We start from the raw sequence: 144,179 nt of genomic DNA on the forward strand, positions 1-144,179 counted from the left end.
GTTTATCAACTGTTCTATTTCCAAGTACATCATGCTATATAGAGTTTGACTTACAACTGATGCAGGCAAAGTTCACTTAAGTACTCCCAACAAAGAAATTACAAGAGCTCTAAGAGCCTGAATAGACATATCCAGGAGGACACAGGGTTCTTTGTGGAGAAGCAAAGTCACTTGTACACATATGTATTATTAAACTAAACTTTATCTCTGAAGTACTCCATGGCCTAAGGCTCCACTTAGGAAATATTTGGCACTGACTGTCTGCATGTCCACTGCCTGTACTGTGCCTCTCAGGATTCCTGAGTCTGAACTGCAAAGTAATGTTGAGGTACCTATTCAAAACTTCCCCCCAAAGCCCCAGGAAAACAGCAGCTAAAGGGACCCTGTTCAGAATGACATGTAAGATGCTGAAGGTTTCTCCTGTCCTTGTCCAGAATAGTCTGCCAACTCCCTTCAAGGCTTCTTAGGATGAACTGTGAGGGGAGATAAGCTCTGCTTTGATCTCTTAAAAACATCAAAATAATAAATAAATAACATCAGAACCCAGGCTGGAGGACTCTGGTGTGTATGCATAAGCAAGGGCACATTTATCAGTCCCACAGGCTGCCCAAGGTTGCCAGGTAATATGTGGAAGAAAACTGGGGATTCGAGGAAGAGATGAACCAGAAAATCTCTTACTGTCATCAAGTGCTCACTTCATCTCTCAGCCAGGAGTGGAAGAATGGACTTACTTGACATCTCAGTATTGTGTGACTTTTCTCGGGATGACACAGCCAAATGCCTCCTCACCTCAGAGACTACACCAACAACAGACCAATGTAAACATTCTCACCCAAGTCTGGCTTGGTTAACCACAATCTACTGGGCTTACTTATAGGAGCATGGGGGAAGTATTCCTTATGAGAGTTGGGGTAAACTCCATCTGACGGCTAGATGATCAAAGTCACCCAGCATGGATAGCGACTCCCTCATATCTGCAGAATATCCCCTTCAGTTAACCTTCTATGTTCTCTCAAGACCATGTGCAGCTGGGAGAAAAGTACAGGGGGGAAGGAAGAGCTGAAAACCCAGGTGAGTGTCTCTGGGGAAGAGGGTAAGCCACAACCACTCTGGTTAAGGTGGTAATGGCTGCTATGTGAGAGAACAGGATCAGTGGCACTCAGCCTTTCCACTCCATAAGAACCCACTAGACTTCCCAATTATGGAAACCAAACTGTAAGCTTGGAAAGCAGACCAAATCGTTTGGAAGGCAGTAGCTTTTTCTGAAAAGCCCAGTAAGATAGCCCACGATCTGAGTGGTACCCACCTCCTCAGCTATGAAGTCCAGAAAGCAGGCACTTCATGCCTACAAGGATACAATAATAAAAACATAGACAATAGCAAGTGTTATCAACGATGTGGAAAAACGGGCACATTGTTAGTGGGAACATAAAACAGGGCAACTGCTTAGGAAATGATGATTAATTCCTCAAAAGTTCAGACATGGAGTTATCCTGAGACCCAGCAATTCTACCTATGCTCACGAGAAGTAAAAACACGTGAACTGCCCCTCACCTCTACCAAAACAAAAAGCAAAATAACCTCAAAGGACAAAAAAGAACTGTCGGTGGGTGTTCAAAAGCAGTGTTATTTATAAAGTCCATCAGTGGGTGAACAAGTAATGCAGTATATCCGCAAAAAAAGGAATAAAATCTGAAAACAAAGATGTCATACTGAGGCACGCTGCAATATGGACGAATCTTACGCTAAATGAATGAAACCAGACACGGAAGGTCACCTACCGTAGGACCCACCGAGTGTGAACTGTCTCCCCAGAGAACAGACGAGAATTGCTAGGAAGAGAGTTTGGAAAGGCTGCTAACAGGCACTGGGGTTTCTTCTTGCTAACTCGGAATTAAATTCGAAGGCATTCAGGCATCATGGTAATGACGACTGTATGACACAGCGAATATACTTTACAAAAACCATAGAATGCATAAAAAAAAATCCCAGGAAAAGAGGGACCATCTGCATGACCTACAGGCAATTCTTATGATGAGACCTATGATGATTGTCCAGATAAAACCTGGGACTTTGAGTCTACTCCAGCTTGCTTGCCAGGCCTTTCTACGGCACCAGGCAGAGCCACAGTTTTAGTTGTTTAGGCTATTTCCCATTTGGGTGACTCTTAGGAACCTGCAGTCCAGTTTCAAGTTTCTATCTGCACTAGTTAAGCTCTCTGGAATGTTCTAGAAACCTTCAGTAGACAGGACAAGCTGGCAGCACCACTTCAGAATGGTGTTGGGACCTTGATCCGCAGCTGCACACATCTGTATGGCACTGTACCATAAACTTGTTTCCATCTCCTGGGTGTGGGGTTCTGGAACATTCTCCAACATCCAATGGTGAGAAGTTCCCCAGGGCAGAGGCTGAGCAGTGGACAAGGAGAACCCCTTATGCCCAAGAGCCCAGTGAACTCTCCCAAAGGGCTCTCTCCCAACATCTTTCCATCACCATCAGAGGCCGCAATTACCATGGGACTTCAAGACGCCCTTCTGAATGTGCCCTTCCCACCTGGAAAAAACTAGGCCCAGGACACACCCAAAATACCTGCCATCTTTTAGTTCCTGATTTAGTTCCAGATTTCCTGGTTCACTGACAACCATCTACTTCCCAGAGCTTTCCTTATTCTCAACAGGCTCTGTGTATATTTCTTTAGGACAGGTTTTTTTTTAAAAAAAAAAAAAAAAAAAGACAAGAAGCTATTTCTTATCTTTCCCACGAATGTCCTGTTTTCTTTCCCTTTGTGACAAATCTCTCAAAGTAATTCTAAAACTAAAATCCCCAATAACTGCTTTAGGATTCCTGCTGACCCGGCTTCCTAAGACAGACAAAAAGTACAGTAGTTTCCACTGTAGTCTCCAGGTTGGAAGCCACAGTGTCCTGGGAGATGTGCAAGGCTGATCTGCCCGGAGACAAAGGAACATTAGATCCCAAGCCTGGGCTGGCTTAAATACACCTGCATCAGCAGCAGGTCCGTTCTAGGATGGGAATGGCAAGGCAGCAGTAAGCAGCAGCCTGAACCCAGGTGACTGTTTTCACACCCTTTCTTAATGCTCTGCGGGAGACAGAACCCAGTGCCTACAGCTTGCAAGGCAAACACCCGATCTGCTAAGCTACAGCCCAGCCAGCATACTTCAGTTTTTTACTCACATTCTTTTGGTGGGGTCATTACCTTGCTCTACTAATAAGAAACAGAAGCCCAGACCAGAACCAAATGCCACCCTCCTGGTACCTTTGCTTCACCCACGACCCAAGCCCAACAGGGACAGCAGGACAGCAGGACAGTGGGACAGCACTGGTTAGTGACCCTCAGCCCATACCACCGTAGCTCCGTCTGTCTTTGCCTCCCCGAGTTGCAGTGAAGAAGCTGTTCCTAGGCAAATCTAATGGAAGCCTATAGGTCCTAATTCTTGTCTGCATGTGCAGACAAAAACAAAACAAAACAAAACAAAACAAAACAAAACAAAACAAAACAAAACCAAAAAACCACTCAGTTTTAGTGACAGGAAACGAATTCTCTCTGTGTGCATTCCACGGAGGGTAGCCTGGAGAGTGGCAGGTCCCAGCAACCCAGCCAATCTGAGTCTTGTCATTGATACCTCCCCATCCTTAAGCTGTCTTTAAGGTCTCCTCTGTGTCGCTCCTCTGGAAAGTATGAAGGACCCAGGAAGAAATGATGTCTTCCTCTGCTGAGATGTCAGCAAGTAGCCTACCCAGGGTTGAATCAACTTCTGGTTCCTCACTGATCAACATGTCCCAGGCACTGCTGTCCCCAGGCAGGCAACCCCTCTGGGAAGTCACCCCGATACGTGGCCTACTAGGCTTTGCCTCTTGGGCGTCCACCCCACCAAGTACTGTCCACAGCTCCAAAGCACAGGAAACCATTTGGTAAGACACGAGTATTAAAAAAATAAGCTGCGCGACATTTATTTTTGTCTCGTTAACATTAATATCTGTAGAAACATTTTTATTGTCAGTATAAAAATTAACAGGTTTTATTAAATACTTTCTCCAATTTCAAAACACATAAAATCAGTGTAGTCTGCACTCCTGTCACATGACGGTAGCAAGGTGAGTGGGCGTGTCCAAAGCAAAGCACAAGACTTGAACACGGAAATCAATGGTAAGCGTTCTCTTGTCGGGTGTAGCTCTCGGGCCAGATCTTTTAGTGAGGAGAGGTCTTGTCAGAAGTGGGTGGAAGCCAGAAGCAAACCCTGCAGAAGATGGAAGGAGGTCCCAAACTCTCGACAGAATAACCCTGGGCTTTCACTATTCTCCGAGAGGATGGAGAGTCCCCAAAGAGTTTTTGATGCTGAAGAATCTGAAGCTGTTATCAAAACTCACGGAGAGGGAGCAAGGCGAATGTGACGGGTGTGTAACTCAGGCAGAAGGCCAGCTGCCAGACAAGACCCACCCTGCCGTCTCCGATGGGAGTCTGTTCTCCAGAGAAGAGGATTAAGGCATCTTGGGATGAGGACTCTGGTACCATTTGTCATGGGAAGTCTGGTTAATTATTACACTGGGGTGACAGAGTTTAAAAGGTTTCTTGAAAGGTGGGCATTGAGGTGTTTAGACATAATCATCGGACAGCAGAGTTGAAACACAAATAAATCAAGACATCATTTCCCCCCAAATTAGTCATATATCGTAAATATTTCTCTTCTCAAAGGATCCAATAACCAGTTAAGTCCAAGCAATAGATTAACTAGTCCTCTGTGCTGTCTGCATAGAAATGCCACTTAAATTACAAAAAAAAAACAAACTATAGATGATTAATTGTTTCGTATATTACCAATTCATTAATAAATTAATGTGACACCATTTTCCCTGAAAGCAAAAGTATTTTCCCACCTCTGCTCGGTGAAAATTAAGAAATTCTAAGAACAGCATTTAGCAAATATCTATTTAAAAAAAATGGAGAGACCAATTTTCTAGGTGCATCAGGACATCCATTTAAGATCAATACAAAAAATAATTCCTTGTAAATATATAATATATATTTATACATAATTTGAATATATTTACATACATCCAGCACCTATATACTGCATTTGTGCTCTGTAAGTATGTGCTGACATATATCTTCTCCAATTATTACAAAATTAACAAGGAAGGCAGAACAGCGGTCTGCCTTGAGTCCAACTGGGGCACAGCCAGCATACATGGTAGGTCAGAGAGGGTGGCGGTGGCTTGCGGCTGTCCACTTATCAGGAAACAGTCTTCCTTTCCTGGGAAAGTAACATGTTTCCAACTGTATAAATCTTCACACACGTGACAAATACTCTTCCCACTATTTACTCCTCTGATCCATATATACATGTGGAGGCATGCCACACGCTTTGGGGGCACAGCCTCTCTGCTCAGTGTAAGTAGGTTCCTGGTGCTGTCCTGTTTGGGGACAGGAAGACACACCCGCTCATGTTTTAACACTGCCGTTTATGTGTGGATACTGAGGCAGGCAGGGGTCATAAGGCATGGGGTCTGGAGAAAACACAGAATCGTCCCCTGAAGAACAAGAGCTCCTTGTGTCGGGGTAACTAGGAGAATACTGTTCGAGAGGCTGGGTGAGGTCCAAGTATTCCTGCAAGAAGGGAAGAGAGACGTTTTATTTCACCTTGGGTCAGGATAACAAGGTGAATACGGTTCGAGAGGCTGACTGAGGTCCAAGTATTCCTGCAAGAAGGGAAGAGAAGAATCCCATTTTAAACAGAAGCTCCTTAGACATCTCTATCAGATTTAGGAAGGGATGGGGAACCCCCTTGGAAGGTTTCTAGAGGCCCAGCTCACCCCACTGCACAAAGACCCCCAATACCCCAAACTTCATTCAATCAAGGCCGCCCTGAACTTTTCTCTCTTATAACATGGCATCCATAAACCACCAGCAGCAAGCAGCAGACAATAAAAACACAGTGAACTGCTCAGCCCACTCTGCCTACAGGGCCTAAGTGACCTACTATATAGCCCACTTCACTAGGACTCACAGTTGGAGTTTAAAGCCCAGTGAAGTAAAAACCCAACAGGACCCCTTTACAAAGCCAGAACGTGACTATGTATTTTCTGAATCACACTCTACACTTGTCATTTCTAAGATCGCTTAGCAGGGAGGGCTCCTCATTTGTTTCACAGTTTAACAGATGTAATTCATTACCCTCAGGAGCTCTCAGAGAAAACAACATAAACAGGTTAGGGAAAGACTTGGGTACCCTCATGGATGCTAAACCCATAATGGGCTGTCAAGGAAGTCCAAGGAAAGGGAAGTGTCAGTATTGAGAATGTGAAGTTCATAAAAGTTTCTCTGCTCCCCAAAGCATCCTTGGCTGCTGCTGAACTCCCTTTGGGTCACTCTCCTCCTCCAGCTCAGAGTAGGGTTCAAGCCCATGTGTGTTTCTGTTTGGCCCATGAACTAAGGCGAGTTCACAACATTAGTATATAGGTAGTAGAAAAATCAAATTGAGTCATATCTTACGGCAGCCAATGACATGAACTTTATATGAAATTATATAAATTTCCCAATTTCAGAGTCCATAAAATTTTAGTGGAACACAGACACTCATTTATTTACATAGAGTTGTGGCTGCTTTCATACTAGAATGGCAATTTCGACAGAGACCATATGGCCTAGAAGCTGAAAATGTTTACTCTCTGGGCTTTACAGAAAGAACTTACTAACTGACCCGGGGCAAAATTGGAAGAGATTTCTCTGTGTCTCTCAGTGTGTGTTTATGTTTCTGTCTCTGTGTGTCTGTCTTTCTGTCTCTCTCACTTTGTCTCTGTGTCTCCTGTATCTCTCTCTGTTTCTCTGTCTCTTTCAGTATATATCTATCTCCTTCCTTCCTTCCTTCCTTCCTTCCTTCCTTCCTTCCTTCCTTCCTTCCTTTCTTCCTGTAAGGGTCTCAAGTATTCCAGGCTGGCTCCCAATTCTATGTGGCTAAGGATAACCTCTAACTTCTAATCCTCCTGCATCTACCTCTCCAAGTGCTGGGATTACAGGTGTGCACAACCATGCTCAGTTTATGTAGTGCTGGGGGATTAAACCCAGGCCTGTGTAAACACTAAGCAAGCACTCTTATCAACTGAGTTAAACCCCCAGCCCTGATAAGATTTCTAACCAGGGGCCTTCCTTGTCTCACTGTCTAAGGCACTGGCACAATAGGGTGGCTTTGCTTATGTACCCAAAAGCCAGCAATTCCTCTATGACATATGGCTTTTCTGAGAGGGGGGCAAAAAGCGCAGACTACAGCACAAACAGCCTCAGCCTTATCAGCAGAGAGCCCATGGAATGTTGGCGACCATACAGTTTAAAAGACAAAAACCACTATAATTCATCACCAGGGTTGGCAAGAGAAAGAGTCGCCATCCAAGAAGGGGGACGTATCGGCTCCAACAACATCAGCATTGACCGCACAACCAGAAACAAACACACCCACCACATCAAAAGAGGACTTTTTGCTTACAATGATAAAAATGAAATTTTGTCCTAAATGGAACCATTTTTCTTAAGCATGTGGTAATGATTTTAAGAAGGGAAGAAACTTCGATTTTTATATCCGTTGGACAATGTGGCATTCTGCTTTCTTATTTTAGAATATGCATATAAAGTTCAGTAGGAATGGGTCCCCCTTTAAGCATAAATATATCAATACGTAACTTCGAGTACAGACCCAGGATCATTAAATGAAAAGCCTAATGCCCTTCCCAGATTCTAAATGAAGCTGTAACTTTCAGATCTGACTGGGGGGAAGAGGGGGGAGTGTCACTGGATTCCAAGCCTAGGGTTAAAGGAACTTAGGCTAGAAACAACAGTTTTGGCAGGAGAAGAAAGTTGGCTTTTTTTCCCTCCCCTCCTTGAACTATTCCTTTCCTTTCAACTTCTGAAGGTCAGCTGTGTTCATTTAAATGCAAGCTCTCCCTTTATCCAGCACAAGCCACAGCCGAGAGCACAAAATAAAGTTGCCACATTAGGGCTGTATATCTCGACATTGGGCTGTTTTTCTTCGGTCTTTTTAAATCGCTCTATTTGTATTTTAAATCAGAAATTAGCTGTATTCTCTTCCTTCTAAGTATTTGGGAGATCCAAAACCTTCTTTATTTTTTTTAAAGGTTTGTTTGTTTATTTATTTATTTATTTATTATATACATTGTAGCAATCTTCAGACACACCAGAAGGAGGCATCAGATCTCATTACAGATGGTTGTAAGCCACAATGTGGTTGCTGGGATTTGAACTCAGGACCTCTGGAAGAGCAGTCAGAGCTCTTAGCCACTGAGCCATCTCTCCAGCCCTTCTTTATTGTTGTGAGAACAACTGTATCCACATTTTCTTTGGGAGGGAATATTATTTGGTTCAGAGAATATCTCAAAATTCATATACAGTTTCTATCATGGGGTTTCCCTGGACTATGTGAGCCTATCTGCTCATAAACTATGCCTTCTAAAACCCTAATGGTCATTCAATTTATGTTGAAGCCAGAGGCAGGGCTGTATTTAGGCAAAGAGTAACAGAACATGATATCTTTGGCTGGCATAAATTATAGAGAAAATAAAATATTTTGTGTGTATTCATGTGGATTTCAGTGTACATGCATGTGGAAGCCTTGTTTTATGAGACAGGAGCTCTCTTGGGACTTGAAGCTTGCCTACTGGGTTAGGTTAGCTGGCCATTGAATTTCAGGAATCCACCAGTCTCTGCCTCCCCAATGCTGGGATTACAGGAGAAGCCCATCACACCAGGTTTTCCGTATGAATACTGGGCATCAAACTCACGCTTGTGTGGCTAGCCCGCTACTGACAACCAGCTCAACCCCACCCCTAAGACAAATATTTTAACTATAGGCACCAATTGTCACTTAAAAATCCTGTCACTCATTACAGAATTATATAATGTAAGTCATTCATTATATGTGTGACACATATGTCACACAGAAAGATCCAAGCCACATGCCTTCCCAGACAGGATCACATAAGGCAAGTGACATGTGGGAAGGACAGAATGTCACTGCCTTCCATCAAGCTGGTCAGCCACTGAGCATTCACACGAGCCACCCACCAGGATGTAGAACCCAGGGCCCATGTTACATGCCAGCACCTTCCCACGCACACCAAAACACTACCACAAAACATTTCCATCTCTTCCTCTGTCTACCCAGACGCCCTGGGCCTCAGCCTCCAGCCTTGGGAGTCAGAATTCTCAAAGTTCAGTTCTGGGAGGGAAAAATAACACCCGACTAAAATGGAGCGGGGGTTTAACTCTGCCTGACCCAAGCAGGGCCTCTGAGCTTCTGGAGGGGCGCTTTTACCTCATTGGTTGTGAGAGTCAGAATTCGATCCAAGTCTTCCACCAACTGCTTAAACGTGGGCCTCTGTGAGGGTACAGCATGCCAGCAGTCCCTCATCATCATGTACCTGGGAAAAGGATTTCTCTGGTGAACCAATGTCGTTAAGCACGTGATGTACAGATGTGATTGCTTTTAACAGCTGGCATGGAGACATGGCCTAGATAGTAAAATATAATTACATGCACCACCATCTACCACTACAGAAACTTCTCCATACCCAGAACACTGCTCTGCACCCAGACAGGTGTACACATGTGCTATCTCTGTGACAGTGTGACCTACCACTACGCTGGATACTTTTCAGCATCCTCTAGAGAGCGGAAGAAGACACGTTTACCGCCTGCCTCTCTTCTCCCTCTCCAAACACTCCGGCCTGAACTACACTTCCGGTTTTGTTTTAAAAAGTCTGTTGACAAAAGTTCCTCAGTTTAAAAAAAAAAAAATTCAGAAACCATAGCGAGAAGGTTTATGCAAACTAATCTGGCACCACAGAGCTTTGCACTAACTTCCTGACTAACTCTTGGGATAGTCCAAGCTTCCCGCCTTATCTTGATTATGAGTTTCGACAGACCCTCTATGTTAGAAAAAGCGACAGGAACACGGGGCGCACAATACATGCCTTTATATAATACGCTATAAACGGTGGCCATTCATTAGCCCTCCACTGTACACCAGAAAGTGCTCATGGGATTACTGCTCTAAAATCCCCATGAAGAAGCACACAATAGAAGGCAGTCTCTGGGACAATCACTTTCTTAGTTTGCCCCAGAGGAGAAGCAGCACCTCACTGCACAAGGCACGCGTCATTAACACAACACAATTTCTCTTACAGTGTGAGAAAGGCATTCCTAGAAACCAGCTCACATTTTCATACTCAGAAATAGTACCTCAGTGATGGCACCAGGATAAACTCTCAGTCCCCTGCTTTAAAATATGAGTAGGCAAACACGGCAATCCATTCAGTCAGAGGAAATGTGGTTGATGGAATGGCAACTTTCCTATCCTCCCTATTTTTTTGTTCTTGCATGCTCACAAGTCTGTGTGTTATTTGTGTGCCTCTGCATACATGTGTGTTCATGCACACACATGTTGGCATGCATGTACATTTGGGGGTTGGAGGTCAACTATGGATATTGTTCCTCAGAAACCATCTACCTTATTCTCTTAGCTAAGGTCCCTCACTGAGACTTGAAGTTCGATGTTTTAGGCTAGGCTGGCTGGCTAGCAAGCTCCAAGTTGCTCATCTCCACCTTGCAGTCTATGGAATTACAAGCACACACACCACTGTACCCAGCTTTTTATGTGGATGTTAGGAATGAACTCAGGTCCTCGTGCCTGTGTGGTAATCACTTTACCAAATGAGCTATCTCCCCATTCCCATCACTTTGTTAAAAAATTTTTTTTAACTTATTTTCATTTTATTTTATCAAGAAAAGGGCCTCATTCTGTACCCCAGGCTGGCCTCAACCTTGCTTTCCTGCTCTAGCCTCCATAATGCTGGGATTGTAGGTATGAGCCACCATGCCTAGCTGTCATGATGATTATCAATGGTTAAAGGTGCTTTGGAAGGAGTTCATTTCCTACTTGGCATTGCCAGTGCTGTGAACAACCTTGTACATTCTACAGGGGCAGCCCTGTGGCATTCTAGCTCAGTGCCTGACCTATAGAGTGTTCCTGTCGAAGTGTGGTTCTCCCTTCCCGTGGGCAGCCAGATTTAAGGCCACTCCATACACTCTTTTGGCTAAGCCATGGCTGTCTGTGTATCTAACTCAGTACCGCCATTGAACCCAGGCGGCGGCAGCAATTCTTCTGCTTAGAGCATATTTAGGGAACGGGAGCCTGAGGAACCCAAGACACGTCTGGAGAGAGGACAGATGTGGTGAGCCCACTACACTGTCAGCAGGGGTGGCTATAGCCCTTACAGTTCATTGGTGCAGTTGGTGGGCTTGTCCATCCTGTGGCCCTCTTTGAGCAGCTTAAAAAGTTCCTCCACGGGAATCCCTGGGTAGGGTGAACCCCCTAAAGTGAAGATCTCCCACATTAACACCCCGAAGGACCAGCTGCAAAGAGAAGAGAAAACATAGCATTAGTAATGCATCCAGACTGCAGAAAACTAAACATGTCAGTTAAAAAATAAACACCCGCTCACTTCTTACATCCATAGACAAATGAGCCCTCCCGCAATCCATCCTGCATGCCCTTTCGTGACCCCCAAGGAGCCTCCCTAAATGAGGACGACATGTGGACGGTCTGATGGAATTTTCCATCGATAGACAAAGCTCTTTGTCTTTTATGTGGTGATAGTCATGTGGGGGGCGGGGGTGGTGGTGTCTTGACTCCTCGACTTGAGGCTTCTTCTCTCTAAATCACCCATCCCGCTTTGTAGCTGACATAGGAACCTGATCTACAGATGACAAAATAAGGCTAGAAAAGCTGACTCTGTGAGAGGATGCCTGCCCTGGATGGCTGGTAGGGCTCCAGCAGGGCAGATTCTGTGACTTAGTATGATGTGAAGGGAGCCAGCGCAGGGCTGGGATTAGCATGGAGAAAGTTCACACCCCAAGAGAAGAACCTCAGACAGCAGAGAGTGAGAAGACCTCTGTGCTTGATTTCACAGAGATCCACATCTGCATTTCCCCAACCGAGTGTGGTGCACTCAAGTCTATGATATAATTGATCAGAGAACCACAGGTTATTTGGGTCCTGCAGTTCTGAAAATTCATGCGCCGTGACCCTGTAAGGTCAGCTTCAACATTGACACTGTCCCTGGTTTTCTACCAAGTAAGGGTCACAATACAGGCAAAAGCAGCCCAGAGCCTCAGTGCATCCACACACAAGTAAGAACTCTTTCCTCCTAGGAAGGTTAGTGGGAACAAGAACGCTGCATCAGAAAACAAAAAACCAAAAAAACCGAACAAACAAAACCCCAGCCCTTCCAAACTAAAAACAAAAAGAAAAACAAAACAACAACAACAAAAGACCCTGTTGTCTTTTGGAATAATTATAAACCCACAGGAACTAGCAGTTTCTCCCAGTAACATCTTTCAGCTAAATTTTCCAATCTACAACATCAGTTAGAGTCTGGCTCTAACAGTAGTTTACATGAATCATCAGAAAAAAAAATCACGTAATTTCTATCGTATTTCTAGAATGTTATCAGAGGCTAAGACAAGACTTAAAATATTATATAGTAACCACAGCTAGTAAATGTGGTGGTCATCCCAACTGATCATGCCTCATTCAGCATCAACCTCTCAGGACAAGCCTGGGCCAGAGAAGAATCATATATTCCTAAATTGGAAGGGCTTCAGTCTTTTCTTTCTAATCTTTAAAAAGATAGGTTCACACTACATATTCCTGGTTAGCCTTGAACTTACAACATGTGGTGTAGGTTGGTCTTGAACCCCTGAGTACGAGGGTGTACACATGCACTTCCAGGCCCAGCTAAGAGGGTTTCTTTAAGGGAGTGAAGAACGTACCACCCACTCGACAAATGAGACAGAGGCTGAGCGAGCATCCGCCATCTGTGATAGGTAGAGGTGCGTCCAATATGGCAGCAGGAGGCTGGTGTCTCCACCTTCCCAAGGTAGGCAGATCAGTAACCAAACCCTGGGCACCAGTCTACTATAAACTCAAGCCACTTGAGATCCCCAACTCCCATGCCTTCTGTGAACATGTCGGACCTGTAATATTTTTGCAACTCAACCCATATATAAGCCAAGGACAGAAGTTACTTACACATCACTCTGATGAGTGTAAACTCTATCAAAAAGGGCTTCAGGAGCCATCCACTTGACTGGAAGTCGCCCCTGCAAGAAAATGTAAAATCTCTGTAGGTTTTACAAGAGTACTGCTGTAGGCCCAACAGAACCATGCCCTGTGTAATCATACTGACTCATTTTTGTAGCCACATAGGCTCACAACTTAAACTGGCCCAAGGTAGGCCCAAACTCTCGGCAGTCCTCCTGCCTCAGCTTTTGCGCTCCCATACCTGGCTGCCTAATCTTGCCAAAAATTAAAATAAAGGACTCAAGAACCACATTGATTGGTTAGGTCCTACAGGGCCTTTCTGCAATGTGTGGAAAGAGACTCTGGGTCTCAGAAGACAAATCTGTGCATTTGCTGGAATGCAGAGGAAATGACTGTGTTGACATGCACAGTGGTGTCCCTGTTTGCTTGTCTATTAAAAAAACAAAAAATACCTAAGGCCCCAAATCAAGTCCTAGGATTTTCTGGCTGGTTCTAAGAACCGAGCCTGGAAAGTAGACTTAGGTTCCTGTCTCTTTCTCATTTCTCTACTCCAACCTGTCTTGAATTCAGGCTCCAAACCTGAGCAACCACCTAGCACCCAGTGGCAGGCGTCCCCGGCTCCACTGCATACCATTCCCGGGTATCCACCTTATACTCCGAATGAAGAGGTGCCTTTCTAATGGGTTTCATCAAGTTACCCCTAGGGCACAAGTAAGCTCCAGCTAGCTCTGTACATAATGGCTAAGATTCATAGACTTAGTTCTTTAAATAAAGTATCAAAATGACATTTCTTTATATTATCATCTATCACTAACACACAATACACCCCAATCAGCCTCTAGGCAGAAATGAACATAGCAAAGGCCAAGTTCCAGTCATTGCCGTAATAGCTGAGCCGTCTCACCGTCCACTGATTACGAAGGCTCTTACGTGAGCACACGAAGCCCTGAAGGCTTTTGATTGTTCTTCTGTATAAAACAGCACTCCGTGGATACTAAACCAATCTCAGATACAGCCTAAATTTGCTGATCAAGAGTTCAGCAAAGTTGGGGCTGGGGATTTAGCTCAGTGGTAGAGCGCTTACCTAGGAAGCGCAAGGCCCTGGGTTCGGTCCCCAGCTCCGAAAAAAAAGAACCAAAAAAAAAAAAAGAGTTCAGCAAAGCAACAGAATGTAATATGGATGGGGAGGATCACCGCTGTTCTCCTACCAATAAGTCTGCATCACTCTGTACCCTCGGCCGCCCTGCTCCCCGGTGTTACACCCCACACTCACATTCGTGGTCTTTTTGTAATAGTCTATGTTGTTGATATCCCTGGCCAGGCCAAAGTCTGCTATCTTCATCACGTTGTTTTCTGTTACCAGCACATTTCTGGCTGCCAAGTCTCGATGGATACACTGCAATTGAGGAAGAAGAAGAAGGAGGAGGAGGAGGAGGAGGAGGAGGAGGAGGAGGAGGAGGAGGAGGAGGAGGAGGAGGAGGAGGAGGAGGAGGAGGAGGAGGAGGAGGAGAGAGTGAGAATTCCAACATGTTTTAAGAACCAAAAGAAAAACATTCTTAGAAAAATGCAAGACAGAAAATGTACCCTAAATCATAAACTGGGTGCAGACTACTGCAAGAGACATATAGGGCTGTAAACTCAACCAGCTGACTAGCATCGACAAGAGGCTCACACATGACGTGGAAATCATTCATTGTGATTTAAAGAAACAAACAAAGGCCCCGGTCATCTCAGAAAGTAATGGTTGATTATATAACCACATTCACTTTTATCTTCAAGTGTCCCACAACATGGCTGCATTTCCTGCAGCTTCACCCACACTTGACATGAGATACCATTCTAAAATCTTTGAGCTCAATACTTGCTCTCTCTACCCAGGAAAACCCAACTTTCGGATGACTAAGCTCTAACAGTCTTCATTTCGGGGCCACTTCTCTAACAATGGGGCCTCATGTCCTACAAACAGTCTCAGCAAAGTCTAGTTCTTTCCTTTCCCTAAGTGGTGTCTAGCCTGGCTTCTAGGCTGTACAAGGGCCCTTCTTACTCTTAGACCCAACTGATCTCTTCCAATGCCCCCATGTTTGCCCTCTCGGCAGCTTTGGACACTGCAGAGATCTGTTTCTGGAAATGACTCCTTCATAGCAGCCTCCCCCAGTCTTCCTCTTGCTTCACTCTCTGGCAGACTTGGGCGAACTCTCCTCTTCCCATGTCTCTCAAAAGCGAAGAAACTGTGACATGCCTTTTGCATGTTTCCTCTATTCTGTAGCATCAATTCTTAGATGCAGAAAGCAGCTGCAAATCCATACCTCCATCCTGGCCTCTCCTAAGAGTCTTATTGTCAAGTCACTCTAGGACATTTCCACAGACAGTAGTGCCCTCTTGACATCTCAAAGCCAATGCTTCTGCTCCTCTGATTCCTAGCCTGTTTGATCCTTAATCAGAAAGGGTCATACTTTATACTCAAGTCTGACCATTCCAACTCCTAGACGGCTCCAATGTCTGTCCTATACTGCTCATCCCTTAGGCCAGGCTGTGCTCAGTGTCCTTTCCCTACCTCTATGGACTGCTGCACTGACTGCTCAGAGGCTTTCTTGAGTCCCTTTGTACACCTCTTACCTTTGTGCTTCAGACATGGCCCAGCATGTTCTCCCCTGGCTCCCTGCCCAGTCAGTACTCATAGGTCCACATTCTTAGGTGCAGTTCCTTACAACCCCAGCCTGTGCAGGGGTGAAACCGAGTCTGCACATACATCAGGACCTGGTACTGCTATGCTTGTTATGACACATCTGATGGGAGGATGCTCTGTGCCAACAGGAGCCATGGACTCAGGAAGGTCTTGTCATTATTGTTTCCAAAGGCCACACTTTCCATAGCTATTATGTCCCAGGTGTGCTGTAACAGTCTGGGATTTCGTTAAGGTCCCTGGTAAGTAGAACCCCTGATCACCCACCTCTACTTTTAGAAGAGCATCACCCTCAAATGCCTTTATACAGGTTATAAACCAAGGTTAACAGTCACATGAAGCAGAGAGAATTCATCTACTGGATGAGCGAAGTAAGCTTTCCATGAAATGGCCAAGTAAAAATGGAACAAGCCTAACTGCATTTGAAAACATGGATAAGGAATTATTTTAACTCTGCCCTCATCCACACCCAAGCATCCCCTCTGTTCCCTTGCATGTGTCAGTGAGCCAAAACCCCGAGATGAGGAAGCCGGCAAGCCACCCAAGGCTGTGTGTCCCCAGCCAGACTAGGAGCGGGAAATCTGAGAGCTCCCCAGGCTGCCTGCAGCTCGGCCTGGGCTCTCGAGTAAAATGCTGGTTTGGAGGCCTCTTCAAATTCAACTTCCAAGGCCCTGGCCAAGCTTTCTGTGTTTGGCAGACTGAGTGGTCAGAAGAAACTAGCTTCCCCTGCAGGGGGCTCCGACCACACATAGAGGCTCAGCTGGGACAGATAGGCGGCCATGGGCTACTGCCACCATCTTGTTCACTCTTTATCCCAGGATGCTGGAAAATACCAAGAGCTAAACAGAACCACACTGTGTCTGGCCAATGCAGGCTCTCAAAAGGTGGCTGGCAACCAATGATCACCATGTTATTTGCAAGGACATTTCTACTCCCCACTGTTTCTGCAGCCCCCAAATGTACTCATTCCCCCTTTGCAAAATTCATGTGACAGCCCTTGCTCCACTGTACCTACTGGCTGTGACACAAAAAGTCTCAAGGCCACAACACTGGGGTGGGTCAGAACCAGAGTCATGGACCAGCATGCTCCTTCCCTGACTCTGAGCAGGGACACACGGCTGATCTTAACTTTAGCCTACAAACCCTTTCAGTGGCACCCAAGAGTGACATCCTGGCCTCTCTGCCTCCTCCATCTCGGCTTCTCCCCAGTTCACACCATATGGAAGTCACATCGTCCTCTTCAGTCCCATAAATGATGAGTGGTGCTTCAGGGCTGAGCTCCATCCTCTGGGCTTGCTGGTTGACCCTCTTAACTCACTCTCAGAGATGTTTAACGTGAGCTCTGCATTTCCTTCAGAAACTACTCCCTGCCCGGCATCCTGGCTCCCGGGTCTTCCTCCCACAGGGAAGCTACACCACCATTCCGTTTCTCAAGTTGGACATCAGGAGTTGTCTTTCTCTGTTTCCCCTAATCAAACTACTACCACGACAGCAGAACGCACCTAAATTCCAACTCCCAACTTTTCTGTGTCTGGGACCTGATGAAGTTTGGCCCAAAGAGGATCTCAGTGATTGCAATGTTCCACACAAGAACAAACCGTAAAGCATACATGACCCTAATACTCACCCTCGACAGCTCTACATACCCCAAGGGCCAGGGCCAGGGTTCCAGCCTTGCACTGTAAGGCCCTGAATGAGTGGCTTTATCACAACGTTTCTGCTTGTTTATATATTTATTCTTCTAACTCCACATTTACTGGCATTTTCCCCCTACTGTTTCTCATGACTCCTGTTCTGAGAAATCAAGAATGACACCTCACTGGACAGCCTGGCGTGGTGGCCCAGAGACCAAGTATCTGGGGAATCTCGAGGACTGAGGGAAATGAAGAGCCAGTCCTACCACTTCTCCATCAGCAGCAAACCCCGCTGCACGCAAACATTCCCCCAGCTCCTACCAAGAAGGACTCCTGGCAGTCAGCAAGCCTAGAGAAGCTAACAGGCTGCCTACGGCTGACTGCCTGGCCCAGGGTTCCACGTGAAGTAGTTCAAACATGTCAAGAGGAAATGGTGCCACGGCTATCCACATCTGCCAGATTTGTTTAGGATGCTCATTCATTCTCTATGTCCAGCCCACAGACAGTACACATATACACACATATATGCATGTACATGCATACACATTGTAAACACATACATGCACATGTATGTATACATATACATAAAATCACACATGTATATATATGCACAAGGGCAGGTATGTGTACACACACACACAAACACACACACACACACACACACACACACACACACACACCCTGCTTGTCTTTACTGATGATCACTTTAGAAGCGAGCTACTTCACACCTCGGTGCCTCAATCTTTCCTAACCCAAAAATCCAAAATGTTTACAGTGTTGATGAGATGCCACGAGGGGAAAGTTCCAGATCATAAAACTTTGATTTATGCACAAAATCATTAAGAATACTGACTGTGTAAAGGTACCTCCTGGCTATGCGGATATGTCATAGAAAACAGCTGATTTTGACAGATTTGGCTTTCATTTAGATCACGTCTTGTTATATACTGGCAAACATTACAAAGTCTCACCTTGAAACTCTAACTCTGGTGTTTTTAAGAATTTGCGTTAAGAGATTTCCCAACCATGCATCTAGCTCCTGAGTGTTAGAGATATAGGTCTGTATCACTGTGTCGGGAGAGGGAACCCAGGGTTTCATGCCTGCTAGGGAACAGCATTCTCCTGACAGCCCCGACCCCACCCCCACAAGCAATTCTTAGCTGACATGATACAGATATTCAGAGGCGATATCTTGTCAAATGTCCCACATTCTAGATCTGTCTCCTTCTTTTCTCTTCCACTCCCACCTCCCGCCTCCCCTCCACTCCCCCAAGGGAGGGTTTCTCTGTGTAGCTCTGGCTATCCTGAAACTCATTCTACAGAGCATGCTGGCCTCGAACTATCTCTGCCTCCCAAGTACTGGGATTAAAAGAGTTTTCCACCACTGTCTGGTGAATGCCTGTCTGTTTCCTGTTGCTAAAGATTTTCTCAGGGGCACCCTTCTTCCCACCATGTGCACACACACCATACATGTATAAAATCAGAACTCAAAACTATTCAAATTTGGCTTCTTAAAACCTCCATATCAGGAGGCTTTTTAGTGGCTTGAAACAAAAAGAAAGAAAAGATAAAAGAAGGAAAATTTATAAGCCATAAGCTGTAAACTCTCAAGAAAATAGAAAAATAATATAAAACAAAGACTACTTGAAGCACATAGTAACTCTAAGCCATGTTTCCCAGGAGATGGAGAGCAGGGGCGGGGGAGGGGAGCGCTGAGAAGCAGTGGTGCCACCTGCACCATCTGACCAGGTCACCTCCTTCACTCCAGACACTATCAAAGCCCCTGGGGGATCCAGATTAATGACCCTTCAAGTAGCCCAGACTCCAAGTAATAGAAGAGAACCCCTCCAGGGGATCCTTTTGTCTTTGGCATCCTGAGGAGTCAGAGACAATGGAAGTGCGGCAAGCTCCACTCCAGGTGGGAGCCAAGCATCTCTGTCCACAGAGCGCTCAGCCTCTGAGTGTTCCAGTGAGGCAGGGTACCTTAGGTCCTCTGAAACACCCCTGACAATTCTAGGCACCTGCCTCACAGCCTCCAGAATAGCTGGAATGCTCCGAGTTCCATTGTAAGTGGCTTGCTTGGAATGCCAACCATTTACCTCAGGGGACCTGGCCAACTTCTGACCACAGAGTCACCAAAGGAGACAAAATAAACAGATATCCCAGACTCTTGATGTCAAAAATACCTCCTGTGCTCAATCTCCATTCTCAGATCATATAATTCCACATCAAGCTCACCAGGCTAAATTTAACACCCAAGTCTGTGCCCCAAGCTCAGAATGAAGCCAGGCCATCCCAGGAGCACCCCACCTGCCCTGCCTCAAAGCAGGGTCCGCTCTCCTGGAGTTGTTAGGAGTTTGTGAGGCTCCTCTGGCCTTTCAAAAAGAGTCCGTGGAACTGGATTAAGAATAACACCACAAATATTTTCCAGGTTGTATAAAGCATGTGAGGACTAGATCGAGTGAACGAGCAAGTCAGAACCACCCAGCTACTTCAAAGACGCTTAACTGGCATTCGCAGCCAACCAAGTAGAACAGAAAGGACTCACTTTTTGGGAAGCCAAGTACTCCATGCCTCTCGCCAGCTGGTAGGTGCAGGACACCAAGTCCTTGAAGGTCATCTGCTCCTCGGGAACTCGGTTAATGTCATAGGAGTACTCCATGCCAGGTGGCCTCCGGGCCCGGAGGTATTCCCGGAGGTTGCCTTTCGATGCGTATTCGACTATGACATAGAGGGGTCCTGTGACAGAGAGGAGAAGCTCCTTAGAGCAGGGAAGGCAGGAACTAGTCTGGGGTGACTCAGCAGGGTTTTTAGTCATTACAACCTAGTGTGGTGCTGAGGATTAAACGCAGAACGCAACATGGTAGTAAGTGCTAGTTAAGTACACCATCACCGAGAAGTAGCCCCAACCTCTTTTTTTTTTTTAAGTTTTATCGCTCAGAAACGCATGGATAAAAAGAGGACACCTCCATTTTTCATCTTTCTAAAATGGCGATCGACACGATAACTTCCAAAGGTTTAAAGAAATAAAGGACATAATTGTAACAACTTCCCTCTGGATGCCGGCTTTCCTCTGCAGCAGTGCTTCTCAGCCTTCCTAATGCTGCCTCCCTTTAATACGGTTCCTCATACTGTGCTGACCCCCACCTATAACATTACTTTGTTACTATTCCGTAACTGCAATTTTGCTACTATTATGAATCATAATGTAAACATCTGTGTTTTCTGATGGCCTTATGAGAACCCCTTTGGAGGTTGAAGGACTCACAGGTTGAGAAACACTGCTGTCTTTCTGGAAAAGCAATGCCCATCAGAAGCATGGCCATTCCAGATTCTAGGTCCCTTGAGCTTCTCTCTCTCTCTCTCTCTCTCTCTCTCTCTCTCTCTCTCTCTCTCTCCCTCTCCCTCTCCCTCTCTCTCTTCCTTCCTCCCTCCCTCCACCTTTCTCTCTCTGTATACATGCATGTACATACACATATATCATAAGGATAAGTAATTATTAAATTTAAATGGTTTCAAAAAGCCAGAGCATGGTGTAGACCCAAGAGCTGGAAAGAACGGTTCCCAGGCCACATACTGCCTAATAGCAGTCTGGGTCATCACATTTTACTGTCACACAATCATGCTCATTCATTTCTCTAGCATATAAGCTGTTTTTCCAATACAGTGGCAATGACAAGTATTTGTAACCAAGACCACAGGTTCACAGAAACCTAAAATATCTAAAATCTAGATATCTACCCTTTGGAGAAGAAGGTTCCGTTCCAGTCCCTGAACACCTAAAAGAGAAGCTGTGCAAGCATTTTTCAAATCTACTAATCACTGTCAAGCTGATTTCTAAAGTACCAGTAGGCACTCCTGAGGGCAGCCAGGGAATCAATCAGTCCCCTGGGGTCAGGAATAGGGGTGGGGGGAGGAGACAGCTCTTTCCTTTCACTCTCTCTGCAAAGCCACTCCGCTCCTAAAGCAAGACAGGATTCCTCAGTCCCCATTTTGAGAGAACTTCTCAACCAAAACATACGGCTGATTTTAAGAAATCTCTCTTAGTCCCTCACATAACAAAAGCACCAGCAGAAACTCCTTCCCAAAGAAGCCCCCCCCATTTCTAACTTTCCATGCCCCTGAGGGAAAGACACAGACCTGCTGTGCACCCATGGCTGCTAACATCTTCCTAAGGGTAAGGTAAAAGTGACTTTTAAAAATTGTGTCTATATGTGTGGATATGTTTGGATATTTAGATATTTGGATATTAAGATACACGTGCAGGTACGTGGTGACCAGAAGACAGCCTTACTTTTTAGACAGAGTCACGTAGAAGGCTAAGCTAGTGGGCTGGTGAGTTCCAGGATCCACCTCCCTCTGTCTCCTCAGTGCTAGGACCATAAAAGCTCAATTTTAAATATGGATTCTAAGAATCCACCTCAGGTCCTCATGCTGCAAGGCCAGCCCTCTACTGACTGAGCTGTCTCCCAGCCTCTACTTTTATGGATCCTTGAGACAGTCTTACTAGGTACCCCAGGCTTGTGATCCCACGTTTCAGCATCTTGAGTACCTGGATAGGTGTTTATGACATGCCTGATGGGGAAGTATGCTCTACAAGCGGAACCCTGCAGAAGCCTGGTTGCCAGTGGTACAGTGTGGACAGGAAACATGCCCTTCTCATACTCACCATCCTGGGTGCAGGCCCCCAGGAGGTTGATGATGTTCTTATGTTTACCAATCATCTTCATCATCTCCATCTCTGACACCAGGTCAGACAGGTCCTTCTCTGTGGCGTCATCTATGAACATCAAGTAGGTGAGTCATAAATCCATTGGTCTCTCCCAACTCCCACACTATCGCTCTCGGCCATCAGACCCTTTGAATACCCTGGAGTTGAATTTTAGAACCAGAAACACTTTCCCATCTAATCAGTGAAGAGATAAGAGCTGAGGCAGGCGAGTGCCATGCCCGGTATCAAAGAGATCACCGGAGGCCACATGGTCAAGAGTTGCAACACTAGGCCAAGTCTTTCAAAGTGAAGTACTTGATCATGTATTGACTCCACCCTTGGATATATCTAAGGTACCTTATAGAAAACTTGTCAGAATTCCTGATGTTCCCCAAACAACTCAGAGAGTGATGGAGAGCAAGCCATAGGAGGAACAATGGGAACCACCAGAAAATGTTTTCACAGAACAAAAATTCCAAACAGAGCCCATTAGCTTATTCAAAGTTAGGCCCAGGTCTATAAGTGCATCTGTAAATGTGTGTGTGTATACAGAAACAGTCTGGGTGAGCAAAAAAGCCCTCTCAAACGCTCCAAGTATGACATTACCAGAGATACAAGTCATGCCTCACATACATGGCACATGCATGACAGAGGCCCAGCACAACGTGGGTTCTGAGAGAACTTCACACAAGAGGTAAGAGCATTTCCAGTGTGCTGTGCCTCCTCTCAGTTAATTCTGCTGTCACTCAGATCCTTGTAATTCTAGGATGCAAACCTAGTACCACGTGCAGACTACCCGAGCATTCTACCTCACAGAGAATTCAATACAGAAATAATTAAAAAAAAAAAAAGACTGAGCTAAAAGAAAAGAATTGCATAGGGCTTTAAAATTGAAATAGGGGCAGAGATGTCCAAAAATATACCTGACAAATACAGAGAAGAGGGGAGGGAGATGGATGAGAGGCCTACTGTAGACACACTGCTCAGTCTACTGTCTTCCCTACACCTTGGCCAGACTCTGGCTGTCACAAAGGATGTTGAAAAGGTTTTGGGACCAATGTCCTCTGATCATGATGAAAAGGATGGTGGGCAATTTGACTTAAAGGGGAGGGCCAACCCCTAAACCTCCCTTTTGCAATAGCCCCAAGGATCTCAAAACCAGAGGTTCTGTGGGAACCTGATCCTTCCCAACCCATAGCTTCCAGTAGAGACCCAGGGCTGCTTCTGCCCTGGTGCCCAGATACTTGCTATCTCCTCCCTAGTATCAGTCTCCAAAGAAAGGAGACTTCACTGAGAGTCTCAGGTCAACAACTAAAATGACAAAATGAAGGACATGCTGGCCCTTTCCTGTCTGCGTGTTCTCAGCAGGGAGGGATGTGGTAAGTGTCCTGTCAAAGAAGACAATGTCTGACTCCTGAGTGCCATCCACCTCCCCGCACCCAGGACAGACCTCTCCGCCCACAAGCCAGGGAAGCATTGAGCATGAAATCTTCCTATCTGAGACCCTTCCAACGGGATTTATAGTGTGACCTTTTTAACTCTCCGTATAAAAGAATACCATGCAAGGATAGGTTAATGGTTGAAAGTAATTTAAGCATCTTGGGCTTGGCCATCAAGCTGTGTTAGAAAGGTTGTGTATGAATTTTCAGCCCCTCCCCCCAAAACAAACAAACAAAGAAACAAACAAAAAACCCAAACCGGGCATTTACATGGTGGCATTGTTGTCTACATGTTCCTGAGATCCTGCATCAGTCCCAATTCTGTTTCCTCCTCTTTGAGTTCTAAGTGACTCTTTGAATCCACATTTTGACAGAATGTGGCATTCCGTTTCCAGGGCCTCCTGGTTCCTTCTCTAATACCTACCTCTTCTTATTTGTATGTTAGAAGTCTGGGTCCCAAATTTACCATATCAATCCCCACCTAAACCCCTAAACTTTCTAAACCCATGAACACACAGAAAAGAAGAGAACCAGGACCTCTTCTAAGGAGTTAGAGAACGGCTACAACTTGCTCCTAAACTGCCTTTTCTTTTTAAGTACACACAGCTCAAGGTAAATCCTGTCTCAGATGCTCATTTATCCTGAAAACCCCCCAACCTCCAGGTCAAGTATGTGCTCTCTGACCCCAAGTCATTGCAGAGTTCACATGTCACAAAAGGAACCCTCCCGATAAGACCCCTCCTCCCCGCCCATCCGCCCACTCACCTTTCAACATCTTCACCGCCACGGTGACTGCCTCCTTGGGTCTGTCCTTATCGATTCCCACCGCTTCAGCCATGACTACTTGCCCGAAGCAGCCTTCCCCCAGGGGTTTGCCCAGCGTCAGCCTAAATGTGTAAATAGGGGATTAGCACACTGAGAGAGCGAGCGACCGTCTGGTTGAGGGGCACGGGGAGGGAAGTTCCAGAACTAAATATAAAAATCTTCCAGAGGCATGCATATGGAACCAATGAGGCCCCGATGCGCACGCCGGGTATTTTCTTAGTGATGTTTTTCCAGAACGTCAATTACTGTTGGAGGGACTATTAAATTTCACATTTGTACTCTCGGTTTATTTTCTTTTTCTTTATGGACGGTGTCCTTGCAATCGAGGTGGTCAGGCTCCCTCATGCCAACCATGAGGAACTTTTGGTCTTGAGCCAATTAAATATTTATAATTTACAATGTCGCAGAGGAGGGGGGGAAAAAGTAAAAGGCTGTTCTTGTTTTCTGTCCCCGTAAAGTGGCAGCTTTCAAATCACTATTATTTAATACCAGTAGGTTTTATGGTTTCACTGTTTGCCAAGTTATAGGGTAGGAATGCTCAGCACATTTCTAAGAATTTGCACTGAAACTTCTAGACAACGGGCACGGTATCGTTTTGACATATGTTTAGAAATTCTTATCACTACCCAAAGTAAACAAGGGAGAAAATAGAAAGAAAACAGCACAAATCACATTTTTAAGCATAAAAGTTTTATACAACAGACAAATGGTGGCGTTCCAGAAGCCAAAAGAACAGGGAAGTGTGTTTTTATTTTTATTTATGTATTCTTTACGATTTACTTTTAATTACGTGTATGTGTATTTCTGGAGAGAGGGTATGGGCCTGTGAGTGCACACGCTCAAGGAGCCCAGACAGATTCCCCAGATCTGCAGTTATGGGAGGTTGTGAGCCACCCATCAGGGGCGCTGGGAACCGAACTCTGATCCTTCACTAGAGCACTAAACCACAGAGGTACCTCTCCAGCCTGAGTATGCTTTTTTTTTTTTTTTTTAAAACATAAGCACAGTGCAGCCAAGTATCGAGTTGTCCTCAGCAAACAGCAGTAAGCACACAATGTTTTTAAAATCTCAAAATGAAGAAAAGAAAATGGAAATCAGCACGTGCTCTGCTGAAGGCACCCCCTCTCCGGTCAAGAACTAAAATTAAATTGAACATCTTGGCAGAAAATAAACATTTGCGTTGGAAAATGGCTAATTTATGTCCTATTGCCCTGTTACTGCAACCATAACAAACCTCTCTTTGTGTAACTTCTGCCTCCGACCTAATAAACCGTTTCTAAATAGCCTTCATTCATCGGGAAGTGCTCCACCTACATTTGTGCTAAACACTGCTTGGAAATGCATAGCGCTCAGATTTTCCACACTCGGGTACCCCCGGGTGGGAGCTGCCGGGCAACACAGCCTCACACTGTTGACTGTGGTGTCACAGGTGGCCCAAAGCACAGACACAACCTGAAAGCTGCAAGTTTTTAACATATGAGCAAAACTCCCCGGCCAGCCTTGTATACATAGGAATGTGCACCCGGGCCCAGCTATTTATACAATCACACCCAGCTAGGAGGCTGGCGAGGGTCAAGAGAAACATACCTTCCTTTCTCAAAATCCTGTAGGTAAAGAAACCACTCTTTGTGTTTTCTTTGGTACCTCACCCAAAAAAATGTCCACTAAACGTTCCCTGAATGAATGAAGGAATGAATGAATGCTCTTTTCATAGCAGTACATAAATAAACGGGAAATTCTTCCACTGACATACGAAGGCTGCACAGACAACCCTGGATTAGGATATATGTAAATATTTCTAAATTGGGAACCAAAGTACCCATTGTGTGATTCGAAGATGCGAGTGGGGGGTGGGGAAAGCTTCCTTCCCCTTTCAACTAGAGCTGGCCATATCCAGTCTTGGGAAAGCTTATCTTTGTGCTTCTGAATCTCTGTACACACACACACACACACACACACACACACACACACACACACACACACACACACTCATATGCTCTTGCACACATCCACTCACCCAACTCACCCACTCACACACACTCATTTACTAACACACGCTCTCACACTCACACATACTCACACTCACATGCTCTTGCACACACACTCACACACTAACACACACTCACACACAACTATGTGTTAAACATACTACTAACATAATCCCAGAAAGACCCCGCAAATATCGATAGGCAGGCCAGCTGTCTTCAAGCAAGCTGAGAGCTTATTCCTACGTCTTATGCGGAAAGAGCCAATTTTTCCACCTTCTGTTACTCTCAAGCTGTTTAGACTCTAATGGTACAAGAAGGAAGCTGCCAGTCTTCCAGGAGCCTCACTTTCCAGACCTAAGGCTGGTCTTCTGCCTCAAGGGCAGAGACACGTAGCCTACCCTCTGCACCAGCAGCTCTGTTAAACGCACCATCTTGTTGAAGTTTGCAGTTCCAAGGTCCCTGATTATCAAGACACAGGTGAAAAGGAGAGACTCCCACAACTGAGAGCTGTGCTCAGTCCCAGGAGGTGCGGACCATTACCCCCATTTTATAGGCAAGAGGTTCAGAGAACTGAGTGAATCCCTCAGGTCTGTCCAGCCATAGGCCAAGAAACAGTTATTCTGTCTGGGCCAAGAAACAAAACAACTTCCGGCAAGGCCCTCTCCAAGCCTGCATGGCAGGCAACCTTGTGCCTCAATACTCAACCAGACACCTCTCTATCAACCAATAAGCACAAGTATTGTAGGCCAAAGAAATCAGGTGTCAGGTTTGAAACGTTTCAGCCCAACACCTCACTAATAACCATTAAACAAAAACTAAACGAGACCAATAGATCTTTAAGGCAATTTCTAGTTACCAGAAGTTGGAATGTTTGCTCTGTTTTAAAGACTGCATAACTCAGGACAGGAGAGATGGCTCAGTGGTCAAGAGCACTGACTCCTCTTCCAGAGGTCCTGAGTTCAATTCCCAGCAACCACATGGTGGCTCACAACCATCTGTAATGGGATCTGATGCCCTCTTCTGGTGTGTCTGAAGAGAGCTAAAGTGTATTCACATACATAAAATAAACTTTAAAAGAAAGTATTAAAAAAAAAGAAAGACTATAACTCTACTTTTATTCCATGACTGGGTTTGAACTGTCTAGAAACAAGTTCCAGATGCCATATTGCTGGTGATTGATTGATTAGTCAGGACTTTGTAGCTCTGCTTCGAAGGAGCTATTTATAAAAAAACAAACAAACAAAAATTTTTTTCCAGGAGTTGGTTATTTCAAAACACAATCTCACTCCTACTGACAACGTCAGAGTAAGACCTTTGCAGCTAAAGGCCATGAAAGGAAAATGTCAATCCCATATTCCCAATTATATGTAAGCATTCACTGGGGCCCTGCCCAGAAGGAGTACTTACTTATCTCTGGGGAATTCCCACTTTGGATCCTCTGGCAACTCGTACTCAGAGACCCCTGCTAGCATCGGGGTGTCCGCCGTTGAGGACAGACGTGTCGTTATCCTCACCAGTGGGGTGTTGGAGTTCATGGACGAGCTGGACTCGGCCGAAACCTGTATTCAAAATGCAAAGAAGCAGATGTAATGTTGGCTCTACCTGAGGAGACGGGAAGTGAGCTGGGACCCAGCCAGAGCATGAGTTCTTGCAAAGAAAGGGGAAGGAACGGCGGTGGGGACTGGGGGGGCCATGATCAAAAAACAAAATGAAACAAACAAAACATCAACAATAAACAAACAAACAAAAAACCCCACATGAGCCAAAATGAAAAGTGACAGGATCTGTAGGTCAGGTTTCCAAATAAAAGTGTTTCCAGGAGTTTAACCATAGTATTTCTTCTTCTTAACTTTTTAAAAGCTAGGGGTTTCTTTTTTAATTTTACGTGTGTTAGTCTTTGGCCTGCACATATGTCTGTGTGAGGGTGTCGGACCCCTGGAACTGGAGTTGTGGACAGTTGTGAGCTGCCATGTGGGTGCTGAGAACTGAAGCCAGGTCCTCCAGAAGAGCCAGTGCTCTTAGCCGAGAAGCCATCTCTCCAGCCCCCTAATTTTTTTTTAAGACAGCCACTTAAGAATAAGCAGACAGACCCTACTGACTGCATTAGAGTTTGTTTTTTTACTTTTCCTTGTTCAGAACCCTGGATAACCAAGATCCTCTTAGTCCTGCTCAGCCTGTGGATCAAGGCTGTACTTCTGAGAGATCCTGCGATATGCTAACTCAAAGGCTGGGCTCAATTACAGGGTGCTGGACAAGCATGTGTGAAACCCCCACATTCAATTTTCAGCACCATAAAATAAAAACACATCCAGAATCAAATCAGCAGGTTAGGGATTCACAAACATTTAACAAGTGAGTCCCTCCACACTGTTGTTGCTTAAAAATGCCAAGAAAGATCTCTTTCTCAAGGAAAGCGCTGTAGGGTACGCATGGTGTGGTGGTTCGAATACTTGGCCCATAGGGAGGGGCACTATCAGGAGGTGTGGCCTTGTTAGGGGACACTTGGCCTTGTTGGAGGAAGTTTATCCCTGTGGGGGGTGGGCTTTCAGGCTTCCTTTACTCAAACTCCATCCAGTGTAGCACACAATCCCCTTCTGCTGCCTGTGGATCAAGATGCAGAACTCTCAGTTCCTTCTCCACCACCATGTCTGCCTGGAAGCGGCCATGTTTCCCGCCATGATGATAAGGAACTAAACCTCTGAAACTGTAAGCCAGCCCCGGTTAAACGTTTGCCTTGATAAGAGTTGCATAGGTCGTGATAACTCTTCACAGCAATAAAACCCTAACTAAGACACAGGGAAAGGCATCCTGCTAACTCAAAGCTTTCTCATTCAAGGAAAACTGAGTCGTAGTCATTGGGAGGTTATTCTCCATCTCCTCCAGGAGTCCTTCTGAACCTTGATGATGCCCAGCCCATTTAGTGAGAACAGGCTGGCTCTTGTCACTGAAGCTTCAGAAAGCAGGGCAATGAATGCATGAGACCAAGGGTTGAGGAAAAGACACTTTGACTCAGAACCACACAGGAAGGATCCTCTCCCAACGCCCGACCACACAAGGCTTCACCAAGTTTTCTCATTTACCTTGATGTATATTAGTCTATGTCAGACCCAGTGTCTGCCTCTCCTTAGCTGGTTTCTAAGAAAGAAAATACACGCAGAGCCCACACGAAGGCCGTGCCTGTGTATGGCCACACAATCTTGGTGTGATTGTTGGCTACTGGATAGTGTTTTCACCTCAGACCACAACTGAGGCTTTGGTCCAGGACACAAGGAGTGTGAGGTTAGACAAGAGCCACCCAGGCAGCACACCAGGGCCCCCTCGCTTCCAGCTCCCTCACGGATGACAATCCCCCGTTGAGTATACAAACTCCTTCTCAATCCAGCTAGCAAAGATGAAGCCAAAGGAACTTTCACAGGTGATCCTAGATAAGAATCCGAGGAACCCAAGGACTGTCCCATTGGCCAGCCCTTCTGCTCTTTGTAAACCCAACTACCCTTAATGGAATTGAGGAAAAGTGTTTGCAGTATTAAAGTCAGTGATGTACAAGGTTATTCTTGGCTACCTAGTGAGTTCAATCCCAGGGACCCTATCCCCCTCAAAAAAAAAAAAACCCCACAAAGAAATTTTAAGATTAATAAGTAAATTTTGATATGAAATATTATCATTTAAAATAGACACAGGGATATGTCTGAACCCTCTAAGTATCTTTTGGGAAGGGGAAAGATGATTTTCTTCTTAAATGAAAAATATGTATCTGTGTGCATGTGTTTGTATGCATATCAAAGGACAACTTCTGAGGATCTGTTCTCTTTTTCTACCACGTAGGTTCTGAGGATTGAACACAGACTACGGGGCTTGGTCTTTGCCCATTGAACCATCTCACCAACCCTCAAGGAGAAGCTATATTCAAATTCTACTATGGGACAGGACATTTACTCATTTTGCCACAACAAAAATTGATGCTTTTTTTTTTGGAAAAAAAAAAAGGGAAGGAACCTGATAATTTTGCATTAGAGAGCCATGCACTCAAGGATCCCAATCTCTATGGAAAATCCAGAAGCAAGCAAGGGAAGACGGGCCAGGAAACGTGTGAGTGCCTCTAGAAGCCACTCCCTCTGTTCCCTACTCCCGTGGTCCAGAACAGGAGCTCCACTCCAGCAAAACAAAAGATGACTCCCAAGCCCTTTCCACTGTCTACATGGTGTCCAGCCTAGCTGTGATGAGCAGGCTGCGTCAGAAACCAGGAGCCTCCTGACAACATCGAGATGTCCACTTTCTACTGCCCACAAAAGCACTGTGAGCTTCATCCACAGAGAAGGGACTCAGAAGATTCTGGAATGGGACTGGTCCATAGTGCTTCCCCGGAGACACCCGCCTGACTCATTCTGAATCAGGGTCATAAGTTATGCTTGCAAAAGGCATGTAATTTTTTTTTAAATTTAAGATCTTTCTGGAAGTCCTTCCTTACAAATGGGCGAACATCATCACCTGGTAGAAATATAGTAAAAATCCACACCGGAGGGTCAGAGGCAAGAGGCTACAGCCAAACTAGTAAAAGTCAACCCAGTAATGAGACAACCCAGGCTCCTGCCTGAGAGCCAAGAGCCAGCAGAGGCTGTGAGCAGCCAGGATGTTCTTTATAGGGCTGTCAACTTGTTCTGCATCCCTGGACCCTAAAGTTCCAAGCTTAAGTGTTAGGGGCCACTGTGTGCTAAGACAGTGAGGAGGGGACACTAATCGGGAAATCTCAGGAGACCACAGTTCTGAATGACGAGAATGGCCCAAAGCTAGTGGCACATCGAAGCCTCTGTGGCTTGTCCCTGGGAGTCAGTACTCACCCATGGAGGCTTACAGGATGGGTTGTAACCACAGGCATTTTCTGGAATGATTTCTAAGGATTTTAACCTTTGGGGAGAGAGATCAAGAATTGGGAAGCAAGGCAGGAAATGTTTTCTGGAAAGATATCTAAGGATTTAGCAGTGGTCACCTTAGGAGGGAGGGAAGGAGGGGGAGAGAGAGAGAGAGAGAGAGAGAGAGAGAGAGAGAGAGAGAGAGAGAGAGAGAGAGAGAGATCAAGAATAGGGAGCAAGGTAGGAAAACAGTCTTATTCTAGAACTTTCTACACCATTTAGATTTTATTACCCTGGCCTTGTGTTTCTTTTGTGTTTTAGTAGAAGTTCTTTCTTTAGTCAAAATATCATTCGGAATTAAATAAATATGAACCCAGGGGAAGAAGGCACAGGCTTGAAATATACAGACGTCAGTTAGAAACTAGCAAGACCCCTGTTTGCACTTCTCTCCCGTCCCCCCAGGTTGTTTTGTGATGTTTCCACATCCTTCAACATGACTGTCTAAGGCCAAGATGCCCTACGTGTGGCAGGCTACAGCCTGACCAGTGGCACTGTGAGGTCAAGGTCAGATTCCTGGGTCTACATCTCCGTTATAAAGCACACTACCTGTGAGTCTCAAGAGGACTCGACTACAGCTCACAGAGTTAGGAGGACAGAATGAAAACAGCATTAAGTGCTTTCTGCTGAGCTGGGGCAGTCATAGCTCACCAGACTGCTCTACTGGGTGGGTTTGTTCTGATGTTAGATGGTATACACCTTAATTGTGTGTCTGATTTGCAAGATGGGACCCTAAACTGCCAGCCTGGATGGCCTGGAGCTCCAGTGAGCAAGAAAAAACTATCCTTTTAAATGTAGGAATTAGGGGAGAGGAAGGAAAACTGTAGGGTAGCAAAGTCCTGCTGGTGAATATGACTTAGGGGCTGCCTCAAATCAGAGAGATTTACCATCGAGTCTGACATTAACTGCTCTGTGGAGAACCTTTGACCCAAACAGAATGCATACCATAGGCCTGAGGTACGAGTTTACCAAACACATACTCACCCCGCAACGGAGCACCTCCACAAGGTTTTAATGTGAACATTTTCAAAATGGGGAAACAGGAGAAGAAGAAAACTAAAATAATATGAAAGAAAGAAAAACAAAAACCCTGACAGTATTCATGGCGGCCATTGCTATTAAAATATCAAACTGCCTTTATGTGTGGGAATGTTGCTCAATATAAAGTGCAGACTCAGGTTCAACGTACAAGTCTGGAAAATACCTTTGTGAAAAACACCCAGAGAGAGAAAGGGTAAGAGAATACGCCAAGTATCTGAACATATAGAAAATGCTCTCCCTGTCTACAGAGGTATATCTTAATTTTACCTCCATGCGTTTTTACTATACTTTTAAAATCCCCTCTGGGGCTGTAAAGTGTGACTGGCTTTCTCTTCACTCGCCTCTCCTCAGAAAGTCAACCTGTCTGGAGGGCTTGGCAAAATCCCCAGCAGGGGTTCCCCTAGGAACCCTGCCTTTCAGGGGTTCCTTCCTCTGAATTGTGGCCCCACTGCCCGCCCACCTTGGACGGTTCCTCACAACCATTGTATTACAGACTTTCTTTCTTTTCTTTCTTTTGTAGTTATAATTTCCCTCCTCAGATAATTCTTCAATCCTTAATCTAGAAACTTCAATTTTTGGAGTTTCCCTTTCAACCCACTTAAAAATATCCCTCCCTTAGAAGTCACTTATAAACAATAAATGCTAACACTCCAGTAAACTGGTTCTCCGCCCACCCGAATCTTGGCAGGCGGTGTTTAGAAAGCCACACAATCCTCACGGTCTCCAATTCGGCAGCCTTACATGCCGGGATCTCTTTACCACGTGCCATAAATCAAGCTTTTAACTAAATGTGCTTTTCATATATTTCCACGGTACATATGGGAGATTAACGGAGGAAGTGGGTTTTCTTCCCTTCTCTTTTTAAAGGGCCACCAAGTAATAGCGGTCTCTCTTTATGTTGGATTAAGTTGAACATCCAAAGGGGACCTCACAGACAGAGCAGGCGGAGGCGAAGATGCCATGGGGAGGGGTGAGTCAAAGTCTGTCTTTATTCCTGAGGATTGACACATACCCTTGGACCACAGGAGACTTGAGACACCCTGACTCCCAGGCAGCGGATGGATGGAGCCTTCCGCATCAGACAGAAGGCCAGTGCGTACACAGTTCTGTCTTCAGTCTAGCCCCACACACCTCCACAACAAAGCAGAAAGCCTGCACCGCACCAAGCTTCGGGGGGCTACTGGGGATGGATTTCTTTCTCCTTCCATAACAAAATCTAGGTAATCACTCACACTGCCCCACAAACAGCCTCTGCCTCCTCCAGATGCTTGAATGCCCGGACACAACAATAAAAGCGCCTGGCTCAAGTGTTCTGATTCTACTTACAGCTCAGCAGCAAAAGTCCAGGGTAGATCTCAGTCAGAGAAGCATGTCTTTCAGAGGCTGAGAGAAAAGACAGGCTAAGCTGAGGGACAAAGAAAGCAATTGGTCCCTAAGAAGGTGGAGACTCTGCTTGGGTCATCCACAGCTATCCAGCTGCCCAAAATTTCCCCAGAACCCAGTACATTGCAACTCTGGGTCAACTACAGGACAGAGGAGATTCCGGGTCATGGTATTGGGCTGCTAAGCAGTGAGTCAGAACTTACTTTCACTGAGTTTCATACACCATGAATACATTGCCCTGAGAACAGCTCTGAAATTAAGTGTTCCTCCACCCTACACCTAATAACCATGGGCCTCAAAGGCTTTATGAAATTGCTCTCTGGTTTTCTCAGCTACCCATATCAGTGGCTGAGGCCAGGAACAAACTCACTACAGTCCCATGTGAGACTGGGAGATGGGCAGGCTATGGAAGAAGAGCTGACACAGCCAGGGAAAGCTTGTCAACAAACACGCACTCCACAGAACAGGGCTTCCTCTGCCCCACTCTACCCCCCATACCCCACCTCCCCCAACAAGGGACTTGTGGAAATCACAGAAGGCAGATCCGTCCACTTGGACTCAGGAGAACACAAAGACCACTCCCCAGTGACCACTGATGATCCAGTTGGGTCACAAGGTGCCCTTCTCTAGGTTAGCTACTGCCGTTTGACACCAGGTACCAAGAAGTAGAGGCAAGAGAGAGCAGGTACCTACAAAGTATGCAGTCGTAGCCTTGGATGAGAGGGATGAATCCTCCCTAATGGGGAGATCCCACAGGCTACCAGCCTGTCCCACCGAAAGGTTGCTTCTTTCCCCAAGCATCAACATACAGAAAATATCTCCCAAAATTAATGTTTACTAGAAAGACTATAAAGAATTTATTAGATACAGAAAACAACCCAAAAGACCTACCTTTTTAACCTCAGAAAATAAACTGAAATACCTGCTTTACACAAGTTCAGGGGAGGGGAGCAAACATCAAGGAGAAAGAAGGAACAAGAAGGGTGACTCAGTAGGAAAAACAGCCTGCCTTGACCCGAGAGCAATCTCCAGAAGCTACATAAAAAAAAAAAAAAAAAAAAAAAAAATCCAGGCTCGGTAGCTGACACTTGGAATCCCAGCCGGAAAGAGGAGAAGGTGGAGCGATGGGGCCCTGAGGCTCACAGGCCAGACTGCCTACTTAGCTAGTTCCAGGCCAGCGAGTGAGAAACTTAGTAGAAAAGGGGAGTAAGGAGTGGACGGCGCCTGAGGAATGACACCAGAGGTTATCACTTGGCCTCAGCACACGTTCTGTACACACCTACACACCTGCACACACGCTTGGGAAAAGCAACTCGAATAAACAAACCAACTTTTAGTGTTCTAAAACAAAGACAAAGACGGAGTGAACAGAGAGAGGCTATGAGCCTCCACGCTGTGCTGGGCAGGGCCAAGAGGCTCAAACATGGACGCTGCATCATACAGAAGCTGGGGCCAGCACAGAATAAACCCAGGCTTTTAACGCCTGGGAGCACGGCCCTCAGACATCTGATTACAGACTCATCTGTCGCCAGGTAAAGGCACTCTTGGCATCCCCGTGGTATTCACTCTGTCATTAACCTATCTGCAGGCCTTTGTGGGACTTTTCCCTCCAGCCACAGCCCAATACCCTCTTTATCCAGATTCCTGATAAGCATCTCCTCCTCCTCACCGTGGGCTGTGCTTTGGGAAATCCTTTGGGAAGAGGCGGAACCTCTCCCTCCTGACTTCTAGGAAATGCTGCAGTGTATCGGCACCTCTTCCGGCTGTTTATCTCCCAGAGACTCATTCATCCAGAGAGCCTGATCCTCACACACTTCTCTCACACAACGTGACCCGGAAGAAACATTTCGAAAGGACCTTCACTAACCTTGCAGCCAGTGACAAACAGGCAGCCTTTCCCTGATGTGAAACTGACTTAATTATTTTCTTCTGGTGATGCTGGGGATTGGAGGAGCTAGGCAAGCACTCCACCACTGAGCCACACTCCCAGCCCAGGAGTCCTGATTGAGGCCCATACACTAAAAGAAGCTGTGCGCTTAGTAAATGACGATGAATAAAGGAAAAAGGGGAAGGTAAAAGAAAAGAAACACAACATTTCCCTCTGGTCACATGGGGACTATGAAAAGAATGGACAGCTTAGGTGGAGACAGACGGACCATGAAGAAACTCAGTTGGACAAACAGAAAGGAAGATGTGCTGAACACGTGTGCCAAAGGCAATGCCAGAGCATCTGTCTTCTTCGCATGAAGCAAAAGGAAGAACGTCGCAGTAGGTGTGAATAGCTTTTCTTTAAAAGAGTCAACAAAACGGGTCATCAGGTAAGGTGACCTGGCCGAGCCTGATCTGTTTGATTCCTGGGAACCACGTGATGGAGGAAGGTGCTGGCTTCCATGTAAGTTGTCCTCTGGCCACCATAGACAGGCTATGCTATGTGCATGCCCACGTGCAAACACACACACACACACACACACACACACACACACCCCTGAGCTACATAAATATATAAATGTAAAGAGAGTTTTCTTTAAAAGCAATGAGGGCTGGAGAGATGGCACAGTGGTTAGGAGCACTGACTGCTCTTGCAGGGGACCTAAGTTCTAGTCCCAGCACCGACATCAGACAACTCACAACTACCTGGACTCCAGTTCTGAGGGATCCAATACCCTCATCCAGCTTTCCAAGAGCTCCCACACATATGTGTAAACACACACAAAAATAAAGATTTGTTTGTTTTTTTTAACTGATGAAATAATTATGGGTCAATGCCCTATCTCCCTTCAAGTTACGGATTTCACTTGTTTCCTCTATTATAAGAACAAATAATCAGAGGAGGCCGCTCTCTTTATTCACACGCCCTACGCCAGAATCCAGATGTTAGGATTGGCCCAGGGCTAAGAGAGCAGGAGAGGCTGTGAAGGAGTGGCCAAAGGAGTGGCCATTCAGCCTGCAGCCTTAGCACTATGTAGCCAGGTAAGAATCTGACTAATGGACTCTTCCAGGAACTCATTAGGCAGCTAAACTAATGTCAGCACCATCTTGCTTCTCTGGCCCCACAAAGGACAGTGGTGTCACTCAAAAAAGCACAGCATTCTCAGGACTAAAAGAAACCCATGGAGCCGCTTGGATCCCCACATTCAACAGCTGGCCAATGCAATGGCTGCATCTGACATATGCTCCAAATTATATCTTAAACCTCTACAAGAAACACCTGTTAGAAACGAGGCTTCAGCGAAGTCGACAAGAAGCTGCTCGGCCTGTAGCATGAAGCTAGGTTGAGAACAGCCTGTGTCTGAGCCATTACTGGCCTGCTGGTTCCCAGTCTGTCCCAGACCCTTGTCCACAGAAAGAGCCCTGCTAGCTGACAGCCCAGGAAAGGCAGGGTTGGACCCAGAGATTCTTGAGGTATTACACAGTATCACCCAGGGAAGGTTTAAAATGCAGATTTACAGATCCATTCAAGAGCTACAGAAGAGGAATTTCTAGGGCTCAAACTAATGAATATGCGATTTTAACAGACACCTCCCGGTTCTGTCCACTAAGATGCACAGGGTAACAGAGCCCAAGTTGGTCATTTCAACTGCTAATTAAACAATAGTGACAATCTTATCAGAGTCAAATTCCAAATCCTATCATAAAGATTTACACCCACACATCCCTGGCCCTTAGAGTCTAAGTACAAGCACAAGAAGTCAAGCATTCTTTTCTTATCTGCCTCTGAAGGGCTTCGTTTTATGGCACCGGGTAGGTTCTATCTTGCCTTACCCCCCCCAAAGCCAACCATGCAAGATCAAGCTCAAGGTTAAAGGTAGTTTTCTCCCCGTTCTGCATTAACAATCATCTTATCTGGGGGCCGAAGAACTGGCTCAGTGGTTAAGGAGCGCTTGCTGCTCTTCTAGAAGACCAGAGTTCAGTTCCCACCACCCACGCTGGGAAGCTCACAATTGTCTTAACTATAGCACTAGTGGATCTGACCCGCTCTCTTTGCCTCCACAGGTGCTCATAACACAAATACACACACACACACACACACACACACACACACACACACACACACACAAATCATCCTATTCCTGAATCCCTAACCACACCTGTAAACTGTAACTTGTAACCATAAACTATAAGCATACAATGTTGTTTCAAAAACCAAACAGATTCAGACAGAATCCAGTTTGGAAGAAATCACAGATCACTTTCATGTAAGCATTAGTTCAAGTGCACCTCCATACTGTATGCTACTTATCTCTACTTAAAAACAGTAAATCAAAGAAAACTGGACATTCTTTCCTATTAATGGTAAAAACGGCACCTGAACACCTTGCCTCATAAAGAAGCAATGGACCCCAGACAAAAACCACCTATTCTCCCAAAGAAGAGACTTCCCACAGGCCCCGAGGGCATGGCCTCCTCTGGCCCACCCCTATTGTCCTTTAAAACTAGATCCAACCTACCAACCCCAGAGCAGCTTTGTGACTTAATGCTCTTTAGTCCCAACCCCGACTGAACTTCCACACAGTGTCAGGTTAGAATGGCGTGCACTTCTGAAGCTCCCAGAAGTTAGGGGGAGAATCAAAGCAGAGGGGAAAGATCCGAGAGCTGGCTGGGTGGTAGAGGGGAGTAAATTTCTTCAAACTCTTTATCTACTTTCTGTTACCTGTCTCCGCAGGGGGATGCGCTTGGTCAGCTTGTGCACAGCTGGCTGGCTGCTGAAGTCTGGCTTCTTGGTCGTGGTCTTCATTCGGCAAAAGATGACTGTCACCACCATGCAGGCGATTAAGAAGACCCCTATGCAGTAAATAGCTATCTCCAGGTAATCTGGGGAAGCTGTGATCTCCTTCTCTCTCACAGGTGCTGGGTTGTAGATCACAGGGGAGGGACAGATAAGCAGGCCACACAGTTAGGATACCAGAGGGATGTATCAAAGACATCAAGGGCTTCCCCATCAACAGGTCAATGCAGAGAGATACCCAGATGCAAAGCAGCCGTAGGCTTCCTGCCTGGGCCTCTCTGAATGCTAACGAAGAGCCAAGGGCGCCTCAGTTTATCACTACAGCCCAGGCAGCCATCTTCTCTAGCCTCGACGGGCACCTGCCACCAGCGAGCAGCTGATACCAAATCCTATGGGAGACTACAAGGCCACGTTCTGCTAGGGCCTTGGTCTGAGCAGGACACCCAGTACACCCACCACAGGAGGATTGTCTCGTATGATGCCCACTCAATATAAACCAAAAAGAATTGTTAAAAGGGAGAGCATCCACTGCTGTGTCTAAGGAGCTGGGGGCAATGATTGCTACGGAGGAGACTCCAGGGAAGCTTCAACAGGGCCCCAGAGTGCCACAGCTCCACAGGGCTCACACTCATCAGTAGGCTGGCCCAAAATGTTTTGATGAGTCCCTTCATTTAGTCCAGAATATTATTCAGTTAAACAGATGCATCAACCAACCATGAGACAGTCACATATATGATATGTATCTATATATCTATTATCTATATCTATATCTATATCTATACAACTTAATAACCACTAAAATGTTTTTATATCCAGTTATATTAACTTGTTACTGAACCTTTAAAACTATGATGGTACTGCATGTGAGCAGAAATGTGATTAATTTAACACACTCTCCTGTCAACTATATTGGTCCCTCCTTAGTCCTCAGTTGGCCAATCTACAAGCAGTGTATTTCCACACAGGGTTATTCTCAAGTTGCACCTCCTTAAGGGGTAGCGCTGTCAGGCAAATTGGTTAAGAAGTACCAGGTAGGCACTTACAGAGCGCAGCATCGCAATACAAGCAAGCTCGACAGGAGAGGCATCTCTGTTTCAAGAATAAATACTCACAGAGCAGATTCATAACAGAACCAAAGGGGAAGATTGGATGCAACGGTTATCACTTTCAAGCTTATACATTTTAATCAGAAAAAAAAATAAACCAAATATTTGCAAAGGTAGTCAAAACTCTCAGCAGCATAGCACAAAACAAAACGATCCATTTATTTTTACGAGCTATAAAACAAGCATGCAGTAGGCATGGTACTCTAGAAACAAGGCATTCATAACAGGAGCAGGAGAGTACCATGAGCTGCAACCCAGTCTATGCAGGTTTCCAAAGGAAATGCTAGGCAATGCATGAGAGAGAGAGCAGCATGGACCAAGAGAGTTGGACTAGAACAGAGGCGTTGGTTAAAGGCTTAGACAGCAATGGGCTTTGCTGATGTTTATTTCTCTATGAGGCAGAAATAACATCGAGCCCGAGACAGCATACACATGCTTCTGCAGTAAAAGCAAACCAAGAGTCCGCTCTATCCAGGCATGCAGCAAGCCACCCGATTCCCAAGGTAACACACCGCTTCTGCACACCTCCCTTCAGAGGTGCTTCCTGGGCACCCCAGTACAAATTTATCTGCACTCAAATGAGGGGTAAGCGAGTCAGACCAAGAGGCATCAAACCACATATGGGCTTTCAGCAAAGTGGAATTTACAATGGGGAAAACAAATTGCTTTGAATTTCACAAAGTAATTTTGACTTCCTTCTTAGGGGGTTGGGGGATGGGCTCATTGAGTCGACATCTCAATGATTCACTAAGATTATAAGATCCCTTTGAGTTTAAAGGTAACATTTTATGTGACCATAAATTCTAGTATGGGATCTCCTTGTGCATGAATTTCTAAGACCGTTTCTTGTTCTGGGGGTGGAGGGGTCGGAAATCATTCGAAACATTTGGGGGACATCTTTATGCAATGGATAAATGGGGCTATTTCTAAGAACAGAAGCTGTGTTAATTTTATAGCAATCAACCAAGGACAGAGGCCAACCCATGGAAAGAAAGAGCTGTATGTACCTGGCAGAACTGTCAACCATGCAGAGTGAAAGGATATCCCGATAGAATTACCCGCCAAGCACGTATATTCCCCAGCATCCTCAAAAGTTACATTCCGAATATAGAGAACCTCAATTTCTTTGTCCGTGGTGTTAACACCGGCGGCCTAGAAAACAAACGAAGCAAGAAAAAGGCTAGACATAGGAATGATTGTGGAGGGGGCCTTGGAACCAAGAGGCCTTGTCCCAGCAGGTCCAGGGGGTGCTGGCCATCAGGAGATTCCAACTGCAGCCCGTCCACAAAGCCCACAACCAAGAGACACTGAGAGACACCGGCCAGCTCACCTCTGCAGGCCCATCACCACACCGGCGTCACCACCTAGACATGCATGCGATTGAACACATGGAAAAATCAGCCCACAGAGTCCGTTCTCTTTGAATTTGTTTGCATATGGATTTGGGAGTGGGTTTCCAAAAAGTATAATACCCTGAGGGCTAATCTGGGTTCTGGTCCTGTTGGATGCAGACTCCAATTGTGAGAAAAGGGGAGGCTCTTCTATTTTCTGTGTGATGGAATAAAGCACGGCAGATCAGGTGGACATCCCACACATCCCTCAGGCTCCATGGGAACCAGGGTGGGACGTTATCTTGGTGACTGGATTCTGGTTAATTTCATTCAGGCCGAAAATCATCTTGCTTTATATGATCATTGAAAGAACATGGCAGAAAGTGTAATACTGGTAACAGAAAAAACTGGATTTATGGTTTGTTTCCTTTTCTAATATGAATATGTCTGCGTGTGAAGAATGATAACTGAAAACTCCACCATCTGCCTTCACTATCCTCCAGTGTCATACGCACTAGAAGATAACCATTCTCCAGTTTTGGAAAGGATCCGGTGTGGAATCGAACCAAAGAACAAAACTTTCGTTAGGTGAATCCTATCATGCTAGCATTTCTCTATGTCACTAGCATAAAAGGCAACCAAGTCTGGCTTAATAATCAGAGAGTGCAGACTCGACGGGCATGCAAACGCAAGGCCCACGTGCACTCAGACACAGTGATCACGGGAAGTGTGCAGTCCAAACAAGACAGACCAGAAAGAAGGGCTTGAAAACAGGGTGGGGGTGGAAGATAATCTTCAAGCACTTTGAACATTGTGGGCATTTTTCCATGGCCACTGGCATGACGCCAGCTGCACCACCAAAGAAAGATCATTATAAATATACCAAGACCACAAGAGTTATTCTAGAAGCTGCCTGCTGCCTCCCAAAGCACCGAGTCTTTTTTAACTCCTATATTCAGTTTTCTTAAAAAAAAAAATAAAAATAAAAAATAAAAAACACAAACACAAAAACGTTGTTACCTTGCTGTTTGGGCAGGACAGTGAGCCAGGCAGACTGGTTGGCCTGCCCTATATAATTGGAGACCTTACATATATATTCCCCAGCATCCATCTCCGTCACATTGAACAGAGCCAGCACTTCTGCATTGGAGCTATTTATCCCCGAGTGCTAGAACAGACATAGGAAAACAATATAACGGCCAACCAGGAAGGACTCGGTGCTGCCTATGGTCCCACCACCAACACACCACAAGAAAACAATCTCCATGAATTACACCTAAAGAGCTGTGGGAGGGAGGAGATCACAATGAGTCAAGTGGTGGAGAACGGTAGTGATCACAGGAGGGCGGATGAGGTGACCAGTTGGTGGGATGGGTGAGCAGCTCTCCAGCCTGGCCGTCTTTCTCCAGCACTTTGGATCCTGGGTATTGCTGGCTAGAGAGAAGACTATAGGTTGAGTGTTCTTCATTAGCCACCTGTTGTGCCTATAGTTGAATAGGAAGACTGGCTGTCTGTTATGCCCCTTAGGAGCATGGTAGATAGACAGTGGCTTAGAATTGACAATACAGACTTAGCTCAGTGCACTGAAGAGGTGACCAGGCCCCAAAACTGAAGAGGCTAAAGCCACAAAACAATGGGTACATGAAAAAAAAGTATTTCTTTTAATACAAAGGAAAGGAAATTCTCATCGTTCATTGTTTTATAGATGTGAAAATACACACACACACACACACACACACACACACACACACACACACACCATTTACTCTCTAGACCACACAAAAATCATAAAAGGTGAGAGGGAATGTTTTTGAAAAAGAAAGTTGAATTGTTTCTAACTACTACAATTTGATTCAAATGTTATATATCAACATAGCATTGAGTATCATAAAACAACGTCAGGAAAACATTAGTAGAACTGTCTAGAGCTTTCCAGTTATTTCCATCTACTCAATCCGTCTACTCTCTACATCGCCTTGTAAGCAATACCTCACCCCAGCTTTAGCATCTCCTCAGGGCTAATAAACAGCAGAATTCTCTGGTTCCAAGTATAGCAGCCCCACCCTACTTCACAACCCCCTCCAGAATGTTATTAACAGTTCTAATGGCTACTCATTCTTTAACATACTCTACTGGCCAGTCCATAAAGAGAACCATCTCTGAAAGCCAACAGGAAATCAAAGACCCTAGCCAGATCTCCAAGGGGGCCCTCACTGCTGGCCCCTTGGGCTTCAGAAAGTTCTCACCTTCAGGACCTTGAGGTAGGGCAGCCCATCAGGTCCATATTTACTGCCGTTCTTTTCCACATGTTTGATCCACTGGATATGGGGCTGGGCATCACTATAAACCTTGCAGACAAATTCTACGTCCCCTCCGACCACCGTGGAGGCATTTGCAGGCAGTCCAGCTTGGAGGATGGGCCGGTGTGGTGATCGCTCTGATGGAGAGAGGCGATGAGACAGGGAGAGAGAGAACAATAAATAAGTTGTGTTGTCCTGAAGGCTGTCGGAGGGAACTCAAGCCAAAATGGCCTCAGTCTGCTGGCTGACTCCATTAGAATAACACGGGCCCCATGCACAACACAAACAACTTCAAAGTGGATCACTGAAGCACAACCCTTGTAAAGGATAACTCATTCAGAGAATCAGAAAAAGAATGCATTGCACTGTGAGTTATGGACTACCTAATGAACAAGGGGAAATTCTTTACTTCGGCAACCTGAGAGACAGATGGAGCGGGTAGAAGGCCGCTTTTCACTTATTTGGCTTGAGGTGATGCCCTGATTCACTTTAAACATGAGGTAGAGAACACAGGAAGTAACATAGCTAACTCTTAAGGTCATGCTGACTATCAAGAGAGGTTCTCTCTCCCAGCCAGTTGCTAAGATGCTCTGGGAAGTCCTGTATCTCCTGTTTTAAAAAGCAAATTGGAAACCAAGTGAGGTAAAACCAAATCTACTGGATCCCTCTTTTTATCATGACACAGACTCCATTCAGTGGTTCCTTCTTTATTCATTCATCCATTCGACAAGTACCGAGCCCCACTCTGCACCAGGCACCAGATGTTTAGAAGCAGATATTCCTTAGCATATTCTGATATGGCACTAAAGAAACACAGGGACAGACGCCTGTTTCCTGCCTAAGTTTCAGAGTGTTAGAGGAGGCACCACAGGAGGGATGCTTGACCATTCCTTTCTAGCTTCACTGAGAAGATTCTCAACAAAGCACATTTTTCCTTGTCTTATACCAGAAGGTTCTGTTCCAAATGAGAGGTGTTCTCGGCAGAAACCCATAGAAGGACCAGGTCAAGGTCTGCTTGCACCTACACACACTGTCGCTAAAGAACTAGTTAATGCCCAATTAAAAGTGGACTAAGGAGTTTCTCCAAAGCCGTACAAATGGCTAACAAGCAGCTGAAAATATGCTTAGCATCAGTAATCATTAGGAAAATGCAAATCAAAGCTATCATTAAAAATATAATAAGGCAACTACAATTGAGGGCCCAGAAAGTGATCCCCTCTACCACTGCTGGTGAGAATACAATTGTTAGGGTTAGTTCAGGAAGCCGGAGTTAAAAAACAAAGCAAAAGCAGTTCATCTGATCCAGTAACTCTCACTTCAGTGAAGATCTGAGACATAGCCATCACAGGGCTCTTTACAACAACCAAGGTTTTAATTTCATTGACACCCTCAATGCCCATCCACAGAAGAATGGGTAAAATAAAAACACTGGTTATATACAACGGAAAAACTAACCAGCTTTAAAAAGAAGAAAAGCGTGCAATTTGATGCCAATGGACAGCGGGCATGGACCCGGAGGACATTACGCTAGGAAAACTATGTCAGTCACGGGACAAATACTGTGTGATCCTACTTATAAAAAGGGATCTAAAACTCTCAAATTCATATATCAAAAGAATAGAATTGTGGTGGCCAGGAATGGAGAAGAGGAGAAAGGAGTGGCTAATCACAGAATATAAACTTTCAGTCACATAAGATGAATACATTCTAGAGATCTGGTCTACCTATGATGGAAGATAAGGTTCTATACAATTAAAGTTACACTGAGAAGACATCACATGTTACTGCTCTTACAACAGTAAAATGAATGCTGAACAAATGAATGGAAGACTGAGAGCAAGAAAGAATTAACAAATGGAGTGGGCTGCTGTTTAATCTCAAATACAAAAACCCTGTAATTACAAAGTTACTGGAATCTTCTTCACAGCGGCTCCATCACTAGTCACATGCACCCTGGTTACCATCCCATTCCCACATATATGCTTATACACTCAAACTCTTCTCTTTCCTTCTTTCTCCAACAGGGAGTTCCAGTGTCCTAGCTTTACAAACACAATTCAGGCAGAGCAGAGCATGATGCCGCACATCTTTCATCTCAGAGCCAAGTGGATCTCTATGAGTTCAAGGCCAGCCTGGTCTACACAGTGAATTCTAACTATGTAAGGCTAACATAGTAAGACTCTGTCTCAAAAAAAATGGCAAAAAATAGCTAAGAGAAATAAAAAGAACCCTATACTGGAGCCACTAGAGCCACCAAACCAGCCCACTATATCAAGGATGGCCCTATGTTTGAGATTCCTGGGCACTGGGCTGGAAGGAGTAAATTAGAATGAAAGACCTCTAAGCCTTTCTGTATTGGAGCCTTTCCGATTAAAATATCATCCTGTGGAATTGGCTGAACCAGAGCCAGACTGTATACAGATTGACTCTACTCCATCAGATCGTTGCTGGCCCTTAAGAAACTTTTTAAAAACAGAGAAAAAGTTGGAGCACATTTCATTCTGGAATCTTCCATCATTACATAGACACCTACATTGCCGTGCAATGAAATAAAAATTTCAGAACCCCCCCAAAAGAGTCATTCATCTCCTCCTTTATCACCCATGTAGAACAGAGAAGTTGGACTGGCCATTTTTGTGACTGGAAAAAAAATCTCAAAGTTTCATTTCTCCATACATCACAGGAAACCCCCTATTCTGTGGGACGATGTGCTGCTTCTGGAATGGACCAGAGGCACTTGGGTGAAAATGGCCAAGGTTTGCTTTAATCCCCACTGGGTCCTTTACAATGGGAAAGATAGAATTAAGTCCCCATATCCATGTTTCCTCATCTCTTCCAAGCATATGTACCAGGAAATCTACCAGCAGGATAGAAGCTGACCTCTGAGCTGGCGACTGCCAGCCAAACTCACAGGTATACTCATTTCTACCTGTCAAATATTAAGGTCATTTCCTTCCCATAAAAGGAGCTGTGGGGCCAAACAGATGGCTCTGTCAATCTAGCACCTTCTGCAGAAGCTCGCCGTCTTGAGTTCAATCCTCTAGACAATGTATTTAAAAAGCACATGCCTGAAACCTAAACTAGAGGGGTGAAGGAGGAAGATTGTTGAAGCTCACAGGTCAGCCTAGACAAGTCTGTGAGTTCCAGGTTCAATGAAATAAAAAAGTTGAGGGTGACTAAGAACCTCTGCTTCTAGCCTACACGCATGCTCGCGTGTGTGTGTGCTCGTGCACGCACACACACACACACAGGGGCCTGTGCACATGGTACACATGTGGATGTTTGTGTATGTACATTTGCACTTCTGTTGGTACGTGTACATGTGAATACAGGAAACTTGAAAGCCACAGGAGGGTACTACATCCCCTGAAAACGGAGTTAGATACAGTTCCAAGTACCTATCATGAGTTCTAGGAACTGAACGTGGGACCCTTGCAAGAGCTGTACACTCTTTTAGCCACCAAGCTCTCTCTCTAGCCCCAGGGAAGGAATTTTAGTTATCAGTTCATTCCCTGCCTTGGTTTTTCCAATTTTGCACTCACAAACATGCTCTTATGCATGTGTGTGAATGCGTGTGGATGTGTGTGTGTGTGTGTGTGTGTGTGTGTGTGTGTGTGTATGTATGTGTGTGCATAGACAGTGTAACTTTCCTTGGAAACATAAGTATACAAAATCTCTAAGGCTCCAAGCCAGATCTACGGAATTTCATTGCAAGCCCTTTTTTATTAGCCATACTTGTTTCTAATAAACCATCTCACATGCAAACGCTACACACGTTAATACCAAATAACGCTGCCCGCGAACAAGGAGTGCTTTCAGAACTCGGCATCTCCCACACCAGCCTTGGGCAGGGAATCGGTCGCTGGGGTAACACTGGCAGGGCCTGGTCCAGAGCTCACAGTCTTGTTTTCCTTGTGGTCAAAGGGCTGCCGAGCTCCGGTTATTAAGTTATTCCAAGCTATCCGGACTATTTTCACCCAAAGGGAAAAAGGAGACCTTTGCAATGGTTCAGTGTTATTGCATTTGCAAATTACGGCACACTGAACGTTAGAGCTCGAAGTCTTGAATTCATCTTTTCAAATTTTCTCACCTTATACAAAATAACCTCCAAACTACCCACTCTCCCCTCTCGGCTCTTTCTCACTTTGGGCAGAAAAAAACCCTGCAAGTACGGTTGCTGTGTAATAGAAACCTTACACCGTCTTCCAAAACTTCTTACAGCTGCGCTCAGTATAAAATGAAACCTCAGAGAACGTTATTTAAAATGTTTTTAAAAAGTCAGTAGGCCTCATGTTTCATTTCTCCACATCAGGCTTTGATTTCCTTTGCAACCTTAGTCTCTGCCCTTAAACAAGTCGAAGAATGAGGCCTGAAACAACTTGGAAAAGGCCCCAGGATGCCAGCATCTGCCATCTTGTCCTCCTTGGCCATCGACCTGGTGTCAACAGATCCTGAACAACAGCTATTGGCCTGGCGGGGCTGGGGGTGCATGCTCGTGAGCAAAGTACTCAGAACCCAAGGTCAACGCGGGCCACATAGTGAGGTTTGTCACAGGGGCAGGGGGCAGGGGACACAGAAAGCAGCCACCAGGAAGTTGGTGGAAGTGTGTGGAAAGTTTCTGGGAGGCTGGAGTGCAAACAAATCAGATGCTGGTGAGGAGGCCTGGTACAGGTGCCCCCTGCAGCCTTCCCAGTGGGCACAGGAGAAGAGGGTGAGGCTCCAGAATGACAGTCCTCCAAAAGGCTCCCCTGAACCTCATCTAGCCCCAGGCAAATCAAAGCCCACAGGTTTGCAGCTTCTCACAGTACACTGAAGTAAAGGGATTAGGCCTGTGAATTATTTCTGGACGAGAGACTGAAGCCCATTGCTGGCTCAGCTCTTCTACGTGACAACAAAAATCACATCTCCTCCAGCAAGCAGGATTTACAGAGAGGCAAGCTTCTCTTAAAGCATGTTGAACTCCCAGATATTATAGAAAACACATTTTTTCTTTTTCCAGGGGAGTGAGTGAAATAAATACGAGGAAGGGGGCTAGGCCCACGGACAGCCTACCTCTACCTCTGTACTGCAATTTGAAAACAGTTACAATTTGGACTTGCAGGCGGCAGATCCTCGGACCCAAAAGGTGGGGAAGAAAGGGGGAGGGGCTTTGAAATAGCCTTTTTGAGGCCCCTCTGTGAATTTCAAATTAAGACACAGTGGAAACACAGTCCAAAGGGTGGGGCTGTGGCCGATGGGACAGTTGGCTGCAGCTCTGGAATGAGGTTCCTTTGAATAAATGCTTAGTAAATACAGCTTGGAGTGCTTTAAAAAAAAAAATACATGCCCTCCCGCCTGTCACACTCTCTCTCTCTCTCTCTCTCTCTCTGGCCCCCTTGCTTGAAGTGTCTACTTCACCACAGCAGAAAGCCCAGCTGCTGAGAGACTACATAGAAACATTAACTCTCAAACCTTTGTAGCTGGGAGCCAAGATCCAGCCAAAGAGGGGAGGGGGACAGCAGCCTGCTTCATTCCAAGGTTATTATAGAGCTGGGGGGCAGGGGAGGGGAAATACCTGAGTGACGGAGAATAAGTCTTTGTTAATTGACCATTGGAACTTTATAGCATGTCAGGACTTCTCTGGACTTAATGACATGTTTGCATAAGATAGACCTACAACTTCTGCTGTGACAAGCAGAGGCCTCCGGTCTACAGATGCCGGTAAACAGGTATCTCAGGGATCAGAGGGCCGGGCTCTTAAATCACATCTCTAAATTAATCAAGCCAAGGGCCCCTGGTTTCCAGCATGCCTCAGTCAAATTGTAATTGCCCTTCTCCAAAATGGCAGTTTCTTAGTAACTGCAAAGGGCTGAATAGAGAAAGAACATTCTGAGATTTGCAAGACAAGTAAAAACAAGAGAGAAGTCTTTTACTTTTCGGAAGCCAGCCTGACTTTTCTCTCAACAAGACCACACTAAACCAGTTGGTGAGGCATGGCTATTATTAATGGAGAGGCAGCCATCAAAGCACTGATGTTCAGGGCCCAATAACCTGCCAAAGGCTTCGTGCTCATTACAATTAGCAGAGTTCACCACCCTGTCAGGCCTCTGCAGACATATTCAGACCAGCCCTGCTCAAGCCAGTTGGATTCTGAATTTTGTTTTGTTTTCCCACCTCTAGATATCAGCACAAAAGATGGCTAGAACTAAAAATGGTCAGTAGAGGAGGTGGTGCAGGGGTCAAGGGAGCACTACACTTTCAGATGGGCGCTGGTGCCCAGAACAAGGATATTCGTGTGTAGTCGGTCTGTCTACCCCTCCCTCTGTCTCTGTCTCTCTCTCCCCCTCCATCCTTCACCCCCACAACCCCCACACCCGTAGCTCAGGAACATATTGTGTAGACTAGGCTGGCCTTGAACTCAGAGATCCATCTGTCTCTGCCCCCTGAGTTATTTACTTTTGAAATGCAGGGTCTTGCTCTATGGCCCGAGTTGGGCTTGAACTCATGATCCTCCTACCTTGGCTTCTCCAGTGTTGGGGGTTTAGGCGTGTATCACTAGACCCGGGGTTCTTTATGGCTTTTTCCTTTCTTCTCCATCTTCTCCTTCTTTTGTGTGCACACACGCCCATATGTACAGGTGCACACCTCCGTGTGGAGGCCGATACTAGGTGCGTCTCCCTTGGCTGCTCTCTCCCTTCGCTTTATTTTATTTATCACTGTATGTACGATGGATGTGAGGAGTGCACACTTGCCATGGCACCGTGTCGAATTGGTTCTTGCCTTCCATATTACATGGATCCCAAGGATCGAACGCAGGTATTCAGGATAGCATGGCAAGTACTGTAACCACTGAACCACCTCACCACCCTCTCCCCTTTAGTTTTGAGGTCTCACAGATTGGGGAGCTCATCAACTGACTCAGTTAGCTGGTCAACAAAACCAAGAGGTTCTTCAGTCTCTGCCTCCCCAGGCTCTGGGCTCTGGGGATCTGAGCTCATGTCCTCATGTTTACGCAATAAGCTCTACATCCATCAGGTTGTCTCCCCAGCCTCTGCTCAACCTCTTCTGAAGCTCTCCCTACTTCTGAATTACTTTTTTTTTAAAGACATTTTTTCGGAGCTGGGGACCGAACCCAGGGCCTTGCGCTTGCTAGGCAAGTGCTCTACCACTGAGCTAAATCCCCAACCCCAAGACTTATTTTTGTTATTCTTAGTAATGTGTGTGTGTGTGTGTGTGTGTGTGTGTGTGTGTGTGTGTGTGTCTTGGGGAGGTGCAGAGTTATCCACTTAAGAGCTCAGAGCTGGACTTCCAGGCAGTCATGAGCCACCTGATATGGGTGCTAGGAACCACCCTGGGGTCCTCCGCAAGAAGAGTATGCACTCTTTATGTATTTATTTTTGTTTATATGAGTACACTGTAGCTGTCTTCAGACACACCAGAAGAGAGCATCGGATCTCATTACAGATGGTTGTGAGCCACCATGTGGTTGCTGGGAATTGAACTCAGGACATTTGGAAAAGTAGCCAGTGATCTTAACTGCTGAGCCATCTCTCTACCCCGTCAAGAGTATGCACTCTTAAACACTGAGCAGTGCCTGGCTTACTGTCTTCCCCTCTTCTGATCTTCACTCCCGTTCCAGCAGGTAGCCACTCCTCCTGTTGAAACATCTGCCTATGAAAAGTCTTATAGACTCAGGCTGGGCCTCTGGCTGCCTCCAACCAACACCACCCTCTCCCACATCTTTTCAGAGTCTGAGGAACAGATTGTTTAGGAAGAGATGATCATCTCCCCCTCAGTGCTAAAGTCCCAAAATGACTTATGAAGGGTGCACCAGGCAAAATGTTAGAAGCAAAACAGCACTAATTTCTTTGTGCTTGCCCACTGGTGCAGACAGGCAGAGCGAAGGGCTGGCTGGGCTCAGGCCTGGGAAAACCCAAACATGTAGAAGCAAAGTACCCTAATGAACATCACAGAGGATGACTGATCTGGAATTGAGCGCCTTCTACCTGCTGGGATGTCAATTTAGATCTTCTTAGGCAAATTACAGGAGATGAGCTTGGTGTCATTTATACCCCAAACGTTTAAGACACCCTTGAGCTCTGTGGCTTCAGGGGTATGAAAGCACTGTCAACTCTGACGTCATGTTTTGATTCAAAAGGGCCTCTGCCTTTTTCTTTACAGGGGACTTGGCTCTAGGGAGGTACACAAGATTCATGAGACAGACAAGGACGATGTTTTGAGCGTGTTAAATATCAGTAAATGAGACCTTCGAAAACAGTTGAAAATGGCCAGTTTTATGCTATACAATGTAGCCCAGGCTGGCTTCAGACTGGCCATATTGGTAACCATGCCCTTAGATTGCTGATCCTTCTGCCTCCTCCTGGGATTACAGATGTACACTAGCACACCCACTGGGAAGGAAACCTGGGGCTTCGTGCACGTGAGGCAAGCACTCTACACCTGAGCTTCATACATCTCCGGCCCAGGCACAGCTTTTTTTAAAAGGAGACACAGGAACTGTGACAATATCATTGATCAATGGTATTCCTAGGGTCCAACCTGAAGTCTACTCCCTTGTTCGGTTTACTAATGACAGTTGTTCTTTCAGTACCGAGTCTACACAAGGTCCCTGCTACACTGGCCTTCGGTGTGGATGCTGATGTCAGTTCAGACGTCAGATGTCCACAGGCTCCCTCCTGAGGAGCAGAGGTAAACACAGCTGAGATCCACCCCACTGGGCAGGACACCATAAAGCCCTGCACCCCACTAGCCCAGGAGGAGCAGCACAATTCAGGAATGTGTGATTTGAGCTGGTGTGTGCAGTGCTGGGCTGCCCTCACAGGGAAAGTGTGCTGGGTAGGGTTTTGTTCTTTTTAAATTGCTCAGGCATTAAATACATCCTCTTGTCAGAAAGGCTGAACTCCCAATTCGACTATCTTTTCTCTCATGTGATTTGCAAAGAAACAAAAGGGAATCACTGGAAAACCCCGGAAGCCAAAATGCTATGGTCCTGGGTTTCGAATGCTATGCAAATACCTATCTGAAAGGATCAAGCTAGGCCTATTTTTAGAAATATGTCCTAGAAAAGTATTCACACAGGTGCCCAATAAATAGATGTGTACAGAGCCTGTCACAGTCCTGTTGTAATGGAAAACAGGGTATGCACTGCCTAAATATGATGGCATACCACGGCTCTGTCAGCAGCGAATGGGCCACAGGGATGAACTGAAATAGACCGGTATGTGTAGACACAAGGACAACTTGGCTTCCATGTCAACTCTCACCATTTAAAAAGCTTTCCTCAGAGGAAGTCCAGAAAGCTTCATGCTAATCCCTCAGATGCCTTGGTTTGCTCCTGGGGTGGATCAAGCAGAAGGAAAGGCTCTCAGCACATCTGAGCAAACAAGAAACGTCTCCCTCAGGTACAGACAACACAAGAAGCTAAAGGATCAACTGTTTGTTTTCCCAGGACCAAAACGGGGCTGCTCAAGACTACTTGTAGCTCACAATGCACTCAAGTAGTAGAAAGGCTCAGGATCATCAACACTGCACAGACAAGACAGAGGGTTCATCCTCAATACAACACGGTCAATGTTCTAACCTCTACCTTCAAATCAGGACAGGGACTTCCTCACTGCCTCCTCCTTCTTCACAGAAGAACAGAACGCCATCCCCATGACAACACCAATGTCCTTGGTCACCTCCTCCCATAGCCTCCTGCTCTGGACCTGCTATGTAAAACCTACACCAGTAAAAAGCACACCCTTCCAAATCAAATCTCCTATGTTAGCAGCACATCCTAGCCACACGCTCCCTTCTCCTTGTCTGTGGGCATAAAAGCCAAACAGGAAGATGATGAACTCAATAACAACAGCCGGGTGTTCTAAGGGAAAGGGAATTCATGAGCACAACTTACATGCAGCACTCACGAGTGGAAGAAGATGGTGCCACCGCCATACTCCTTAATAAGAGCAGGCATAAGACTCAATAACATGGCCCTTTGGTTCACAAGGGCAGGCAGGTGCTGGTTAAGCTGTATATAGACATGTACTTAAAAACTCCATAGGTTTTCTGTTTCGGAATTTGAAATATGTTAAGATAACCCGAACTCAAATATAAATTACTCATGAACTACTTTCCGTGTAAAAGGGTAATGTGTTTTATTGAAAATGCTTGAGGCCAGAAGTGCTTCAAGTTAGGGCATCTCTTGGATGCCAGGCTATCATGCATCTGCTTTACTGGTTGAACATCTGTAATTCTAAAATCCCGAAGTCCTAAATTCTCTAAAATCTGGAATTTATAACATGACAATCCTTGACTGACAATACAATAAATTAGAGAATTAAGAAGTTTTGGAGGCTGGATTTACAGGTTAGCGATGTTCAACCCCAGGGACCTGTTACCGCCCACTGTTGCTGCTCTCCATGAACACATCCTCAGGCTAAGCTTGCTCCCGGGCTGTTCGCTGAAGTAGCTTTCTATCTCCCTGCTCCCACCTGCACTCTCTATGCAGAGTCCCAGGAAGAGATCGTCTTCACACAGAACTGTAGGACATTAACCTGACCGCAACACTTCTACATCCTCCCAGCTCCTACCACATACTCCATGCCAAAGATCCGACAGCCAACCAAATATTAGCCCTCTTCATTGGTTACCTTTACCAGGACTTTTGCCAGAACTAAAGGGAATCAATAACCTTCATTCCTCAACTGTAGGTCAAAGGGCTTCTGAAAGTCCTCAGGAACAGAGCAAAATGAGACTATCAACCAAGCACTAATAGATCCCTACCAGAGTGGTGCCTACAAGCCACCATCCGCAAAGGCTAACTTCTTCCAGAAAAGCACGCATTTGCCAGGCAGCCCCTGCGAAGCAGCTGACCGCCAACCAGTCTTTGCCCTTGGAAGCCCTGTGGTAAGGCAGGAATGTGGAGCCACTCTGGAGCAATGAAATCTCATTAACCGGCTTTGACCCCAGAGAGTTTTGAAATCCCCATCAAAAAAGTACTAAGCCTCAGCACCCCTGTAATGAGGACTAGGCTGAGTGTGGGCCTCGGCCTGGAAACAGGTGAAAAAGTACAGGATTGCCTAATAAGTGCGATGATCACCCCGTGCTGTGATTTAGAGCCCTGTTCTCATAGCAACTCTTTCCTGGCTAGGTGCTACAAACAAAGCAGGTCAAACCCGTCACGGTTTGAATCGGGAATGGCCCCCACAGGCTCGAGTTTTGAGTGCTTGAATCTCAGCTGATGGCACTATTGTGAGGGCTGGAGAGGGCTTTTAGGGGGTGAGGTCTGGCTGTCAAAAGTAAGTCCCTAAGAGTGGGCCTTTGGAAGGTAGACCTGGCCACAGATCCATGGGGATGTGTTTCTTGCCTGCTGTTCCTCTGGGGCTGGGATTCTGTGTCCATTCGCAGAGGCTCTCACTGTGACCTATAACTGCACACAACCTGAATCTTCAGCTCGTCCACAGTACAGGGGCTTTCTACCTCCCTCTGGCTAGGTTTCCTAAGTCCAGAGCTAACACAGAGAGAGAGACAGCTCCAGCATGATGTCAAGCTACAACAAGAAATAGGACAGTGTCCACTGGTAGCAAGATCAGAAATAGAGAGAGATCTAGGTGAGGCCTGGAGGCCAGGCAAACACTGGAGGGCCTGTGAGGGTCCCAGTGCTGAACGCTGGCTGGTGCTGGAAGAACATAAGGCTTACAACCAAGAATGGAAGGAAAATCACTGTTAAAACCTCGAGATCTTGGTTAGCAGTCATTTAAATTCTCTACCCAAGAATCCCCCTGTCCCATCAAGCTGTAAGAAGCCAATCAGATAGAAACCAAGACACGTATAAGATCTTTCTCTGCAGAAATCAAGGAGATCCTACTAGTGGCAATTTCTATAATGAACTCAATGGCTAAATGATTCACTATCAAGCATCCTAACGCCCGCACCTTTATTTTCATCCATATAGCCCAGGCTGGCCCCAAACTCACTTTGTAGCCAAAGATAACCATGGACTTCTAATCCTCTCCACAATTACTAAGATTACAGATGTTATATGCAGTGCAGCTCTCTCTCTCTCTCTCTCTCTCTCTCTCTCTCTCTCTCTCTCTCTCTCTCTCTCTGTCAGACATAGGACTTCATTGTGCCCGCTGGGCAAGGTCTGTACCCTCCAAATCACACCCTGGTCCCAGCCCCTACTATCACAGCAAGGACTTGAACACTATTCCAGATCCACAAGCAGGTCCCGAATTAGATAATCAGGCTCCTCTGACCCCTTCCAATGCTATGAGGTCACACCGAAGCCTTTGTCATCCTAGCCTCCAAGTAGCAAGCTGGTGCCCTGTGCAATTTCTTCCTCTCACCAGAGACTGCCACAGGCAGAGGTCACCCACGCAGCAGGGCTTAACAGTCTGTGCCTAGAAGAAGCAAGACTTCATTCCTGAACGCACACCTGAGGTACTCGGCACATGCTGCCAGGCTGTGTCCCATCACGTCTAGAGATGAGCTATGGAGGATTTGTGTCAAGGGCCAGCCAACAGTGTCATTCTGGCCTGCCAGTGACAAGACGGGACAGGAATGGTGGTAACGGCTGAGCCACCTCCACCCAGCCAGAAGCAAAGGACAGCAAATGGTAGTCCTAACCACCCAACACCTGAGATGAGATTCCAGAGAATTTGCTTAAACTAAAAGGGATCAGATGTGTTATTCATACCTCCACTCTACTCTGCGCCCCGCCCCCATGTCCCTACATGCCAAATCTCAGGAGAAAAGAGTCACCAGTAAGTATCTAATAGTCTCTTGGGATATAGAAGTATAACAGTTGGCAAGAAAAAAGGCTCATAATTCAGAGTCAAAGGGGCTTCATAAGTGAGGAAGGGTACTAACCCCTAACTTCTTCATATGCATTATGCATGTATGTATATATGTATGTATGTATGCATGTATTATGTGTTCTTGTATGTTCGTGGATCCAAGTGTGTATGCACCTGTGGAGGTCTGAGATTCATATCAGGAATTTCCTTGATAATTTTTCTACCGAATTCTTTGTGACTGGGTCTTTCTAACTCAGAGCTCCCCAATATAGCTAATCTCACTAGCTAGCCTACTCAGGGCTTCCTGTCTCCACCCTCCAGGGCTGGAATTGTCATGTTCACCCAGCATTTACCTGGGTTCTGAGGATCCAAACTTCTGTCCTCTAGTCCTCAACTCCGTTTGCTTGGCAAGTGCTTTACCTACTGAGAAATCTCCCCCTTGCCTGAAACTAATCTTCTGAATTAGAGCCAAGGAGACCCAGTGTGAGATGCCTACTGTGGTGTCGTCCCAAGTCCTTGTACAAATCACTGGGCCCAGATCTCCTCAGTCTTGAGATGGGGTGAGGGATGGAAGGAGGGGTAGGGAGGCTCTCTGATCCTCTGCAAGCCAAGCAACCAAACCAGTCTAATGACAGCATCACTCAAAGATGCAAAGTCAGCAGGAAAGAGACCCTCACCCACTGGTCCCCACATGGCACTCGCTTTGCCTAGTTAAGACTTGTGGGCTTAGGAAGATGGCTCATTCAGTAAAACACCTGCTTTCCGGTATAAGAACCTGGGTTTGACTCCCCTAAACCCATGTAAAACAGCCAGCATGATGTTGTATGCTTGCAATCCCAGAGCTGAAAAGGCACAGACATGCTAACCAGCCAGCCTAGCCTATTTGCTCAGCTCAAGGTTGCAGTGACAGACCTTTCGAAGAAGAAAAGGAGAAGGAAGGGGACAAAGACTGAAAGGCTCCTATGGACTAGCACAGAAGTTGACCTCTAGCATCCACACACTCCTAGACACAGACACACAAATGCACACACACACACACACACACACACACACACACACACTTACTTCTGGTTGAGACTAACAAAGGTTGTTAAAGAGTAATCCTCATGGGGACATTTGTCACAGCTGTCTTAAGGCATGAATACAGCCATCAAGCAAGTGAGACTAATGTCTTCTTTCCAATGCTGCTGGTTTTAACGCAGGTACAGAAGAGCTCAACCGCTCTCCTGGTACCCAGATGTTTCTGCCATTAGGCTGGCTACTTTTATCACTACACCAAGCCTAACATTTGTTCCTAACATGCCAGGGCCTCAGTTCTTGGGTCAGACCCAAGAGATGTTGAAAAGCGTTAATGATTTCTAGGCGCCAGTTGGTGGTGGCGGGATAGCCGTCAGATCAAGCCCTTCAGCATCCTTGCTGAGCAATCATGGAGAAGACTCACGACCTCCTGTAGCCATTTACCTGGGAGGCTCTTTTATTACTGCCACAATCCCTGAGACATGGGGCTTCCTGCTAATTTTCCTTCGCTGTAAACGGCTGAAAAGTAATGGTGTCAGTTTTAATGAGGATCAAGCGAGGCTCCTAAAAGGACCTTGTAAATGAAGAGTGATCCCCTCACACACAACAGTGACCCGCTGTTTTATCCCACAACGCAAGAGTATCACTTAAACTGGACTGCTTTGTGGCTTTTACATGGGCGTGCAGGAGTGGAGCGCTCGGTCTTGATGCTTCCTACCAACACCCGAACCGCACAGAGACAGTGCGGCAAGACCCAGACCTTCCGTTTGTTGGCAACCGTTTCTGGTTTTCTGAGACCCTGTTACCACATAGCAAAGTACAGCCTTTGGGCTCCAGGGCCACCAGGAGTTTGTTGCCTAAGCCTGAATCTTTTCTGTTTCTACTTGCCAAGATGTTCAGAATGACTGCCAACCCTGTAAGTCTTGTAGAGGCTCTTCGGGGCTGACTCACTTCTTGTTTTATTAGAAGTTCTCCAAAGCATGCTGAGGTTTTCAGAGAGAGAGAGAGAGAGAGAGAGAGAGAGAATTTCACACCTCTGTCTTTACTGAAAATGTCTTATATTCCACCGACTTTTGACTATTTATAAGGAAGGCTAGAGACTTAAAAAGAAACCCCTGGCGCTGTGCTTTAATGGATATCCCCAAGCAACATTGTGTCATTGTTGGCCTGGGTTGAGCTGGGCGATCTCCCAAACTTGTGACATAATCAGGCCTCTCTCTGCATTACTCCATACACTCTGTGCTCCCTCCGCATCACACCACTGAATCATATGCTCTTTTCAGCAAGACTCATTGCCAGGGGATTAACATTAGACAGCCCGATTCCATTATTCAGCAGGCCCATTCAAATCCCAGCCCTAAACTCTAAGAGAGATTTCAGAGCTTTCACAGGATGAGCTGCCAGAGAGCTCAAAGGGGAGGTGGGGCATGGGGGCTTTTGAATGTTTAACACAACAACTCAAGCTAAAACCTGCTGTAAGCAAGACCCTGGGGCGACAGCAGCCCTGCCTTGACTCCCCAATTCTTGGAATGGCCCCAGCCATGAATAATTTGTAGACCTGCGTTAGGCTACAGTCCCAAAGGAACTCCTACAGAACAATTTTTTTTCTCCATAATAAATTACTTAATTTTACATTTAAGTATTCAGAACTTTTAGCCCCAAATCTGGCATTCTTAATGCAAACAGTTCGTGTCAGATTTGGTCCGGGCAAGCCTGAAGTAAATCCCAAGTCATGTGCTCTTTGATGAATGGATTTAGAGTCATTTGTGACAAAAGAAATCCTCTCACACGTCACTCCTCTGTGTGTGTGTGCATGTTTACTAAAATATCTGAGTCCAGCATACCACAAATATCTCTATAAGAAACAGGACCAGAGCCAGGCCTGATGACGCAGGTCTCAAGAGGAGAGCTACCACTCAGGATGCTGAGGCAGAAAGAAAATGGAATCATGGACCTTGCAACAGAGCAAGTTCAAGGTCAGCCCAGCCTGGACAACTTAACAAGATTTCATCTCAATTAATAATATACATTTTTTCTAATGTCTGGAAGATGGCTCAATGATAAAGTACTTGCCTAATTTCAGCCCTCAGTATTTGAGGATAGGAAAGTGGGGGACACAAACCAGGTACAGGGGCAGGCAGACCAGGAGTGTTCAAGATCATCCTCAACTACACCAAGAGTTCAAGGCTAGCCTGGGCTACATAAGACTCTGTCTCAAAAAAAAAAAAAAAGTAAATAAAAGAAGGCTCTGACACTTTTTACAACTGACACTTTTTACAAATAGTTATAGGATAAATATTATACCATGCCCTATCAAATTTCACTCTAAGGCTTCTGAATAACTCATACTCTTGGCATTGAATATTTACACCCATATGTAAGTTAAAGGCTGTGTGCTGTACTTTGTAAGGCAACTTTTTTGAGTGTAACCTCACTTAACCAGACAGTAAAATCAATATGACTTTCTGTCTAACTTTTAGTTAACCTAAATCTTCAATTCAACCAATGTCTGAGGTTTGGCTAATCCTGTATTGAGAGAGGTTTTTATTGGTTCTTAGGAAATTCAAGAATTTGCAGAATTTCCCTTCAGCTTACAGCTTACAAAGGAGACTGGAATATCCATTAGGTAAGATAATACCCAGGGCCATGCACGCAGAGGAAATGATGTAGCAGAGTCTGTATTTACAGTGGGTGGATCCATTTACGTCACCTTGTCACCCGTGAGAAATCAAAACGGATTGATCCCTCAGTCATCAATCTGTGCACTGAAGAGTAACCCAAAGAAATGACCAAGGACAGAGAAGACGCCAAGTGTCGCTCTGCCTGACAAGTCAGAGCAGGGGACTGGCTGGGGACTCACGTCAGTAACCATGTGGCAAACACTATCGACAGGACCTAGAATCAACTAGAAGACAAACCTCTGGGCAAGTTTGTGCAGGAGTTTCTAGATTAAGTTAGTTCTAGATTAATCTAGGGTAGGTGGGGAGACTCACCCTAAAAGTGGGTACCCCATTAAGTATACTGTACAAGGAGAGAAGAATGGGCTAGGTGGTTGTATCCATCTGTTTCCTGACGTGCAGACACAATGTGACCAGGTGCCTTGCTCCTGTCCCCATGCCTTGCCCACCATGGAGGACTCAAAGTGGGAGCCCAAATGAACCCTTCCTTCTATAAGTTGCATCTGTTAAGCATTCTGTGCAACAATGAGAAACATAACCTGGAGCAACCAATCGGATCTCTTCAGTAGTCATGACACAGGCTTATGATAACCAGTAAAACTTGGGAAGAAATGTCCCTTTCTGGAACTACAGGCTGTGTAAAAGGTGGGAAATGAAAATGACCTATTTATGTGTACGCTGTGACAAAAACATATTGGTGAGTCTCAGACACAGATGGTTCCCTTTGCTCAGAGAAATATCTTCCAGGAATAGGCGCTGAACTACCCAAGGACCATTTCTGATATTGACTTTTTACTTCCAGCCAGACACAGGCTCAATCATTATATTAAGAGCACACGTTGCTCTTCCAGAGGACTTGAGTTCCGTTCCAGCATCCACATTGGTGGTCCACAACTGCCTGGATCGCTAGCTCCAGCAAATCCAACCCCCTCTTCTGCCCACTAGAAGCACCTGCACTCACTTGCACATATCCACACAGACAAACATAATTAAAAGTTTCCCTGCACACACTAAGATCATTCAAAGTAATCTCAGCTTCCAGAATGATCTGTTTTATCCCACATCCACCTGATAAATAATGCTTAGGGACCAGGAAAATCTCCTCCAAGCCCATAAAACCTGGCTACCCAGGAAACAGAACACAGTCATATGACAGATGGGACCTTCTCAGATGACAGCTTATGGACACAGAAAGGAGACAAGCCGATTCTCCTTAAGTGTGAGGAAAAGAAATACCCTCACTGCTGTGGTTCTAAAGGAGCCAAGCCAGGAGGTGAACTCACCAACAACATCAAGGTGGTAGGTGTGGTTGATGGACCCGTATTCATTCTCCACCAGGCAGGTGTAATTGCCTTTGTCTGATGGGACCACACTTTCCATAATAAGGCTCCAGTGCTGGTTTCGTACCTGAAAGAGTCAAAGGAAAGATGGTTTTTTATCACAGACTGAGTCCCAGATGTGCACAGTATGAAGGACGCTGGATGGATCTGAGTCAAGCTCATGGGCAGAACTTGTTCAGCTTGCACATAGCCTGGGTTCAATGCCCAGGAAGTTATGGGAAGCGGAGAATGAAAAAGACTTGTAAACTGCCCCATAATTAATATTCAGAAAGTTTTCCCTAGAACAGGCCGACAAGCTGGTATTCAGGAGCCTGTAAATGCGTGTCCTTGTCTTGGATTTGTGGTTCCACTAGGAGAACCTACATAGCCAAGAGGTCCAATCAGTAAACCTCACGATGTCATACCTCACTGGTAGGTGAACTGCTTAGGCCATCCTCCCACCTGGAGCCGGCAGTCCCCAGAGCACCATGGAATCACCTAGAGCCAACACTCGAGGTCACTGGCTGCATGCCCCACCTTCGGCCTTAGCTAATATAATTCCCCCAAGAAGCCCTTGGGTCAGATCTATTATTGTTCCTAGGGCTGTTTGTTTCATTCTCTGGGCCCCCAGATATGTCGAAAGTATGTTTCCACTGGGACCATGGGTCTGCCCCTCCCCCTCCCTGATGGGGGAGATAAACTAATGGCACATGTTCCTGGTATTCCCAGAATTCCAGACATGGGAGCAAGGACTCCAAGTTACATATCTGTTTGTTTGTAAATGTCTTGAGACTTTCCAAAAATAAGAAGTGCGCGTAAAACTAAAGCTATTATGACTCCCACCCACAGCCTGTCAGCTCACGTGAGGTTCTAATGTTCTCGTCTTGGGAGAACCTAAAGGAGGCAGTGAGGAAAGGTACCACATGGCCATGCCCTTCTAAGAACAAAGGGTAGGGCCGCTGTCCCAGGATGCACCTGAAAACGGGGCAATCGTATGCTGTAGCTGTAACCTCTGAGTGGAGCTGAGATCAAAGCCAAGATCACTGTTCCCACTAGGATGACTCGTGGTACTACTGGGGTGAGGGCCGGAACCTTCTTAACAGCACAAGCAGAGGGTTCGAAATGAGGCGGGGCTGTTGCCTTGCTTAGATGCCACTGACCCCGACCATTGCACAATCCTGGAGTTGCCTCTGAGTCCAGCACAGGAAGGAAAACTGACTCACAAGCCAAATAGGTGGGGAGAAGGAATGAATCTGAGGGCTTCAGCCTGGTAACAGAGAAGGTCTGTGTTCCACTCACAAGACTCTCATCGGTCCCCTTTCAGGACCTGCAAGACCCCCTGAGAAAAAGCCGTGCAATACGAGGGTCCTAATTGGGGAGGCCCTGCCAATTCCAGGGGAACCTATCAAATTCCAGTCCCAGGGTGCTACTTGGAGATGTCACTCTGAGAGGTGGGGGAGGCAGTGACAGGCTGGCTCCTCTGCAGAACTCAAGGCAGATGGAGACACAAGGGTACCCTCTGTATCCCAGGCTCTCAGAATGTTCAGAACTGGTTCTCTACCAGCCAGTCACATGGACGGTACTTTAGGGATGCAGCCCACAAGCTCCAGAGTCCACGCTTCGTAATCCATCCCTGAGCCCTGCTGTAAATATTCAGTTCTTTGAGCCCCTGCTCAAATGTCATGCCTGTGAGCCTTTAATCGTGGCAGCGCCTCACTCTGGACCCCATCCAAACTGTCAATGTCTTTCTTGTGCCTGGATTCAGACTCTGGCACATGGCATATTCCAAATGGACTTGCCCCACGAACTGCTAAGTGTAGTGACGTTGGCTGCCCAAGGCATCAGATCTTGGCTTGGGGCAGCACAGCCCAGCACCCCATCTCAGAATACATGATCAGCTAAGAGTTTCCTGGGGCCTATGGAATTCTAAGAAAGAGTCCCAGATATTAACGTCTTAGAGACACACTACAAATATCAACAAGTTAACCTGGACAAAATGCTTTTGCAACAAGAAGCACACATACTAAAGTAGTTATTTCCACCCCTTTCTAGAACCCCGTTACTCAATAGTTCCGGCCTTCTAGAACCTTGCGACTCCCTCAATCATCTCCTACATGCAGTGCCATTCATATTTTCCCCCTGACACCTCTGCTCCCAGCTGAATTCCTTAACACATCACGAGACCCAAATATTAAAGGTACGGCATTTTTCCAGAGGGATGCTCTTAGAAACTAAGCTGCCAATAGCAGGGCTTGCTTGGATGCTGTGTAGAGGAGGGACTGCTGAAACAACTACAATAGCATCTTCGTAAGAAATGGCAGCCATGGGCACTGAGTTTGGAAATTTATTAAACTCGGTGTTTGCGCTCCAAGCTTCTCTGTGACCTGAAGCGGGCACCGTGCAGAAAGCGCGTGAAATGCGCTGTGCCCTTCAGTGCGCCCCGAGTGTCTCAGAGCTGCGGGACCTCGACTGTTTTGCCGTTTAGGCCAAATGCATGTACATTGTTTCTGTACATGGGCTATAAATACCTCCCCCCAAATCTAAGAAGCTGCTCATCCTCATTAGCAATCAAGGGGATGCAAATTAAAACAATAATGAGACACTTGCTCGCCGGCTGATTAACACAAATCAGGAAGATGGGTGTCACTTCAGAACGCGGTGAGCGAGTAGAAGGGAACACAGACACCAAAGGCGAGCAGCGACGTAAAACCAGAGAAACTAGTCTGAGGAACAAGGTAGTGGCACCCACTAAGACTAATGACACTTTGCTTGCTGGTGCTGTTTAACTAACTGTGTCCTGCTTCTTCTGGGTATCCTGTCCACGGAAAATAACCAGGCAAGCCCATCGGCGAGTTTGAGGTTCAGTGAGAGACCTTGTCTCAGTCCGTAAGATAGAAAGTGACTGAGGGGGGGCACTTGTCAGCCTTTGGCATCCAAACACGTGCGTACACATGAACATGTACATACACACGAACACATGCATACACATGAACACGTGTGTGCACACAAACACATGAATACACATGAACACGTGCATACACATGAACACGTGTGTGCACACAAACACATGCATACACATGAACACATGTGTACACATGAACATGTACATATACATGAACACATGCATATATATGAACACATGTGTGCACATTAACACGTGCATACACATGAACACGTGCATACACATGAACATGTGTGTGCACACAAACACATGCATACACATGAACACGTGTGTGCACACAAACACGTGTGTACACACAAACATGTAGATGCATGAACTGAAAGAGAACGTCTCCTCAGCCGTCTGCTGGGCCCTAAATCCTGCTCTGGGGTATGTTCCTCTTCTGGGTCTCTCTAGCTGACCCAGAACAAAAGGCCAAGGACGGGAGGAGCCCTGCACCAAGCAACTCGTCTTTTCATTCCTGCCCACAGCCAAATTTGTGTGGAATTCATCGTCATTTTCCACCTGCCAAGGAACAGAACTGGCGAGCAGAGCTCCAAAACTATGTTCACCAAGGTCTTTCTCGAAATAACATTTCAGCTTTGAAACAAACCAGACTGAAGCTAAGCCCTGAGCTCTTTAACTTGGAACCCAAAAAGCAGACTCCACAAATGTTCCACACCCCACCTATTCCAAGACAGAAGGCGGCCCAGACAGGTTTTTGGGTTGCTTTGTTTTTGTGGGGTTTTTTTTTGTTTGTTTTGTTTTCAGTGTTTTGTTTTGTTTTGTTTCTAGACTTCTTCTGCTATCCCGAACCTCTCTAAATGCCTGTGAAAGCCTTGGTTATGTTCAAGTAACAACGGGAAATAAAGATTTAACTTCTGTAGACTCAAAAGGTATCACCAAAAAGTCAAAGGTCGAAGGCCCCAACTGTCACCTGGATGTTTGGCTTCCTCATTGCAAAACAACAAAATATTCAAAGATTTCCAAATACCCAGGTGTTCGCTGACAAGCAGAATAAACAGCCAGAAGCTGAACCCCAAGCCAGCTCGAAGGAAGTCTCCATGTGACAACAGATGCCCTCTAACTTCCTAGCAATAAAAACCCCATAGTCCCGGCTTCAGAAAGGTCATCTATAAATACATCCGTGGCTGAGAAGATATACGAAATCTCACTATTCCATCCCCGAGCCCCACTTCCAGAAGGCTCCTAGGGGTGCCCAACCACTCCTTCTGAACGCACTTGTATACAAGTCTCACACGTGTGTGGAAGGACTCACATTCAGCCGCCTGTCATTACCCAGATGTGAAGGCAAACACTTGTTAATGCTTAAACCGGCATCGACGGGTAGCAGTTTGCTTTACAGCGGGGTTGTTCAGAGAACTGTACCATCAGACCTTCTACCACAGTGGTTATAGACCTGCTGGTGTGACCTCTTTGGGGGTCAAGCACCCCTTTCACAGGGGTCACCTAAGACCATTCGCTAGGATTCACAGCAGTAGCAAATTTTCAGTTATGAAGTAGCAAGGGAAATAACTTTATGGTTGTGGGTCACCACAACATGAGGAACTGTATTAAATGGCTACAGCTTTAGGAAGGTTGAAATCTACAACCGCAAGTGGAAACTGAATCTCTTTACTCAGATCAGTAAACAACCGCTGACTCTCTAAGGAGATGTCTTATACCACAAAATGCAAGGTTGCCTGAACAACAAGCTGGGCGGCAGCAGGCCGTTCAGCACCTTCTGAACTCAGCTCTCCTTGAATGCTGGCCTTCAAGCCATACGACCCAGTAATTCCACTAACTGTGTACCCCAAAAACCTGAGAGCAAGGACTCAGACACATTCAAATTATAACGAAAGGTGCTGGCTACAGCCATTGGACGCAATAATGATCAATAATAAAAATAAGTTTTGATTCATACTGTAACATAGAGCCTGAATAGATTAAGTAAAATACACTGGCATAAAAGGCAAACATCCTAGGATGCCATTTGCAGGAGGTACAAAAAAAAATTTAAAGACAAAGAATGAATTAGACTTGAGAACCTCAAGTGCTGGGGGACAGGTTATTTTTTTAATGGGTGCAGACATTTTATTTAGAGTATCAAAAAAGTTTTGGAGGTTTAAAAAAATGGTCAAACAAGATGGTATTCTAGGACAGGTTTTGGTGGGTTTTATTTTGTTTTGTTTTTAACTTTCATAACCCAGAGAGGTGACAGAAGTTGGAAGAGCAAATGAACACCCCCACACCCCCCCACACCCCCACTCACACATGCACACACACACACACACACACACACACACACACACACACACACACACATGACTGGGGTGCAGAATGCCAAATGTCTTTTAAGCTGAAACAAAGCTGAGCCCCCTTTTAAAATTTTAATTATTTTTATTTTTAATCATGTGTACTATGTAAGAAAGATATGCACATGTAGATGCAGGTACCCTCAGAGGTACACCAGATCTCTGGGTGCCGACACCTGAACCCAGAGCCTCTGCTTGACCAATACACGTTCTTAGCCACCAAGCCATCCCTCCAGCTCCAGTTTTGGTCTCATTTCTTAATTCTCGATGTTTTCCCCTTCAGTGGTCCCAAGCACAAGTCATTCCAGAGCATGCTGGGGTGTGGTGGCCAAGGGCCACAAAGCCATAAACAAGTCAGAAGTGCTGGAGGGACTAGGCTAGCCATCAAAGCCCTGTGTGGGCTCCAGAATGACAGGTTTATGAAGAAACAAGAAAAGTCACACAAATAACCAATGTTCCTTTATGGAAACTTCCAGGTCTCAGGCTTTCTGGAAAAAACATACCATGGAAAACTTGACACCTTGCTTCATTAAGAGGCAAACAAACAGAAATCAGAAGAGTTGGGGGTTGGGACCTGGCAGGCCCTCTCTGTGGCGATTGAGTTAGGTAAGTCTCTTCAGTAAGGTATCTGTCTTACGACATGGAATTACCTCCAAGACAGATAGCTTAAGGGTGATCCCTAGGACCCATCTGGTGAAAGGAGAAAACCAACTCCCTCCCAAAGGTTGTCCTCTGGCCTCCACATGATACAAGACACACACACACACACACACACACACACACACAGACAAATAAACTAAGCTTTTATTTTTGGTTTTTTAAAGTAGGTCTCTCCTTTCCGGTACTGAGACCAAAACCGGTACTGATGCAAAACAACAGCTTGTACACAGCACCTCAGGTCAAAAGTCTGCAGGTACATTTTCTTTAGGAGTTCACTTAGCAATGAAGAGAATATCAAAAGGAAAACCACACAGAGACCAAGATACCTAACCTTGTGCTGTTAAGGCCCAGGGGGAAGCCTAAAAATAGAGTGGTTTCAGGCAGGCAGCTATACCAGGAAGGGAGACCCAAGCCCAGGAGATGGCAATAGTTGGGGGACCTCCCACCCTTCACAACCTAGGAACCCTGGGAGGGTTTAATGCACCTTCAGCAAGAAGTATGCTTTAGGGCACACATTTGCCAAGCTGACAGCTATGACTTTCCTAATTCCCAGAAAGCCCTGGGGCTCCACGGAATTTCTAAATTTCCAGTATCGCCACAATGAACGTCCTACCAGGGTCGACTTAATTCCCCTGATGTGAAAATCTCTGTTGCACAATCATTTGCATTGGACAGGTCACCTCAGGGGCCACCAGGACAACAGCTTCCTTCTGCATGCACTAGGGAAAGATTAGGAGAGCACCGAGGCCAGGGCCACACAAACCAGTTTTTCCTTTCATCCTTTTTATCCTCTTTCCTTTATTTTCTGGGGAGTGGGTCCACCTATGCATGTGTGCGTATGTGTGGAGGTCAGAGGCCAAATTTGGGTATCTCCCTCTCTACCTTATTTTTTTGAGACAGGATCTCTCACCAAACCTGACTTGGCAAGACTAGCTGGCCATTGAATTCCAGCCCTGGGATCACAGGACACCCTGTGACATCTGGGTTCTAGTCTTTGACTCGGGTCCTCATCTCTCTCTAGGCTTATTTCTCAAGCATGGAAATGTCCTTTTGAGTTAGGATTTTACCCCTATCCATCCAAATTCCTTTCTTCTTCCCTCTAGGAACAGCTCCAACACGAATTAGCAAAGACTCCCAAGGTTGGGTGGGAGGGTGTTTCTGTGGTTAAGAACATTTGCTGCTCTTGCAGAAGCCCCAGCACCCACATGGTGTAATTCCAGTTCCAGGGTTCGAACATTTTCTTCTGACCTCTGAGGACACCAGGCACACATGTGTGCATAAATACACATGCAGGCGATACTCATACACATAAAACAAACAGATAAATCTTTAAAAAAAAAATAAGACAGCCTGGACATGTGTCCTCATAGGCTACAGCCATCTTCCGGGGTCCTCCTGGGTGCTCTTAATTAGCACAACGTTGTCACGGGTAATTAAAGCTACCTGCACCTGTTAAAAATCAAGGGCATTCCCTCATTAAGCCCTGTGTCTAACAGCTCCGAAATCGTAATCACTCATTCACATTTGCAAAATGTTCCTTATCCATAATAATGATGTACGGCCCATTTATTTTAAGACCAGGAGTCTCTGGAGACTCCCGGGCTCGCTTGGTACCTGCTTAAGAGTTGTCTGCCTGAGCAGAATTAGTTAACTACCAGGGTCCTGACCACCATTCTCCCAGTAAAATTGTACGTAAGCAAATCGTTGAAACTGCATCGATTCTGTGAGTTCCCCCGCAAGCCAGAGTGGTCGGCCAGTCTGGGGGCCAGCATTTAAGGGGTGTGACCCTCCCTTTCTAAGCTGCAATACCTGATGAAATCTTTGTCTATTTGTTCCTTTTATTTATTTTAGAGTCCACTTTCCAATGCCACTGTCCTGTTTCTAACGACATGGAGAAGTCGCAGTGGAGGACTGAAGAGTGCCCGTGTCTGAGGTCCAGCAAGCCTGCCCTTCTTTGCTTTGACACTCAACTTCCCCAACCTAGATAAAGACTTACAGGTTGGCCCCATCCTCTTCTGGGTTCAGGGCTCTACGTGTTAATTTTTTAAAGGTTAAAAGCAGGGGTAAAAAATTACTATAGAAACAAATGATCCTTTTAAAGATGAAAGCCTGCTCAGCCAGTGCCAGGTATCTGACAGGTGGGAGGAAGCTCATATAAGTTGGGCAGGGTGGCACGGGGCCTGGGTACCACAGTGCCAGGTTAAACACAGGTAGAGACCGCTCTTCCGCACACCCCAAGGCCGCCTCCAAGAACGCCTCTCCCACCTGGCTTTTAGGAGCCAGGCATGGGTGCCTTCTATTTGCCCACGCTGGAAGCCTCTAAGTGATACTCTTGGCACTCATGACCTTGGCTGGGCTCCTCCCTGGGGACCTGTTTAATTAAAGGGGAGAGCAGAAGAGCCGGAACGCTGCTCCCACGGTGAGGTGAGGTCGCAGAGGCTGTGAGGTTCTTCCCACCTCCCTCCTCTGCGTACCCTGGAGATGACAGCTGTTACCGTGTCACCGGCTCTGCTCTGGCCCATGTGGCAGGAAGCAGAGAGTGAATCCTAATGACAAATGAATAGTTCCTTCCCCAGAGAATCCTTTCAGGGAGACCCCAAGGGGAAAGACCCCACTAGGCTGCACTCGGACTTACGGTCAAACTGTGAGGTGCTGACCATAGTAGAGCCTCAACCTGAAGCAGCTGGTGGCAACTGACAATGTATACACCCTCACTGAGTCCAAATGCACAGGGACACGGCCTCCTTAAACCCTCTGCATGTGCAAAATCCTTAAAATAATTCTACCCATACTAAATAATTTGAAAATTCCATCTCTTTTCTTTCAAACGAAACCAAACCAAACCACCACCACAACCACCACCACCTCAACTTTCCAACTAATCCCCAAAGTGATCTGTCTGTCTCCACCTCCTGAGTGCTCCTGAAGGCACGTGCCACCATGCCTGGCTAACCCTGGTTCTTCTTATCCTCCCACTGTGCTGAGGACCACCCTTCCTCGGCATGCCCACCGGGTACAGCGTGTGCTTGTGACTTCATCCTCTATCTAAGTGCCAGCTCTCACCTTGGGTTCCCTGCCATACCCGGTGCCCTCTGACTCGAGACCACATCTAGTCCTGCTTGCTTAGTTTCCCCAGTGCTTAGGCAGTGTCCTATAGAAGGATACTTAATCAGTGATGCGGAGTGATTGAATGAAACCATAAGGAAAACCCCTAGGGATGTTCAATCCATGACACTGAATGAATGAAGAATGAATGAATGGGCAAAACCTTTCTTAGCATCCCAGGGAGCCATTTCAGGATGTCACAGAGATGCTGTCACCCAGCTCTTCAGTGAGGGATGAGACGAAATTTAGGCCATTCTCGGATGGTCCCTGGAACACCTTTGGCGATGGAGCATCGGGGACTGCTTCTGTCATCGTCCAGCAACCCCCCTTGTGAACTAATACTAGTTCATACGCCCCTCCTCTAACCCAAGCTATTCACTCTTCATATAATTCCACCCTCGCAGGCTGGCTGCACCAGCTCAAGTTTTACGGGCCATAAAGCATATAGAAAACAGACCCTCAACTTTCGACCCCCTGGTTATTAAACCCTCCTCGTGTAAAGAAGAATGTAAATGGGGACTAACTTTAAAATTACAGGGGCGTCCGGGGCGATCGTTTAAACATATCAGACAGTGACGTGACCAATTACAATAATTACATCGTTTTAAAAACACGTATTCCCCCTGGTCCCACCAACTCCAGAGGACTTTAAAAAAAAAATAAACATTTGGAAATACAGGGCCCTAGAAGCTCCTACCTTATAGCCTCCGATGCGATGCTCCTGCTTAAACTCCTTCCCGTTTTTTAGCCACCTCATTGTGGGTGTTGGATTCCCCCCGGCTGGACAGCGGAACTTCACAGTGTTGGCGGCAGGGACAGCATGGAGCCGCTTCTCCATCTTTTCGGTGTTGGTCCAGTACGGTGCTCCTGAGTTAGAAGACAATGAAATACGTGTGTATGAAGGAGCGGCCTCATCAAGCAACAAAGGTAGGACTGCTTCGCTGTACGGGAAGGGATCTGATTTTCTTTTGATTCTGAAAATATTTCCAGAAGTCTGGTCCAGCTGGCCTAGCAGAAGGTCCCCAGAGGGGCTGCTTATTGGGTTATGCCTATTAACAGGGAAAAAAGCATGAGAAGCACCTTCTCTCTTGCTCCCGTCTGGTGCCAAAAAAATAATTCCATGTGGAATCATGCTTTAAAATGCTACTTTGTATTCACAGAAACAGCCCGTGTAATGACAAGGGGCTCTGTCCTCGAGAATTACATCATCTTAGATCTCCGCGCCTATTAAATGGTCATATAGACACACTGTAAAAACAAACTGTCCTCGGGGACCATATCAATTTACAGATCAGAACTTTCTGTGTGGGCGCGGGTAGAGGGGTGTTCGTGTATGTTCCGGGTGCATGGGCATGTGCGTGAGTAAGGTCAGAGGTCAACCTCAGGTGTCCGTTCCTCAAGTGCCAAAAAATAAACACGTTATTTTTTGACACAGGGTCTCTTGCTGGCCTGGAACTTACCAGGTAGGAAGGCTGGCCCACCACTGAGCTCCCGGGGACCTGTATGCTCCCATTTCCCCAGCACTGGGACTGATAATGATCATGTAAGTTCTCATCTTAGCTTGGTAGGATGATCCGGGACGCCATCATTAGCTTCCTAGCACCTCGTGTGATAAATCAGAATACTGTATTGCTAAGTATATCTTAACTTTCTTTAATGAATGAGATCTTCCTTTTTTTCTTCCCAGCGTTGGTTATAAAGCACTGTAATCCTAACGCCCTGCCTGAGCTTATTAAGAGGCAAATAATCAGATGAATGCTGAGTCCCCTAAATAGTCCTCAGTCACAGGCACAAGTGACTTATTGGGCTCAGGAAAGGAGGTGGATCTTTCCGTGACCAAGTAACAAGCACAGGGCATCTTACCCACAGATACCACAGCCCCAATCCAGCATGCGGCTATCAATTCCTCATGCCTGGACACATGGGTGGAGCTGCTAGTGACCCAATGTCTGTTTGCCAAGCACTGTTCTAAGAGCTTGTACATGCAGGGCACACATGTGACTCCTCACAACATCCCAATGGCAATCCCAAGGGAGTTATTGCCATCCCTGCTGCAGGTCAAGGAAACTGAGGTAAGACATTACCTGCCAATAGTCACAGCACCGAGAGGCTTGCAACTGACATTTAACCAAGATCGGTCTGATACTGGAATCGCAGTCCTTATCCCCAGTATCCCTTGCTTATTACAGAGTAGCTTCGCCAAGAAGTCAAGCCTGCCATGCCACCCTTTAGACACTAAAAACTAGAATCTGAGACAGTCAGGGCGAACACCTTAACCTTTGGTATTGTCCTGAACTTCCACTGAAATATTGGGCAACGATTGTACTTTCCACATGATGAGGGTCAACAGGAGCCACACGCACACTCCACAAACCAGAGGCAAAATGATCACAGTTAGGGAGCATATTTGGGTTGCCGGGGGTGGGGGGAGGGTTCCAACCTGAACAACCAAGCTTCCCTGCTACAATCACTTTCTGGAATAACCGCACCTATCCCTTGCTCTTGACACCCACTACAACAGGCAGAGTTGAGATTCTTATCAAGGGCACACTGTATCTTCTTCACAATAATACATCCCCAAGTGTCAAGGTGGTGGGATTGCGGTGGCAACCTCATGACGCCAAGACTGTGCAAAACCACAGTTGCTTACCCATTTGGAGCAGAGGGGAAGCAGGAAGGTAAGGGAAGAAGGGAGGAAAGGAGAGAGAAAAGGAGGGAGGGAGGGAGGGGGGAGGGAGGGAGAGAGAGAAGGAGGGAGGGAGAAAGAGAAGGAGGGAGGGAGGGAGAAAGAGAAGGAGGGAGGGAAGGAGGGGGGAGAGAGAGAAGGAGGGAGGGAAGGAGGGAGGGAGAGAGAGAAGGAGGGAGGGAGAGAGAGAAGGAGGGAGGGAGAGAGAGAAGGAAGGAGGGAGGGAGGCAGAGAAAGAAGGAGGGAGGGAAGGGTGAGGCTAAGAAAGAAGAGGCTATACCATTTCTTTGCATCTGTGAGAGGACCTTGTAGCTGGGTACTGAATGCTTGTAAACACATCTATTCTTCTGAGAGTTCACCGGGGGACTACTGGACTCCCACTTATCACAAGACCCCAAGGATCTGGCATACCCTGAAACAATTTCAATCATCTTCCATTTTAAAAGCTTCTACTTAGAAAAATCCATCCAAAGCCACTGAAAGCAGTCATTGAGGTCCCCAAATAAATAATGAGCTTTGTCCCCAACACAAAGACTTTAACAAATCTGACCTAACTGGAAAGCATACCTCATGCTGTCAGGTGTCTGGACTCATGTCATTTGTTTAAGTAAACACAATGGCCTATTCACATGAATTAGCTAAATATTAATGCAGTCACTCTTTCAGATAGCATCAATTACTGCTGGGCTGAGCTCTGGAATGCCCCTCCCCCCCTAACATAAAAGAAGCCAGCAAATAGGTGCTTACAAACTATTAGGCATGATTTTCATCTTCTCGGAGATCAAAAAGGAGGGGCTGGTCTCAGGAACTACGAATGTTCTTTTCTACTCTAAGCCATCAACGAGGCTGCACCACCACAGGGGACTGCCCCCTAGCCCCCAGCCGCATGCAATGCACTGTCCTGACTTGTGCCTACAGTGCACTGGCAACCAATGCCTTTGTCCTGGTAGCCAAGGAATGACTTAGAGAATGGGATAAAAGAATGCTTCGGGAGATTTCTAGCAGGTAGTTGCCTCCCTGGAGTGGAACTGTATCTAGAAAATCTGCTCACACAAAACAGACAATGGCCACACACCACAGTGGGCATGGATGGCTTCTTGTCTCAGTCACAGAGGCCCAAGGTGGGTGGGGGCACAACAAAATCCAATCACAAGTAGTTGGAAGTGAATTTCACAGCAGTCCCCCAGGAGCTGAAAGGGCGGTTGAGTTAAGCTGTTCAAGATACCTGTGTGCCAGGAAAGGGCCATCCCTACGCTCTGCTGGGCTCCTGACTTTCTGGCCAGTGCCACTCTATTGAGACACAGGTCAAAGGCCTTTGCAACCAACCTCCCTTTAAAATGGAGAGTGTGCATATTTTTTTAAAAAAACATTAAACACGATGCTTGAAGAAGGAATGAAACTATTCTATTATCTATAACAATAACCTAATTTTTATTTTATCACTCTGATATGAACTGGAAGGAGCTACATGGTCTGGAAAATGAATATTCCTATATGAGCATCCTGTTGTGCTTCCCACAGCAACGGCCTCCTGTTATCTCATACGGCTTTGTTATGTAGCCCAGGCTGGCATCACACTCAGGATCCTGCCTGTCCCATCCTCCCTAGCGCTGGAATTGCAGGTCCAACACTCAGACTCTCTGCAGACTCTTCCTACTTCCTGCCACTTCCAAAGTCACCACATACCAATGGTCAAAAACCACAGAACTGGAAAATACAACCAGAGAAACAAGAAGCAGGCATCTCGAAGAAGGCAAGGCAGCCTTCCCAAAGCTAGGGAGCATTTCAGAAAGTCTATGGAGCAGGGACTGCTGCACCCGGGTAAAAACCTGCAAAAGCAGAGACAATCCTGGTACCTAGCAGACGCTCACACTGGAGTTACTCAACAGCCTTACTCGAAATGGCTCTGCAAGCCAAGAGCACAGGAGGCTGTCTGAAGTCAGGAGCATGAAAAAAGACAGCTGCTTTCTCCCCCTCCCTCAGCATCTATTTAGGGACACTCAGAACGCACACAAAGTCACTTCGCTGATCAGACTGGTCTGTGGGGTAGACCTCCAAAGGCACCAAAAGTGAAGCACACCAAGTCACTTGTGAGGGAAGGAGCAAACTTCCTTTGGGCTCTGACATCCATCTATCTCCTCACGGCATACACAGCGAAAGAAAAAAGTTCTATTTAGTCACAAAATAGTACTAACAAGAAGCAAGTCAAAAGAACAGAGAGCAGCATCATAAGAAGTAAATAAAATCCCGTCACTGAGATGTGGCCGGCCTCTTTAGAGCCATTCTCCTCTATACCAGCACCAATCACCTCTCCAGGGTCAGCCCAGGCAGCCTTCCACTGTTAAAATGCAGCTAACTGCACTCAAAGTCCCCCCCAAGCACTCAATGGTTATCCTTAACCACTCTGTCTCACCATGGAGGTCTGTCCTTCCTCCTCTAGATGGGTTGCTGCACTGTCAACAATGCCAGCTCCCACAATGGGTGTCTGTCCATCCTTCAAGGTATGCCCGCTGATGGCTGCCAGCTAGCATAGAATGAAATAGGCCATAGCTTGAGTTGCAGCCAGTCTCTAAGGCAAAGCGAGAGGATGGATAACTGGACAAACCCTGACTCTTCCTCAAGGAAGCCGTTCTAATGAGGTTCTAACATTCTTTCTAGGCTTCTGTGTGCTATGTAAGTATTGATCTCTGTCAACAAATAATGGGACCACAGGGATGTTTTTTACCCTTCAATTTAAACTTAAGGACAAAACACAAGCTGCTGGCCCTGCCCCTCCAACCCTCACCCCCACCCCCACCCCCACCGATATCCCCCGTAAAAACCCTTACATGGCCAAGTATTGACATCTAAAGTTTACAGGCTACTCTCTCTCTCTCTCTAGAACCAAAATGCAAGCACAGCCCCATATTTTAAAGCAAAAACAGAGAATCACATTACAATGTTCCTCCATCTGGCTTGATGGCTGACAAGATCAATGTCACCCAGAAAGGTTAAGTGATTTGATCAAGGTCACGAAGCCAGAGGCCAGGCCAAGGCTAGCCTGGAGTTTCCAGCTCCCTTAGCAATGCTCTTTATCCACAGCAGGCTGCCCCGTGAACTCTCCCACAGTAATTAAGTCAAAAGTTCAAGATTTATGTGAGCCAGGGATACTGACGACTGCCAACTGTATTTTTATTGATGCAGAATTTTTAAAGCACACAGGCTGTTTCAGCTCTTAGATCAAGTCTCTCCGACTCCCTAAAGCCTCACTAAGGCCCCCTGCCTTAAGTCTATAATTAGGGCTTTTAAAAATATCACTAATCGGGGCATCTGAATGCTGTGCCCCCTGATGTGTTTGTTTTGTTTTGTTTTTAATGTCACTATCCTTGCATTCATCTTCTTCCCTTTGATATGAACTGAGAGAAACCAAATCTAGCAGAGTTAGACTGGGAGTGTCACTTAAAAAAAGAGTACTGTCTTAGTGAGTGTTCGATTGCTGTGAAGAGACACCATGACCAAGGCAACTCTTAAAAAGGCAAACGTAAGTGGGGCTGGCTTACAGTGCCACAGGTCAGTCCATTGTCAACACAGTGGGAAGAAGCATGGCAACGTGTAGGCAGATACAGTGCTGGAGAAGTAGATCGAAAGTTCTGTGTCCTGATCCATAGGCAAAGAGAAAAAGACACAGCCAGCCACAGGCTTTTGAAACCTCAAAGCCCACCTTGGTGACACACCTCTTCCAACAAGGCCACACCTCCTAATCCTTCTCAAATAGTGCCATTACCTGGCATTCAAATACATGAGCCTTTGGGAAGCATTTTTATTCAAACCACCACAGGAACAGCCTGGCTTCTAGAAATCTCTATCAAACATCTCACTGAAGAGCTGGGGAAAGGGAGTGTCAAATGACTCACAAGAGAAATGACTAGCCTCCCGGGAGGCTGCCTCCATGGAATTCGCAGGAAGTTCTGCAAGTCAAGGAATCCTGACCAGCAACTATGCAGCTGGCCAGGCGGGGCTGAGAAGGAAGAATCACCATTAGCACCTTTTGTGATAACGCACCTGAACGGACCTACTGATGAGGTTTCAGTTAGGAATTTCCAGAACATTTGGCAGCCTACACACTTTTGTTTTTTAAGAAAAAAAAAATCATCAGAACAGTGATGGTTCAGGACTGTTAGAAGCAACCAGGTAACCAAAGAATCCGGGACCTTAGACCACATCCCTAGCTCCTCCTAGCCCTTCCTCCAGGAAGAAGAAAAGAAGATTGCCTTTCTCTCTGTTGTGGAGCACATGGCATGTGCAGGTCTCAACAGGGATGAAAACAAAATGGAAAATCCCTTGCAACTAGAAAGGACCACTCCAAGAACGGGACTCTTGTCCTGCTGTCGAGCCCTTCCACTTAAGTAACAAAGACTTTTAGTTAAACATGATCTACCTAAGAACTAACTGTCAGAATCTCCAGAAAGCAATCACTTTAAACACAAGCTTGAGGAAACTTTTTTTAAAAAAAATCTCCACAAATATGTTGCCAGATATCAATCTATGGAAACACTTAAATTCCCAGGGAAGGCAAGAACTAGGCAAGCTACCTTTCCCATGCTGATGCACAAATGTAGAAACTTCTACGCCCTCAACATTTCAAAAATCAGCATCAAATGTTCGGTCCAGAGAAAACAAGTTGAGCATACACTTCGGATGACTTCACAGGATTGCTCTATTCAGGAGAGTAAGCTAGTGCTGGCAAAGTGTGAAGTCATTAGCTAGTCAGCCGCTAAAACATGACCTGGGGACGCCCTTCACACCTGCAATAGAAGGACTTAACTTAAAAGGGATAGGAGCCCTATCCATCCCATCAGCCCATACAGGAATGCACAGTGTGTGTGTGTGTGTGTGTGTGTGTGTGTGTGTGTGTGTGTGTGTGTGTGTGCATTAAATGGATGTTTGCTAGAGGAGCCCTTGGATCAAGAATGATGCTCTTGGACTTGGTCTTTAAGCAAGAGTCACAACATGAGGTGCTTCCTAAACTCACTACAAGACTCAAGTCACCTTCAGTGGAGACTTGTTCCAAACTATCATTCCAGATAAGATCCTTTGAGAAACAGTGGCTTGATTTCTTCATGTATGGACCAGATCTGAACAGCACTCTGTTTTACGTAAGACGCAGAAGAGATGCTTGGGAAACCTGTAAGGCCAAGAAGCATTCACTCTACACCAGGCTGGTTCTTACTCTCGAGAAGTTAACGGGTTAGTGAAAAAGGTAGGCCTGCGAGCCCGGCTCACAGGGTAAACAATGTCACAAAGTAAAACGGGTGAGTTCCCAGAGTTTATATGAACAGGGAAACCTTCCACAGAAGAACCCATCGCTGAGGGAGACCAGCAAGAGGAGCCAAAAGTTAGGAGCAACCCAAACACTCAAGAATATCCATCTAAAAACCGAAGTCCACCTCACTCAATGACACCAACTCCGTAACCAAAGTGCATTACTCTGCCTCAGTCGATTCGTGTCTGCGTTCTCCTTTTTGCTGTATGGGTGACGATCAACGCCATGGCTTCCTTTTAATTCTCTTTTCTTTTTCAAGACAGGGTTTCTCTGTGTAGCCCTAACTGTCCTGAAACTCACTCTGAAGAGCAAGCTGGCCTCGAACTCCCAGAGATCCACTTGCCTCTGCTTCCCGAGTGGTGGGATTAAAAGCATGTGCCCCCACCGCCCTGCTTAATTATTTTTCTTAAACATGTATTTATTCTATCTGTGTGTGTGTGAGTGTGTGTGTGTGTGTACACATGCATGCAGACTGTGCTAGATAGTTTTATGCCAACTTGACATAAGCGTTAGTTTTCTAAAAGGAGAGAACCTCGATTAAGAAAATGCCTCCATCAGAGCCCCACTGTGGGCAAGCCTATAGGGTAGTTTGTTAATTAGTGACTGACTGATGGGGAAGGGTCCAGCCCACTGTGTGTGGTCCCACCCTTGGGCTGGTGGTCCTGGCTCTATAAGAAAGCAGGCTGAGCAAACCATGGGGGAACAAGCCAATAAGCAGCACCCCTCCTTGGCCTCCGGATCCCCTCTGACCCCTAGGATCCTGCCCTCCCTGATGGTGGTGGTGATGGTGATAATGATGATGATGGTGATGATGATGATGATGATGATGATGATATGGAACTGCAAGCCAGATAAACTCTTTCCTCCCAAAGTTGCTTTTAGTCACACCGTTTTATTACAGCCATAGTAACCCTAAGACACTGATTGTAGGAGTGCTGTATCTCTTTCCCCTGGGTGGGCTCCAGGAATAACTCAAGTCTCCACGCTTGGTGGCAAGCACCTTTCTACCCACTGAAGCGTCTCCCAGCCCTCTTAACTCTTGGTTTGTTGTTTAGGGGCCATCATGCTTTTCTACATGCTACACAGGACTCACCACCTCTGCACATCGGGAAGCTTGCCTTCCTACACTGATAAATGACCATCTAGCAACCTGGCAGAAGGAATGACCTATATGACACTTTTTTTCCAAGCTAGAAGACACAAACTTGGCACATGAAGTATACCAAAGGGAAACGGCGCTCACAAGCCCCAAGACAAACACAGTCCACCCCTCCTTAGGAGCACCACTGGCTAACTTTACTCAAGGCAAATATTCAAACACACACCCCAAGTGGCATTTCCAGACAACAGAAGCACCAGGGGAATCTGTGTGGACACAAGGATGTTTCCAGGTGGCTGAAAATTCGAAGAATTCCGAACTTCTGCATTTTCGCTCATAATCAGGTCAGGTCAGGTAAGGTATTTGACACTTGAGGTGACAGGAGGAAAAACAAAAACAAAAACAAAAACAAAGGTTCGAACAGTCACATCCCCTTTCCCGCCTTGCCAAGTATCCCAGTCCTGACATTCTTTGTCCACACACACAGGGCACAGCTGCTTAATCTCAGCTGCCCCGGGCTGCACCTGTGAATCAGACCAGCCTAATCGCACTAACAGAAGGCAGAGGCCAAGTAGCCAGCTAAGAACTGCTATCACTTTAAATAGCATCTCATGTTTCACAGGCCCCTCCCTGCAGCAGTAGCTCCCTGGTACAGCTAACACCAGCCCTTAATCGCCACACAGCACCCATCTCAGGGACAGAGCTGGTGTCATTTGAGAGCTAATTACCAAAATCCCAGTTGCAAGGTGAAAGTGTAAGTAACCTGTCTATGGAACGGCACCCATTGCACAGTGCTCTCCTGCCCGGCCCTTCTGCACACATGCTGGGCAGTTGGACTTAGTCACAGCAGAAGCCCTGGATGTCCCCCATCAGGCAAAGTATGAACCACCAGGAGATTGTTATCACTCGGCCTTGGTTGTTGCGTAATCTATTCCTAATCTTACTCATCATGACATCATGTGGACTCCTGGTGATGTAGTCAGGCAGCATCCTTGACCCAGCACAGAACAGTCCCCAGGTGTGCCAGCCAAACCAAGTGGGTAGAACCTGATGTCTCAATCAATCATGGTGGCACCCACCTGCACGTAGTATCACTCGAGAGCTGTAAACAACTACACAAACATGTCATCCCACTCCCGTGGGGACCTGCTGTGAGGACCTGGAATGCCCATGGGTACCAGGCTGCGAGTGGCTGGACATTCCCCCTTTGCTCCCTCAGATAGGTTTCCTGGCTGTTTTCCTCACTAAGGGTTCCTGAAGGCAGTGCCTGAGCCAGCAGTTGGCACCAGTGCCCTCCAGAGCTGGTTCGAGAGGGTTCCACCTCTGGCTTTAAGGCAGAGCCAATGCACGGTAACTATGAACACACACTCTGCTAAGTCCTCCTTTATCAGAGGACGTAAGAACAGGAACAAGGAGTCACAACTCACACACTCTCCCTTGTCCTCTTGATTTTTATGAACATGGCTAGCATTAAGAGCCTGTTTGGAGCAAATCTGTGTGTGTGTGTGTGTGTGTGTGTGTGTGTGTGTGTGTGTGTGTGTGTGTGTGTGTGTGTGTGTTTGTCCATCCCTAAACCAGCAGTTCTCACACCTTAATATGAAATGATGAAATATAAACTCACACTCATACAGACACACGGACGGATGGACAGACACCCACATCCCACATCTCTAACTAGCTAGGTCTAAGGACAAGCTTAAGGAATGTACATCTCTAGGGAGGACCCAGGTGATGCTGACATTGCTGGTCCAGGCACACTTTGAAAACCACAGTCCTACATGTTTACCCTCCCTAGAGTAAAAATTGTATTAATCAAATTATTTTTCTTGATGCCCAAGCAGTTAGGAGACTTAAGGACAAAGCCAAAAATTCAGTGGAGTAACAATATTCACCCCGAGATCTAACAACATTCTCTTACATAGCTATCCCAGGCTAAGTGGTGGCACTTTCAATAAATGATACAAGAATAACTGAACATTCAGAGGCAACAGAAATTAAATCTAGACACAGACCTTGCAAACTGATCACAACTGGGAAATAAACGTAAAACACAGGACTATAAAAATCATAAGAAGCAACAGGATCACCCTCGGGTTTGCTCCCAACTTCAACACCAACGGCACGAGGGGACCCATGAGAGAGCTGATGAGAGAGACTTCCTGTGAATTCAAAAATGCTTGCTCTGCGAGACACTGTTGAAACAAAGGCATTCACACACCGGGAGAGGGGATTTGAAAGGAGAAAGAGGACTGCTATCCAAAATATACAATAAGCTCTTGAAACTCAACAATAAGAAAACAAACAACCCAATTAAAAAAGGAGCCAAAGCCGTTGTTAGACGCTCACCCAAGAGAACATGAAGATGCTAATCAGGCACATAAAAAGATGCTCACCATCCTTGGTCATGGGGGAAATGCATCCTAGAATGGCAAAGAATCCATAGCACCACATCACAAAATGGTGCCAAGGATGGCGAGCAAAGGACGCTCCCCTTCATGGACGATGGCAACGCAGAATATTATGGCTGCTTTGAAGAGTAGTCTGGCAAGTGTCCAATGGCTCTGAACTTACCACAGCATCTAATTGTCATGTTCCAAGGGAGAGAATAGGAAACGCACAGCTAAACAAGCCCACACCTAGATAACCGCATCTCTCTACTTGTGACTGCCAAGCCTGGGCAACAGCTAAGATACCTTTCAACAGACAATGGGTAAGCCATGTACACACAAACCAGAGGGTGCTACTTAGTACTAAGAAAAATTTAGCTGAAGACTATGGGAGATTCAGAAAACAACGTGACGCACAGCACTAGCGGCAAAGTGACACTCTGAAAAGCCTACGTGGTCTATAAACCTGACATAGGCTATTTCTGAATAAGCAAAGCTACAGAAAGATTGTGGTGCCTAAGGGCTGGGCAGGAGCCCGTGTGAATAAGTGATTCTCAACAATGCTTAGGACAATAAAATTTTGTGTAATACCATAGTGACAGACGCGTGTCCTTCTTCATGTGCATAAGTCCCAGAGCCTGCAGTGAACCCCAGTGACCACAGGCTTTGGGCTCTAAGGCTGAGTCAGTGTGGGCTCTTCAGTGGTCTCAAATGTTGCTGACCATGGAAGATGCTGCACTTGGGGCAGGGGGAAGTATGTGATATTTTTCCTTAAGAAGTGTTTTATGATGGGTTGGCAAGATGGCTCAGTGGTTAAGAGCACATGCTGTTCTGTATAGAGGAACAGAGTTCAAATCTCAGCATCCACCTTAAGTAGCTTACAATTGTCCATAAATCCGGTTCCAGGGGATGCAATGCACGCACACACATACACACATACACACACACACACACACACACACACACACACACACACAAATACATATGTATAAATAAAATAAACCTTTCAAAAAGTATTTTATTTAAGAATAAAATCTCTTAATTCTGCTGTGAGCTGTTCTAATTGTACCTGATTTCTTTCCAATCCTCCTGCTCCCACCTCCTGAGTACTAAGACTGTAGACATGTGCCACCGTGCTCAGCTTAGGAAGTGCTGGCGGTTGAAAGCAGGGCTCTGTGCATGCCAGGTAAGCACTTTTACCCATCAAGGTATATCACCATAGGCTCATTTTAATAACTAAATTCTATTACTTATGACTCATTTAAATTTACTTATGACAAAAAATCCTTTCACAATAACACTGAATATACAAAGTTAAAAAAAACAGTTAGCAATACAGTCTCCCTAGAACAGTCCAGCCCTACCTGAAGAACATAACTAATTCTGTGTTTTGCTTCTCTGTGGAACAAATGTTCACGAGCGCTTGAGTCTTCAAAGCATACTGCCCTTTGATACCTCTAACTTCCCAGAAGACATGGCCGCCATTCCCATCTGAGGCCCAGAGAACAAATGAGCAACTGGGAAATAGTGAATCAAGACTGGAACTTAGGCAATCAGCCCCAAGCAGCCCAGCAAGTCAGCGACGTCAAGTGTGAGTGCCTGGTGCCCACTGCCTTAAAACACACCAGCATTCCCTCCCTTTCTCACCAACATCCTCAAAGTAAGATACTTTTCTGCCCTCAGCAAAAGGCAATATTGCACAGGCAAGGGTCTCTAAGCCCCCAAAACTCGTATTCTGGACCAGACAATTCTTTGCTAAGCTACACGCTGAGTATAAGGAGCTTCTCTTGCCTCCAACCACAAGTCTCCACTAGCTCTCAAGGAGGACTTTCTGAAATAGAAGAACCAAAAGGTGGCTCACACCTATGGGCCCAGAACTCAAGAGGCTCATGGAAGGATCGCAGGAATCAGGGATTCAAGTCTGTCCGGCCTAAGCAACCAAGTTGACGCCTTGTTTCCATAAACAAATAAATCAACAATAACAATGAAATACTCCAGGGAGTGGAGGAAGGAAGGCAACCAACCCTAAGTCAGGAAAGGCATGACGGGAGTTATGAAGAAAACCAAGATGGCCACGGTTCTACTAGTTCTGTGAATACCGAGAGACCAAAGAAGACAATAAAACCACGGACAGAAGTAGTGTTTGTGTGGAAGAGAGAGCTGTTGACACAAGAAGAACAGACAAGTGGCGAGACGGTGGACAGCAACACAGTTTATTCTCAAGTTGGAAAATAGGGACAGCAGACAGAGTGGGGGACAGTGAGGGCCAAGGGACACAGCACTGCATATAGAGGAGTCGACAGGAGACAGGCGACAGGCAGGACTCCCCTGTCACTCCTCTTGGGGACCTTCGGAGGCAGGTTACTTACTCTGGTTGCTCCTGTTCTCACTGACAAAGTCTTCGGAGCTATCTGTGTCGTCCTCGTCATCTCCAGATGAGATGGCATCTGTATTCAAAAGAACACGTGTGTGGGTGCATTGGCAAAGGCAAACGTCACCATCACCTGTGGCTGAGGGAGCTCTCCGCGCGACCACCCTCCTCAGAGTGAGCTCAACCACCCAGGAGGAGTGTCAGAGACTGTGCAGTGCCATCTGGAAGTGTCTCTCTGCGAGAAGTCGGTCTCTAACCCTTAGGGTTTTCTGCTTTCTCATTTTTTTAAGCCTCAAACAGTATTCAAGTCCCCAACAGTTTTCCGAATGGCTTATTTATTTTTATTTTATGTGCATTGGTGTTTTGCTTACATATATTCCTGTGTGAGGGTGTCGGATCCCTTGAAACTATAGTTAGAGACAGTTGTGAGCTGCCGTGTGGGTGCTGGGAATTGAACCCTGATCTTCTGGAAGAACCGCCAGTGCTCCAACCACTGAGCCATCTCTCCAGGGTCACCTCCAACAAATTTTGACTCTATAATAGCCAAACATTGATTTGTTTCCCCATTTTCAATGTTTGGGGTTCCCTTCAAGACAGAAACGACTCCCTAACAAGACGGTCTCCTGTGTGGGCCTTCGGACTGCTAACTTTCTGAAGGCAGGGCTTCCAACTTGGCCACAAAGGAAGCCTGTTGCTACCTATCCCCTTCACCGTATGGAAGGAAATAACAAGGAGGGAGACTCAAGCGTTTGATAAAGGAACTAAAATCTAGCTCCCACATTTCAGCTCTATACCGTAAGCACCAAGAGTGCTGGGCAGTGTGGGAGTGAGAAGACAGTGTGCTGCTCGTCAGATCTTTGTCACTTGTCAACTGTGTGGTGCACCAGGACCCAGTGAGGAATTTCAGAAATGGATCCGCCAGGCATACTAGCCTACACCTGGGGTCACAGCTCTTGGGAGGATGATGAGAAGCTGACATGAGCCCAGGAGTTCAAGTCCAGCCTGGGCAGCAAAGAGAGACCTTGTCTCAAACAATTAAAGAACAACGACCTGACACTGTGCCTAGCAGTCAATGAGTGCAGTTCCCTTGGCCAAAATTAGTAATAATTTCTGATCAGAAGCCAACTCACCTGTGACATTCACCATGAAGTACAAAGTTTCACTGTCTACCGTCCTAGCTGCAGCACAAGCATAGAGGCCGGAGTCTCTAGGTGTGGCACCTTTTATCTGGAGGTACTCCCCAATAAGCACTGTCCTATTGTTGGGCCCCAAGTGCACCCCATCCTTAGTCCAACTGATCACGGCGGCATCTTTCAACATGCAGCGCAACTCTAGCGACTCCCCGGGGGCAACCACGCACGCTTCTGGTTGGGAGATTTGGTATTTGGTTGGTGGCTCTGCAGAAGAGGTGGGAGAGAGAAGACAGAGGCAGATGGGAAGGAGGGAAAGGAGAGAAGGTCCGACAAAGGTCAGTGGAGGCCAGTTCTTCCTCAGGAGACGTTTGTCTTACAAATGGCCCCAGGAGATGTCCATCTCTCCCCCAGACCCCAGAAGCCAGGAAGCAGCCTGCACCCAGACTTGACTGACAGCACTGGAAACAATGACCACAGAAGCATCCGCAGAAGCTGTCCTGGGTTGGTTCATCTCCACAGACTGTAAATCGGGCTTTAGAAACCAACCAAACCCTAAAGTGGAAGAAAACTCCACGAGAAAACTGTAAAGTTGATTTGCCAAGCTCGTCATCCAGCATGACTGTGTACGTGCACACGCACACCCGAGCTCCCACACTGGCTTAACCACTCATTCATATTTCACTTAGCCTCTTATCACAAAACCACGCTTTTCAATACAAAATGTCTCAAACTCAGGGGGCAAACAGATCCATCTGCAGAACTCTTCACCACTTGGGAAATGGCTCCGATTGGCGTGATCATTTCTATGAGCTCTTGAGGTCCAATCAGTACTGAGCTAGGTCTATACTGTATTGGGTGAGCTGGGACACTCCACCTTCCTCAAAGTGACAGGTGCCTGGGGTCCTTTAACATAAAACGAAAGAAAAGTAGGGAGTCCCTCGCAATCAATGGCCCTACACTGTATATCAGCCATAACACACACACACACACACACACACACACACACACACACACACACTGTATGTATTAGATAAGAATACTACCTACTATCTACCTGACATGCTACTAATGAAGCCAGATCCATCCTGCCCTCTAACCCACCCACTACCCCAGGCTCCCTGATCTCCTTCAGCATCCTTCTCTTCTTTATGAACACAAGGTCCTCCCTCTCATCCCCATTTAGCCCAGATCCTCCTCTGGTGCCCAGGTCAATCATGGCCCTCCATGGTCCACCACCCTGCCATCAATCACCTGGCTAGAAATAGAGGGGGTCTCTCCCACTCTAAAGTCCAACTGCCTACCCCATACCTCCAAACACAGGAATAGACATGTTGACTAGGACTGTCCTGACTTCCGGAGGAAACCTTCAAATCAGAAAGCTCAGTTCTGATAGGCCATTGTGCCCCACGCACTGACACCTTTGTCGTACACAGAGAAGGCAGACATTTTGAACATCGTCACAGTCCTCTAAGAGACAGGGCAGGATGAAGCCAACAATGATCCAACCTCCCAAAAGGAGTGAGAGGAAGCTCCTGACCTTGCTCAAGGTCAGGGTGGCCATAAAGGCCCATGAAGTAAGCTTTCATTCCTACAGTGAGAGCTGTGAATGGTACCCGGAGTCCCAAGCGGAGAAAACACAATGCTTCCTTCCCTGCCCTGGGACGGTTCCAGATCTGGGCAGTGGCATCACAAGGCAACTATTGGGCCCAGAGCCCACTCAAAAGAACAAATCTCCCCCACAACTAAAATACAGTCAATTCATGTTTCAGTCCTGCCATTTCATAAACATCTGGTCCAAGAAATACCAGCAGCACAGCAGCAGCCAACACAAGGGGCCTGAGGCTTCTCACATGGGACCCCCACTTCAAGTGCACACAGCCAAGAGGGGCACAGATGTTAAACAGTACAGGAGCACAGAAGGAAACCCACATAGGGAAGAAAACAGAAGTTGACGAAACAGAAAAACACCTCCCCCCACACACACACACACATAAAAAAGGGGCAGAAAGCAAATACAACTGACAACCAGGTAAGGTGTCCAAGGCTTGTTTTTCTCACCCACCCTCTGTTTATTGAACACCTACCACAGGTCAAGCTCTGTTCTGTATGCTCAGGAAGCAACAGGCCAGTAAGCATAGTCCCTGCCCTGGTGAACCTTCCATTGTGGTGGGGCAAACGGAAGTAAGTAAAAAAAAAAAAAACTCACAGAAAATAGGAAGTGTGTAAGTAGTGTTAGGCGAGGCAACTAGGTAACAGTTCACGTGGAAATGGTGGGCGAAGGCCCCATGGGCAGCAGGAGCCAGCCAAGCACTGCCTGAAGGCCAAGTCACTCTCTTGCTTTGGTAAACAAAGACTTCTTGGAGCAGTGCCACACTCGTTGGGGATGTATTGTCTAGGGCTGCTTTTGTGTTACAAGGACAGACCCAAGTCATTGCAAAAAAGATCTTAAGGCCTACAGGCCCCAAACACGGATAGCGTTGCCCTCGCTGAAGGTGTTTCTGCTTCTGTTGTAGGAGCGGATAGGAGTCTCCTCCAAGGAGTAGCAGCCACCCTGTAGCTAACGGGCAATACGCAGCGCCAAGTTTGAAAGACATTGAGAATCCGGTTGGAAGAGGCAGCTGACCTGAGTGCCTAACTGAACGAAGGAGAGGCAGATCTGGAAGGATGGCTCGGTGGAGGAAGGCAGGCAGGCCTAAAGCCAAGTTTGATTCCCAGGAACCCATAAAAAGGTAGAAGAGGAGGAAAGACTTGACTCCTTAAGACTGCACTCTGACCTTTACACAACATGTGTCTACACGCACACATCACACACACACACACACACACACACACAGTAACACTGACAATGACAAACACCAGCGACAAAAAAAATAAAGCGCTCCTATTTTTAAGGACAAAGAAGAGAAGTAAGGAGAGGAAGGGCGGTTCGGTTGGACCCTATGTCTCATATCATCTGCCATTCTGGTCTTAACATCTTTGAACCAAAGACTCACACGATGTTAAAAATGATTGAGCCTTAAAGGCTACAGCATCCACTAAGAAACCCTTCCCTCACCTGACATCAACAAAGGACCAAGATTCACTGAAATTCAGCTGTATGGCTGGACCAATTCTACCACGCACGCTGTACCACCACGTCATGAGGGACACAGGATGGAGAGGGTCTCAGCCAGGACAGGATGCTGGACGTTTGGTGAATGTGCACTGCCCTGGGTACAAGGACACTGAGCTCGTTTCCTCTCTGCCCCGCACAGCCTCTCAGCTGCAGGATCCCCGACCACCAAACACAGGGATGGCCAGGCGCTATATGGGAGGTGCCCACTGTGCACTTGCTCTTCCAGCCACAACTGGTGTCAGTCACCCTGCCTGTGTTCTCAAGCTATGACTGTGGCACTATGCTCACGACGGTCAGAAACAACGGGATTTTATCTCAAGACTTTCGCTGACGGGCTCCCATCTCCGTGAACGGTGAGGACAGCGTGGCTGCTCAGAAATGGGATCTGTTTGCTCGTAAAACCAAGCAAGGGCTCTCTAGTCTCCCAGGAAGATGGCTGGCTTCTGAGACAGTAAAGTGTCATCTGCAAGCACATCGGAAAGATAAGTTTCTATGAAATCAAGCCATCTTAACGCCAAGGCCTCCTCCCAGGTATCAGCCTTGGGTAAGCTCCTCCAGCCTCCCCAGTGGCCTTTTCACAAGAAGCCCCACTTAGAAGTCAGTAAGCGATGCTACCTCTGCCTTGGCTGCCGTGGGGAGCAGGGAGATGAGATGAAAACAAGAAAAGAAAGGGCAGGAAGAAAGGAGAAGGTCAAACACCAGAATGGGGGAAGAAACAGGAGAGAGAAGGCTACTGAAGGATGATGGGCAGGACCATAATCGGGGGCATAAAAAGCCAACCCAACAGCATCCCAGGACATGGATCTGGTTGGTAGTTCCCGTCAAATGAAACACACAGGAGATACATCACGGACCAGGGCACACTGAGGAGATGTCGTCCTAAGCCTCCGCCTAGCCCTGGACACTTGCTTGAGAGCTGAAGGCTTCTCTTCTGTGCCTGAATCCTTCACGGGGCTTTGGGGCTGTCTCCTCACAGCCACCGCTTGCTCTTAAGAGTTCTGAGGTATCACAACTCTGAATCATCACCACCTCATAGTGTCCCCTAAGGGGCCAAGACACCAAGAACACTGTGCTCACCACACCCCACCTGTCTCTCCTACGCAGATGGCCTTCCGACACAGGCCACTGCTTGCCTGCCTCCGCCAAGCTACTCTGTGTAACACGTGACCATTGACATAGGGCAAGGAACTCCCTGGGAAATCCAAACAGTGTCTTTTATAGCAATATCAACATTTCCTGGATTTAACATTTCTCATGCCGTGGCTAACTGCAGCACGCACTTCCAAGTTCCGTCCTCTGCACTCTCCACAGTACAATGGGGAGAAAATTCCAGAGGCTTCGAGCAGAGGCCCCAATTGCTCTTTCAGGAGTTTCCACACACAGAATTTTCATAATTAAGTGAAACTGTGGAAAGAAGCGTGGGAGCTGGGCCGCACATTGTCAGCGTTCCCTAAGCTCTCTGAACAAACAGGTGACATGTTTGCTTTCTGGGAAGGCTGCGCTCAGCTGTTTCTCCGTGCTACAAACACAACAGGGGCCGAGGCTCTCCTGTGTGGAGGCTTAGCGCTGTTTCTACCCACAGGTTACAAACCCTTGATACACGCAAGCAGTTTCCTATATAGTGGGCATATTTTTCGGTGAACTGACTGTTCTGATATTCAGAAAACAAACAAACAAAAACATAAAGAGGGTCCTTCACAGCCTCAAAAGTCAATAATGAAAATATCAACAGTGTTGGGGCATGGTGGGTCTCAGTGGGCACTTGGGAGGGTGGGTTAAGAGGGTCCTCTAAGTTCAGAGCCTTCATTGGCTTCAAAGTTTAAGGCCTACTTAAATTACTGAGTGCAGTCAAAGCCAGCCTGGGCTGTGTAGTGAGAGTCTATCTTTCAAAAAAAAAAAAAAAAGCACATATGTGGCTGCCACCCTGCCACGAGCCCCCTTTCTTCCCCAACATCTCCCAAGTCACTATTTCCTGAGAGGTCAAAGAAACTTAGAAATGAGGAGCTTCTGACCCAGGCAAAAGGGAAACTGAGGCAGAATCTTCCTGACCCTTCCCCAAGTTCTTCTGCAAATCCACGTAGGTCACAACCTCTAGGTGGCACCTCACCTGATGTCAACAGTGACAGCTCCTGTTTACTTTCCTGTAAGTTGAAGGGAGGGGTATGACACCCTGCCATGGGTGAAGTCGCCCTAGAAAGGGCTCCCTCAAGAAGTAGATGAAGCCAAGACTAAGACGCCTCACAACGCACAAATGCAAGTTTTTCCTCAGCACCATCAGGATGGCCATCTTGAGGCTTCCAAACAGCTAGAGTGTCTGGAAGTGAGAGAGAGGCTGCTTCAGGTAATGCTTTACGCTGCCAAGCCAACGATAGCAGCACTTCAGACTGTCACTTTTTATAATGTTTGCCTATAAACTTTTCCCGTGTGGTTTCTGAAATGGCGCCCGAGTGCAAACAGAGAACAGATGGGCGTCCAAGTCCTGTCCTGGCCAATCATCTCCTGCAGAACGCATGGCAGATTCCCACTCAGGGAGAGGGAGCCACTTCTGCCAACCACCTCTGGGACAACAAATCACCCAGCACATCACAACAGCCACATCTAGGGTATCCCCAGAATGACTTCTTCATCAGCGTCTAAAGGATCTGAGTTAAAGATACAGTGGGGTACCTCAAATGGCCCACTTAGGGGGTCTCCCCACAATCTGATCCCAAAAGAGAATCAGAATAGATTCACCTAGAAGAGAGAAATACAAGGAGGAAAGGGGGAGATGAGGAGAGGAGAGGAGGGGAAGGGAAGGGAGGGGAGGGGAGGGAAAGGGAGGGGAGAGGAGAGAGAGGAGAGGAGAGAAGAGCAGGGGAGGGGAGGGGAGGGGAGGGGAGAGGAGGGGAGGGGAGAGGAGAGGAGAGAGAGGAGAGGAGAGGAGAGAAGAGCAGGGGAGGGGAGGGGAGAGGAGAGGAGAGGAGAGGAGAGAAGAGCAGGGGAGAGGAGGGGAGGGGAGAGGAGAGGAGGAGGGTGGTGGAGAAAGGGCAGTCCCAGCAGGCTTGTCCTGTCAAGGGACTGGACTGCCCAGCTAAACTGTCCCCAGCTTCCAGCACACCTCTAGCCCAGCAGGATCGCACAGGAGCACTGAGGAGAAAACAATACCGTGGCCTGGTGTTCTCCCAGACGATGCCATCTAGTACAAGACAAATAAACACCACAGCCACAGGACTGCCAAAAGTCTTTACAGAGAATGGGGATTAAGCTGCCAAATGTCACTGCAAAGTCATAGGACACTGGGTTCATAACAGGTGAGTGGCAGTGGGTTGACCCACTCTGCCCTCCGAGCCATAAAGATGCCCTGCAGTGGCCACTCCACAGGCCTGGTGAGCTGTGTTCACTGGCCACAGAACAGTGGACAGAACTTGAAAGGCTCTTTGTAACTTCAAATCAAGGATGCCCAGAACGCAGGGCACACGGTACTGGGGTGCCCACCCATGCTTTTAGAAACCTGTGACACCTGGCTCGACTGGGACCTTGGAAGAGCCCCTCCTGTTCATTTTTTGTTTTTTGTTTTTTGTTTTGTTTTTGTTTTTGTTTTGTTTTATTGGGGTTTTTTTTGGTATTTTTTTGTTTTTTGTTTTTTGTTTTTTTTTTTTTTTTTTGCACGGCACGGTCGGCATGGAGCTGGCACCAGAGCTCAGTATAAAGATATTAAGGACAATGGGGTCCTTTGGTGGAGTCAGGAAGAACCTCCTCTGGTAGCCTCTCCTCAGACACAAAGACGACACCCTAGAGCAGGCTGCTACAGCTCCTACGCTTTCAAAGCTTCCCCTTTACAGGTGCCAACTTGCACATCCTGATGCCATCCTTCTAAGGCCCCAGTACAACGCATCCTTAAAGAGAGGAGGGGGACAACAGCCACACAGGACAAAGGTGGAAGTTTTCAACCTCAAGAACTACTGCTGCATAAAAAACGGGGAGGGGTGGGGTGAGGCCGGGGAGAGGAGAGAGGGGAGCAGGCCGCTCAGGCTTTCTGCTTACAACCAATAGCTGGAGCATCTCTTCAGACACGTGTCCTGTCAGCATCACTCCCGCCAACAGCTACTTCAGCTGCAGTAGCCTGATGGCCCCAGAAACTCCGGGCTGGCTCAAGCCGCCCGTCAGAGAGGACTAGAAGGTAGCAAATGCTTCCAATATGGGAACCATTACATATTACGTACTCAGGCCCACCCCTCGTAATTTAGGTTTGGCTTTGAGAAACAGGGTGGACAGTCCTCCATGTTTGAAAGAAATTATGCTTGAGCCCAGGAGAAAATAAAAATGCAGAAAGGCAAAAGGGCCCAAGAATGTCCTCACTGTATCACCCAATACCTGGACTCAGTGGCTTCACCCTGTGCCCACCTGCACGCCTCTCCCATCCAATCCTGTCATGACACGATAGTGTCCAAGTGGCAGAGACACCTGCACTCGGTTCCTACGCTCCCAAGACTGGAACCACCTCTGGGCCACCGAGACGCAAGAAGATATCAAATCCATGCAGCCACATAAATCCTCCAGTTATTGCTTGAGCAAGAACTGTAAAATGGAGCCTTTTGTTCTGAGAGTATATCCCGGAGAACCCAGCCATTAGGTTCCACAGCACCCAGGAAGTAGAAACTGGCATTACAAGTTATGTCAAAGCACCCAGCACTCGTGGCTCAGAGGCACAAAGAACAGTCTGTATCCACAGTCTGGCCAGCCAGGCCCAGGCCTCCTGCGTCTGAAGGCGCACTTGCAAGAGAAAGCACAGCTTCCTAAGGTCCTCAGGACTCCTTGGGACGCTGTTCCCCAAACCTTGCCATGTAAGGCTGGATGCACAGAAAAGGGCCACCAGGAAAGTTGGCTGGAGTCAGGTGGCTGCTCCCCTTAGCTACAGCATCAGAGGGAGCATTGGGCACCCAAAGAGGCGAAGGCCAGAATGGAACGTACCCCATCTGTACCAATACAGTCTTAAGATCTGTTTTAGTGTCTCTCCAGAAAATTAATTCACATCATTACCCAGGCACCACATTCCTCTCTCTCCCCATCCCTCCCTACTCCCTCTCTCCTCTCTCTCTGTCTCTGTCTCTCTCCCCACCTCCCTCCCTACTCCCTCTCTCCTCTCTCTCTGTTTCTCTCCCCCTCCCTCCCTACTCCCTCTCTCCTCTTTCTCTGTCTCTGTCTCTCTCCCCGCCTCCCTCCCTACTCCTTCTCTCCTCTGTCTCTCTGTCTCTCTCTGTCTCTCTCTGTCTCTCTCTCTGTCTCTCCCCGCCTCCCTCCCTACTCCTTCTCTCCTCTGTCTCTCTGTCTCTCTGTCTCTCTGTCTCTCTGTCTCTCCCTCTCTCTCTCTCCCTTCCCTTCCTCCCTTGTTCATTCACATAGTAGCTTGCCTAGTCAGAAGGTACTGTCTGTCCTCTGTCCCCTGTCCCTGTTCCCTGCACCCAAAACTGCTACTCCACCTGAGAGATTCCTGTGCAGTTTTCAAAATCCAACCCAAATGTCTCGCCTGTAAGATTTCCTGATTCCTATCATAACACATGCCATCACCCCGTCCCCATGATGTCACAACCTATGTTTTATCCATGTAAAATAAAACACACAGATTCAGTCACCCCCTCGCCCAACTGTCTCATGGGGACATTCTAAGAAGTTGGGAGGAAGGAAAATGAGTGCAGTGACCTAGGTTTATGCTGTGTGAGGACCTCCATCCAAGGCCAGCCTAGGGCATGGACTGGGTGCTCGGGTTGGGTGCTCATGGGCTCCCAGATGAGGAGGGCACTGCCAATTCAGAAACCCTCTGCCCAAAGACCAAAGCTTAAGACTTGCTGCTCGGGTATGAACGAGGCCATGTGGAACGGCCCCTCGGTCCCTGAGACACAGACCCTGATATGAGGAACGCGCTGAGAGGAAGCACTCTGTGCACAGTAGGGCAAGTGCTCTAGCTGCAGCTCTGCCCCAGCCAGGGGCCACCTATCTGGGGCTCGGTTTTATGGGTCACAACCTGATTCTAACAAGTCAGTAGATGAGTCAGCAGGGGATTGAGACAGCCCCATGAGAATATCCACTTACTTTCCTCTGACTCCAAACCAGGGTTTTCTTTCAAATGAGCAAATCTGTCACATCTTATATACGCCGCTTCCCTAAGTGAGGATTCCTGCAAAGTTCTCAAGTGGAACTAAACATCCACAAGTCTTGAAGGCGCCTCCTCTTCCAGACCATGCCTAATACCTGCTTCAAGAAACCAGTGAGCCAAAGGCCTACAGTTTACTGTACCTTTGGGGGCTGAGCTGACAGATACCTCAGTCCACAAAGTGCTTGCCTTGCAAGCATGACTTTAATTCCTCAGAACCCACATTAAAAAAAAAAAAAAAAAAAAAAGCTAGCTGTGGTGAGAGAGACAGATACATCTCAGGGGCCTGCTGACCAGCCAGCTTAGCCTACATTGTAAGCTCCCGGTCAGTGAGAGACCCTGTCAATAAAACCAAGGTGGACAACACCTGCACACCTGCTATTCACCCATTCAATGAATACACACACACACACACACACACACACACACACACACACACACACACGAAGTCCCTATAGCAGTGGGCTGAGTTATCATACTCCCCAGCCCCCACCGCCCACCCCCCAGATGCTGGGAATAGGGGCTCTAACACCAAACTACACACAGGTCCAAGAATCCCAGTGCCTAAAGCAGCCACAGCTCGAGGACCTGTTTGCAATGAACTGGGGTAATTGGCAGGTGTTCCCGAGGCCGAACTGCAGTCCAGAGGCAAGTTTGCGCGGACTTCATGTTGCCTGTGGCTCTACAGAAGCTGCATCTGGACCGAGCTTGCCTCTCTGACACTGAGATAAATATTCAATAAATGGCATACACTCAAGTGGAGATATTTGCCCTCTAATTCCCTTAAGGGGCAGATCGATGCCCAAATCCTATATGACATTTTCCTTGTTCAGAGGCAGCCCCTCCCTCCTCCACTTGGTAAGGGCTTTCTGGATAAAGGAATAGTTTTTAAAGTGGCCTGGCTACAAAGGCAAGGTTAAGAGTTAACCCTAGAGGGCAAGGCTGCCTCCTGCTTCTCTGACTCCAGACCTTTGGGGAGGTATTGTTCAGCAAGTTTATTTAAAGGGCTTGGCCTTTCTTTTCTCAGCGGGACCCCAGTTACAACACCATTCAGAGACTGCAGATGTGTCCCCAGGACCAGTCCCCTCCAAAGCTTCCCAGCCAATTGCAAATGAGGGGCCAGCAGCTGGAGACTGAGGAACAGGTGGCCTTCCTCTTGGAATGGGTTTGATCCTGTTGTTGGGGCTCAGCTAGCTCAGGCCTGCACAGAAGCTGGAGGAGAATCTCTGCTAGGGGGAATGGTCGGCAAGCAATGACCTCATAGAAAGTTGCTTTCAGGAGAGGGCAGGGATCGTCCATTCCAGCTGGTTAACACCACAGGACCTCGAAAGGCAGGCCAGAGCCAGAAGGACCACTTTTCCATAGTGATTTGCAGGGAAAAGCAAGGATTCTCTATCTGGGGATGCTGTCCAGGAGGACCAAAAGCCACATCTGCTTGGAAGTTCCAAATTAGGGTGGCACCACCATGGCTAACCTTTCTCTCCTGCTCTGCAGACCTCAGATTTGCCTAGAGGGAAAGGCTTTCAGAATGCAAACAAATCTGAAAAGTGGCTCCCTTCAGACTTCACCACTGAGTCTGGGAAGATCCGGGCAAGGCGCCCAACAGTGTGGCTTCCTGAGGACAAGGTATGTCACTGTGCCAGGCAAGGAAGTCGTCTTTGCTCTGCCCAGGACCAGCACGGGTTTTCTGGCCTCTCAACCTTTGCCTTGCATCCATGACGGCTGAGCAAGAAACCAATCAGAGAGGTGAAATGCCAGGAAAGAGACATTAAGAGCAGCTAAGGCATGGTGCAGCTTCCTCCTGCTGGCCACCCTTTCAAGGGTGAACACTTCTACAACAAAGGTGGGAGCAGGCTATAGTGGTCCCTGCTTGTAATTCCAGCACGCAGGAGGTGGAGACCTGAGAATCAGGAGACCCAAAGTCACCCAATCAGCCAATAAGTGGAGAAACTAACTGAAAGGGAACTAATTACTCCGACCTGGAAGAGCACACCTGCAGATGGCCTCTTCTCTGTACCAGCTTAGGAAGTAGCCATTATATGCAAGGGTTATTCAGCGCTGAGGGAAAGCTGATGTGGGTCTTTCCGGTCAACAGTGACCCCACCTCACTTCAGACCTGCAGCCTCTGAACATCCCTACCCACTGCACAAGCAACCGACCTCCACAAAGATCTATCTGTATCCTAGTCGGTCACACTCACCTCCATACCAGGCGAAGACCAGAGGTCACTTTTTTTTTTAAAGCCACCGAAGTGAGCTTTGCTTGCTTTAAAAACAGGCTTCATTTCCTGGCTTCTTTTGCCCCTAGGGCCACCCTTCTTGGCCAGGGCTGGAAGGGGAGTGGGTGTCTTGGCTTCCAACCTTTAGTTCTTGGAATTTTTTTTTTCTTTTTCCCCTGGGGTAGAGGGGAGGAGACAGCAGGTGGAGAGAAGATAGGGGAGTCTCTAATCTCAGGAGAAAGTGCTGGGAAGGGCCTCTACACCAGTCATTTCCATGGCCACAGGCTGAAGGAGTTCCTGGCAGTCCTATACATGTAGCCTTTCATTTCCCACCTTGTTGCATAAAAGGCAGAAATGCTAGAAGGAGAAACTTGAATTGCTATCAAAACAGCAATGCAATGAAGCTAAGGTTTGGTAGAATCTGGGGCAAGGCAGATCTAGTGATGAGTAAGGAACAGACAGGCAAAAACAAGATGGCCCTTCTTGTTCTGAGCTCGTGGCTCAGGGGCTCAGCATAAGTCACCATCCAGGACTCTGTGCTGTGTCCCACTGGTCCCCATGGCAGCAGAGAGTATAGAGCAATTCCCTACACATCATCAGAGGCCATTAAAAAAGGATTACAGAATATAAGAGCTAGAAAACGTTTATTGTCTGAAACTCTTCTTCAAAGGACTTAAGGAAGGGGTGTGGGCAGGCGAGGGAGAAACAGAACCAACCAGCCTCTCCTCGGAAGTTCAATGTTCAAAGTAGGGATGAAGAACAAAACAAGAGGGGTGCCAACACTCCACCAAACACCCTCTTGCTGAGGAAAGAGAAATGAGCTGTGACATCCACCTAAAGGGTCACTGTGAAGTTGGCCGGAAACCACAGCATCTCTAAGAATTGCACAAATTTTATTCCGGAAATGGGATCCTGGGATCTGCCTGTTTATTGAGTGGGGGCCATCTGTCAACATCCCTAGCACATGTGCGACACTTTCACAAAGCTCTGGCCGCTGTCAGCATCACCACCTTGAGCATCATCATCACAAGGCATGGAGTGAAGAGCATGACCTCGTCCGCCCTCATGGAAAGCCTCACAGTCCCAAGGACTGAGTTGTAGGACATGATCTCACCCTGAACCTCTGCCATCATCAGCCCCTCCTAGAGGAACGGTGCGAATGAATGCTCAGCTCCTCCACTACTCTGGATCCCAGCACAGACCCTTGAGCTTCCTTCCATGGAGCCCACCAGAAGCCCAGCACCTAGCTCCCCTGGCAGGCGAATGGAAAATGGAGACAGGAGACGATGGCAAAAGGCAAGCACCACCTGCTATGGTGGACAGGTTCCTCACTGGCCTGGACAGAGCACTACGGCACACCCAACCAGGCTCACACCAACCTCTCCACCGCCCTTCACTGGCCTATGTTGATCCTTTAGGAACCTCAAACAGAAGACTCTCCTGCCAAACTCTACCCACGTTCACAGCTCACACTACGTGCTGCGTGGCCACAGTCGACTTCCTTAAAAAAGAAAGGAAATAAAAAGGCAACCTTGAACACCAGGAGGCTTGCAAAAGCCCAAGAGGACAGAAAAAAAAAAAAAAAAGAGAGTTGCATAAAGGAAGGCCTAATGTTCTTCTCTACTTAAATGTCTGAAAATTTGCCATTTATCATAGATTACAAGGCAAGCGTGGTCTTTGAAATATGGGTTTTATTTACTTTGACGAGGGTGTGGGATGGGAGGAAACCAGAACTTACCCAGCACCAGTGCTGAGCCAGAAACCGTAGTCCAGTTTGTATTCAGTCTGCACAGTTTAGAGAGATATTATCTTGGTATTTCAGCCAGGTTATCTTACTTGACTGAGGTCACGTAGATAGTAGAGACGTTCAAACTCCGCTCCCAAGGGCAATTCCCTTTGAGACTCCAAACACACATATGGATTCAAAACAACTTTCTTAGTTTCTACTTAAAATTTTAAGTCAAATGTCCAACCAGGATCCCTTAGTCTTTAAAGACCTGAGTGGTTTTAAATGTGAAGCGTATATCTGTACAGGCTACAATCAGCTAAGCAGCAGTCTTAGTGGGAATCCAAAGGGTTGGGGTGGAACAGGGAAGAGGCAGCTTGAAGCAACTCACATGACTCAAGGGCCAACTGTCAGCTCTCAGTGTGAACTTGAAGGGTTTCCAACGAGAATAAACTTTACAGAGGTCTCTATTCTCAAAGATCTCAAGCACACCAAGTTGGCCGTTTTTAGTTGTTAAGATACCTTTAAAACACGTGGTCACATATGGAGAAAAAAACAGTATTTGTAAACTGTCGGGTATAACAAAGTAAAAAAAAAAAACAATTTTCAGGGTTAGGAAACAATGAAGGAATTTATGAGTTGATTTCCTTAGTGCTCAGGATTGAGATGTCTAGGGGAAAGTGCTACATAAATAACACAAATAAACATGCCCGCCAGGTTCTCCTTCCTCAATCCGCATTCTCCCTATGAGCTATTTTTAACATCATCATAAAACATGGTCACCATAACCTGAAATTCTCTCTGTCCAGAAATGGCTTGGGAATCATGATTCTTTAGTTGGACAAGAAGTTAAAGAGGAGGTCTGCGACGGTTTAGCTCCCTGACTTGACCCAGATAAAAGCAAGCAGTGGACTTTCCTTTATTCTCAAAATGTAAAGAGTCCACAGAGCACATCATTGCCTACAGTGGCCTCAAGCAAACAAGCAACACATTCCACATTTAATCACAGGGCTGGAGAGCCATGGGTGAGGTGAAGACCACTGGGTGCTATTTCCTGATTCACAAGGCAGTTCACAATCACCTATATAACTCTACCTCCAGGGGATTGGAGGTCCTCTTCTGATCTCTGCAAGCACCAGACACATACATGGTGCATATACTTACATGCAGACAAAACACATGTACGTGTAAAAATAAATCAACGTGAAAAATAAACCCTAGTCCAAGTTTTTCAAAATTACTGAAAATCGAGATACATGCTCTTCAAGAATGACGGACAGCTAGGTGTGGAAGTTGAGGTGGGGATTGAAAGTTCTAGAACAACCTGGCCTACATGGCAAATCCCAAGCCAGTCTGTGGGAGATGCCCATCTCAAAAAACAAACCACTGGCACAAAAGAATGCTCATGGCTAGTCCTGACAGTTAAATACACTTTTGTAAAACTACATCTTCAAGGTTTTGGTGAGTAATTATGTGAATGTGGGTGGCGGGGAGGGGTGTTGTTTTTTTTTTGTTTGGTTTTGTTTTCCGAAACAGGGTTTTTCTGTGCAGTCCTGACACTCACTCTGTACACCAGGCTGGCCCAATCTCAAGGGCCACCTGCCTCTGCCTCCCTGGTGTTGTGATTAAAGGTGTGCACCACCATTGCCTTGCTCACCAACTGTATTTTAATAAAAGGCTACACTAAACAGTAGTCATCAATGGGACTGCCATCTTGAATTTTTTCCCCACCATTCTCTACAAAGCAATAAAGACAGTAAGGGCAAGGACAGCCCATGGGTGAGAAGGGCGTGTGCAGGCAACAGTAGGTCAGAGGGGTGGAGCTTCCAGCAGCTGGAGATAAAGACAACCAGGAGCACTTCCCTGTGGGTGTTGGGGACCCAACACTGGTCCTCTGAGAAATGAGGAAGTGCTCTTAATCACGGAACCATCGCTCCAGCCCCTACAGGGACAGTTCTGCACAGGAAACCCATAATTATCTGTAAAATAGCCTGCAGCATCCCTTCCCCCAAAATAATTCCTAGCTGTTGACCAAGACAAGACACCCTGCTGGATCATTCAGAAATGGAAAAGTAAGACAGACCCTGACGAAAGGGACTTAGTTGTCTTCTCATGACCACCCTAACTATGTAAGTAGCCAAACTGTCTGAAGTGTGAGAGCTCCAGCACACACAGGCTACTGGGTGCACAAGGCCACTGCACACATAGGCTACTGCACGCACTCCATGGAGAATGTGAACATTAAACATCCCCTTCCTGTTTAAACACTACCCCAGTTATTTCATAACCATGTAATTATTCATTAAATCATATATTGGAAACATCTCATATTGGAATGCTTGGTTAGTTGAATTCTCACCCTCAACAGAAAAAGAAAAAAGAAAAATTTTAAAATATCTTGGAGCAGAAGACACAGCTCCCTTTCTATAGGCATGTATTGTTCTTGTAGAGCATCCACGTTCACTTCCAGACCCAGCTCCCAGGCCTCAAAAACCTCTGACCTCCAGGGGGACCCACCCTCTTGTGCACACACCACACATGCCCACACAGAAATACACACACATACACCTAATTTAAATTAATTAGAAAATAAACCTTAAAAACAAGGGGAGGCTATTTTTTTTAAGTAAGTGATTTAGTCTTTTAACTGATTGAAATAAACAGTCAACACACACACACACACACACACACACACACACAACTTGCTCTATTCAGATCAGTGGAAGCTAGAAAGAGTTATATAAATGCCAATTTTCTGGGCTGGCCAGATTTTTGCTCTAGAAGTAATATTAAACACAGCTCTTTGCCTATGAATTGTGAAATATGCTATATTCTAATAAAGAATGTGTACTTCATTGTGTGTTTAACAGCATGCGCCTGCATTTGGTTTAATTGACCAAGAATAAGCCCTTGTTCCTCAGCAAACTATCAAGTTACAGTCAACTCTTAAATATTCACACTCACACTGAGGAACAAAAAATGCAGATAATAGGAAACACAAGACTTATGTTAAATCATCCACTTGCACCATGCGGATATTTCTTTTCTCTTCTTCTAACTGGCAATTAAATGTGGAGGGCTGAGACCACAGCATGTAGGATATTCTCTGACAAAGGACTTGAGCCACCCTGGAAAAGAAAAACTCCCTTCGGCAGGTCTCCACGCAGCCCTCACACTCAAGGAGGTTTCTGCGGGTGAACTTTAAAAAGGCTCACTTCAGTCCAGAACTGCATCACCCCAGAAGACTGTCCCAGAATTAGTGTTTTTAAAGGCGTATAAATCACCCCCCACCCCCAACCCTCAGGCCGTCCCTTTGCACATTTCACTTAGCAGAGGGTGGGAAAGTAATTAAGGGTTTGAGGTTGGGAAAGCCTTTTATTTTAGCTCCTACTGGGCTGGGGTAAACAGATTCCCTTAATGTCAACAATGACTTAATTAACCAGAGCAGGTGACAATGTCAGGGGGAATCTGAAAGTAAGAGCCAAGACTGGCAGTAATCAGGCTTGACTACACTGGGAGCATTCAGAATATGAATCAACAGGACAGTACATAGAATCGGGACCACCCCTCCGCAATCTGCAACTGTTGACACTGTTGTCCTTTGTCACGGGGATGACCAGTCAGTCGGGTACTGTCATTTCTATCCTGAAATACTGAGCAACGTCTTATAGAGATTACTGTCTTCTTAGGTCAACTGACTTGACCCAACCCTGCTGCTGCCACTTGAGAAAGTGTCCAGAGACAGGATAGGATTGGGGATGAGGACACACATTATATGACAACATAAACTACACAGAACTACATGGCTGAATATAACACTCCCTAGAGGGTCAAAAGGACTCCTCAGCAGGAAGGCATGGGCTCTTTCTAGGAACTTCCTGATTACATATTTGTCTGGCCCGATAGACATTATCTAAACTGAGCTTCTAAATTAGCGCACCGACGTCTTCTGTGGTAGAGCTTCAGAAGATGGAGGCTGAACTTAGTCTTAGCTGAAGTTCTGGTTGCACCAAATATGACCGCTGGAGGGATGTGCACGTATTAGACACCAGAGCCTAGCACGGAACCTAATCTCTAGCTTGATGGCCTTCTAGTCACCTGGATATCGTTGGCAATGTCAGCCTGATCCTGCAGGAATCCAGCATCACCGAATCCTCCATCCGAAAGCAACTTTCATCTCAGGGTAACTTGTTTGCCGCACCGAGAACTGGCACCACCTTGTCCCCACTCGCTGGGGATGGTAATGGCCAAGGCCACCATCAAGGCCAGGAGCTGTGCTTTCTGCTCTTTCTGTCCAGGTCACTGGTGAAAACTTAACCTCAGAAGGCGCCTGGGGACATTACTGTTCGATGACGATTGGTGCCACCGAACTCAGTAGCAGAAGAACCAATCCAGGCTCTGAGACTTCTCTGCATTTTCCAAGCCCGCGCTGGAGAAGCTCCACACCTTAAGACGGTTTTCTGTTCTTTCTCTCCTTCTCCTCAGCATCTCCCGACTCTGGCTGTGATTCGAATCTCATGCAAACCCTGAACCTAGTGAAGTGTACCCAGGGGCATTGGCAAAGTGTGACCTACAACTTCTGGGGCTTCTCAGCCTTCCTCCCTAACCTCACATGTACCTACAGGTCCCCAGGTGGAGGACCTGCTTTCAACAATGTGAGCATTGTTGGATATCAGTTCTTACACAAAGAGCCGTTTGGGGGACTCCAGCCCACTGTCCTTCCTCTCCCCCACCTGTCTTCTCCCTGCGCATAAAAACACCTTGTAACCTTTCTCAGGTAATTAGATGGAGTCCAGGACCATTTTATACCCTGCACTGAAATCAACTCACAGCAACACTGCCCCGAGAGTCCAGATGAAAAATGACAATTCTTTCCTAACGGGGCTGTTTCTGAAGCCCACGCCGTAGGAAACCTCGGCTCAGCTTCCTCGGTTTGTGCTGAACCACACACTCCAGGGAAAACCAGCAATTAGAGGAACATCCATTTTAATTATTAGCAAAATTAAAGAAGTACAGACCAGACTTTCAGAAACCCAATCCTTTCCTCTCGCATTAAACCCTTTGAAAAACGTGTCCCTGTTGCAAATTACACTTTCCCTGACGTCACAGGATAAGTTACAAAGAGGTGATTCCAAAAATGGGTGTGAGGCTGTATGCTGAACCCTGAACACAAGCTCCTACCACATTTCCTTTCCAAAGACACCTGGCAATTTATAACATTTTCAGGCATCTGTGTGCCCTCCCCCCACCCACCCATCTACCCATCCCCCACACCCCACCCCACCCCACCTCACTCACTCACACACACACACACACACACACACACACACACACACACACACACACGTCTCATTCACACAAAGCCAGTGAGAATGCCTGAGTGGATCTTACTGGGGACCCCTCTTAGATGGATACAAGCCCTCCTTGGGGACATCCTTGGGGGGTGGGGTTTCTGTCCCCACCCCTTACCATCCCCCTCTGGACGAACTGCTCCTCAGGACCCTGATTCAGGGTGTGTAACAACAGCAACTCAGCTGACCCGCCAGCACTCAGGACCATAACGGACTCCAAAGCCAGCCGGCACCAGGTGGGCCCTCGGCAAACACGTTCATTAAGTGGCGATGAGTGCTGCGATCTGCAGTGTCACGCTCGGATTACCACTCAAAAAATAACTCGCCTACCAATATTCCTTCCCGATGACAGATTCCCATGCTGCACCAAGCAGAGAGGCTTGGCTATGGACCCCGGCTCTGAAGGACCTGGGAGAAGGACCAGCTCTTTGCCCAGCTCAGGATTTTCAGCCATCTTCTCCTCCTCACAACTAGCCTATTTCTCATCTGCAACCAAGTGTGCAGAGCCAAACACTAGTGAAATCTGGCGTTTCCTCGGATGGGGGAGGCTCTTGGCCAATTCACTTTCGAATCTTCCCAGCATAAAGCCTGCCCCTCTGTGATACTGGACGTAAGCACAAAGCTTACAGCAGCTTAAAACTCAATCCAGCATGGCACGGCTCTTGGTGCTCAACTTCAGAACCACTGTTTCTCCTAAACAACTCGAGAAAACGTCAGCCTTCAGAGGCTGCCTATCTCCTTTAGCCAAAAGATAGTGGATTCAAGGCTTTCCCTCCATCTAAAAAAGCAACCGCAGAAGGCCACAGTCACCCAGCCAGGGTATGTCCCCTCCAGAGTGCTGCAAAGAACTGCTGCCACCTCCCTCACCCAAGCACAGAGAACAGGGCAAATCAAACCACTCCACTCATGCCTGGGAGCCAAGACCCTCCCTTCTACGGTCTGATATGGAAGATGTGGAGAGAGATCACCCTCATAAGGCAGCAGGCTGAAATAGGCCTTCCGTTCAAAGACCACTTCCCCCAGACACATCCCCAAAATAACTTGGTACCCTTAAAATGACATGCAAGAACTTACCTTCTGGTTCTAAAGTGGTATCTTCAACTAAACTGAAGGAGGGCCGGGCCAGGGACAAGGTTGCCATGGTGACCAAGACCAGGCAGATGAAGCGCCCCCAGCTGACCATGGTCACGGTGCCAATCCCTGGTCCTGTTCCATATCTCCATGTGGACGGTAATCCCATCTGCACACTTCTTCAGGGACCATGGGCTACCTGCAATGCCTTCAGCCCACGGGGGGCTCAGGAGCCAGGGCGCTGCTGTGGCTTGCTCAGGCTGTTGTTGCTGCTGCTGTCGCTGCTGCTGCTGCTGCGGCCGCCCCTGAAAGAGAATCAGCCAGATTCAGTCTCTCCCCCCGTGCCAGCCAGCTTAAACCCAGATGGGATAAAAACCGTTTCTCAGCCTCTCAATACATTCGCAAACACATTTTTTCTCATTATCGGAAAAGCCTTCCATCCTCACCTCAGCGTCCCAGGTGTTTCCAGAGGCGTCCACAAACTGGAGTAAACCAATCTTTTCAAAAAGCTTACTTTTAAGACACACAAAGATAAACCATCACTATAGGACCCAGCCACCCAGCCATGCAGTGCGCCCCTCCATCCACTATCAAGCCACCAGGTTGCTGAAGCAACTTGACCTTCCTTCCTCTCAAGGACAACTGCAAAAAAAAAAACAAAAAAAACAAAAAAAAAAAAAAAAACCGAGTTTAAAACGCTGGGCTTGGCACGACCAGCCTCATTAACTTCTCTTATTCCAGCTGGCCTTTAAGAAGCTGACTGGAGGAAGGGTTTGCTCTGAGAGCCGCATTTCAGCTGAGCCGAGCTGCATGTCCCCCGCTCCAGAATGGTTCTCAGAAAGAAAAGGAGACCGACAGAATCAAAGAATCTCAGGAAGGCTACAAAAAAATTCCCACCAGTTTACACTTGTCAGAATTCATTTTCAAACGCGGGCGTGTATTTCAATCTTTCGCCAAGCCGCCACTTACAAAGAGTGAGTTTAATCCAACCGGGGGATTCAAAGCCTGAATTCCCTTCCACTGACTACGCGGCAGTGTACAGGCAGGCATACTAACTAAATACCTTCAGCGTACGTCAAAGGGGTAAAGATACAGAGCAGATACAAACCTTGAGGAATAATTCAAGATTCTATTAGGAACGGTGATGATATGTACAAGCAGTTTGTGGTGTGTGATTGGCCTGCGAACTTTCAATATGTAACCTATTGGCTAAACTTCCCAAGTATCAGTTACAGGGGGCACTCAACTCATTAGATCCAAAGCAGAGAACTTCCCAAGAAAGCTTACCACAGTACAAATAGCTTTACGTTTGTTCAGTGTCTTCAGTGACTCAGTCTTGAGTCAGAATGCACAAGCTCTTAGAGAATCTGCTCAAACAGGAAAGGATCGGACAAAGCCATGGGCTTTGGATCCTGTGGTGTGCACATTTTATGAGACTGGGAATGGGTGAGCGTTTTAGAGAGAAAGAGAGAGGTGTCTAATCCCACACTTTTGATGCTTTCAATTAGAACACAGGATTTCGATCGACACTGCCAGAACCTCCCTGAAGCCCTCCCTATCCTAGGATCTGTTCCTTTCACCCTTCTCTGAGATTAAAAAGCAGAGAGGATGCACCATCTCCAAGAGGGAAATAAGAAGCTGTTGTTTGTTTCTGTCTTTTAAGCACAGGTAAAATGGTATAGCTAACAACAAAATCCAGGAAAGTGAGTGTCTGTCTGTCTGTCTGTCTGTCTGTGCACGCCTGCACGTGCACATGTGTTTGATCACGCATTTATGGGCCCAGGGTTTCTAGACACCTTGAAGGATTTTTGTTTCCCAAGTCTTCTTTCTTTTTAAAGCCAAGAGTCCCAAAAAGATATTTCACTGTCTATGTCTACATACCTGTCAAGGAGACTACACAAGCCTTCTCATTGATTTACTAAGAGCTTTCAGAATGCAGGTCAATCCTCCGCCTCTCTAGCAACTTTACAATCTCAGACTCTAGTAGGTCCTGCAGCAGGGTGCTCAGGCCACCTTCCCTACTAGTCACTACCCAGGAGTGCCTCAGTTCCAGCGGAATGTGGAAGATGGCCAGTGCCCCAGGCTGACTCAATTTGAACGTTGGTTCTTCGAAGGCCCAGTCCCACGGCAGCCCCCTCCTCAAACCTCTGTAAGGCGAGAAGTGAAGGCAGCAGGTCTGCGCAGCTCCTCACCGGAGTGGACAAAAGTGCTGAGCGACCTCCTAGGCAGGATAATTAGGTCCCAAGGCTCCGTGTTGGGAACACAGGCCCAGCATGCTGCTGGCGGCCACAATCCCAGCTTCCTGCCTTCAATACCATAATCCTTCCTGGAGGCTGAGCCCCAGAGAAAGCCCCAGCGTGTTTATTTTTTCCCCCTGAAAGGGGACTCTCTTCTCAGCCTAGAGGGAGGAGTCCTCACCCTCGCTCTGACGGATGGTTCTTCACGGCCACCCGCCCCTTGGGGTCATCTCCACACACGTCTGCCTCCAAAGACAGGCAAAGTGACCAGCAGAAAGGGCTGGCGAGCTTGCGCAGTGTTGTACACGTTTACACACACTCTTCCCCATCTCGCAAGGTTAATTTAAGGCCAGCCTGGAGGGAGTTGGGGGGGGGCAAGGAGGGGTGTGTTGCTACCTTAAAGGGTAGTTCCAGGATACCTCAGTGGACTGTGCAATTGACATTTTGTTCCCAAGTGGATTTCTCATGGGAGAAGTCAACACTCCCAGGTTAATACTATATGTAGGCCCCCTAACCTGACTCAAGGCTCCTTTACTTCTCGATCCCGGATGAATTAAGGAAGGGAGCTGTCATGGGTTCGAGGAGGCGAGGAGGGGGGTCCTAAACACAATGAAATCCCAAAAATATAAACTGCCGTACTCCGAGCAGCTTGGGGTGCACATCGCCACCCTATTTCATTGTAGCGTTTCTTTCATTTGTCAGCCTGGAATATCCTGTTTTGTCCCTCTTCTTGGGGCGCTAAAGAGCTCTGAGAAATCTGCATTTTAATTGACATTCCAACGAGAGGGAGAGGGGCGCCTGATTGCTTTTCTATTCAAACTAAACAGGCTTTTCAGATGAAAATGAGTCCAGGCTGGTAGAAGATTTACAGGGATTTGGGACGCTAAGGACAATAGAGTTTTAAATGTTGATAGCGTTTCACACCAAACACATAATGGGTGCCCAGAGTTTGAAAGCAAGTCTGCTTCTAAGGGTAGGTTTTATTGAACTGGGGGGGGGGGGGAGACGTGGGGGGGATTGAGGAAGGAAGGTCTTGGGAAGTTTGCAGGGGCGCGGAGCTGAAGCTGGCCTCCCGCGCCTGCCCCCTGGCCGCGACGGTGGAAGACAGCGCCACGCAGGGCCCTCTGCCGATTCCCCCGCGCTGAAAGAATGAGCGCGCAAGTTAGAACTCGCCTGTGCTTTCAACATCTCGGCGCGGCTGCGGTAGGAGCTGCTAGAAGAACTAGGAAAAGTCGGTCCAGTTCGCCCCCTAGCCCCAGGCGCGCGGCGATCCCTCCTGCGCCAACCGCTGTGACCAGAGAGGGACCGCCAGCACCGGAATCCCGAACCAAAGCCATTGCCTCCCCAAAGGTGTCATCCGGGCATCTCCATCCCTTTGGGGATGTTGCCTGACACACTCCAGCAGTTTCTTCCCAAGAAAGAACCTCTCCCAAGGGTCTGTGTAGTACCAGGCTGGAGCTTCCAGAATCCAAGAACCAGGCACCCCAAAGATGCCCTTCCCGAACCTCCGCCTATGGGCTGTGCCACTGGCAGGCGGCCCCACGGCGCGCCGGCTCTGAGCTCAAAGGAACGCGCCCAGTAGGCAGGACTGTGCCCGCCGGAGTCTGACAGGAAAGGGGTGCCGGCGGCAGAGACAGATGTCAGCATTTGGATGGAGGTGCTGAAAGAACCCCCCCCCAAAAGCCAGCCATCCGCATTCATCCACTCCTCCATCACCAATACAGCCAGAGACTGACAGGGCGCGCCCCCAAATCGTTTTACCCGCGCCCTCCTCCCCGGGATCCTGCGCCTCGCATCCTCCCACTGAACCCACTTTCCCGGCTGGCGAAGCTCCGGAAGGCGTTCGGTACGACGATTACCTTGAATGGCAGCGCTCCTCTGCGCTCGGTGTTGGCGTCGAAGCCCTGAGTGGGTCGGGATGGAGCAGGCGATGAGCTCGGAGGAAAACTCCAAAAAGAGAATGATCCCTTGGGTGGAAGCGGGCGCCAAGGTTCCGAGGCTTCACGCGCGCTGGGGATCGCAGAACAGCGCGGACATGACGCCGGAGCTGCCCTCGGATCTGGGCAGCAGCAGAAGAAAGAACTGGGGCTTGGCGTTGCCTACTCCAAACTTTGCTGGCGAGTGGTGAACACTCGCAGCGCTCAGGAACGCTGAGGCCCGGGGGCTCACGCCCGGCCCCCGCCAGCCCGGAGAGCAGTCGCCACGCCGGGCCAGGGACACACAGGCAGCCTCAGCACCGGAGCTCTGGCAGCCGCGCGCTCGATCGTCCGTGCGCCCGCTCTGCGCCCGCCGCCGCCGCTCGCCTCTCCCGGCGCTCTCCCCGCGCCGCCCGCGCCGCCGCCGCAGCCTCCTCGGGCGGGTCACGCCCCCCGCTGAAACCCGAGCCGTTTCCTGGACGGCGGCGCCCGCTCTGCCAATCAGCGCTGCGCGCTGGGGCAGTCCCGAGCCCCGCGCGGCTCCCGACGCCTAGCAGCCGCAAAGAGACACCCGCCAGGCAGGCGAGGGGCCCCGCCGCGCTGCCCGCAGGGGTGCACAGATGACCTCTCGGAACCCGGCTAGTGAACCGCCCTGTACGCCTCTGTCCCCTCGTAGCCAGCCAGCTTCGGTGCAGAGAGAATAAGTTAAGTTGTTTTATGTCAAGTTAGGAAACAAATGGCAGAATGCTGTGCAACTTCAGACACCTTAGAATAGGTCTGCAGCGTACTAGGGCCAGACATTTCGCGTCACTGAAGCTTCGAGGGTAGAAGCAGCTAATGTTCGTGGAAGGTGTTGCATTATCTTGTTCTTCTGAACAATAGAAGGGGGCGTGTGTTTGGGAAAGGACCAAGTGAATAGGTAATTGTACTTAGTCCGCACATCTGCCCACAGAGTAACATAGCCAGATTCTGACAAGAAAACTGAAGATCCGAGAGGTTAACACAACTGGCTGCTGGTTGAGCCCTTAAATGTGGCTGTCTTCGAAAAAGCCAAAAACAGAAAACATCTTGTTTAATAGTATCAATTAAACACAAACATAACGAGATTAACATAAAGAAATCCAAAGGAGGGCTGGAGAGATGATTCAGAAGTTTAGAGTGCTTCCTGCCTTCCAGAGGGCCAGAAACCAATGGCTGGCATACTATCAGGCACTCACAATGGCCTGTAACTCCGGCTGCAGAGGCATCCAAAACCTCTGGTCTCCTTAGGAAGCTGCACTGGTGAACACAAAGATACAGTCACATAGTTTAAAAATAAAAATACCCCAGCTCCGAAAAAAAGAACCAAAAAATAAATAAATAAATAAAAATAAATATTTAAAAGAAAGTGAGGCTGGAGAAATGGCTCAGTGGTTAAGAGTACTACCAGAGACCGGCTCAATTCCCAGCATCCACATGCTGGCTCACAACCACCTTTTACTCCAGTTCCAGGGGCCCCGACACCCTCTACTGGCTTCTGGGGATACTGCATGCACAGTGTGCAGATGGACATGCAGGCAAACGTCCATAACTCATCAAATAAAATGAGAATGAATGAATGAATGAATGAATGAATGAATGAATGAATGAATGAATGGGAAGAAATCCAAGAGTCTAGAGAGGCATTGGAGATGTAGTGCAGTGGTAGATGGCTTGCCTTGACGTACAAGGCCCTGTGTCTGATCTCCACACCCACAAGAAAGAAACAAAGAAACAGAAACAGAAAATACATGCACTCTATCAGAAAAGAAAAAGTCGTCTGATCTTGAGCAAATTGGATTCCTCTCTCTGACTCTAACGTTGCAAAGCAGGAGTCTTTAACGAAACTGTCAGGCCGGGTTGTAACTGATTGGCATCTCCCATTTGTCTCTTCCACTAGACTATCTTGGGATCATTTATCTCTCAATATGTGTTCCCTTTCCTTCCTTCAACCCTTGAGCAACGGTGCTTAAGTTCAAGGCCACATAAATTGTAACCCTACACTCAGAAGTGTGTGAGGCAGGAGAATTGCCTTGAGTGCGGCGGGGGGCCGACTTGGTCTACATGGTAAGTTTGAAGACAGCTACATTGTGTCTAAATAAATAAATAAAATCTTGATTAGTGAGCCAATCATAATAGTACATGCTGTATTCCCAGACCTCACACGATAAAGAAAAGTTGGGGAGTTTGAAACCAGTCTCAGGTACGTGCTGAGTTCGTATCAGGCCTGGGCTCCCTGAGACCCTGACTCAAAAAAGTCACTAAGTTCAGGAAAGCCTAGACTCCCTCTGGTGCCTGAAGACAAACAAAGCCTCAGGAAAGCTCACCTGGGAAGCAGGTTTGGAAGAGGAGAGGTACGAGAATCCCTAACCCTCGACTTCATGCGGTTTACACACATGAATTCCTCAGGCATCCCCCACATGATCAGAGGATGGTCTTTACTCACAGCATAGCCTTGGAAACTTTTATGCAAATCACTTAAAATGGAGGAGTAGCAAATCCATTTCCAATGCCTCGGGCAAATAGTTATGAAATTATAGTTTGAGAACTCAACCAAAATAGCAGCCTGATTTCCAAACGAAGTGGTCTGTTTATATGTTTAGTGGAAAGGGGTGTGTTTTGGGTGAGTTCTATGGCCTGGATGGGAACACCGCAGCCAGGTACCACTGAACCATTCACTGGGGGGTGCCAACCTATGCTCATTCTCTGACCTGAAGTCACAAAGGGAAGGCTATGGTCCTGCTGCAAGATGGTGCTTCTATCTTTATGATCCCCACTGATGGGAAACTCCGTGTCTCAGGACAGAGAGACGTTTCCCTACTGCAGTGGGTCCACCAGCCATTGAAAATGAGGTTAACACATTCTCACATAAATTAATGGCCCAGGAAGCCACTGTCCCTGTCCCCCATTCATTCACAGCTTTATAGATACTGAATGGGAGGGAAGCCCTTCCGCTGAAAACAAAAACACCTTCTTCAACGTCAGAGGCAGTGTGCAGAATTTGTTCTTTATGGAGATAAAAAGGTAGCCATCCAAAGTCCCTGATTGCCAAAGAGTGCCTTTTATTTTTCAAGTTAGGAAAACCTACAGATTTCACAATAGGAAAATGTTTAAGTTAAAAAAAAATTAAAGCATGCTTAGAATTTTTGGTTAAAAAAATAGTTTTGCATCATTTAGACTTCAAGTGACCTCAGTGGTTCAGGGAAGCTTTCCTCCCAGCCAGGCTTCTGAATGAGAAAATAATCTCTTTGCAGGATTTTTACCCCCTCTCCCTTCTTCAAGTGGCTGGAACCCCTTTTGTCAATGGCCTCCCGTGAATGCTGTTGCTAATAAGCCTATTAATGAGTTTCCATGGCCGAGTGTGAATAGGTAAATAGGGCCCAATCTGTTGAGGTTTTGGGGGTGAGGGCAGAAAAGCCTGCAAGAACTGAAGGTGACAGTTTGAACTGAAGGCGGCAGGTTTAGGCTGAAAGAGACTCCAGACAAGGCCACATTCTCCACCCTCCACCCCCTACGGGGCCTCCTTTCTTCCCAATTTTCTCCTTTTATAAAATGTCTTGAGTAGTCACCCTTTTCTTTTTTCTCCCCAGAAGGCCTGACGACACCCCTCCCCCGCTACTCTAGTAATGATACGTCAATGGAATGAAAGGAAACTGAGGGCAGAAGAAATCAAAGATCCTACACTCATCGAGGAGCAAACTGTGAGGTCAGCCCATCCCTGGGAGAGGGGAAAAGGAAAGGGGCCCCTCTCTGTTGAGATTCAGATGTTTAATTTTAACCATTCGTGTTTTAATGGGTTGTGTCTCCTTCACCCTATGGACAAGCTGGGTGAACAAAGGCTGTGTGGGTCTTCCCGTGTGGGCTTGCCCACAGGCAAAATGATGGGCTTCAGTCTTTATGTGACATCTCTATAAGGTCCAAAGCATGGCTGGAATTCAAGCTCATGGTCCAGGACCACAGCCAGGCCACCTACTCCGGGATGAGAAAAGAGCCCAATCAGTTGTGGCATCTCACTAGGGCAAGTGTGTGTGTGTGTGTGTGTGTGTGTGTGTGTGTGTGTATGTGTGTGAAAAGGTATACTGTCTGTGTCTGAGAAAAAGTATACTGTGTGTGTGTGTGTGTGTGTGAAAAGGTATACTGTCTGTGTCTGAGAAAAAGTATATTGTGTGTATGTGTGTGTGTGAAAAGGTATACTGTGTGTGTGTGAAAAAGTATACTGTGTGTATGTGTGTGTGTATGAAAAGGTATACTGTGTGTGTGAGAAAAAGTATACTGTGTGTATGTGTGTGTGAAAAGGTATACTCTGTGTGTGAAAAGGTATACTGTGTGTGTGAGAGAGAAAAAGTATACTGTGTGTGTGTGTGTGTGTGTGTGTGTGTCCCCATATTCACCTTGAATGTCATCCAGTATTCTAAACTACATGGACCTACTTCCCTGGGGGATATACGGTCCTTTGGAAGCCAAATCTGGTGACGCATACGCATATGTATAATTCCAGCACTCAGGAGGTAGAGACAGAGAGAGAATCAGTTCAAAGGCAGCCTCAGGAAGAGAGCTGGGGGCTATCCTGGGCTCCATGAGACTCTGGCTTAAGAAGAACCACATCCTCCTAGTAGGACTATCTCACTTTGATGCCAACGGGATTTACTCTTTGAGGGTGAGGCCTTGTGGCAAGCCCCTCCCTTCACGGTTAGGTCCCAGTGTGGGTGAACTGGAGCCAGTTACTTCAGTGTCCTGAGTCATCTGTTTCCTCAGTGGCAAAGGAGCTTCTTATTCCACAGCTGTCACATGGATTCCAAAAGGCCAGAACGGACGAAGATGGGGCAGACACTAGGGTACTCCCAGGGGGTTCCAGAACCTTTAGCACAGGGGAGAAGTCATGTGTGTGCTATGATCATCTCCAACCACCCCATAGGTGACTACTCCCACCTCTCAGGACTATCCAGGATTGAGCTCGTGGCTACCCTATCATTACTGTGCTATTACTAATAATTAGTAAGAGCCTTCATTAACATATTCTGGAGCCATCACTGCCGACACGCCCTCCCACTCCAACAGAACAGCCCAATAAGAAACACCCGGAGGTCGGCCTTAGCATGGCATTGGTTGCACAGAGCATGGGTGCATGGACGGTAGTGAGGCACCTGAGTGCTGGTCGGTACCTGCTCTTGCTATCAGTAGTTCCTGGGGGACATTGGAAGGACTGTGTGGGGTTGAGTAGAAGGCACACATAAGGATATAGTTTGCCCCGAGGACCACCCTGCAAGAGAAAAACAGCATAAGCACAGAGATCTGGCCAATCAGATGCATCTACCTTATCTTTCCAGAGTCCACACAACAGGGTTGCACATTCTCTCTCCCTCCTTGGCTGGACATTTGAATAATTTCATAGTTTAGAAATGAAGCGGAAAATCCATAGGTAGATGGTGCGAGCTCTCATCTCAACACCGCTCCCTTCTGCCCTGTGCCCAGCGGACAAAGGTGAGCTCCTGCCATCTGCTCACCTGAATCTGAGAAGGGAGTCGGTTGGCTAGCTGCTTAGTTAAGGCAGCCACATGCACAGCTAGGAAGCCCCAAGTCTCTTGGCGGTTGACCATGGGACAGGAGAATCCGTGCTCGGTCTAGGCACCCAGATGTGGCTTTCATCCTCCATTCTCATCCCTTAGCACACTTGGCTTGTATCCACCTCCACAGAAGGCACTGGTGCTCATCACTATCTGCATAATTAAGGACAGACGGACAGACACACACACACACACACACACACACTCCTCTAGCCTAAGATAAGCTTCTGATGATCTCCCGCAGGCCTCTGAACATCCTGGCCGACACCTTGAAGTCCAGAAGCTGAGAGGTTGTCATTTACCTGTCACTGAAGGAGTTGCTATATTACAGGAGCTTGGCATCTGTGTGGGAGAACAGACAGCGGTCGGCGAGCACTGCTCTTGACCCTTCTACTCATAATGAACCTCTCCCAGAAGAACGCCTCCAATCCCTGCCCATTGATATTTAAGAGCAATGTATGGCTGATCATTTTTTGACTACGAGCCTCCAGGCCCTTCATCAGAACCAACACCAACACCCTCATCCTCATCACCATCCTCATCACCATCATCACCATCACCATCATCATCACCACCAGTACCATCTTCATATCACCATCATCATCACCACCATCATCACCCTCATCATCATCATCACCACCATTATCATCCTCATCCTCATCATCACCACCATTATCATCATCATCCTCATTCTCATCCTCATCCTCACCATCACCATCACCATCCTCATCATCATCATCACCACCACCATCACCCTCACCATCCTCATCATCACACTGGGACAACCTCCTCCATAGCAGTCCACCCCACACCCCTTCAGCAGGCAGCAGGGAAGTTACCCGTGTGGTTGTACACAGCGCTAAACAAATTATCACATGCAGTTCTACCTTTAGTTCCCACCTGCAACGCCCGTCCCCACCCGGAGCCCTGTGCTCCAATTTAGTAGCAGTAGCCACATCCTGAGAACTCCAAAGCCATGTGTAGCTCGTGCTACCACGGTGAACAAAACACAGATGTGAGAGGCTTTTGCTCTCACGATACTGTGAGCCAGGCCCTTGCTTACCACTTCCTCCTCCAGGAGGACCTCAGGTTTCTTCCTACCCATCCCCATCTGGACTACTCCCATGGCCTGTATGGAAAGCACCTTACACTGCCAGTGGTTCTCAATCTTCCTGATGGTGGCACCATTTAGTACAGTTCCTCATGTTGTGACGACCTCCCTCCCCTGACCATGAAATATGTGTGTTTTCCAATGGTCTTAAGTGACCCTTATGAAAGGGTTGTTTGACTCCAAGGGGTCAAACCCCAAAGAGGTCAAGGCCCACGGGTTGAAAACTGCTAACTTAGGAGAAATGGGTACAGATTCGCCTGCCCGTCCTGACACCCCCTTGTGTCAGCCCTTGCTCTCCGAGGGACTTTCGATGGGCCTCCAGTCCCCCCACTCTAAGACCTCACTGTTCCCTCGAATTCTCAGAAATTCACAGCTGTGAGGATCCAGTGAGAAGTGCTTGCTGATTCAAGATGGCCATAGTCCTGGAGCAAGCAGGAGCTGAGTGGGCAGTGCTAAATTATCACACATGGAAAGGCATAGCCTCTGTCTCTCTGGGTTCACAGGCTGGCCCTGCCTGCCATGCTAGAGCAGTTTGGTGAGCTGTGCTTATAGCTGACAGGCCTACAGATAGATTCTCGCTGATTGACAGTGATTGAAACATAGCCTCTTTGGATCTCTTTATAAGGTGCCCAGGGAACATATTTCAATGAGGTTTTACACACAGTGAGGTCTACCTGGAAATTAGGGAGAAAAAGCCATTTGAGGGCAAGGCTGACTTAGCCGTGTCATTCCCCTTGCTTGCAGTGACCCAGTTTCCATGGTGCGCTCCTCCTTTTCTGCCGATTTCTGCGTTTCTCGTTATTCTATTTCTCGAGGGTGTGTATCTATTTTGTCCAAATGTGTGAAGAAGTTGCCTTAATAAACCAAAAGGGAGAAAAACCAAGAGGAAGGCTGCCAGGATCCTGCTAAACTCAAAGAAGGAGGCAGGGAATACAGGTCAGGATGTGCATTAAACCACAAACCCAGTAACCCTTTTAGGGTTCCGGAGCTCCTGTATTTTGTCCCCAGGCTGGGGATAAAGGCCATCAAGGAGTACGGAGATTTCTTTAACAGATTTCTAAGAACAGTGCTGAGCAAAAGTTAACTCCTAATCTGAGCTGACACTCGGGGACCCAGGAAGCAGGCGGCTGTAGGTGAAGGGCCTGGGGGCTTTGTTCCTCTGCCTCGGCACAGGAGGTAGATGCTCGGCGGACGCTAGCGCCCCCGTGTGGCTGTGGGCGTCCCTGCGGGCAGGCCAGAGGCTCTTAGTGGCCTAGTAGGGTGCAAGAGAAGAGGCTTCCAGGGCAGCAGGAGCAGTGGTTCCTGGTGTGTAGCGAATGCAGTGATTGGTGGGGAGGCGTGTCTGTAGGAAGAATCCAGCGGGTTGCCCAATCCTAGCTGAGATGGATGGTCTTATCCCTTGGTGTCTTGGGAGGGCGTGGCGAGCAAGCATCGGCAGCCTGGAATGTTACTACTTCAGGCCTCTTCTCTGTCCACAGGATGGCTTAACAATACCCCACCCCCACCCCCGAAGGCTGTTCCTTATTTCCAGATAGTGGCCCCTTCTCTCCACTTGGATGAAAAGGGTGCCGAGCAACCGCAGCAGCTTTGCGTTAAGCTAGGGTCTCCTTTCTGCCTTTACCACATCTTGCTGGAGTCCACCTGCCCGGTAGGCCTCCAGGCCTGAGGATCCCAGCTCCCTTCTACCAAGGCCAGTGAGTTCCCCACTCTGGGCTATTTCCTCTTGTTATCACCATATAACCATCCTTCCTGGTGCGGATACAAACTGTGTTGCCTGTCTCCTTGCTGAGCAAAGCAACTTGAAGGAGGAGGGATTTCTTTTGGCTCAATCATGTCTGGAACGTCATGGTGGTCTTGAGGCAGCTGATCACTTTGTTCAGTGAGGAAAAAAGATTTCTCCTTTTTATTCAGTCCAGGAACCTCACCACATAAAACGGTGACACTCATAATCAGGGTGTGCCTACCTTCCTCAATTAATCTAATCTGATCCCTTACAGACACTTGTTTCCATGGTAGCTCTAAACTTCATCAAATTAGAATCTGTGATTGGCCATCCTGGCCAGTTCTGCCTCCTCTCCACTAGTCATCGCCCAGAAATGGAAACCATTACCTTCCTTGTCCACGAAGTCATCTTGAGTTTTGATAGGTCCCCATTTGCAGGACCGTGACTCATTGCTCTTAGCATGGGTAGGGGCTTCCTGGGAGACATTGACCTGGTGTTTACTTTAGTCTAGTGACTGTCATCATGGTCTTTTAGGGCTTATTTGCCTTCAAGCATAAGAACCCTGAGAGGTAGCACTAGGTGACCCTGGTTACAAGCCAAGCTTTGGTGGTGTGAGCTTAGCCAAGAATGTTGTTGCCATGGGGAAGGAAGTGGCTTTAGAGATGCTGACAGAGGCTCTGTGGGCTGCATCTTTGGCTGACTCTAGTGGCTACAACCCTTCAGCTGTAATCCAGCTGTAATGGACTGGGTGTCTGATCCTTCTTACAGACCCATGTGTACAATGAGGTACAATCAGCTCTGTGGATCACCAGGAAGGTCCTCTGTCTGTAGACTCCCTGCATAGCGCTGGCTGTCCTGGAACTCATTCTGTAGACCAGGCTGACCTCGAACTCAAGAGACCTGCCTGTCTCTGACTCCTGAGTGATCAAAGGAGTGTACCACCAGGCTGGTGAGATGGCACAGAGGTTAAGAGTAAATGGCTGCCCTTCCAGAGGTCCTGAGTTTAATTCCCAGCAACCACATTTAAAACCATCTGTACTAGGATCTGATGCCCTCTTCTTGCGTGCAAGCAGATAGAATATTCATATTCATAAAATAAATATTTTTCATATTCATATTCATAAATAAATATTCATATTCATAAATAAATCTTTCATTTAATCAGAAGGATTCCAAATAAATTACCATATAGATCATAAGTTCTTAGAAAGAGAAAAGCAAACCAGACCCCAACATGGTAAATACCACGATATAATGTAGACCCTGGCAGAAATGAATGAGTGGAAGCTAAGGAACAATAGATTCAACCACTCAAGCAGAGTTGGCTCTTAAAACAAAAATGTGTTCCACCATCACCCAGCTCAGTGTCCATAGACTGAGAGTGAGATTTGGGGGGCGGGGGTTATATTTGCACTTGATGTGTACATATTCTGTGTCTGTCGTTTCCCCCAACCATGCAGTAGAATAAATAACTCTTTACGTTACATTTACAATGTCTCAGATATCACATGGAGTTTAGAGGCTGCTTACAGTTTCCTGAAAGACGTGTGGTTTATGTTTAAACACGGTACCATGACATGTGAAAGGTTTGAGCAGGCACTGATCTGAGTATCTGTAGGTGACCATGGAGCAAGGCCCTCGCAGACGGAAAAGGACACTGCACCGGTGATTCATGCTGTTTGTGTCATTTCCACACCAGAGCCTCTAGGCCCCAGCCTCAGTGGAGCCCTGTTCTAACCCTGGCCTCACTTCCTGATGCTTCTCTCTACTGAGTGACATCAGGCAAATGATGTGGCCCCCCCGGGGGGGCTGCATCCCTTTCGATGAACTATGACTCTGTCAGAATGGCTTTGAAACTGACCATCCTTCCACCGTGGTTTACACCGTCTAGGGCAGAGGGCTTCCTCTCATTCTTCTAATGGAACCTCCACGTGGCCCAGAAGCCACTCTCTCCTTAGCCCCTCTTTCAGCGGAAGAAGTTGTTTTTATCTCTTATATCCCCATGTGTTCCTTCCCACAAAGCACCCTTCCGTTTTCTTTGTAAAAATCCCCAGTGTAATGAAAAGGGACTAGACACCATTGCTATCCTTGTGTCCCTCAAACGAGACGCCACTTCTGAACTCTGAATGCCCTGGTTGCCAAATCTGATTTAAAAAAAAAACACAGGGTGCCTTGTTATATCTGAATTTGGGGTAAACAGCAACTAATTTTTTTAATTTTTACTGTATGACCCCAGCATCATATGAGCTAATGTCATTATATAGATATAGATGTAGATATTTCAAAGCATTGTTCGTAATTTATTTGAAATTCAGATTTAACTGAGTATCTGGCATTAAATGTGGCCTCCCCATCCACACCCTTCCCATGCTGGATAGAAGCCAGTCTCATGGCATCCACATGGCCTTTCTGTTACTGTGGTAAAACACCGACCAAAAGGAATGTCGGGAAGGGAATGGTTTATTTCGCCTTATATGTTATATGTGCTCATCGGGGAGGGACATCAAGGCTGGCACTCAGGGAAAGACCCTGGAGACAGGAACTAAAGCAGGGACCATGGAGGAGTGCTGCTTACTGACTCATTCCAAGGATCACCTTCAGTTACCTTTCTAAGAATGGTACTACCCCCAGCGGGCTGGGCCCTCCTGCATCAACTGGTCATCAAGACACGTCCACGGGCTGATCTGACATAGACAATTCCCCAACCGAGGGCCCATCTTTCCATGTGACTCTAGGCTGGGTCAAGTAAAACCAACCAGGACATGTGGGTAGCATGGCTGGGCAAATCCAAGGAAAACAGGCAACTAAAAGCCCTCCTCTCTGGATTTACGAAAGAAGAGCCATGAGAGGCTAGGAGAGGAGGCCTGAAGAAGACTGTAGTGTCTTGCTTGAGTTTGGTTTCCTGGGCCTCTGTGGCAACCTGGGCTTTCTTCCTAGCGATTGATGTATAAGTTGAAAGAGCTGGTCACACCTTGGCCAGTGGTTACAATCATGTCTTTTTACCTGAGCTTCCTGTTGAATGAGCTACCGTCCTGAAGTTGAACCGGAACCATTGGAAATGCTGTCAATTGTGTAGGCGGAATGTCCATCAGTTCTTGCCGCCATGATGGTCATTAGGAAATCCCAACCTTAGAGCACCAGGTTCTCCAGGAGTCACAACAGAGTATTGACTCTCAGGAGGAAGCCTGGACACTGTCCATCCCTCAGCATGCAGGGACCATATGCCCCAAGTGTGATATACCATTGGTTCCCCAGGTTTTCTGCTAGGTTACCTGGGGATTTAGGAGGGATGGGTACCAGCCTGTTACGGCACTCCTCTCGGCCTGATGACAGGGCTGTGACACCCCATCTTGACAACACTATAGGGAACTCAGGTACAAACACAGCTTTTGTCCTTAAAGAAGACAGAAGAATTCCTGCTCCCAGGGTGTCCTGCCTGCGGGTCCTTTACTCCTCAGATCTCATCCTGCTACCGGCTCTGGTCCTCCGAGCATGCTTTCTGTTAGAATCTCTTCACGGTTGTGAGCGGTCTCTGGTGACCTCATCAGTCCATATCCCACTACTTCATCCTTCTTACCTCTCTGCCACACATTCCTCAGCTCCAATCAGCTAACTCTGTCTGGGTCTTTCAGTTTGACTAGGGTTCCATGGCAGCTAGGTTGCCTAGCCTCCCTGTGCCACCTCTGTTGGTTGCCTCATCTGCTCTGTAAATGGCTTACAGCTCCCTATTCTGCTATAACCAGTTGCCATGAGCTCACAGACTAAAAACCGCATAAAGGTGCTCTCACTGGCTCAAGGACCAGAAGAAGTCTGGGTGGGCTGTGCCGCTCACAGATGTTCTGGGCAAGCATCCGGCTCTACATTCCCACAGGGTATATCACCTGGGTTCTGCTCTGGCACGCTGCATCTCGGGACACTCGTGCATTCAGCAGGAAGCCTGTCTCAGCTCCTCTCTCCAATCTCAAAGTCGGCACAACGCAGAAGCGCTTCTCAGTGCCATGCAGAGCCGAGTCTCGTCTCCTGTCACGCATCTCTGCTCCAACTGGGAGAAGTTGTCCCTTTTGAAGAGTTTGCCTGCTTGGAGAGATGGCCCCGTCCAATTAACCTTGCAGGCACTCTTGTTTCATGTTAGTTTTTGATACAGGGTTTCTCTATGTAGCCCTGGCTGTCCTGGAGCTGGCTCTGTAGACCAAGCTGCCCTTGAACTCAGAGATCCACCTGTTTCTGTCTCCCAAGTGCTGGGATTAAAGGTGTGCACCACCACCATCCTGCAAATAACCTCATAGTTTAAAAGTACTTTTCCCATCGGCAACGTTATTTTACTAGACTCAGGGTATTGAAACAGGAGCATTCTGAGGGGAAGCAAACAGAGAAGAATACACCTGGCTGCAGGGAGAAAAACAAATCTCAGAGACTGTGGCTACATAAACAGTGGCTGGTGCATGAGCTAACCCTCTCACACGCTCTGGAGTCTCCAAGTCCCTAAGGAAGATGTCTATGGGACTGGGCTCCCACTGACACCCACAGGAGACTCCATTCCTCTCCTTTTCTATCTCCTAGCCATCCTAGACCACCAGGCATTCTCAGAGTCCCTTGGCTTGCACCTTAGCCCTTCAGTGGCTGCATCTACTGTTACTTCATCCGGTGTCGTCCCCCCACCCCCGCAACATGCCTCTTCTCAGAAGGACATCTGTCCTATAGAATGGGCCAGTCTTAAGGAACTTAACTTGGTGACATCTGTGAGCTCCCAGTCAAACAGTAATGCAATCCCAAGTGTCCCAAAGAGACAGTGCTAGGAAAGTCTTTGGTCCAGGGCTGCCTCTAGCTGGCTTAATACACAGTAGCAGTTGGCCATGCCCAGGGCGGGTCCCTTCTGGTCACTGTGGGCACCACCCAGAATGGCAAGTGAGAATATGTCCATAGCTTTGCCTCTCCTTAGCCTTCCAGCCTAGCTGACCCCTGCCCATCTCGAGAGTTTCTACTGCTCTTAACTAGGACTGGCTCCTGCCTGTGTGACCTTTCACCTCTTCTGGGTCATCCAAGTCCATATCTTGGCCACTCTTCAGATCTCAATAATCTGGAAGGCTGTTGATCTCTCCTCTCCCCCCCTTCCCCTCCCACTGCCCTCCTCTCCCCACCCTACCCTTTGCCAGCCCTCCCCCACCCCAGGGCGCTACCCACTCTGGCAGGGCAGGCTGAGTACTGGAGCTGACCTCTTCACCATCCTGCTGCACGGCTGGCTAGAGAAAGAGCCACAAAGACATAGGACCCGTCTGCTTGGGGTCTGCACAATTCAGATGAGTGATTTTCAGGCAAGAAATAATCAATCTGCTCATCCTGGTCCCATAGTAATCTGTCTTACAATGACCTTTTCTATCTAAAAAGAAAAACAACATTCAAGTCCTTTGGCAAGGTAGCCTACCCTTTTTCTTTTTCTCTTCTTTTCTTTCTTTTTCTTTTCTTTTCTTTTTTCCCCCCTTTGGAGACAGGCTCACATAGCTGAGGCTAGGCTTAAGCTGACTAGGCAGAAGATGACCAGGAACTCCTGCTCCTCGTGCCCCCACCTCCCAAATGATAGAGTTACAAAGCCACCATGCTTGATTTATACCACGCTGGGGGATGGAATCCAGGACTTCACAGGTGCTAGGCAAGTGCTCTACCTAATGTGCTACACCCCAAGGCCCCCTAGACCTTTCCCCCTTATTGGGCTTACTCCCATACCCACCCCGACTTACTGCAGAACGTTAAGGATTCAGACTAGATGCTGGGTACTGATTCCCTCATGCTTGTTCACTTACTGACCTAACATTGGCCTGCCTCAGGCTGCCGAGGGGGAAGAGTTGAGACAATCCTTCAGCCGTTTGGGGGATCTCACACCGTGTTTTCAAGACACATTTAATAAATCAGAACGCAGGCAGACACAGAGCGGTCCCCAGCCACAGCTTTGTGGAGAGCGAAGAATGACTTCCAAACACTTCAGCGTTCTGACCTTCCTCATTTCCGGAAGTGGCCTTAAGCTCACTTCCCCAGGCACACAAGGGAACAGAGCTGGAGAAAGATGAGGGACAGCTGTCGCTGCTGGGGGAACAGAAGAGACAGGCAGGGCCTCTTGGACCATTGTTCCTCTTTGGAAGGGTTTCCCAGACAGAGTCTTGCCATCTTCACATCACCAGAGTCTAACACTGCCCCAGAAGGAACAATCACGGTTTGTTAAATGAACAAATCAATAAAATGATTTCAGGCTGCCAGAGAAGATTCTAGAACACCTCTACTCGCCCGCCCCAATCCCTGACACACACTGCAAATGAAGCCTGGTTTTAAACGCACAAATGTCAGAGGCAGACTGCCCTCCTTATGCCCTGTCTGAGGGTAGTGTGTTTAAGAAAAGCGGGGCGCCCCCCTCAGCCACAGTGGGTCAGAGCTGAGAACCCCAGCCACATGGGAGGCAAAGTCGTTTTGCAGCTGCTTATGTGATGTGTATCTGATGAATAAATAAACTTCATTTTCCAGGGCTGCCAATCCCTAAACATGTAGAAGTATACATTCGCTCAGAAACTTAAAAAAAATAAACAAGGCCGGTGTGTTTGACTGGTTCTTCTTAGCGTCTCGGCTACTCACCTTTCAGCTGCTTAATAAACGCGGTTTAAGGAGCCCCTCACCAGGCCTGTGTGGAGCAGTTCCGCTCTGAGGAAACGCCCCCTGTTAGACTGGAGGTGGGAGGGAGAAGGGAAAAGCTTTGCTTCAGCCCCTGTTTTTTTCTGGGCAGGTGACATTCTAAGAGGTGGCACTGAAGCTGCTGCTCTCAGCAACAGCTCAGCCTGAAATGGAGGTCAGTCAAGCCAGGCAAGAAGCTCCTGAGGTGGCCAGCTGCTACAACCTCCCAGGCACCTTAGGGGAGAAGCTGCCATTCTCACTCTTTTGTCCCCTGAGGGACATGCAGACCAGGGTAAGAGGACAGGAGGGAGATTTGACTTCTTTTTCCATGTCAGTCCAGAGTCAGGAGCTAGAAGCCTTTCGCCCTCCTCTCTTGATCCAAGCTGCTATGATGGGTGTACTCCAAAATCTCTCCCACAGGGCGCCTGGGAGCCCCACGAGAGGCCATCATCTGTTCCCTGAGAGCCCATGTGGTAGTAGGTCCTGGTTTCGGTGCCTATTGGCCATTCTTCGGTGAGTAACACAGTCCAGCGCACTAAATCCATCAGGAGATGGAGGCCCAGACAAGTTTTAAGTTTGGCCCAAGGACTTAGATGAAAGAAAGAGCCGCAGAGCCTGAGTATCATTTCTCCGCAGACAATCTTCCTAAGATTTTTCTTCCTAAGAAAGAATAGAAGGAAACTGTGAGTATTTTTAGCCATGCAAACCAAGACTGAACTTCCAAAAGCATATGTTACTGACAGGCTCAAAGTGGGGGTGGGAGGGCAGGCAGATGACTTGCAATCTCTAAGAACCCCTTCCCCTCAGGTTAGAATTGAACCAAGGCTCTTAGGAACATGTGTGTGTGTGTGTGTGTGTGTGTGTGTGTGTGTGTGTGTGTGTGTGTGTGTGATGGGTAGTGTGTGTGTATGTGTGTGTGTGATGGGTGGTGTGTGTGTATGTGTGTGTGTGATGGGTGATGTGTGTGTGTGTGTGTGATGGGTGGTGTGTGTGTGTGTGAGAGAGAGAGAGAGATGGGTGGTGTGTGTGTGTGTGTGTGTCTATGTGACTGTGTCTGTGTCTGTGTCTGTGTCTGTGTCTGTGTGTAGGTCTGTGGTAGTACAGGCACCTTCAGGGGCCAGAACAGGGTATCACATCCTCTGGAGCTGAGTTGGAGGTGGTTGTGAGCCCACTCAGTGTGGACGCTGGAAACCAAACTTGTGTGCTCTGGAAGAGCAGGAAGCACTCTTAACTGATGAGCCATCCCTCCACACTGGACCACAATTCTTTCACTTGTTAGAGAAGAACTGACCAGTGAGCTATACACCAAGCCTTGTAACCCAGATTGTAAAAATAACTTGAGAGGCTGGAGAGATGGTTCAGCAGTTAAGAGCACTGACTGCTCTTCCAGAGGTCCTGAGTTCAATTCCCAGCATCCACATGGTGGCTCACAACCATCTGTAGTAGGATCTGATGGCCTCTTCTGGTGTCTGAAGACAGCTGCAGTGTGTGTGTGTGTGTGTGTGTGTGTGTGTGTGTGTGTGTGTAATATATTATATATAATGAATCTTTAAAAAATAATAACTTGAGATGATTCCCCAGGAAAAGGTTAACCCCCCAGTTCCAGGGTGCCCATATGTTCCTGAGACAAGCAGGTAGTCTGCCTGGGAAATGAAAGGTGGGTGGGGTTGTATGCAAGGAATCCTTTGGTGCTGGTGTTGGGGACATCAATAACCAGGTTCAGCAAGCATTGTAAAGTCACATCCTAACCATCATAGCACTTTGTAAGAAATGAGGAAAGTGTGTTGCCAACCTTCAGACCTCCTGTTAGCAAAGCCATTCTGAGCTTCTTGGTATATTAAATGGTTCTAAATTCAACAACCATGTACTAACTCTGCTGTTGAACGGGCTCTGTGTAAGGTACTGGTCCCTGGCAGGCCATGTTAACTGTCAACAGAAGCACTGCACTTCTCTGCCGTGTGCCTCTCCACAAGACCAAGCTCCTCCCAGTGTGACAATGGGTTCCAAGCAAGAGCATCCCAAGCAGGTGGAAAACTACAAATCTCCAGCTCGAGGCACAATAGAACATCATTTTTACATATCATTGAACAAAGCAAGTCAGAAGTTGGCCACATCCCTGATGGGAGGCAAGAAACTAGAAGTCTTCACCCCACCACAGGTCACTGTGGGAGGACAGAGAACATCCTTTGCTTTGACTGCACCCTTGTGATGCCAAGGACCCTCACTTATGAGCTGACTTACAAGGATAGAAGGATAGCCAGTCATAACCAATGAGGAGACACAGGGTATGGAGGCTCAGAGGGCTCAGAAACATCTACACCTTCTCATCTGCATATGAGATGGGGTGGGGCCTACACCTCATCTGCATATGGGATGGGGCAGGGCCTGTACTGACCAGTTCTCACCATCTTTTTCTTCTTCCCTCTTGCACTTGCAGGTTGTAGATGCAAGCAGGCAGTCTTTGTTGATCACAAACACCCTCTACGGGTCCATGGGTGACATCAGACTAGGAAACACACTTCCCCTCTGCACCTTTTAATCCCAGACTCCAAGCACAAATCGCCACACTTGCACTTCGCCAGTGGCCGAGCTGTGAGCTACAAGGCGTGGCCATGGATCCCAGGACTTTGTTCATGTGTGAAAAGTCACAGCTTCATAGACGCAGCACACAGGGGACAGAAAGGTTCCCCCTTGCTCCTGGGTTTTAACTCATTTCCCCAGCCCTGCCTGACACACATACACAGAGCACAGATGTTACATCCTCAGCCCAGCTGGGCCCTCAGGACCTCCTGCACATTCAGAGGCCAGTTCTATTAATGAATAGAACTGGGCGAGTTGGGGAGGGGGTGTCAGAAATCACTTTAAATGCCTCTCCAGAGAGTAACAGAGAAAGCAGAGCAGATTTCCAGAATCTCTCACCCCCAAGGCAAGTCCAGAGCACAGGAAAGCAACAGTGTCCCCTGACGCTCTGCAGCCTGCACAGGGCTGACTGCTGCCCTCAGATGCCGCGTATTCGGCATTTTCAAACTTATGGTTATATTCTCTCTCTCTCTCTCCCCCTGCCCCTCCCTCCATTCATCTCTATCTCTGTGTGTGTGTTCACACGTATGGATGTGTGTGTCCATGTACCACTGTGCATGTGTGGAAGTCAACATGCAACTTGTGGGAGTTGGTTCTCTCCTTTTACTGTATGATTCCCAGAGATGGAACTTGAGTGTTGGACATGGCCAGTGCCTTAGCCCACTGGGCCCTCTTGCCAGCCTGCCACGTATCTTTTTTACCTTCTTTTGGGAGGTTTCCTCAATACCAATTTAAAATCAAACACCTGAAACAACCAAGATGCTTGGCCCCCATCTCAAAACATGACCTAGATTTGGGTTCTTAAAAACATACTTTATAGGGGCTGGAGAGATGCTCAGAGGTTAGGGCACTGGTGTTTTCCCAGAGGACCCTGCTTCAGTTTTCAGCATCCACATGCCAGTTCACAACCACCTATAATTTTGGCCTCCTGGGGTACCAGGAACACACACACGGTGCTCAGACGGACATACATGCAGACAAAACACTCAAACACTGAAAATAGACTTTCAAAAATATATAGATGACCTACAAGAAATAAGCAAGAAATTCTAGGCACGTTCTGCCGAATCCCGGGTTTGTTTATTTATCCATTCAACTTGCACCCAACATCAAACATGCGCAAGATGCCTGTGCGGTTTGGAAGTATGAGGGGAGATAGGAACACTGGCACTGAACAGGCAATTACAAATGTAAGCAGAGGGACGTGAAGGGTAAGCCTCATTGCCCAAAGGACGTGTACATATATGCATAGAACAACAATTAACTAAAAAAGAGGCTATGAATTTGAAAAAGGGCGAGGAGGGGTATACGGAAGAGTCTGGAGGGAAGAGCAGGAAGAGAGAAATGATGTAATTATATTATAATCTCTAACAAAAATAAAAAATAAAGTGACTCGCTGACTGGCGGGCGAGATGACCCAGGCGGTGGAGTTGCCTGCCGCCAAGTCCGATTATTTCAATCCCCAACGCTCGCAGGTGGAAGGAGAGAGCCAACACCAGGGAAGTCGTGCTTTGATCTCGATGTGTGCCCTGTGACACACAGGCTCCACCCCATCCACGTGTGCACACACAACATAAATAAACCTAATATTTATCTTAATGAACTCTTGTATTTTCGGTTGTGAGCCTAGCCTTTAATAGCCGAGCCATCTCTGCAGCCCTTTAATGAATAGTGTTATCTGTCCCGTATATTTCAAAGTCTTTAGTAAAAAGGTATAACATACTTTGAACAAATGATTGATGGCCTGCCTTGCCTGGCACCGCGTGTTGGTCATTCTCTGTCCCACATTTCGGATGGACAGCCAATGACCAAACGTCATACACGGGTGTGTCTAACTGTCACACCATTGAAGAGCTGTCAGTAAATAGACAGGACCTCAATGGGAAGCAAGCTGCCTCTCCTGGATGGAAGCCCAGAGCCTTGCAGGTGACACAAACACCAACCAGTTCTTAACTTCTTTGGGGGGTTTTGTTTGCTTGTCTGTTTGCTTGTTGCGAAGTGGGCGGTGGTCCCCCAGCCTCTGTCCTAGGCACTCCTTTCCTGTATCTGTTTTGTATGATAAAAAAAATTCACACTGAGGCTGGGAAGATGGCTCACTGGGCAAAGCTCTTGCTGCTCAAATAAGAGGACCTGAGTTCAGATCACCAGAACCCACTTAAAGCAGGCCTGGATGCTTTAACGATAGTGTGCCTATGGCGAGAGGAGGAGCATGAACAGGAGAGCCCCAGAAAGCCTGAGGGCCAACTGTGCTGACAGCTGCAGCAGTGAGCAATGGCAGGGTGGAAGGCAAGGACTGGCGAACGAGGCTGTCTTCTGACCTCCACATGCATCTCATGGCACATGTGTGTACCCACACTTATACATGAGCACACACATACAAAAGAAAAAAACACTGACAACAACAATAACGACAACAATAACAATAATAATAATAAATCACCTTGTGTGGACTTGGTAAGGTTGCTGATCTCAAACACTTGCCCTCGTTACTGGAGGCCTCCCTGTGAAGGGACATGAGCAGCCAAAAGACACAGATAAAGGATTCTTGGACTTACCCCCAAACTGGCCCCCAGAGGAAAAGCCTTCTCTCAGCTGAGCGTGTTGGTACCCTTGGATCTGGAACTCAGGAATACTGAATACCTTGATTGCACATTGTCATCTAAGTTGGTTTATGGCACGAGACTTCTGTTCAAGACCAGTGTGATAACTACGACCATCAGGGATTCGTTTTAGCAACTTCACACCACTCTGGACGCAGTTCTAGATTAGCAAGTGTGGGAAGTAAGATACTAAGGGTTCAGATACGAAGCAAAACATCACCTTATGCCCGGATGGTCCACATTCTGGGAAAGACAGATCACAAACAGGTAGCTAAGGACTATCAAAGCCCAGCACAGTCTAAAGAGAAAGATGGTTGACGGAGGTTGGCCTTGTCTTCTTGACCTCGGATCCTAACTTTCAGCAGGTAGGCAGCCATGTCCTAAAGCAAGCGCCCACTTGAAGAGCAATGCATGTATCCAGCATTCGGAAACCTCGTATTGAGGAATATTGAGCCTCTAAGAGACCAGGGACCGTGTGTGCTATGGACATAGAAGTGACTGCTCCCTGCTGAGCCCCAGTGGTTTCTTTGTCCAAAGAAGTCACCTACGGAAATTGAGGACAGAGTCAGCAGGACTTGAAGAATTCTGGGAATTGCAGAACGTAGCCCAAGAGCAGATGGGTAGATCTAGCCTGCATGTGCTGACCCACATGAGCTCTGCAATAGAACTCTGAGCTAACTGGCCCAGCAGCCAGAAGCTCCCAGAAACTGTGTGAAATAAACACATAAATAAATCTGCTTCCACCATTAAAACTGCTATCTTCACATGCGCATTCACATACAGAACTGTTTCATTCTCCATAGCAGTTGGAATTGAGTCAGATTTGACCTGAAGCTATGAGATGTAGTTCTGCACATGGCTATAACTACAACCACTCAGAGCGGGAAAACCGCTCTGTACCTATCTCTTCATGCCAAACACCCTGAAAGCTGTCCCAGTACCATATCCCCAGAGTGCCATAGGAAATGCATACCTTGGGACCCCAAGAATGACATCCAAGCCAAGTCCCATCACTAACAAGTACTCGCTATCCCAGCTCTAGCATTCCCCGTCCACCCACAGGGCCAACATCACCTGCCTCCCTCTCCTTGTAGTATCTTGGTACAGAGCAAAGGAGACAGAGAGTTTAGTTCAGACCAGGAAGGCTGGAGAAGGACACCCATCCACAAGAGGGACAAAACAACCAGGACCCTTAGCCCAAGTTTGAAGACAGCTGACTGTGAGCTGCCATGACTGGAAGTCCTAGAGACTTGGCGCTAGATGGACAATTTTATCAGGAAAAGTCAGAAGCCATAGAGAAGGAAGTATTTAGAAGAACCATTGAAAATTGTTGGCTAGAGGGCTGGAGAGATAGGTCAGGCAATAAGTGCTTGCCTTGCAGGCCTGAGAATCTAAGTCTTCTCCCTCAGAACTCATATAAAAAATCTGGCTGTCTGAGCTGGAGAGATGGCTCAGTGGTTAAGAGCGTGCACTGCTCTTGCAGAGGACCCAAGTTTGGCTGCCAGCTCCTAACTCAAAATTTCCGAGATCTCCAGCTCCCAGAAGAATTTAATACTTAACCTCCCCAAGGTAGGCAGGCACCTGAAGTTCTCACATGTACATACACACACACACACACACACACACACACACACACACACACATACACATACATACATGCATGCATACATGTGAATACACACACAATTTTAAAATTATAAAATAAATATTTTAAAAATCCAGGTATGGTGATGCATGCTTGTGAACCCAGCACTGGGCAGGTTAAAAGAGGCAAATCTCTTGGACTCTCTGGCCAGCCATTCTAGCTAAACTGACATGTTTCAGGTCAGTGAGAGAGCCTATCTCAAGAACAAGGTGAATGGTACCTGAGGCATACAATGGAAGTTGACCTGTGGCCTCCACATGCACACACATAGCACACACATACACAGGCAGGTACACATATGCACACACATATGGCATCTAGAGCACTGAGTGCCATTCAAGAGACTCTCCTCAGACAAATGTCAGCAACAGGACACCCATACTTCCTGCCTTTCTTTGACTACTAAAGCCTTTATTTATTCTATTCTATTTTTCCTATTTCAGATCCTCATTCAAAGAAGTCAGCTATGCCTGGAAGAGCAATGCTGTTATAGGATATTTGAGCCTGTTTCTAGTTGTGGTGAGGCTCAGTCCTTGGCACACTCCTTTAATCCCTCTGGCTGGAATACAGACACACCCTTAGACACTCACTTTTAATCCCAAATAATGAAGGTAAAGTGAGTTCGTAGAAGGAAGCACCCATGTTTGAAAGTGATATCTAATTTAGTGGCAGAAAAAGTGAAGAATCAGAGAAAGATTTGACAGAATAGGATATGCCCTCCTCTCACAAGAGGAGAGAGGAAAGGAAAGCTACTTAAGGGAGAGACAGAGACGATACAGGAAGAAGAGAATACAGTGGAGTTCGTGGAGAGCAGCGCAGCAGAGTTGAGAGGGGTGGGTAGAGCAGCGCAGAGGGAGAAGGAGGCAGTTTTACCAGGAGAGTTTTACAAAGACAGATGAAGAAAGGACAAGCTAGACACAGGTGAAGAGCTAGAGAATGGGGAGCCAGAAGATTAGAAAGGATTGCTAGAGTTAGTTTGAGGCCAAGCAGAGCAATTCAGGAGAAGCCGAGAGAAAAGCCAGGTTGAATCAGTCAGCTTGGAGAGAAGTTTGAGCCAGGACAGCTGAGTTGAACCAGCCAGAGTTCAGGAAGAGCTAGTAAGGGTGAGCTTATTCAGCAGTAAGTCTCAGAGACTGGAAACTTTCTAAGCCTGGAGAAGACTGTACGGAGGGTGAAAGCTTCCAGGACTAGGCCTAGGTTAGCAGACAGAGGCAGTGAGCTTCAGAGACAACAATTACATCGGGTGAATAAAAGTTCCTTTTACACAATACTGTCTCTTTAAGGCCCTCATAGATCTACTCAGCTTTCTTCAGCATCAGGGTTGGGCATCTCTGGGAATCTGACCCATATCTGCTCAGGATAAAGAACAGTTATCAAGCTGAAACATGCCCCCACCCAGCACACCTACTTAATTGGTGCTTTTCTTAAGTTAATGTTTCAGATGATGTGGGCCTCCCCAAGAGCGCCAAGCTGAAGGCAGAGCCCGTTTGCTGAACGCCTTCCTAGATGCCTAACGCCTCGTCTGCACACAGGTGTGCAAGCCTGACAGCACGTGCCCTGGCATGAGCCTAAAGTTCTCAGTTTATTAGCAGTGACCAAGTTCATATTCCAAGCTTTACGAACTTGTTTCTAGAAACTTCTTCTGAGCCACAGGACTAGAACAGAATAGCAGTGGCTAAGAGCGGGTAAGAGGTTGGGTGCATGTAGCCAGAACTGAGTCTGAGTGTCTATATTGGCGGCAGTATGGCCTGAGGGCATCTGGTCTAACTCTTTTTTTTTTTTTTTTTTTGTAGCTGGAAACAATGACATGCTGTTCTGTCTATAAAGTGCATTTAAGAAATGTTAGCTAGCAGCTTGGGAGATGGCTCAGTGGGTAAGAGTTCCTGCTCTTGAGGACCTGAGTTTGAGTCTTTTGTAAAAAGTGAGGTATGATTGGGTGTGCCTGTTACGTTGGCATGTACCGGAGGGGCAGAGACAGGCATTACAAAAAGCTCACTGGTCAGTCAACCTAAACAAACCAGTGAGTTTGCAGTTCCGCTGTGACAGACCCTGTCTCAAGATAATAAAGTCAAGATTGACAAAGATGCATGAAATCTGATTCTCAGTTTGTGAATGCATGGGTTCATGCACCCGCACATTTGGGGGGCAATATGCAAAGTTTAAAAGAGAAAATAGCCATTAAAGGTGATATATACACACTATTGTCCAACAGGGACATTTTGATAGGGAAAGGGACACCAGAATAGCAGGTGTCCCCCAGGACTGTCCCAGAGAAACTAGTTGTGAGGTCACTCTTGCTATTCTGACTTACTACAAGAGCCTTAGAAGCCACCAGCTCGACCTATTTATTGGACACATGAAGCTAGTGACTCCGAAATGGATTTCAAATGGCCTGAAGTCACATTGCTTGTTACTAGCAGAACACAGGTTACAGGTCACTCTAGTTTGACCCAGAGTCAGGTTTACCCTGTGGGTGTAAAGCTCTCAGCTGTTGTCTCCACAAACACATTGGAGAGAAGCTATACAGAGGGGGTTACTGGCCCTCACTAAGATTGTGCCAGGGCCTGGTTTACAAAGGACACCAGCGAACTTCCGAGAAGTTAAGGGACACATCACAGCAAAGGTAGCTGCTTAAACTGGAGAGGTTTGAGTCCTTCAGGCCTGAGCTTATCTATTTCACAATGCAAGATAGTAAGATACCCCATCTAGTTTCTTATTCTTATTTCTTATATTCTCTCTCTCTCTCTCTCTCTCTCTCTCTCTCTCTCTCTCTCTCTCTCTCTCGTGTGTGTGTGTGTGTGTGTGTGTGTGTGTGTGTGTGTGTGTACATGTTTCAGACTTCAAGAGTCTTTCCCCAGAATTCATCCACAATGTTGGCATTCTAGCCTTCTGCTCTTGTATCCATTCTTTTTCACAATGTCACTACTTGGCTTTTATAACTGCTTCTAGGTACAGATGAGAGGGGGGAGGGAGGGAGGGTAAGAGGGAGGGAGAGAGAGAGAACATGCATGCCTTGCACTATGGGTGGTACACCATAGCTCGTTCGCAAACACACTTTTGCTGAACAGGGCCATTCTAAAAAACCTATCAAAATTGCTGACAATCCTAAAGAACCCACATTTCCCCTACAAGCCACCGAAACTCTCCACAGGAGCCCAGAACATGTTTGCTGAACAGACTGCCCCACTCCAGGAAGAGGAGAGCATGGTAGCCTGCTATTCCTGAGCTGAGCCTCCTCCCTCCGGCTAGCTGTCTCCTCCCAGGCTTTGTCCTAAACCACCTTCCCATTTCCCCCTCTGATCTGGAGGGTGCCGACTTCATGTGTGCCAGAGCCTGTTTCCTCTCGTTGCAGGAGCCAATGGAGTCCATTCCTTCTTAAGGAATGTTCAGGAAGTCAAGTGGAGAGCTTCCAACCGGCCCTCTTAGAGGGATTCATACCACAGCTCTCAGAAAATGCTACAAATTAGGGCCCTTTCCTGTCTTTCCTGAGAACCGGTTGTTAAATATTCACTGTGGGCTTCAAACTTCCTTCCCTGTGCCCCACTGCATATATGCGCCCCAGTGATGCGCTCCTGATTCTCTAGTCTCCTCTGCCTCAGACTTTCTCAGCAGAGCCATTCCTCCACCCTGTCCGCTCCTCACTTCTCGAACATTCTGCTGGTCCCCAGCAATTGCAGACAATCAGTATGCCTCCTAGTAAGGTAAGGGTTACCTATGACAGAACCTTGGTCAACCAAATCTCCTCTCCACAATGAGTCAGTTCTGAACACGGCTTGTAAAAATGTGTTTACAGTGTCTCTCAGATCTCTGCCTCGCACATGCCTTTACTTGCTAAAAGAATTACCCAGTTCTCTTCCACTCCCCCCCTCCCATGTCCCAAACAAAGTGTGATCACCATATTTTTTTAATCTCCAGCACGCCCTGGGTCTTGTCAGGCACCCACATATGGACTGAGTTTCTTTTAAACAGGCTAAAGTTTCTCCTGCCTCCACTTAGTCTTTACAGATCCGACTAGGGCAAGAAGCAACCGCCACTTTCAGCCAGGCTGCCAAGAAAAGGCACAGTAAAGGCACCCTGCCCCCCAGCCCCCTTGAGAAAACAAGTCCCCTTCAGTTCAAGGAATGCTGCTTTACAGAGTTAACTTCCAGCCAGACAGCAAGCGGACAGTCACAGGCTGTGGTAACACAGAGGCTGAAATCCAAGCTGCCTGGTACTAGGACTCCCTGCCAAGCCCCTTGCCTTGCGAAATCCACCTTCCTGCTTGCATTCCAGTTTCTCAGCACCAGAGTTCTTTGACAGCAAATACCCAAAGGTTAGGGTGCCCGCTGGCCTGTCCACCTTTAAAATGATGGCTTTAAAGTTCAAACATCTTCAGCAGCAGCTCTCTAGAAAACCCTTACCCTCCTACCTGTTCTCACGGCCACTCGCCCCTGATTGGCCCAGCAGCACGTGTAGCGCATTTCCCCAAGAAGATGGGAGTCTCCTGAGTGTTGTGACACGATTATGCCTGATTAACTGAGCTATAACTCAAATATTTTGGAAACAAAACAAAGAGAGCGTGAGAAAAAGAAAAAGTCTTGCTGCAAATTAGTCTGCTGCTGAAGTGGAAAAGGTGGTTTTGGGACCATTTGGAGCAAGGACGATCCTAACGTTGATCCTAAAGGCTTCTATCTGCTCACATAGGACATGCAAGAGGACAGCAAGCTGGACCCTGGCAGTAGCCCCGGCTCCTAAATTCACTCTGCAGGGGGGCTGCTTGCTGCTCACAGACAGCGCAGTATTCTTACGATGGGGAGGGGCTGAGAAATGGGGCCATGGAGGACGCTGGAAGCCATATTCTTGCCGCCTGAGTAGCATCAGGTAGGAAAACTTCAAGCAAGTCCCTTTAGTCGGTAGTTCCCCTCACCGTTGTGTCCAGAGCAAAAGTTCTGTGCTCACTGAAAGGCGCTGCCAGGCACACTGCTTTCCCTCCGTGCTGTGTAAGGACTAAACCCACAGTGCCCGCAGCCCACTCAGGTTGAGAGCATCACCGTGGATGATGACCGCCAGAGTCTACTCGTGGTTCTGGAGGACGCAACAGCTTTCTCTGGTCCAGTGCTTGCCAAGCACAGTTCTTGAAGCGAAGTAAACATGATCTAGACTTCCTCACATCGGTCGCCTCACATGAGCCTTCAGCCAGGATTTAGGGCGTTTAGGGTGGTGCCACTCTGTCAGTGCCATCTGCCCCTAGAGCATCGTTAGCTTCCAAATAGAAACTGTCTCTCTTTGCACTCTCCAATTCCCCCAGCCGAGGTGCCCTTCTGTTTCCGGTCTGTAAAGATTTGACTGCTCCAAGAAATTCACTGAGGTGGGACTACAGTGTGGCCACCCTTGGAGTGCCTCTGCCTTATTGAACTCAGCACGCAGTGATTTTTTTTAATATCTTTTTATATGTCTTTAATTTTTCATAATTTAAAAAAGCTATTAAAAAATCTCTCTGACCTTCACAGGCTATATTGAAATTGGTAAGGGGGGCTCCATTTGGCCGGAGGCTATAGTCTGCCAACCTACCTGTGTTCTAAAGATTTTTCATGGGTCTGATCACACCTGCCATTTGATAAACACTTCAGCTAAGGCACAGAGAGACCGAGAGCGTTATCTACTACAACACAGCCACATGGTGGGCAACAAACAAATCAGAAACAAGGTGTAAATGCCCACCCCTTTGCTCATGCACATGGTCCCAGGCTGAGTGATACAGCAGGGGGTTGCTATTCTCTCTGGCAAACACACAGAAGAGGTTGCTTCCAGTCTTCCAGCGTGGAGATGGGGGATGGGTGGTGCCTGGATCGCCGCTGAGTGACAGGGGAAAATGTGAAGTATGCACTTGTCCCCTGACCCTCAGTCAAGTCAAAGAAACCAGGTTCAGCAGTGAATGGTCAGCCTCATATGCACTGTTTCTGTATACAGGGACTCCCCAGGTGCTTAAAAGGTGCATTTTAAAGAACTCTGAACACTGCTCAGCTCCTATGGGGTGGGCAAGTCTATCTTGAGTTTCCCATCCCTGGCTCTCAGCAAACACCCTGCCATGTCCTGTCTTTTCTTTACCCCAGGAAGTCAGAACTCACACACTTGGGTTTTTCTGCAAGTTGGCAGGGTGGGATGGTGAACCCAAACGGGTCTCAGCCCATCTAGTCATCAGCGTGGACCGTGGTGGTGGCCATCACTGGGTTTCAGTGCAGCCAGGATCCTGCAGCAGTAGATGGTACGAATGCCAAGGGCAAACAAAGATTTTTTTCACGGCCGTCTTTCAAAAGCAGGAAGGAGAGAGGTTGAGTGTCTCTCACTGGGTCCTCAGGGTGAACTCACTATTTCCTTTGCACAACAGACCCTCCCTGCCAAGATCCTAGAAGTTGAATTTCTGAATAGAGAGCCCTGGTTCCTTGGGATCCTATGTGGCCTTTGATTTGGGAGAGAATCTTCTCTGTTGGACAATTTTGCAGTGTGCCTGTGGAAAAGGACATGGCCCCATGCTTGAGGTAGCCCATTCTCTCCCTGCAGGAGCCATGCATAATGAAACAATGGCCCAGTTTTTCATCATTAAGGGACAAAATCATAGTCTCTTTTTGGGGGGAGGGTTAAAGATGTCTGACAAGCGAGCACCATCTTCAGTGAGTCTGGTTCGATGTAATTTCCACATGGACTGCCTGATCAATCCAACCAGCTCTGTGGGAATGGATAAGAGTGACAGCGCTGGTGATTGTAGCCAACAGGAGGCATGGAGGAAGTCGCAGCTCTGGCTGCTAACCTGATAGCCAGAGCACAGTTCTGTGGTGCTCTAGGAGGTCCATAAGGGAGACTGGCCCTCAGAGGTCCACTGATGAAGACCTGTAGCCCAAGGCCAACTCAATGAGCACTAAGGAGGGTGGTATGTGGCTGCTGGGGTCAGGTAAGAAAAAGGCAAAGAGAATCCAAAGCTACCAGTGTCTCACCTTCAAGGCCCTGTCCTCACCAGTGGCTGCCCTCGGATGCCCACCACTTTCCAGATGCAGCAGTTTCTGCTGGTCAGGATTGTTAATTCTCGCTGCCATTAGTGCAGCCCTAGCTCAGTGACTTGGCCAGGGCTCTCAGCTGAGGCTTAGGTCCTGCAGATGTAAAGGATTGACTTATACCTTAGACTTCCTAGAGAGGACTCCAGACCCAAAACTATACGCTGTCTGCAGAAACTCAGGACTCCTGTCTCTCAAAGGGGCTACCCAGCTAAGAAGGACCTATGAGAGTACCAAGAGGTAATTCTGCTGGCCTGGTCTCCTGGGACTCTAAAGGCCAGGCCTCATGAGTCTGATTTCTATCCACACACAAGCTGTGGTGAGTTAAAGGTGTCCTACGCAAGTAGGATGGACCATGGTAGGGCACTGGGGAAAGATGAGAACCAACTGTGCTGGCACCGTGGGGGCTTGACGTGAAGGAGTGCCCAAAGCTTGAGCTTTTCTACTGCACTGAGAGAAGAAGCTTTTGTACATTGCACTCTGTGTCTCTCCCGTGCTTCTCAGGACGAGTTCCCTCAATTTAGCCACAGGGGAAAAAGTCAAACTCTGAACTCAGAGTCTAAAGGCACTTGCCACCACGCCTGTTGACCTGAGTTCAATCCTCCTCTAGTAGGAGAGAACTGACTCTCGCAAATTGTCCTTTGACCTCCACACCTGCACCATGGCATGCACACACACACACACACACACACACACACACACACACACATACACAGAGAGAGAGAGAGAGAGAGAGAGAAAGAGAGAGAGAGAGAGAGAGAGAGAGAGAGAGAGAGAGAGAGAGAGAGAGTTCTCGTTGCTTCCATTGTTGTAGGGGAAGAAAAGCCTCTGACTAAAAGCAAGTTACAAGTCACAGCTCATCACTGAGGGAAGTTAGAAGTTAGGGTGGGAGCTCAAGCAAGACCATGGAGGAACACTGTTTTCTGCTTTGTGCTTCCATAGCTTTCTTATACTGCCCATGACTACCTGCCTAGGGAATGGTTCCTCCCACTGCAGACTAGGCCTTCCTGCATCAGTTGTCAATCTAGACGATTTCCCACAGACGTACCCTGATCTGACCATTTCCTCAAATGATCTCGGGAGATCCTAGACGATGTTAAGTTGGCAGTTAAAGTTAATTAGGACAACGTAAATAATTAAATGAAAAAAATCAAACTTCCACATAATACTATCATCCAAACTAAATGGCAGACAAAGAAAATGATTCATAAAATATACAATAAGGGTAAAGATCTACTAAATAAATAGATATTCTAAAAGAAAAAAGTGTTCTCTTTTGAAAGAGCAACTATTTTAAAACAGAACAGGTGTTGTTGAGATGGAAATAAACTTTTGTGATATGTGTGAAGAATAATTGCTGTCCCTAATATCAATGGCTTCACAGTGGAGAAACCTTTAGATGTAGTGTCCTCCTAGTGAGAAAGCCTAAAAACATATATATACTTAACCAGTGCAAACACAAACACACCCATAGACTTCCATGGAACTGAAGGTTGGGCAACTTTTCTGAGAAAGAGTTAACAGATGTCAAACACGTTCTGGAAAAGTATTTGGTTTTGATCCCAGCAGGTTGATGACCAGAATTTGTCCTAGGAAAAGAAGAATTAATATACACAAAAACTTGTTTTCTAAAGCTCATTGGCTTCCTTATGGACTAGAATAGTGAAAGACAGGAACAGCACAACAGCCAGCCGTGAAGTCACTAAAAATAAAGAGCCAAACAATCCAACAGGACACAAACGTGACAGTTCTGAAAAATGTTAATGACATGGAAAGATATTCACAGTAAAGTGAGTGAAGAAAAGCATATTGCAAAAATGGTGCGATTGGGTGACTTTTTTTTTTGTAAAAAGAAAAAAATCCAACTGGTTTGGACATAAAGAAGCATCTGGAAATATGGACTCTAAGGTGTTAATGGAAGTTGTTTCTGAATAAGTGCAATTGTGTGCAAACACACATACAAGGACATGCTCGCTCTCTCGCACACGCTCTCTCTCTCTCATACACATACACACACACACACACACACACACACACACACACCTTTTTATATATACTTACATTACCTGTATTTTCTGAATGGTCATGTGTTTTTTAACAAAGAGAGAATGTGATTTTAGTAATAAAAACACATACACCATAAAGACTGAAAATAACACGGTCAAAAAGAAACATGCTAAAAATAGAAAAAGTAGAAAGTGCAGAAGAAATAGAAAATTTTAAAAGAACATTGAAAGAACCATGAATATATATTCCCACAAACAAAGACATGAAAAGTCAGAGCCACCAAGAAGGCATAGGACGTAAAGTTGCTTGCTGTTTTGATCTCTGAAATACACATTAAAGTAGGAAAGAGAACAAATTTCTTTCTACTAGTCCTCCTCTGAACTACACACGTGTGCGCATGCACACACACACACACACACACACACAACACACACACACAAAACACACACAATAGTAATAAATAAAACAATTAAAAGACTGGAAATAGCATTTTGACAAGTAAAAGAACTTTGAGATCAATAAATGAGAGGTCATGTTTCCAACTAACTAAAATAGTCATATTCAAAAAGAAGCAAGTTCTTTTTTTCTATCTATAGGTATTTATTCTGCCTCAACTGTGAAAATCTACAAACTCCTGTGGTTTGGTTTTTACATGTTTATTTTTGTTCTTTCTAATTATGTGGGGTGTGTCTATCTCTGTATAGGTGTGTGCATGTGAGTCCAGATGTCTGTATAGGTGTGTGCATGTGAGTCCAGGTGTCTGTATAGGTGTGTGCATGTGAGTCCAGATGTCTGTATAGGTGTGTGCATGTGAGTCCAGATGTCTGTATAGGTGTGTGCATGTGAGTCCAGGTGTCTGTATAGGTGTGTGCATGTGAGTCCAGGTGCCCTTGGAGCCCAAGGCATTGGCTCCCCTAGAGCCAGAATTTTAGAGAGCTGTGAGTTCCCTTACATGGGGGAAGGGGATGGGCTGCAAACCAAACTCAGGTTCTCTGCAAGAGCAATACTTGAGCTTAACCACTGAGCCACCTCTCTAGCCCATTATTCCCTCCCTCCTCCCTCCCTTGCTTCCTTCTTTCTTTCTTTCTTTTTTTCTTTTTGGTTTTTCAAGATAGCCCTGGCTATCCTAGAACTCATTTTGTAGACCAAGCTGGCCTTGAACTCAGAGATCCCCCTGCCTGTGCCTTGTGAGCACTGGGATTAAAGGCATGAGCCACAATGCCCCATTTCTCTCTCTTTCTTAAGCAGAGCATACAGAACAGTTTTTCTGATAACCCACAGGCCTTCTGGAGGTTATCTGCTGCCGCCTCTCAGGTCTAGCTGCAGCATAGATGTTGGTGTGGTTGCTGTAGAAGGTAGGGGTGGCAGCAGCCCACGGTCCTTAGTGCTGGAAGGATCTTGCCCCTTTTCCCATCCAATAGGAACCATGTAAAACTGCACATCCCTCTCACCTGTAGAGAAAAGTGTGCTTCTGGTACAACCAAATTCCCTCAGGGAATGGAGAAGGAGCAGAGTTCTATGTCCTGTCCCCCCTTGGTCCTTAGAAGCCTAGGATGCAGAGTCACATTGCAGAGTCTCCAGTGACATCGGCATTGATAACAGATGACAGCAGAGGTTAACACATGGCAGCCTTGGCATCAGCTAGGTACTTACCATTCCGGAACTCTGGAGTCAAAACCTACGTTTTACCAGGATCTGCCGTGCACAGGCAATAGAAAAATCAGAAGAGCTGACCTGGCTGGGGCATCACATCCTCACATGGGAAGTCTTCAGAGACGTCTGCAAATAAATATAGGCAGTAGGACTAGCTGGTCCTGTGTCACCTTCCTGGGAAAGCTGTTGAAGCAGAGGAAATATAGACAGGGGCTGAGATAAACAGACCAGGCTGCCCACATCAGTAGAAACAGAGTCTCCAGGCAGGAGGGATGGGCAAGAAGAGTGGTACTCATGGAGGACCCTTTCCAAACCCAACCCATTCTTTAGTTCCCTCTCCAGTTTCAAGGAAGCCCAGAGCTGAGTGTGACCGTCTACACCTGTGCTCTCAGTACACAGGGGGTGGAGGCGGAAGAATCATGAGTTCAAAGCTAGTCTTGGGATTCACAGTAAGACCTTATCTTGAAAAAAAATGCATGCCCATATGTGTAAACACGCAAAGAAGGCACAAAGGGATGAGGAATGTGTGAAATAACACCACAAAGACGAAAATTAAAAATTCAGAAAGTGGAAAAAAAATTTTTAAAAATAATTCAGTACAGAAATGGAAAGCGAGAGACTAAAAATCATCACTCGGTTCAGAGATTGATGGGTGTTCCCTGATTTGAACATATTGACTATAAAAGGACATTTGTGAGGCAACCTGAAAACTGGACTCACTCCAAACGTCCAAGGATGCAAAGAAATGGCTTCGGGGAATCGTAATGATGGCATTGTGGTCACACAAATAAGGAAAGATCCTTATGTGTTACACAGACTCGCTGCAGTGGTCACAGGTGAGCTGCCGTGGTACCCACACTAAAAACCCTTGGAAGCAATGACAAAAAGAGGAAGGAAGCTAAAATGGGACTTCCCTGTGCCCGCTGGGAGCTGCTCACCGCAGGTGATGTGTGTATGTGCAGATTCGGTATGCAATTTTATTTTATATTGGTGTATAGTTTTCCTTAACAGTTTTGCCTTACCTGTTTAATTATTTTTAAAACATTTTAATTTTATTTATGTGTGTGTGTGTGTGTGTGTGTGTGTGTGTGTGTACGCACATACAGAGGTCAGAAGCCAACACTGTGGATTCTGTTCTCCTCTGTCATGTGGGAACAAACTCAGGTTGCCAGAATTGAATGGCAAACGCCTTTACCCACTGAGCCATCTTGCCACACGCACTGCCTGAAATCACACCATGACTCCAACGCTGAGTTACTGAATGTCTCCAGGCTCATTAACCCCATTCATACACTAAGTGAATAGTCTGGTCAGATAGCTCACATAAAGTACATTCAACAACACCCGGCACATACTAAACACTCAATAAACACTTGCCATCCAGTCGGTATTTATAAACCAATTCCAAAACTGCCTGCCTCAGGTTAGGTACGGCAACAGATGGAGGTATGATCTCTCCAAATACCCTGATTTAATAAAATCCTTCAAAATTAACCCTTACCTTATGGGTTGACACAGATACAGACATTGTCAGCCTGCCCCCATCCTTCCTGAAGGCAACGGGCATCAGCCAGCATCTGCCATCAGTAAAAATTCTCTATGGACTTTAAAAAACTTGTCTGGTCTTCATTACTGCCCAGAAACTTGTCTGCTGAAAAACTTCACTCAAAGGATGCTTCTAGGAGGTCACCTAAAGGTGATCTATTACTATTATTCTTCCCAATGAGGCATCCACAGGTGCTATATCTCTTCTTAGAACCAAAATGGTCCCTCCGGGAAAATGGCCACCACCACATAACTCCCAGACAATGTGGCTCAGAGTCACCTGGGGAGTTTGGCAAATACAGTTTGCTTATAGATGTGTTCTACTTCTGGGAGGCTACACCATTTCATTCAGTAACATCTGCCAATGAGCCTCAGTCCTCACAACTGTACATTGGGCACAACACCATTCCACATATCATCATGGAGAGAAGATGAGTGGTCACATGAAGCTCAGGAAAGTCCTTGTGTCAGCCTGCCCCTCCAAGAGTTGTCAGCTGTCACCCCTCAGCATCTCCAGCACTCCTTACTCTGAGAGAAACCCTCTCACCCGTCTCCACCCACCTTCCTCTGACCCCTTCTTTCCCAACACCACCAGGCACCTGTGGGACCAAGCAGCTTCCCTGTGTCGGGTGTCAGCAGCTCTGCTGAGCCATCTTCTTCATTTTATACTCTGAGTACCAAAGCATCCCCCTCCCCCATCCTGAGGCCGCCCCTGCCTGGGAGACTGTCTGGATTTGAACCATGCAGCCTTAGAAGATGCTTCAAACTGATTACTTCATCTCCTCAGTATGTCACTCCAACACATGAGCATCAAGGCCTCTCACTCAGTCACTCCCACTGCATTCCCACCCCCATACTGTATGTCCAAACAGGGACACACATTAACTCCTGCCCCTCTTGCCTGGAAGACAGGGGACATAACGCTATCGAGGCTTTCTGCTCCACCCCAGCTCCAAAGGAAATGGCTGCCCATAAATCACCAGAAAAACACCAAAGTCCCTCAAGCTGGGACGCTGTAGACCAAGCCAAGCCTGGGGAGACAGAGTGGGCCTCACTCATTCCCCACATTCTCTTGGGATTAGGGTGTATATTTCCCTCTGGATTTAGAATATTCCAGATGCCTGAATGTGCTCAGTATCTCTAGAGACCACTCTCCCATGAACACTGAGCCCCTCCTGGAGATGCTGACACAGAGACTAGCCAAGGCAACCCCAGGAGGGAATAAGTGCCCCTTTCCTGTCCCCTACATCACTGTACAGTCCATGTGGCAGTAATATGACACCCAACGCCA

At 47.1% G+C, this 144,179-nt stretch overlaps 1 protein-coding gene across 25 annotated transcripts; it reads right to left on the bottom strand.

The window, feature by feature from the left end:
• Window positions 1-3,944: 3,944 nt before the first annotated feature.
• Fgfr2 (fibroblast growth factor receptor 2) lies at window positions 3,945-109,156 on the bottom strand. 25 transcript variants are annotated; one of them, NM_001109892.1, is made up of 18 exons: window positions 108,704-109,156; window positions 104,611-104,912; window positions 84,994-85,260; window positions 83,862-83,939; window positions 70,716-70,885; window positions 60,962-61,085; window positions 43,148-43,338; window positions 40,578-40,722; window positions 38,384-38,586; window positions 27,815-27,966; window positions 24,360-24,481; window positions 22,114-22,224; window positions 19,993-20,183; window positions 14,401-14,523; window positions 13,116-13,186; window positions 11,300-11,437; window positions 9,339-9,444; window positions 3,945-5,623 (listed from the first exon to the last, which is right to left on the bottom strand). In NM_001109892.1, the coding sequence occupies exons 2-18, from the start codon at window positions 104,774-104,776 to the stop codon at window positions 5,459-5,461; spliced, it is 2,523 nt and encodes an 840-aa protein (NP_001103362.1). In that variant the 5' UTR covers window positions 104,777-104,912; window positions 108,704-109,156; the 3' UTR covers window positions 3,945-5,458. The 25 variants fall into 25 exon arrangements, with proteins under 25 accessions (NP_001103362.1, NP_036844.1, NP_001103364.1 ...); NM_012712.1 differs by lacking the exon at window positions 40,578-40,722 and adding an exon at window positions 41,922-42,069; XM_006230390.5 differs by having other exon boundaries at window positions 3,968-5,623; window positions 38,390-38,586; window positions 108,704-108,845.
• Between the last annotated feature and the right edge of the window lie 35,023 nt (window positions 109,157-144,179).

The sequence above is a fragment of the Rattus norvegicus genome, chromosome 1 (genome assembly GCF_036323735.1).
Source record: "Rattus norvegicus strain BN/NHsdMcwi chromosome 1, GRCr8, whole genome shotgun sequence".
Lineage (NCBI taxonomy): Eukaryota > Metazoa > Chordata > Mammalia > Rodentia > Muridae > Rattus > Rattus norvegicus.

What these genes read in the sequence shown, in the direction of transcription:
- Fgfr2 (NM_012712.1), bottom strand. Translation starts at nt 104,776, where the DNA reads ATGGGATTACCGTCCACATGGAGATATGGAACAGGACCAGGGATTGGC. An exon ending in TGGGAATTCCCCAGAGATAA is followed by an intron (nt 24,482 to 27,814) that starts GTAAGTACTCCT and finishes TTACACATTTAG; the next exon opens with GCTGACGCTGGGCAAACCCC. An exon ending in GGGGGCCTGCACCCAGGATG is followed by an intron (nt 20,184 to 22,113) that starts GTGAGTATGAGA and finishes TCTCTGTCACAG; the next exon opens with GACCCCTCTATGTCATAGTC.